At 30.8% G+C, this 119250-nt stretch overlaps 5 protein-coding genes across 17 annotated transcripts; 2 read left to right on the forward strand and 3 right to left on the reverse strand.

Annotated features, from left to right (window-relative positions):
- Positions 1–359: 359 nt before the first annotated feature.
- LOC139488367 (beta-lactamase domain-containing protein 2-like) lies at positions 360–8258 on the reverse strand. 3 transcript variants are annotated; one of them, XM_071273900.1, is made up of 8 exons: positions 8004–8258; positions 7396–7656; positions 6670–6861; positions 6213–6312; positions 5289–5517; positions 4283–4440; positions 1211–1468; positions 360–789 (listed from the first exon to the last, which is right to left on the reverse strand). In XM_071273900.1, exons 2-8 carry the CDS (start codon positions 7521–7523, stop codon positions 529–531), a joined length of 1326 nt encoding a protein of 441 aa, XP_071130001.1. In that variant the 5' UTR covers positions 7524–7656; positions 8004–8258; the 3' UTR covers positions 360–528. The 3 variants fall into 3 exon arrangements, with proteins under 3 accessions (XP_071130001.1, XP_071130003.1, XP_071130002.1); XM_071273902.1 differs by having other exon boundaries at positions 7396–7528; positions 8004–8241; XM_071273901.1 differs by having other exon boundaries at positions 7396–7539; positions 8004–8229.
- Positions 8259–10364: 2106 nt separating this feature from the next.
- LOC139488368 (DNA excision repair protein ERCC-6-like) lies at positions 10365–28744 on the reverse strand. Its single transcript, XM_071273903.1, has 23 exons — positions 28622–28744; positions 27075–27306; positions 26753–26852; positions 26341–26458; positions 23876–23990; positions 23048–23181; positions 22418–22534; positions 21746–22004; positions 21258–21435; positions 20618–20746; positions 19978–20130; positions 19618–19753; positions 19133–19303; positions 18301–18477; positions 17660–17770; positions 17342–17437; positions 16797–17012; positions 16167–16277; positions 15533–15747; positions 13969–14930; positions 13450–13590; positions 12788–12977; positions 10365–12311 (listed from the first exon to the last, which is right to left on the reverse strand). The coding sequence occupies exons 2-23, from the start codon at positions 27277–27279 to the stop codon at positions 11783–11785; spliced, it is 4563 nt and encodes a 1520-aa protein (XP_071130004.1). The 5' UTR covers positions 27280–27306; positions 28622–28744; the 3' UTR covers positions 10365–11782.
- A 131-nt stretch (positions 28745–28875) lies between these two features.
- Positions 28876–55927, forward strand: LOC139488369 (tether containing UBX domain for GLUT4-like). Of its 2 annotated transcripts, none has more exons than XM_071273905.1 (18): positions 28876–29008; positions 34813–34871; positions 36924–37139; positions 37496–37577; positions 38232–38305; positions 40125–40671; positions 41177–41305; positions 41623–41669; positions 42115–42139; positions 42528–42594; positions 43968–44040; positions 44929–45071; positions 49018–49080; positions 51965–52017; positions 52576–52627; positions 53494–53572; positions 55040–55185; positions 55614–55927. In XM_071273905.1, the coding sequence occupies exons 1-18, from the start codon at positions 28931–28933 to the stop codon at positions 55622–55624; spliced, it is 1944 nt and encodes a 647-aa protein (XP_071130006.1). In that variant the 5' UTR covers positions 28876–28930; the 3' UTR covers positions 55625–55927. The 2 variants fall into 2 exon arrangements, with proteins under 2 accessions (XP_071130006.1, XP_071130007.1); XM_071273906.1 differs by having other exon boundaries at positions 53500–53572.
- A 6835-nt stretch (positions 55928–62762) lies between these two features.
- On the reverse strand, positions 62763–96646 carry LOC139488370 (coiled-coil domain-containing protein 33-like). 10 transcript variants are annotated; one of them, XM_071273908.1, is made up of 24 exons: positions 96551–96646; positions 91762–92070; positions 89880–90385; positions 89168–89200; positions 88560–88726; positions 87925–88058; positions 82096–82205; positions 81149–81253; positions 80778–80869; positions 80349–80469; positions 79850–79982; positions 79278–79411; positions 77192–77263; positions 76063–76317; positions 75418–75474; positions 71169–71368; positions 68462–68721; positions 68115–68203; positions 67223–67418; positions 66735–66811; positions 66232–66345; positions 65730–65849; positions 65019–65075; positions 62763–63853 (listed from the first exon to the last, which is right to left on the reverse strand). In XM_071273908.1, exons 2-23 carry the CDS (start codon positions 92048–92050, stop codon positions 65022–65024), a joined length of 3318 nt encoding a protein of 1105 aa, XP_071130009.1. In that variant the 5' UTR covers positions 92051–92070; positions 96551–96646; the 3' UTR covers positions 62763–63853; positions 65019–65021. The 10 variants fall into 10 exon arrangements, with proteins under 10 accessions (XP_071130009.1, XP_071130008.1, XP_071130010.1 ...); XM_071273907.1 differs by lacking the exon at positions 65019–65075; XM_071273909.1 differs by lacking the exons at positions 65019–65075; positions 96551–96646 and adding an exon at positions 96416–96520.
- Positions 96647–101091: 4445 nt separating this feature from the next.
- Positions 101092–108366, forward strand: LOC139488372 (caspase-3-like). Its single transcript, XM_071273917.1, has 6 exons — positions 101092–101392; positions 103575–103656; positions 104179–104423; positions 104748–104923; positions 105947–106088; positions 106723–108366. Exons 1-6 carry the CDS (start codon positions 101389–101391, stop codon positions 106956–106958), a joined length of 885 nt encoding a protein of 294 aa, XP_071130018.1. The 5' UTR covers positions 101092–101388; the 3' UTR covers positions 106959–108366.
- The last annotated feature ends 10884 nt before the right edge of the window (positions 108367–119250 follow it).

Raw genomic sequence — 119250 nt, forward strand, 5'->3', positions numbered from 1 at the left:
CTATGGATTTTACCAACTCTCTATGGATCTGTAGGGGGTCAGTAGAGAACTGTATAACTTATAGTGGTTAGATTGCAAATGAGACACCTTTTCACCAAAGTTCAAATGAAGTGGATGTCTGCTTTCATGGTATACCTGATTTGTTCCAAACTTGTCTCATGGACTATTTATTTAACTGTTCTTTGTATTCTGTCATATTTGTCATATATGAATATACCTTGTATTATGCTAAAGCAATGTTGTTGCTAATGCAATAAAGATTCATTCATTCATTCATACAGTTGACCTTCATGCATGAATGAATGAAGTGTCAGCTAGGAATGTATAAATTTATAATCTATTTAGTTCACAATTTACAATTCCTGTTTAAAATTTTAATATCACAGCTGATAAATTCATACAAAGATACATATCATAAACAATAACCGCCTTTATAAAGACAAAGGAATGGACATCTGTCACTATACTGTTTATATGTAGCACCATAAAATAATTTTGGCATTTGTTCTAAATTTATTAATACATGTATCATAATCTGCTCCCCTTGAATTTCTTAAAGGCACCAAATTCATAAAATGTTCTTCTTTCTTGACTAGATGGAATATTTTCTAATTTGTAAATACAATCATACAATGTTTCATACATAGATATCCAGCGTTTGTCATCATCGGCACCACTTCTGGATGAAGCATCAAGGTAGTTTGTTGCATAACAGAATCCTGTTTTATATCTTGTATCGGCAAGCCCCATCTGTCCTCCATATCCTCCATGACCAAAAATGTACATTAACTGAAATGAAATAAATGTGCAGGTTCAACTATCAAACTTAAAACAAATTACTGAACAATTAAATTTTATAATTATATTGGTTGCAATGAATTTACGTGATTTCCCAGTGAAATTAAAAATGACTACATTCAACAATGGAGGTTGTCAAAGCATATGATACAACCTTTTATAAGTACATTTGGACAAGTATTAAAATTGAGAATAGAAATGGGGAATGTGTCAAAGAGAGACAACAAACTGACCAGCAAAAAACAGCCAAAGGCAACCAATGGGTCTTCAACACAGAGGGAAAATACTGCACCTAGAGGCAAGTTTTACCTGGCACATAAATTAAAAAATGAAAAAGTGAACTAGTTATGTGAAAATGGATGTCATATACATTTGATAAAATCAAAAATCATTTATAATAATAAATACTCACTGGTTTACCAGTTTCTGCAATAGGAAACACCATGGGCCCATAGCTCCACATGCCATCCATACTGAAAGCTAAATCCACACCTCCAGAAGAAATTTGTTGGAATTTATTTATAGAATCCTCTGACAAGAGTTGCTTCCCCTGATATACTCCACCATTGGCTAGAATGCTATGTAGTTTTGCAATAGCAGCAGCAGTACCATGTCCACATATAGAACCTACTGGTAATTTCTTTATATCTGGATCATTCATTGTCCTCACCTATTAAAACATACAAGTCCAAGGATCAATGATAAAAAATAAAGTTTGCCTAATCAGAAATATTGCTGTTATTTATGAATGCTCGATTAAGTTTAGATGAACAGATCTATCATTTACAAAATTGCAGTTTTTACTAAAATTAATCCTTCATACCGAAATGATAATTTTCACACCATTGAGCGAAAGCTGAAATAATCCTGTTGGTTTCAAGGAGATGAGGTCATTTTTGCTGTAGGCCTGCAGCCTGTAGCACATGTAAGATTTTAAAATTCCTGTCAGGCAAAAGGCTTGTGCAAATAATTTCAGCCAGGGATTCCCAAAACAAAATAAATTCAGAAGTGTAAGTGGTAAGCTTTTAACTCCTGCATTCAAATCTACTGAGGATTGTTGTAACTTGTTGCCAGTTGGGTACCAATTTTGGTGGATTTCAGGGTTTAGATGAACAACAAATTTGAATGTTCAGCAAAGTATAGGCTTAAAAAGAAACTTTGCCAAATCAACAAAATCAAGATTCCATGAAAATAGATTTTTCTTCAAACCACTAAATTTGGTACCAATCAAAATATATGAATCCACATCCTAAATAACCATAATATTTTTTCCACTGACTGTTTTGTAAGGCCAAATAAAAATATATGTGTGGTTCCAGTAACCCTACCGTCCCTACTTTTTCGGCTTAAAAATAGCCTACCCTAAAGATTTTATTGTCATTTTTCATTAAGCACTGTTAAAGGCAGAATGTTGCTCCCATAGACTCAATGTAAAAAAAAACCCATAAAATAAAAAAAAAAACCCTACCTACCTACACTGACTTTTTTTCAGATGTAACTGGAACCACACATACTTTTTTATTATCACTTGGTCCTGTTTTTCCCATCACTTGGTGTCCGGCGTCCGGCGTCGTCCGGCGTCGTTAACTTTTACAAAAATCTTCTCCTCTGAAACTACTGGGCCAAATTAAACCAAACTTGACCACAATCATCATTGGGGTATCTAGTTTAAAAAATGTGTCCGGTAACCCAAAAAAACCAACCAAGATAGCCGCCACGGCTAAAAATAGAACATAGGGGTAAAATGCAGTTTTTGGCTTATAACTCAAAAACCAAAGCATTTAGAGCAAATCTGACGGGGTAAAATTGTTCATCATGTCAAGATCTATCTGCCCTGAAATTTTCAGATAAATCAGACAACCCGTTGTTGGGTTGCTGCCCCTGAATTGGTAATTTTAAGGAAATTTTACTGTTTTTGTTTATTATCTTGAATATTATTCTAGATAGAGATAAACTGTAAACAGCAATAATGTTCAGCAAAGTAAGATTTACAAATAAGTCAACATGACCCCTTAAGGAGTTATTGCCCTTTATAGTCAATTTTAAACCATTTTTCGTAAATCTTAGTAATCTTTTACAAAAATCTTCTCCTCTGAAACAACTAGGCCAAATTAATCCAAACTTGGCCACAATCATCTTAAGGGTATCTTGTTTAAAAAATGTGTCCAGTGACCCAGCCATCCAACCAAGATGGCCACCACGGCTAAAAATAGAACATAGGGGTAAAATGCAGTTTTTGGCTTATAACTCAAAAACCAAAGCATTAAGAGCAAATCTGACATGGGGTAAAATTGTTAATAAAGTCAAGATCTATCTGCCCTGAAATTTTCAGGTATATAGGACAACCCGATGTTGGGTTGCTGCACCTGAATTGGTAATTTTAAGGAAATTTTACTGTTTTTGGTTATTATCTTGAATATTATTATAGATAGAGATAAACTGTAAACAGCAATAATGTTCAGCAAAGTAAGATTTACAAATAAGTCAACATGACCAAAATGGTCAGTTGACCCCTTAAGGAGTTATTGCCCTTTATAGTCAATTTTAAACCATTTTTCGTAAATCTTAGTAATCTTTTACAAAAATCTTCTCCTCTGAAACAACTAGGCCAAATTAATCCAAACTTGGCCACAATCATCTTTAGGGTATCTTGTTTAAATAATGTGTCCAGTGACCCAGCCATCCAACCAAGATGGCCGCCCTGGCTAAAAATAGAACATAGGGGTAAAATGCAGTTTTTGGCTTATAACTCAAAAACTAAAGCATTAAGAGCAAATCTGACATGGGGTAAAATTGTTAATAAGGTCAAGATCTATCTGCCCTGAAATTTTCAGATAAATCAGACAACCCGTTGTTGGGTTGCTGCACCTGAATTGGTAATTTTAAGGAAATTTTGCTGTTTTTGGTTATTATCTAGAATATTATTATAGATAGAGATAAACTGTAAACAGCAATTATGTTCAGCAAAGTAAGATTTACAAATAAGTCAACATGACCCAAATGGTCAATTGACCCCCTAAGGAGTTATTGTCCTTTACAGTCTAACAATTTTCCACTGAAACTACTGGGCCAAGTTCATTATAGATAGAGATAATTGTAAGCAGCAAGAATGCTCAGTAAAGTAAGATGTACAAACACATCACCATCATCAAAACACAATTTTGTGATAAATCCATCTGCGTCCTTTGTTTAATATTCACATAGACCAAGGTGAGCGACACAGGCTCTTTAGAGCCTCTAGTTTGGCCTAAGCAAACAATAATCCTTCAATATCAAAGTAAAGATGATGTTAAAGTTTTGGTTGTCTTTCAACTATGGCTTAAACTTGTTTACTTGCCTTCATTTCTATTAAACTCTCCCGGCTATGAAATGAGCCAATCCAGCAAAAATTAAACCAGAAATACATTTTGAGTGCAATAAATTAGTTATATTTCTGTCATTTTACTGTGTGTCCACTCTTTTTAACTAACCAGATTCGACTTACACTTTTGAAGTCTGTAGGGCTCTGAGATGTTAGTTTTAGTATATCTGGATCTCCTTTGAAGTTCTGTATATAGGTAGCAGCATCTAACATCTTCCAAATAATTATCCTTGGAGTCCTGTAATGTAACTCTTCTGGTAGTCCTATGTAAAACTCTATATCTGTTGGCAAGAAATAAAACTCAACAATATAAATAAAAGATGATATATAAACAATTTAAAAAATAGTAATAATTAAAAGTTTTTGCAGTGCAAACACTGATTGTAAACATAATGAAAGTTTTCCACAGAGTTGTCTCCTCTTGATCAAAGTATTTAACCTTTTGTCTTCCCATTGTCCCATTAAATAAATAACATAGCTATTGTTCCCTGTGTAGTTTATATACTGAGACCTTTTAATTTCTCTAAGAGAAATCTATCATTCATTGATTATTTTACCTGAGTAAAAAAAGTATCTGTTTGTCCAAGAGGAGACAACTCTGTGGTAAAACTTTCATTTTGTTGCAATTAAAGAATAAAAGAAACCTATCTAGTATTGATCAAATGTGTTAGAACTGTCACTTTCTTCTTGCGACATTTCTTCTTTGCAATATTCATATGTTTACTTTATCACAGTATTTGAATTTCAATATAAAAAAATGTCTGTGGACACCTGTGACTTTAGAATTATATATGAATATCTTCCTAAAAGGTACAATGAAGCTGAGCTATCTTGACCGACCAATTGTCACTGTTGTTGTATACTTTTTGTCATTGAACATTTTGTATTTGTGTTCAAGGTGTCAGATATGTACATATATCTGTTGAATTCATACACAACCTAGTTTATATTAAGATTGTTGTACAGCGCTTTTCATTTTTTAGAAACAAATATGTCTTTTCATCCATCAATTATTTGCTGGGTTGCCTTCTCATTGATGTGTCTCCTACATGTTCACCAAATTTCATTTGACATAAACATTGGACCAAAGTCAAAGATCATCTAAAATTTTAGAAAAGATATAACTTACCAAATGGTTTTGCTATTTCATCATGAAAATACTGAGATAAAGATCTTCTTTGTGGGTCAGCATGTCTAACTATCTGATCAAGGTAGAGGGCAAAGGTTACAGGATGGTATCCATGGTTTGTTCCTGGCTTCCATAATGGTTTCTGATTGGCTAAGATATTACCTAATTTGACTGGATCTTTAAGTATCAATGACATTGGAAACTTTTCATTGGTGGCTGATAAACCTGCCTACAAAGAAATTATGCAATCTAATCAAAAGATAAGCTTGTTTGTTGATGTGTTACATATTTGGTTTTTTTTCCTGTTATTTTTTGTACATAAATTAGGCCGTTAGTTTTCTCGTTTGAATTGTTTTACATTTGTCATTTAGGGGCCTTTTATAGCTGACTATGCGGTATTGGTTTTGCTCATTGTTGAAGGTTGTATGGTGACCTATAGTTGTTAATTTCGGAGTCATTTGGTCTCTCATGGAGACTATGATTGGCAACTATACCACATCTTCTTTTTTATATTGACAAGGGCTATATCTGCCACTGTATTTTATAAAGATATTTTTATTGTGTATACTGTCCTACAAGCTCTTTATAAATCTTTCCATTTGGCTACATAACTTACCTTAAATTTGAAGGTATGATAAATGCATACAAATATCCAATTATTTTGTTTCAACAATGCAGCTTGTGTTTGCAACTATTTGTCAAGGTTTTTTTCCTTTAATTTCAAAAATATTTTATGCATAAATCATACAAAAAAAATAGTTTTACACTTTAAATCATTTATTGCATGTCTATATATTGTTCTCTTTTTTGAACTATACTCAATATTTTTTTTATCAATGTATTCATACAGTTTGCACTTATGATCCATTATCATATGCAAATATAAATATATTAAACTGAACATAATATTTTTTACAGTCTTACTCGATTAGAAAGGTACATTTCTAGAGTTACATCTTCCTTTCCATTGTTAGCAAATTCTGGCCAGTATTTACAGACTCTTTCACTGAAACTTAGTAATCCTCTACAAAAGACAAATTAGATATATGATAACATTAGTTGGTACTGTTTATGTAATCAAGTGTGTGTATGTGTGAAAATGGGGGGGGGGGGGTGTTACATATGTGTGTACATGAGGTGAGTGAGGGTTTTGTGCATGAGAGGAGGAATGGGGTGGCTGAGAGAGAGGAAGAGAGACATTTTCTTTAATTAACTTGAAAAATGTTCAGACAAAGAGAATTATAAATGATGTTTATGTGAAGTTTTTAAAGGGCCTTTCTTATCTTACTGACACTGTAGTTAAATATACTTGCATATATCTACAATTTAATGGTTTAAAAATGAAAACTCTGTACACTTTATTTTATAACATATCTCATACCTATCTACCATATGTGCTATAACAACAGCTGATGCACTTTTAGTTGTAGAATATACACAAGGCATTGTGTTTTCCTTCCATAATCTTTTAGCTTTTTGATCAGCATATCCTCCCCAAAGGTTCACCACTAATTCTTCCTTGTAATAAGCTGCAAAGGTTCCTCCAATTTCAGTCTGGGTCTCAAGATTTGATCTAGAAAAAAATAAATATTAAAATAACAAATTCAATAAAATTATACTTAGAAAGCATCTACCGGTAATTAAATCAGACGATGTTTAGTAAATTAATCACTAGTATTGAAATCTGACATATAAGCTGGTAATTTTTACTATTCAGAGCACTGCACACCTGTACATTCCATATAATGACTGTTTATTTTACATTTCATATGCATACTTTATTTGGTGCAGTAAAACCCCCTTTACATTCATTCAGACCATTCATAGAAATACTGGTACAGTATACTATTATGAGGGGGGGGGGGGGGATCAGTGGGATCCTGATCCGGAAATCCCGGACTTTAAAACATAAAATCCTGAGGTCCCGAATTTAAAGAAATTGAAATCTTTTCATCCTGAAATTCGAAAAAAGAATTCCCGCATCCCAAAGGATCAATCCAGATATCCCAAATATAGCTTACAAAACACCCGATCTCGATTTCCCGAAAATGTTCCTGCCCCTTCTCTATTATTATTTGAATATTGATGTTAGTCTTTTAAGTTTTACCTGAAAACATCTTTTACTTTTTCAAATCCTGGTTTAACGAATCCACCTAAATGAACAGGTTGCCTAGGTTTTGACATCTTTTCCTTCTTCTTTAAAATCTTGAAAATAAGTCTCCTTATGACGATCATTCAATCTGTAAAAAGACTAATGTCAGATAGGTCTAATTCCACATTCTGACCTTTTCCTCTTCACTGTTATAAATAGCAGAGATGTTTATTTTATACAATGATCGTGCATTGATTTTTTAAACCACAGTTCGACCTGAAACAGTTATGTTTTAAGGTATATTAGAATATGAAAGTTAATATCCTTTTCAATTTTATGTTAATTTGCAAAACTTTAACATCACAAAAATTCTTGCAAATATATAAACCAATTATTATACATTAAACTATTTTGGTTTACTTGACGACTGTTATAGGTGGTCTGCAATATCTGATTAAATTTTTTTTTAAACATGTAAATTTAGGTAAACCTTTTCAGAAGTGATTTTAAAAAAAACTACTGACTGCAGAAATTTGTAGCTTGAGAAATTTTGCAATTTGTTTTCAATTTATAACTAGAAATTTTGTTCATCATAAACATGAAAATAACATTTCATGACTTACCAGCTGAGTTGAGGTTAAAATCTGGGACATGTTATCACATTTATGTTGAGATAAGATTTATGTTTACACAATAATGAATATTAATATACACATTTCAACGTGTTGATTTTAAGTAGCTTTTATATCAAGATACTCCATTTGATTATTTTTTTCTGATTCTCTCTTAAATGTTTCCTCATAATGAAAATCATTTCTCTTCCTATATCATTAATGTGTTAAAAACATTGAGTTATCTCCCATTCTTTGAGATAAAACAGATTGAATTACTTCCCTTTAATATAAATGTTGCTTTTGTTTTTTACTTGTAAGTCTCTTTTATTCCTCTCTGATACTTAGTAAATCAACAGCATACCTTTAATCAAATTTTTAAGTATCACATCTTGAACCCCAAACTCTGAATACAAGACAATAAATAGAAGTGTAAAATAAGTACCTAATATTATTTGTCAAAGTATTTGCAAAATTTGAAAGAAATAAACACTGGCTTGATACCGTCCTCAGGATGTGGTTCTTTGATCTTACATATTGTGTCACTACAAAATTTCAATCTATATAGTATATTTTGACTTGATTATCAAAAGTCTTTGTGATTTCAATTTGACTAAATATTGAGGTTGCCAGTTGTATTGGTGGTTGAAGCAACATTGTCTGAAAAATACTATCAGACTGAGTTGAACCTTGTTAAGAAATTCACATCTTTAATGCATTCTTATTTTTGAAATAAATTAATGGTTTGTAAATATTAAATTTTAAGCCTTAGTCCTGTTTCCGATCATTGCATATCACACAAAGTGTCAACTCTCCAACTACTGATGTGAGCTTCTCAGTATATTTAATTTTTCTCTGAAGATCACTCTCCTGTAAAAAGCATCCTCAAATCCAAAATCTAATGCACAGCTAAATTCAGCATATTACAGAAACCTTAGAATTCAAGACTTTGAATTAAAACCCATAAAAATTGGTCATGAAAAAATATCATTTATAAAATGTATTAGAAAAGTATTGTTTTTAGCCACCTTTTCGTCCCTAAATCCTAAACAGTTGGGGCCATAACCTCTCTAAACAATCCAAACCTTCCTTTTTTGGTATTGAACACTATGGTACAATTTTATAGAGATCCATGGACTTTAAAGTTATTGTAGGAAACATGAAAGTCTTTGTTCATTTTGGCCACTTTTTGACCCCTAATTTTTGGTCATGACCAACAAAATCAATTCCAACATTCCTTTTGAAGTATGGAACCTTGAGGTACAAAACCATACAATTATACTAAATAATATCTGGAAATATAATGTCTTCTGAAGTTATGGAAGACAGCACAGACATCATAACATTATACATGTACCACGTAAATGTTTGAAGTTGTATACTGTAAATTCAGAAATTATTGCGTGCATTTATTATTGCGATTTTGTCATTTTACACTTGAATGCGATTTTAATTTTTACGATTTTGAGAAAAGTCATGCTTAATTCTGTTGAAATATTACAAAATGCGAGTTTTAATTATTGCGTTTACAACTCAGTCGCATTATTCGCAATAATAAAAACCTCGCAATAATTTCTGAATTTACAGTAATAAAAATTGAAAATCCATGCAAACTTTTCTGAATTCACAGTAATTCTATTGGTATAAATGGAAAGAAACTAGGCAGTATCTGTCCTGTAGCTAGTCAGTATCTGTCCTGTAGCTAGGCAGTATCTGTCCTGTAGCTAGTCAGTATCTGTCCTGTAGCTAGTCAGTATCTGTCCTGTAGCTAGTCAGTATCTGTCCTGAAGCTAGTCAGTATCTGTCCTGTAGCTACTCAGTATCTGTCCTGTAGCTAGTCAGTATCTGTCCTGTAGCTAGTCAGTATCTGTCTTGTAGCTGTCCTGTAGCTGTCCTGTAGCTAGGCAGTATCGCAGTATCTGTCCTGAAGCTAGTCAGTATGTGTCCTGTAGCTAGTCAGTATCTGTGCTGTAGCTATGCAGTATCTGTCCTGTAGCTAGTCAGTATCTGTCCTGTAGCTAGTCCGTATCTGTCCTGTAGCTAGTCCGTATCTGTCCTGTAGCTAGTCCGTATCTGTCCTGTAGCTAGTCCGTATCTGTCCTGTAGCTAGTCCGTATCTGTCCTGTAGCTAGTCCGTATCTGTCCTGTAGCTAGTCCGTATCTGTCCTGTAGCTAGTCCGTTTCTGTCCTGTAGCTAGTCAGTATCTGTCCTGTAGCTAGGCAGTATCTGTCCTGTAGCTAGTCAGTATCTGTCCTGTAGCTAGTCAGTATCTGTCCTGTAGATGCCTTTTATACAGTTTTATTGTGTTGTTGAGTTACTTTTTCATAAATGTATACCCTATTCTTCATAATCACAAACAGACAAACAAATCACAAGTTTTAAACATCTTTATTTTTTGTTCTCTGGTTCAAGAAAGACATATCAAAATGAATGATAATAGTTCAACTATAATATAATCATAATGATAAAATAAACATAAAAACATTATTTTTTTTATAAACCATCAAAATGAAAATCAATCTACAACAATTTATTGAATTTTTTTTCTAATAAAATGTACTATGTCACTTTTTTTTTACTTTGAAAGTTAATTAAAAATGTTTAGCGTTGATATTATCAAAGCAATAATCTGATTTGAGATATCATATTTTTATTCTTATTTCTGTTAGATTTATTTTCTTGATAAAAATTAGCTGATTTCTACATTAACATGTGATGAAGAAATGATACAAACCTAAATGTGGGATGTAAATAGAAAAAAATGCTGAATATGCCATTTTTATCAAAACTTCCTGAGACACTCTTCTGGTTATAACAAGCTGACATGGGTTCCTTTAATTTTAAAGAAATTTACAGAAACTAATGCCAAGTAAATTAGGTTAATCAAATTATAATATTGAAAAATCTATTGTATCACTTAAATATCAGTTATAAGGCCACAACCATCTTCCTATATGACTTTACAAACTTACAAATATATATTCATCATTCTCAAAGCAAAAAGTACTCACACATTTCAAAACTTAAAAAAACATGAACAGCACAGCAAATAGTCCCTGATATTGCACTTGTAACAAAAAAGAGAAAACAATTACAACAAACAGATGCACAATCAATATACAAAACATTTAAAAAAGATAACCATCTATCTTATAGGTACTAAAAATTCATGTGTCAGCCTTTAAAGTAATTGAAGACTTGCATTTTGAAGTAAGATATTACCAATGTTATTTCAACTGATAGGGCAGAGCTAAGGTTTTAATTTGCATAAGGAGAGTCTATTTGAAGATGTGTGTGATAAGGATGATGACGGTTATAATTATAATTAATTTCTAATCACCTATCAGTGTCATCAAATTATATACAAATGAACTGATTGTATGATATAGGGCGTATAACTGGACTCTTCATTCATGAGTTTATCCCGAAACACCTGTCGATAGATGGACTGGTCTTAAATAAGACAACCTGTTTAACTCCGCCCAGTCAAGTGAAAAAAATCAAGTAATACTGGTATATAAAACATTAATAATAATTTTACTGCTGAAAATTAAAAAAGAAAGTACTAGAAATTTAAGTTGTATGTTTTGCATGTTATTTTAATATCTACAAATGAAAACAAAAATAAAGTTCTATATGGCAAAATCTTTCTTGATTATACATAATATTCTAATAATTTCGGTGATTACTGGTTTCATAACAATGTTTTTGTTCATTTATGCTGCTCTATACATTTTAAATGCTGCCTTTTGGAATTCATTGGTTTACAAACTTAACAAATACAAACATGTCATCTGAATGAGTTTTTCAGTTTCCAATATCCAATTCCATCCACTTTGTCAAAGTCACAAATAGATTTCAACATAGATTTAAATTTTGCTGTTTCAGCAGGAGGTAATCTTGGTCCAAATTCATCTAAAATTTCCTGAGTCGTTCCCTTGCACATTGTCTGACATTCAAACATTATAAAGTTTCTGATTTCTGTTATAAGTTTATATGAATCATCATCTACTATTGGAGTTGATGAATCATCGTCTTGTTGGTTTTCTTCGTTGTTTTCAGCACCAATAGAAGTAGTAGCAGTTGAGTTACCACTGACTACATTTCTCCTTCTCATTCGTGTTAAAAGTTCGTCTGAGGTCATAACTTCAGGAGCTGAAGATCCAGTATCTGTATTTATCACAACACTTCCTGCCTTAGTACCATCAAAGAGACTCTTTTCACCAGAAAATTCACCCTTTTCAATCTTCTTGATTTTTTGAAGATCAGATGATGCAGTTTCAAGTAACTGGGAATTTTTCTTCTGTCCAAATCTTGGTCTGAAAAAGAAAACCACATTATAATTTCCATAATTAAAAGTGATATATAAAGGTCTGTATAAATATACATGTTTTTTCCAACCATAAAAATTGCCCCAGACATAAAATAATAATTACAGTTCATGTCATTTTGTCAAATTTAATTCATATCTACACCATCATGACCTACAGTCATAGGACAAAGTGAGTTCTCACTCAAAAAAAGTTCTATCATTTCAACTAAAATCAATATTTTTCAAAAAAATATTACCAAGCAACCACACATCTGAGATTTATATCAAATAAATACCATAAGGTGGAGAAATGTTTAAAGTTTTATTATCTATTTGGCCATAATATTATGTTATCATATGGTAAATGTTCTGGTTTTGTTTGTATGAGTTGTTTTCCCACAATATTTTCAACTAGTTTCTTGTGCCAAAAAACAAGTTGTATAAATTTTCCCGAGAAGTTGTATAACTTGGACAAAAACTTACTTTTTAGCCATGGTACCATGATTCCCTGTCCAGTTTGGTACTCCAGACATTGCTCCTAGACACTGTGACCTTGACCTTTTAAGAGCTTTAACAGCCTCTGTAGCAACCCTATCAGCCTCTGCCTCCACTATCATATAATCATGTTTGCTAGGGTCCATAATCACATCATGTTTCAAAGCACCTTGTATACCTGACAAAATATAATTTGTAAATCAACTTAATTTTCCCTACATTTACTTTAACTTAAATAACCTTTCTACTTATGAGAGAGCTGTCTACATATTCCATTTTATCAATTATCTATTTCTTATACTGTATTTTTCATTTGGTCTCGTGTGAATAGTTGCCTTATTTGCAATCATACCACATCATCTTGTTCTTACAGCTATTCCAATAATTAAGAAAATAGGAGAAGAATTATTATTACTCCTATACTTATTTAACCTGTTACATGGTAATTGTCTTTTCCAAATATAAAAACTTGCACTGTTTCTTAATGGTTTTTTTTCTTTTTTTTATTTCACTTCGGAATTTAATGTCCAACAGCAGTTGTCTAGGTGGTTAAGAGAGTGATATATGATATGAATACTTTTTTTTATCATTGAAGAGCTTTTAACAATTCTAGATATATAATGTATATCAGAGGAGCCCAAATCACCTACCATTTTTCTTGAAGAGTTTCTGAAGGACGTAATCATCCTGTGCAGCATGTTCTTTCTCTCTATCTATCTCCTCCTCCTCGTCAGCTGCTGGTGTGTAACTGTCACTCTTAACAAGGTTAGGAATCCTTTCTCCTTCACACTCTGTAATTAATAACATATAAATCAAGTCATGTTCATCTCAATGTGCTAATTCCAATTAAAAGTATGTTTATCATCACAATTTTTCGGATAAGAAAACATAAATAACTTTGCATTTCTAAACTAAACATTTCTATACACATACATGTAGATTGCTCATAATTTTAACCGTATCACAAAGTAAGTTCTTTTTTGTCTGAAAAAAATTTTGACTAGTGAGCATTACAACGATAACATAATTGCATGCATTTACATTATTTGAACTCGGTGGATATTTTTCTCATTGGCAATCATAGGCCATTTCTCCTTAATTTTATAAAGGACAAGATTATATTACTAGATTAGAGCCAGTTACACAATACATGTAAACTGTACACCTACTTGCATCCTTTCGTCTCCTCTTCTTATCTTTCCTGTGTCTGTCCTTCCCATTTTCAGAGGAATGTTTATAATCCCTATGAGATGAATGTCTGTGTTTATGGGGACTGCTAGAGTGACTATGCTTTCCATGAGATTGACTGTGTTTATGCTGTCCATGAGACTCACTATGTGTATGTTCTCCATGAGACACTTTGTGTTTACCTTCTCCTTTGGAATGACTATGTGTACGTTCTCTATGGGATTTATGACGATCAACACTTGAAGAAGAGTGTTTATGTGTTTCACTATTGGAGAATGAATGTTTATGTAAATCACTTTGTTTACCAGCTACTAACATATCCTTTAGCATGCTGGTTGTTTTAATATCAACTGATAAAGTAGATTTTGAAGTACTTGGTTGTTCATCATCACTAACAGTTCCTGAGTGTTTTTGTGACAGATCAGTAGTTTCACTGAATTCCTCTGCACAATCAACAACATCTGAATTTTCTTTTATCAAACCAGATCCATTTAAATTTGTTTCATATTTTTCTTTATCTTTACAACTCTCGTCTTTAGTGTCATCTGACTTTTTAAACATCCCCGTCATAATTTGTTGACTTAGCCTCTTAGCTATCTCCTTCATTCTATTGACCTCATCTTCATCGAAATTTTTCTTGACATCTTCCATATCAATGTCAGCCTTTGCATCTTCTTTACTTTCACTTTCTTTTTGTGCTTTCAGTTTTTTTTGTTTTTCTTTCATGAGGTCAAATCTATTGAGCTTGTGTTGTTTAACTCTCCTCCTTACCTCAGCTTTATTTACCTCTGATCCAGTACCAGCAAACAGTGCACCTGTCTCAGTGCCTTCCTTACAGTCAACATTCAAATCAAACAACTCATACAAGTCATTTGCCTTGAAGAATCTTCTTTGCTTGGGATCTTTTAAGACTCGATTGGTTAGAAACTGTTTGAAGATTTGTCTGAAATTACAAGTTAATGATATAATTTTATAACAAGTTCATATGCATTTAACTTATCTTAGAAAAGTTGATGAAGAGAAAGAAAGAGGAGGGTTGGAGCCTTCATACTAGTTTTATCACACCACATTTTATTATATGTACCTGTCCAAAGTCAGGAGAATATAGTTTGTGGTTGTTGTTGGTTTATGTCTGTCCTATTTGTTTTTTGTAAAATATTTTGTTATGAATTAGGCTTCGTTTTCTCAATTGAACTGTTTCATATTTTTCATGTGGGGGCCTTTTATAGCCGACTATATGGTATTGGTTTTTCTCATTGATGAAGGCCGTACAATTGCCTATAATTACTTACATCCACTTCATTTGAAGTTTGATGGATAGTTGTCACTTTTAGCAATGATATCACATCACACATGATTTAAGTACTATTAATATACTTTTCCTCATCTACAATATGTTATGTTTGTAACCACAGATTATAATTTATATGAATATACATAATTTCCTTGATTTATGAAAATTGGTCTGAAGGAATTTATGAAATTTCAATGACAATGAAAATAATTGCTTAATGCACCAATACACTGTGATGACATATTTCTTACCTGTGGTATATTTTCTCCTCTATGGTCCCTGTAGTGACCAGCCTATAGACTGTAACCTGTCTAGTCTGACCAATCCTCCAAGTTCTCTCCCTTGCCTGGGTATCAGTACTGGGGTTCCAATCGGGGTCAAAGATGATGACTCTGTTAGCACCTGTCAAGTTTACACCAAGACCACCAACTCTTGTTGTCAGTAAGAATAAAAATATGGAGTCATCCTAAAATAAATTAAATAGAATGATATTTTAATAACATATTATATCCTTAATATAAAAAAAGAAGATGTGGTATAAATGCCAATGAGACAACTCTCCACAAGAGAGCAAATGACACAAAAATTAGGTCACCGTATGGCCTTCAACAATGAGCAAAGCCCATACCCCATAGTCAGCTATCAAAGGCCCCGAAATGACAAATGTAAAATAATTCAAATGCAATTCACTTGAAAAAGATTTTCCTTGTAATTTATCACATATTTCTTATTTTATTTTTCACACTGACAAAAAGCAAACAAATTTTGACAATATATTTTTTATTTTATAACATAAGCTATAGAAAATCTGATCTATCATACACTAAGGAAATACAAAGGCATTAGAATCAATCTAGGAAGTAATGGTGATATGAAGCTGCATACCTTGTTGAACTGATTTACAAGTGGCTGTCTCGAAGATATGGGTGTTGAACCATCCATTCTAAGGTAACTGTATTTAGGTTTGGATATAAATCTTTCCAAGATGTCTAACATCTGTTCAATAACAAACAAAAAATAATGAGTTGAGTATATCAAGGTCAAATCAACAAAATCATAGTATTTAAATTTCATAAATTCAGACAAATTATAAAAATTATTCAGTTAAATTGTGATGTTTTAAATTGTTTAGGATGATAAATTTGTAATCATTTTAGCACTTAGGTACTCAGTGTTCAATTGTTCATTTAAAGTATGAAAACTTGACACAGAAAAATGTATCTGTATTACAAGACTGTTAGAATCCTATTTCAAAGTCCCAATGTTTAATATAAGCTTTTTTTCTGGAAGTTGGTGCAATTTAAAAAAAATCCTGGTTTTGAACACTTTTACTTTCATGATATCAAATTATGATTGATTGATAAGTGATTTCTTTATGCCACATCAGCAAAAAAATCTGAAGGGTTTTCTTAAATAAGAACCATTGAAAGACAAAGGATCAGAAATAAACCTTGTTAAAAGGAAAGTATGTATAATATGGTCTGGTACAGGATGCAACGTCAATAGAATACTTACAACAGTACTTTGTGAGAAAAGCAGAACTTTATGACCCTGCTTCTTCCACAGTCTCAATAATGCCTCTACAACGATCATCTTCCCAGATCTTTTGTAGTATCCATATTCTAATGTCTCATCATTCCCTGGGGTCTCTCCTATGTATAACTTGGGTCCACCAGTACATATGTCTGGATGGTTACAGATTTTACGTAGTGTGATTAATCCTGAAAAGATCTGAAATGAACAATAACAACAGATTTTTACAGCAGCCAGAACAACAGTTTTTTCACATTACTTACACACAATTCTTTATTACCTCTACTTGAGCTCTGAAATCTCTTTGCTATCCTTTACCTTTCTATTGTTCTAGAAGCTACTTTTACAGTCATAGTTTAAATCAAAACCTGTAATCTCTTCATTACGATAAAATTAATAACAAATCATGTGCCGATTTCAACAATTTTCACATCATCAAATGAACATCTTGCTTTTCTAATAATCTTATTTCATGTTGGCTAAAATAAAATCCCATATCTATTTGCATACCATTAATTACCATTTACCTGATATTTTCCTGACAATATAGACTGACATTCTCTAGACGATAAGTATTCCATATATGTCTCTCTCTGTTCCTGTGTCAATCTACAGAAGAGCACCTGAAATGGAACATCTATAATGTTACAAATTGTCTTTGATTGGTATAATAGAACATAAGTAAATGATGCATATGTTATGTTATGTTGGACTTTTTTAAACTGACCTTAACTAATTTTACTTTGTACTTCCTTCTTTATATTTTAAAGAGTCTCACAAAAATGCTGTTATAGATATAACTAAAACTGCTAATAGTATATTTGTTATAAAAAGAATTGCTTTACCTGTTCATTTTTACTAGGTAGATTAATCTTCAGATCAGCTTTCATTCTCCTGATCATGTAAGGGTTGATGGTATCTCTCAGTACACAAGCACATTTATATGCAGTTTGAACCTATAATATAGTGTGAAAGTTTACTAGGATATGATTTGATTCAACAATGCAATTAGGGTTATGTTATAACATACTCAACTGCATCATCATATACAGACCATTTACTTCTTCCTCATTTCTTAAAAGTATTTATCCAATCATTTAAGGTGGCACCTAACACTACAGGGAGATAACTCTGTAAAGTCAGCTAAACGTTTTAATTACGTTGTGTTGTTAAAGGAATATTAAGCTTTTCAATGATCAAAATTGGTGTTTGTCAAATTACTATATAACCAGTGCGGTTGGTTCAAAAAATTTTAAATTTTTATATTTTTATTGAAGTCTCAAAGTAAATACTTTGACAAAATTTTATGAAAATTAAACAAGCCAAATTAATTTTAGTGAAAGTGTTGGGTACCACCTTAATTGTGTTTGACCATTGCTAAATTTATCAATCATGAAATATTTTTCTGAACATGTTATTTTTATCTGATACAAATACATCAATTGCAAAGAAAAGTTATAATTTATGCATATGGAAAAATATTTACCTGTTGTTGTGAAGCATTAGAATATCCACCTTGAACAATGGGTACAGCAAAGTGTGACATGAAATCTGGCAGAGTACCAAGTTTTCCAGGAAAGATAAAATCAAACAAGGACCATAACTCTTTCAGGTTATTCTGGATAGGAGATCCAGACAGGATTATTCTGTGAGGTGATTTAATCTGAAATAGAGAAGAGCAGATATATTTTATCTATAGTTACAAATAATCTAATAATAAAAAAGTATTGTTGTAGAGACCATTTACTCAGCAAAATAGTCTCCTGCTTACAAGAAATTTGGTAGGTCAGAAGCAAGTGGTTCAAATCCACAAGCTTTGTAATGTGAACAAAGAAAACACTTTATTTGTAGACTTTGTCTGATTGATGCTTCTTATATATTTACTTTTTTTAAAAGCACTGCAGTTTTTTCAAAGTTATTTCTTCAAGACAATGAACAAGGAGAAAATAACTGGATTAACTGGGTTTTTTTCATTTTTATTTTTAAAGTTACCAGAGGTAAAATTGAGTTTCACATCTCATCTCTAAGACAACCAATTAACCTTGTTATTTATAACATTTTGGGAGAGAACATATTTAGTTATAGCTTGTTTTACATTTATTACTCCTCATTTGACCAAATAAAATGCCTGTGCTAGGGGAAAAGAAAGTCTAAACCTAACTTTGTTTGCATAATAATTTGAAAGTGGCAAACCAACATTTAGTGACCACTTCAGCCAAACATCATGTGACCAAAAATGAACTTTGCAGGTCAGGACTGAAAGAAGGACCTTTTACAAAACCAGCTCAAGATTAACTTATACTGTATACTTAACTTACCTGTTTTACAGCCAATGTAGCCTGTGCATCAGGATTTCTGATTTTATGTCCCTCGTCTAGGATGACATAATGCCAGTTATATGATATGATTAGTTCCTGGTGAATTACCAAAGTACTGTAGGATGTAACCAGCACACCATTCTCTTTGATTATAGTCCTTATTAGTTCTGCCTGTGAATAGATATCATACAAACATACTTCAAAGTTGTTGTGGTAAGTTCATGAGGGACATATATTGCCTTAAAAAACATAATTTTCATAGACATTTTTTTTAATAGAGACATATCATTCTAAATAATGGGGGAAAACAAATCAGATTTTTTTATATCAATGTTGTGATGGGGAATACAATGTTAATGGATTTTGCACATAAAAAAAAGGATTCCTGATTTGCAAATATATGAATGTAGTTAGAAAATTTATCTTCTTGTGGTTAAAGAATCCCTTATTTGACCAAAACTGTCAGTAAAATCTTGTCTACATACCTCTTTACAAGTGTATGATCCTGATGAATGGAGTATAGCTACTCTAAATAATGGCCACCATTTATGGAATTCTTTTACCCACTGGTGCATGACTGTGGTTGGAGTGACTATTATGGTAGGACCTAGCCCTCTAAACCTGAAATATTATGAGATACTGATTTAATTTCATTTATATATACTTGCGGATTTCTTATTTGAAGAATACAAATTTCCATTATCAATTCAAACTACATACAATTATCAACTCTAAAACTTAGTTCAATTAATAAGAAGACATGCAGAGGAGGAATTCAGTGCATGAATAATTCCAAGCCTCTCAGCATGAAATACCCGATTCCTATAAATTCTGCTAATACTTACAAAAAATGTTTGTCCCTAATTTTACTTTGTCGTAGACCAGCTAGAAATCCGATTGCTTGTATAGTTTTCCCCAGTCCCATTTCATCTCCTATAATTCCACCAGCTTGTTGACAATGTAACTCCCAAAGCCACTTTACTCCAACTTTCTGGTACCTGTATCAATAAACAAACATTAAAATAATCATATAATAGGTGCTTGAAGGAATCAATATTTTTTTAAAAGGTGAGTAGGCATTTATCAATCCGGTCTATACAGCCTAACAGTAAAATTGTGAAGCTTGTCACTTTCAAACACTTTTATGGTTTTATAATTTTATATTTATTTCTAACTATTGCCATCTCATTGCATTAGCCAAAATGTTTAATATTGTCCATCTTATATCACAAGTACGTTGGCTGATAATCCCACATGACAGAATCATTACATACATAGGAGCATAGTGAATTTAGTGTAAACTTGACAAAATCATTACATACATAGGAGCATAGTGAATTTAGTGTAAACTTGACAAAATCATTACATACATAGGAGCATAGTGAATTTAGTGTAAACTTCTCCCTAACTAATAGTAATCATGGTCATTGAATCTACATTTAGTAAATTGTATCGCACATGTATGAACAACATAAATGTATTTACTTGAAGAGCTTAGACCAGATTCTCCCAGGGACTTTAAACCCTCCTTCCATCTCCTCATCCTCCTCTGACTCAGATAATTCTCCTGCTGCTCTCATGTCTTGTTTCTTCCTCTCTGCCTTGTCAAAATCCCTACAAAAAATTACTATACTATATAAAAAAGAAGATGTGGTATGATTGCCTATAGTTTGCTTGGAGGTAAATGGCTGATTCATATGGAAACAACTACCAGAGCTTTCATGAATGATTTCATTCAGTAAAGGGATAGGCCTGACACTTGAAATCTTACACTATATAAACTTTGAAATTAAAAAAAAGTTGAAATAAAATGGCAGTGCAGCTCATATATCTAAGCAATGAAAACCATATAATTTATGATTAAATACAATTCAAGAGAAGTATCAGTTTACAAATATAACTTTAAATGATACATAAGAAAAACTTATCAAAATTAATTTCACTCTTATCAAAAGCCTCTGAAAAATTGTTTTAAGCAACTGCAAAAGAGAGCATTCCTTTAATTCCTGGTAAATTTGGATTAATTTTCTGGATATTTCATTAAAATCTTGATATATCAACTCTCAGCTTTAAAAAAGATAATTAGGGGGTTTGTAAGCTCACAAAAATAAATCTGTTTTATTACCGAATTCTCTTGTCAAAAGAATATTCATCTCCATCATCAGTTGTCCTCAATGATTTCTCTCGACTTAGTTTCTGTTTTCCTCCTTCTTCCTTGTCACATTTTTCCTCATCAGAATCTACGTACTTTGGAGGTCTCCTTGGTTTTATTGGTATCCTCTTCTTCAACTTTTTCTTTTTATCTGTAAATCAAATTAATAATGTTATATTTTCAATAATTTCAGAAAAATTATTGATTAACTGTTTGATTACTAGGTAGCAGTTATTAAATTAAGGGGACATAGCTTTTTAGAGTGAAAATGCTGAATTATCTCCCCATACATGAATTTGTTAATTACAATTCTATGATGAAATTTTTGAGATCGCGAGTATAAAAGGAACTGAATTTGATTTATGAGCCATGTAGTAATGGTCAAAGTAAGATGAACCCTGTAGTTGACCTATTTTTGATAATAAATGACACGATCTCAGGTTTTTGCTTTTAATTCTAACCTGTATTGTCAAGACCACTGTCTTCACTCTCTGACTGTTCTTTGAAATCTGGCTTGTATTCTTCCCCTTCATCATCATCACAGACTTCTTCATCTTGAAGGTCTTCCATTTTATATAGTCTTTTATCCATTGCTCCATCTGACTTACTCTTTACTAATGATCTTGGAGACTTGGAGGGAGACAAAGATCCTTCTTCATCACTGCGGGCTTTCCTCCTTCCTTTCTTATCAGGAGATATTTTTTTACTGTCCTCTTCAATCTAAATAATAAACAATTCCAGTAGTTTTTAATAGATTTTAGAAAATTCTGACACATAATCTTTTTACTTTATTCATAGATGGTTATGAAAAATTCTTATGTCCTACCAATGATATACATGTTAATAAGAAAATACCCACAATCGTAGCCAGGAGGGGTTCAAGGAGTTTGTACAAACCCCCCTTGAAAATAAATAAGCACTGTTAAAGTTGACGTTCTGTTTGAATCGTAACTGTTAAAGGTGAGTATGGTTGTATTGAACCTTCCCTTGGAAATTCCTGGCTACCATCCTGATACCTGAAGGTTGCTAAAATGATCCCAAAGGTTTATGGCGATTTGATAGCTGGAAAATACATGTTCATGGGAATTGAAATACATATTCTAAATTAAGAACATACAATACACATAGAATACCTCAGAACTCTCTCTCCTTGGTAATTGACTAATAAGGGATTGTCTCTTCCTTTTCTGATTCTTGTCCATCTTTTCAAATGCCTTCATGATGGCTGCCATTTTCTTTTCCTCTCTAGTCTACAAAGAAATTTATTTGAAATATAAATACTGGAAGGGGGGAAAAATCATGGAGATTTTAAATTCTAGATTTTTTTTACCATACATGATGAACAAATTTAAAGTATAAATTGATATTTTCCTGTATATTGTATTTTCAAATGGATCTGAAAATATTCCTAAAAATATAATTAATGTATTTACTTTTCACAAGTTTAATAACATTTAAGAGAAATGGCATTAGTTGTAAAATAGTGTTGTGGAAAATTTAAACATCAGCTATTACAAATATATCCACCTTAAATAAGGGCTTTTCCAGAATTAATTGTATGGGGGTAGGAAGGAAGGCACTTTTTGAAAATTTGATGGGTGGTGGTTATATAAGAAAGATTGCTAAAGCATTTAAAATGTTTGCATAGTGGGAATCAAATAAAAAGTGCCTCCCCCCCCCCCCCCCCCCCCCAACCTCATATATTTATTTTTGGAACAGCCCTTAAAGTATTTTATGTGTGTATGTTATTTTAAGTCTATTACATTGGTTTTCTTATCTGGTGATCCGTCTGCTGGAACAATTGTACCAAACGGAGTCATCTCCCCTGTTCTGATCATTCTTTCCTGTTCTGTTTCATCTGATGAAGCCTTTGAAAGTCCTAAGACTTTATTTAAGTCTATTAATAGAATGTAAAGTTACCATCACAATTGATGGAAAAGTTTCTTGAATTGGTGTACATGTCAAATAGTAGAGCTTATGCATAATTTCATCATTTAACTGAACATTAAACTTGGGATCCCAAAAATATGTTTAACCCCACCACATTCTGCGTGTATGTGTCTGTCCCAACTGTAATTCAGTGGTTGTTGTTTGTTGCTGTGTTACACATTTGTTTTTCATTCATTTTTTTCTACATTATTTAGGCTGTCAGTTTTCTTGTTATACATTTGTCATTTCGAGGCCTTTTATAGCTGACTACATGTATGTGGTATTGGCTTTGCTCATTGTTGAAAACTGTACAGTAACCTATAGCTGTAAATTTCTGTTACTTGGTCTCTTGTGAAGAGTTGTGGCATTGGCAATCATACACATCTTCTTTTTAATATTTACTGTAATTCCATGGGTACATAAATTAACTATAATTCAATGGCTTTGTTACTTGGGAAATGGGTACCAGTATATTGTCAACCAAAAACAGAATTGTTTGATTAAAATACATACACACAATTTTTATTCTAAATATCACTGTTTCTTTTTATTTATGCTGCTATAACCTATATGTGATCAAATTGTACATATTATGCATATTTGAACAGTTTTAAGTAAGGGATTTTTTTACGACTTCAATATTTCCTATGAAGTATACAAACCAGGTTTTTCATCAGTTATTTCCCCTTCCTTCTCTTCATCAGATTCCTCAATATTGAGTCCAAGCTTTTTCTTCAAAGATTTCTCTTTTGCTTTCAAGGTCATCAATTGGTTTGACTGAAACAAAACGAATTTGATTTTTTTCTAAAGAGTTAAGAATGCACAATTGTTCTAATTCTATACCTCAGTCAACCAAATTCTAGCATTTAATAAGATAGAAAATTATTTAAATTTTCTGCATCACAAAGAATATAAAATATAGCAAACACAAAAGGAATGTAGTTTAATTGTTTCAATTGTGAAAAGTTCATTTACACTTTTACAATAACATGAAACCAGATGCTTCGCAGGGCGTAGCTTTATACGACCGCAGAGGTTGAACCCTGAACGGTTAGGGCAAGTATGGACACAACATTCAAGCTGGATTCAGCTCTAAATTTGGATTGTGATTAAATAGTTGACACAGCATAGGTTTCTGACACAGAATGAATGTGTTCTAATGAACTTAAAATTTTTGTTTCTCTTAGAGCAATTCACTATGCTGTTGAATATTAATCCTCTCAAAAAAATGTTTGAAGAAATTTTCATTTTTATTTATGAAATTTCAAATGAGAAAAATTGAACCCATTTTTTTTAATCACATCCCCCTTTCCCTTATTCCAAAACTAATCTCAATTAAAATTTCTAATGGAGTTTGCAACAATAACTACTCATTTAAATACATCATAAAATATTAAGATGTAAAAAAACTGCTTGTTATCACTGAATGGTAAAGATTATTTTAATTTATCAGTTGGTAGTAAAAAGTGAATATACATTGTATATTGTATATAACAAAGATTTAAGTTGATTCTGGACAAAGAAAGATAACTCCAATTAAAAAAAAATCTTGCTATTGCACAATATTTTGCAATTAGATATTTCTTGCTTACTATTCTGGACAAAGAAAGATAACTCTAATTAAAAAAAAAATTTGCTATTTCACAATATTTGTGCAATTAGATATTTCTTGCCATTGCGCAATACTGTGCAATTGAAAAGACTTGCTATTGCACAATACTTAATATAATAATTTTAGATCCTGATTTGGACCAACTTGAAAACTGGGCCCATAATAAAAAATCTAAGTACATTTTTGGATTCAGCATATCAAAGAACTTCAAGATTTCAATTTTTGTTAAAATCAGACTAAGTTTAATTTTGGACCCTTTGGACTTTAGTGTAGACCAATTTGAAAACAGGACCAAAAATGAAGAATCTACATACACAGTTAGATTTGGTATATCAAAGAACCCCATTTATTCAATTTTTGATGAAATCAAACAAAGTTTAATTTTGGACCCCGATTTGGACCAACTTGAAAACTGGGCCAATAATCAAGAATCTAAGTACATTTTTAGATTCAGCATATCAAAGAACCTAACTGATTCATTTTTTGTCAAAATCAAACTAAGTTTAATTTTGGACCCTTTGGACCTTAATGTAGACCAATTTGAAAACGGGACCAAAAGTTAAGAATCTACATACACAGTCATGACAGTTAGATTCAGCATATCAAAGAACCCCAATTATTCAATTTTGATGAAATCAAACAAAAGTTTAATTTTGGACCCTTTGGGCCCCTTATTATGTTGGGACCAAAACTCCCAAAATCAAACCCAACCTTTCTTTTATGGTCATAAACCTTGTGTTTAAATTTCATAGATTTCTATTTACTTATACTAACGTTATGGTGCAAAAACCAAGAAAAATGCTTATTTGGGTCCCTTTTTGGCCCCTAATTCCTAAACTGTTGGGACCTAAACTCCCAAAATCAATACCAACCTTCCTTTTGTAGTCATTAACATTGTGTTTAAATTTCATTGATTTCTATTTACTTAAACTAATGTTATTGTGCGAAAACCAAGAATAATGCTTATTTGGGCCCTTTTTTGGCCCCTAATTCCTAAACTGTTGAGACCAAAACTCCCAAAATCAATCCCAACCGTTCTTTTGTGGTCATAAACCTTGTGTCAAAATTTCATAGATTTCTATTAACTTAAACTAAAGTTATAGTGCGAAAACCAAGAAAATGCTTATTTGGGCCCTTTTTGGCCCCTAATTCCTAAAATGTTGGGACCAAAACTCCCAAAATCAATACAAACCTTCCTTTTGTGGTCATAAACCTTGTGTTAAAATTTCATAGGTTTCCATTCACTTTTACTAAAGTTAGAGTGCGAAAACTAAAAGTATTCGGACGCCGGACGACGACGACGACGACGACGACGACGACGACGACGACGACGCCGACATGATATTTTTTCAAAATTTGCGGTCGTATAAAAATGGTATACTCAGTTTTAATAGGGGAAGTCAAATATTAGAGGTTGGTGTGTTTTATATTTTAAAAAAGAATTGTAAGTTATTCCTGTTATCGTGAAAGATTTGGAAATTGGAACTAGAAAAAAGTATTTCAGTAACAGTCTACCTTATTTTCCTTCTGTTTCTTTACAGTTAACAATCTTTTCTGTACAAAAGCAGATGTGATGCCAGTATTCAGGGAAGATAAAACTGTGGTCACCTGCTTCAACTCTTTTTCAACATTCCTGAAATAATAATTGACACAATTGTATACATAAATATCATATTTTCAAAATTTCAGGTACTGCTAATATTATTTCAATATTCTGTACATCCATTATAATGAATATGTATTATCACAGATGCATTACCTTTATAAATATATAATTATTACAGTTTGTGTGCATAAAATCTGTCTTATTCAACAAAGTGTTGTGCAAATTTTTCTGTTTAAAAAAATGTTTAGAACCATATGGAAATTTCATTCACTGATTCAGATTAACTTCTTGTTACCCATTTTGTTTGTCTTGCTAACTTACTTTATGTCAAATTCAACAGCCCTAAGATCTTTCTCTAAAACTTTTTTGTTCCTGTCTTCCTCTTCCTTTGCTAACACCTCTCCTACTTGTGCCATAACACCTGAAGTAAAAAATATAATTCACAGAAACATCTACATTTATATTTACTTACATTTTCATATACCGGTATTTCAATTTTCAAAGATTTCCCAAAATCCTTTTGTCAATCTGATGAATTATAAACAAGAACCAAACATATCTCTATGAGTTCCATATAAGAAAAAAAAATATCCATTCTTGATGCCAAAAAATAAAGCAATAATTTGATTTTACATGCAAATACCTTCTTCAAAATCCTCTTGGTTAAATACATCTAGTCCTAAGTTTTTAAGTTCATCAAAAGCTTGGTCATCTAACTGTGCAACAGGTATTAAATCTCTGTTGACATGGAAGCTTTTAGCTTTCTCTTTCTCTATTGGATCTTGATGCTGATCTGTCTCCATGGCTGATGGCTCATCTAAATCTCCAGAAATAATTTTCTTATCCATATTGGATATCTGTATATTATATAAAATCTGTAAAATAAAAAAGAATGAACTGAATAAACATTTTATCTGATACAAAAGATGCTATGATAACTAAAACTCCTGATAGTTTAAGTGTTTTGAATTTTAGGATAATTTAGGTTAAGTTGAACAAAAGTGTCTTTTATTTTGCAAAATTTCATCTTTTAAATATTCGAAGAGTTCTACTATGTGTGAACTTTTTTAAACTGTTATTGCTTTTTAATAAGTATGAACCTTTTACACCTTAAAATTGTATATGTTATTTGAATTTCCAATTTTGCTTTTGGATGCAAAACGAATGTTAGTACTTGATTTCTTAGTCCCATTTTGTTTATTTTAGTGCCATTTTTTTTTTGCTATAAATTGTCAAACTATAATGAAGCGGTACCCTGAAACCAGTCAGCAGCGGCAGCTCATCATGAGTAACAGAACTATAAAATGATTAATATATGGCACTGAAAGTAGTTACCTTGATTTTTAAATTGACAGGCTAGTTCTTTTATTTTCTGTATTTGTTTTAGTAGATTTATTTAATATAGAAGAGAAAAGTATCTTTTGTTTTTTACATTATTTGCTAGTTAAAATATTTAGACGTAGAAGATTTTTTTGAAGTCATGATCAGTGCACACACATTTCAGGTTACATAGAGGGTGGTAAAGGGTTAATTTTTCATGCAATGCTTTCAGCCTTTTCACTTCACATGTTTTCCTGTTTGACGTTTTATTTCTTGTTTTTTCATGTTTTTCTTAATTTATTTTCTGTGTTTTGTGTCAGCATGGTTAGTATTCTTAATTTCTCGTGCTTATCCCGCAATTGATTAAAAAGTAAACCCCTGACTAATTGAAATTCAGCCTGGACATTGTTTTGAATAAACTAATTAGCTGGGTCCCAAGATATTTATTGCTCTCTTTATTAATAGCCTATTGTTTTACTTAGAATAATATCTTTTCAAATCGGACGCTAAGTCTCAGAGGTAACCACAGGGTCTTCATGTCCATTAACTATGAATGTTTGATCTCCAAGAACAGCCAAGTAATACCTTTTGGTACTTTTTTCGTTTTTCTCCAATATTTTTCCGTGGAACGTTTTTGTGATTTTTATTTCACATGTTTCGGCACCTTTACATCCCTCTACATAAGTTCTGTGTAGCTTTTATTTGACACACCTAATTACAATTTAAACACATAGGCCTATATTTTCTGATAAGTTTAACAGTAAAATGTATCTAAAACATAACAACAAAAGATAAACTGCAACTGGTTAAAATTATTAAACTGAATGAAAACATTTTATTACAAAGACCGATCTTTAATCTCTTAATTACCAATTATTTGATCTCAAAGTAATCAATTTACTCAGAGATTTTATAAACAGACTTATCCCATCACTAACATCAGCACATTTTGAAAAACATTACACAACTTCATCTCCATGTCCTAAGGGGCATGATTTTATATTTTATTACACTCTGAAATAATGCTATTCTAATAATATTCGATGTCTCAAAAATAAATGAAACTTTTTAGATGCAATGAAGTTGTACTTAAAGAGTTGATAAATTTTGAAATAGATAATTAAATTGATTTATTTACAAGGATAGAAGCACCGGAAGTTCATTTTGTAAACAACAACAATGGCGACTGTACAGGTTCTATGTCCAAACGGAAGACGACAAAATGTGAAAATTACACCAAATACTAAGTTGCTACAGGTATGAGGACCATATAGAATTCAAAAACTGATTATGTTCATAGTAAATTAGTGGTCTTTTTCAAATGTCAGTCTTTCCAACGCACACATTTAGTCATTTACAAATTGCAAGTCATGCACATTTTTTTCGGACACCGCACCGGTAAAAGTAAAAAAGTAAAACAAAATTACCGAACTGCATGGTTTCCTAAAAAAGAGAAAGTATATTAAAACCAAATCAATCGTTGTCAACCAGAAACGAGTGAAAATACAACTCTCATATTTCTAAGTTGGTACAATCATAATTTTCCTAAAGCTATGACACATCTATTCAGCGCCACCATATGCAATTTGGTCAAATAGTAGGTAATCTGTGATCGTCCTTCGACAGTTGAATGATATTTTGAACATTGTGGTGCTGTTGTGTGTTGTGGGACAAAAATTGGACATGAACCTTTTTTGATCTACGATTTTTTGTTGTGTCAACTGTCTTGTGGCTGTCTTGAGAGTGTCTTACCAAAGTCTTACCACTGTTGTGCGATAAACACATTGTCCTGGGTACCAATATAAACCATTTTATTAAAACAATTGTAAGACTGTCGCAAAACTGTCGTACAGCAATCTCACGACTGTTGCAAGCCGGTCTCACTAATTAGCGACAAGAAGAATTATTTTAGTGACAAGAAGCGACAAGAAACTATTTTAAGCGACAAGAAAATATTTTTTTTTTTATTAAAATTACTTATTCCGAATAAATATTAAAAGAATATGCAAAAGAAAACAATTTTAGCGACAAGAAATTTAATATTGATAAAAAAAAAATTAAAACATTTATTTACATGATATTTTATCATTTATTATGTTTAACAGCAAGTATTACGTTTACCCTGTCGTATTAGGATATTACTTTTACCAGAGCCATGTATACACATATGTCTCAGCTTTTACTTGTGTTTTAAAACAATAATATATATTTATCTTATAATTTTTTTTTAAAACTCTCTTTGTACAATATATATAATAAACTTTCAGAAAATACAGACACAAATTGTGAAATACAAATAACTGAAATCAAACAAGAGGAAAAGAAAATTAAAATGTGAATATTTTTCATCATTTTATTTTGTTTATTGCCTCATTACACGATATTTATCATGTTTATGTATATTGATTGAAGATTAAAGGAAATTAATGACAATCTTGAGTTTTCAATAGGTGTTCACTATTTACAATGATTGTATATTCTGACGCGTGTACAAAGTTGAAGGTGTTAATTGGATGTTATTGTGGCAATAAAACAAGGAACACGTGCCTCGATTTCTTCATCTATTAATAAAAAAATATCAATTTATTTCTGCTTGTATATTTAAAAAAAAAATGCATATTTCTTTATATTTAATAATAAAAATGTTTTCTTGTTGCTAAATAGTCTTCTTGTCGCTTCTTGTCGCTAAAATTATTCTTCTTGACGCTTCTTGTCACTAATTAGTGAGACCCTTGCAAGCCAACCGTGATACAGTCGCTGTCACACAATTGTCTCACGAATACCAAATTTTGTATGATGCTCACAAAACATTGATTGTCTGTCTTAAGACAGTAGTAAGTTCGTCTTGCAACATATTTTTATTTTTATTTAGAAGAATACAACTTGGCGGGAATAAATGTTTGGAAAAAATATACCGTCTGCCATATAAAGAGGATGGCTATTCCACCAGAACGATAATGCTTGGCCCTGCTGAATAGGCCCCTTGCCGGACTCCAACAAGAGCAAAATATGGTCCTGTTATTGTTGATTTAAGCCTGTTAACAGTGTAGAAAACACCGAATGCATCATCAAGGGTCGACTGTGAGGCTGCTGCACCCCTCTTGAGTCTGGACTGAAGCTGACCAATGGTCCATGACCCTGCGCTATATGGCCACAGGGAACAGTTACAGCAGCCTAATATTCTCCTTTCGTGTCCCCACAACACCATCTCAGGGTTCATTCCGAAGGTTGCGCAGGCTATCATTGATGAATATCTTGGCGAGACGATGCAGACCCCAAGCACACCATGGATGGTGTCAAGTGGCAGACAGATTTTGAGCTCGCAGGAATTATCCCCATGGCAAACATGTGGCTATCAAGGCATCAAAGAACATCAGAACCAAGCACTACATTTACAAGGGTTACTTTTCTATAGTCCTGCTTTGAGTGGTCGACAGTAGCTACAAGTTTCTGTGAGCAGACGTTGGGGCAGAGGGATCTGCATTGGATGCAGGCATTTTCAACAATGGCCCACTAAGAGGTGACCTTGAAGAAAAACGACTGGGCTTCCCTGAACCTCTTCCTGGTGATGCCATATGTTTCCATATCCAAGTAGCCCTGTACTTCATGACATGAGGGTCATTGACGCTCTTCTGAAACTCTCTCTTTATATGTCGTAGGAGGTCTACATGCTTTTGTACCTCTTGCCTATCCTGATCCCTGTAACAAAAGGAAAACATATCAAAACGCATTTCACACACTGGAATAACATTTGAATTTTATACGACCGCAAATATTAAAAAAAATTTAGTCGTTTATTGGTATCACGTCTTCGCCGTCGTCGTTAGCGTTTTTCGAAGACGGATTGTTTCCGGATAATAACTTTTGATTAAGTTACCGAAATCAATAAAATTTTAACACAATGTTTATAACCACAAAAGGAAGCTTGGGATTGATTTTGGGGGTTATGGTCCTTAATAGTTTAGGAATTAGGGGCCAAAAAGGGGGCCCAAAATAATCATTTTTGTAGTGGATGAATCTCTCTGAAATTATACCACAAGTTTCTATACCATGAAGGGATGGTTTGGTATTGACTTTTGGGGGTTATGGCTCAAAATGTTTCGGAATTAGGGGCAAAAAAGGGGAAAAACTAGGTATTTCTGGTCAATGGACAATTAAGACATTTTAAAAGCAGTGTAAGGGAGGTAATTCTAAAACATTTAACATACAATGTTGGGTATGTTCAAATTTACCTCCCTTACACTACTTGTATATTATGTATAAAGAAATGTCAGGTTTTGGACTAATTGCCAAAAAAGGGGGAGGGAAGGTTACAGTTTTCAAATATTTTTTTTCAAATTCTCAAATTCCAAATTTTTGAAAAGAAATCTTTAATTGCACAATATTGCGTAATAGATTTGGAAGATCTTGACATTTGTTTTGTGTCAGAAACTCATATCATGTCAATTTTTTTTATCGCAATCCAAATTCAGAGCTGTATCAAGCTTGAATGTTGTGTCCATACTTGCCCCAACTGTTCAGGGTTCGACTTCTGCAGTTGAATAAAGCTGCGCCCTGCGGAGCACCTGGATTAAATGGTACTCACATTTACAGGTCATATGAGTTCACAGATAAGATGTAAATGAAATGTTCACTTGCCACTCAAACCAAATAGCCCAAAGTAACTCAGGATTGTTGTACGATTATCGCATGACTGACTTGCGACAAACCCATGACAGTACAATTACAATTTACTTTTTTATATGACCGCAAAAATTAAAAAATTTTTGGTCGTATATAGGTAAATAGAAATCTATGAAATTTAAACACAGGGTTCATGACCATAAAAGGAAGGTTGGGATTGATTTTGGTCCCAACAGTTTAGGAATGAGGGGCCAAAAAGGGCCCAAATAAGCATTTTCTTGGTTTTCGCACAATAACTTTAGTATAAAAGTAAACAGAAATCTATGAAATTTTAACATAAGGTTTATGACCTCAAAAGGAAGGTTGGGATTGATTTTGGGAGATTTGGTCCCAACAGTTTAGGAATAAGGGGCCAAAAAAGGTCCCAAATAAGCATTTTTCTTGGTTTTTGCACAATAACTTTTGTATAAGTAAATAGAAGTACTGTATATGAAATTGTAACACAAGGTTTATGACCTGAAAAGGAAGGTTGGGATTGACTTTGGGAGTTTTGGTCCCAACAGTTTAGGAATTAGGGGCCAAAAGGGGCCAAAATTAAACTTTGTTTGATTTCATCAAAAAATAAATTATTGGGCTTCTTTGATATGCCAAATCTAACTGTGTATTTAGATTCTTAATTTTTGGTCCAGTTTTCAAATTGGTCTACAGTAAGGTCCAAAGGGTCCAAAATTAAACTCAGTTTGATTTTAACAAAAATTGAATTCTTAGGGTTCTTTGATATGCTGAATCTAAACATGTACTTAGACTTTTGATTATGGGCCCAGTTTTCAAGTTGGTCCAAATTGGGGTCCAAAATTAAACTTTATTTGATTTCAACAAAAATTGAATATATGGGGTTCTTCAATATGCTGAATCTAACCATGTATTTAGATTTTTAATATTTGGGCCCGGTTATCAAATTGGTCCACATTGAGGTCTAAAGGGTCCACCAAGGGATGGTAAGAATTGTCTTTGGGAGTTATGGCTCAAACCATTAAGGAATAAGGTGCGAAAAAGGGGGGAAAAGGGTTTCCAGGTTAATGGACAATTACTTAAGTACAAAACATAATTTAAAAGCAGTGTAAGGTTGTTAATTGAAATTCATTTGAATATCTCACCTAAACTGCCTTTAAATTATGTATATTGGAAATTTGCCAAAAACTTTATTATTAATAAATTCCATTGGAAATTTGCCAATAACTTTAGTTTAATGAACTTCATTGGAAATTTGCCAATATAACATGTTGCTGATGAAGCTTTTTTGTTTATTTTTAGCCATGATTATTGTAGTTTCAAGACAATAAATTGGAGTTATCTTTCTTTGTCCAGAATGGTTGTTGAATCACCTTAAACCAATGCTTTATGAAATATTCTTTGAAAACTGGAGTTATCTTTCTTTGTCCAGAATAGTAGTTGAATCAACTTAAATCAATGCTATATACAATATACAATGCAATATTCACTTTTACTACCAACTAATGAATTAAAACAATCTTTACCATTCAGTGATTATACAAGCACTTTTTTTATATTTTAATATTTTATGATGTATTTAAATGAGTAGTTATTGTTGCAAACTCCATTAGAAATTGGAATTGAGATCAGTTTTGGAATAAGGGAAAGGGGGAGGTGAAAAAAAATTGGGGGGGGGGGGGGGTTCAATTTTTCTCATTTCAGATTTCATAAATAAAAAGAAAATTTCTTCAAACATTTTTTTGAGAGAATTAATATTCAACATCATAGTGAATTGCTCAAAGGCAAAAAAAAAAATTAAGTTCATTAGACCACATTCATTCTGTGTCAGAAACCTATGTGCTGTGTCAACTATTTCATCACAATCCAAATTCAGAGCTGAATTCAGCTTGAATGTTGTGTCCATACTTGCCCCAACCGTTCAGGGTTCAACCTCTGCGGTCGTATAAAGCTGCATCCTGCGGAGCATATGGTTCAGTCGTGTACTCATCTTGCAGTCGTATCTGATGTGATCACTTGAAATAATTTTTTTTGACATTTTGCACGACAACTATTTTATAGATTGTCCACGACAAAAAAATTGTACGATCTGTTGTGATGGGGGCTTAACGTAGTAAACAGTTAAAGAAAATGTTACTCATCATTGCTAGCTCGAGATTATTCTGACATGCAACGACTGTTTTGCCAGAATAGCTGGAGCAGTGGGACATCAGAGCTTGTCCCATATCAAAAAGTGAATATTTTGCTCGTCCAAAATGGATGTGCTGCTTCATTCAATGCTTCTGGAGCCTACTGGATCCATATAAATCGGGACTAAAAAATTAAAGTTATTTGTATTTCCAATTCATCCAAACATTTGTGACACAAGAGATGAGTATTATTTAGTATTTATTTATTTATTATAATGGACTTATTCTTAATTTCAGGTTCTAGAAGAAGTTTGTAAAAAGCAAGGTTTCCTACCACCAGAAGATTTTAATCTAATGTAAGTGTGCATAAGACCATAAGTTGGTCATTTGGTGTGGATAAACAAGAGACAAAATCACAGAATTGAATGCCACTTAGAAACAAATATGAAAATATCATGTTATCACATCGTAAAAGTCTCCATACTGACATGATATAAACTGTCTCCTATAGAACTAGATATAAAAGAATAGTACAGGATACTTCTATGGCTTTATCGTCCTGAACATGCTTGGTATATTTGCCTCTGGATGTTAAGTAATCAACGATCAACCAATCTATGGTTTTAAATTATAAATATGGGAATAGCCATTTTCTTTCGCTGGTACTCACAGTTTATAACAAGTGCTTTACATGATATGTTTTTGAAAAAAAGAAAGCTATTGCTAAAACTCACTATATGAGTAGTCCTCTGAAAAAAAATCTTCAAGCATGAAGTTTGTATATTATTTTGAAATATTGAGCCCTAGAACAAGGTTGGGCAGTAAATACCACCCCTGGTATTTACCGCCCCGGACAAGACTCCTCAAGTGGTCAATATTGGCAAATACTGGTCAATTGAAATTTTCATGGTTGAACCAAGGATTTGTATAGTAAGAAGGTTCTTACTATACAAATCCTTGGTTGAACTATTTATTGAAGTAAAACTGAATATTCATGGTTGAACTATTTATTGAAGTAAAACTGAAATTTTCATGGTTGAACTATTTATTGAAGTAAAACTGAAATTTTCATGGTTGAACTATTTATTGAAGTAAAACTGAAATTTTCATGGTTGTTTTAACTATTTATTGAAGTAAAAACTTGATCATGTTGATAAAGGTTAAATATATTAAAACTTTAATCTTCATGCATGTGTCAGCTTATATAAATTAAAGAATTTGATATGTTTTATTCATTTATAACACTTATTCCTACTGATTTAGTCATTACAAATTATGATATTGCATACCTTATAGATATATGAAAATTTACATATTATTTCAACATGTTCAACATTTATAAATATATTTTAATTCAAAATGTATGATTGTTACAGGTGAACGAAGTCACATGTGCCTTTTATCTATCACCTGGCATTGCTAGGTGTGAAAATTTAATTACTTAATCAACAGCCCCCAATAAATGTTGACAAAACATGGGTTGAAAGTAGTAAAAGTTATATTTGATGACTCCCTTAAACAATAAAATATTTCCTGTCCATTCAACTGTGAGATATAAACTTTCTTGAAATGGAAAGTTTTAATTAGGGGTGAAACAGTTTTAACTTTTTGAAAAAAATGGGAATTTTTTGGGACAAAATTACCTGGTTCTACATAAATTTCCACTACCTAGCCTAAGCTGGTTTGCTAGGAATTCTTCTCAAATAATACTGAAAACTAATATGCAGGATGAAATTGATAAATTCTATTTAAGGTGGTGACAGTAACCCAACACTTTCACTAAAATTAATTTGGCTCATTTAATTTTCATAAAATCTTGTCAAAGTATTTACTCTTTAACAAAAATATAAAAATTTGAAAAATTTTGAACCAACCGTTTTTTCAGAAAAATTACACTGGTTATATAGCAGTTTGACAAACACCAATTTTGATCATTGAGAAGCTTAATATTCCCTTTACAACACAATGTAATTAAAACGTTAAGCTGACTTTTCAGAGTTATCTCCCTGTAGTGTTAGATATCACCTTAAATGCAACAATTTTAGTTTTCAAAATGCAATGCTATTAAACTTGGAACCCTTTCAGGAAACAGCTGAACACAATCTAGCAAGTTATAGGTTTCAAACTTTCAACTGGCATAATGTATCAAGTCACACAATCAGAAAATATGTTAACAATTAAGTTATCACTAAAAAAACCACCTTGATTTAAGATTTTATTTGTTACAGACAAAATTTGAAAGACTTTCTTTAATTCTACCTTCTTTATTTTTAATAATCCATGTATGTGTTCTAAAAATATTTTACTGTCTGTCCATAACTGCATCATTTTTCACTATTGGTGCTTAATTTCATAATATCTATTAAATATAATTGTTAATATTTATTGTCTATGTATTTGTTTTGTAGTCATGGAAGAAAGACTTTGGATGTGACATTATCAGTAAGGTTTGCGAACCTTCCAAATAACTGCAAGTTAGAATTAGTGAAAGCTGAGAAAAGTCGTGTTGAACAGGAAGTAGTAATTGCCTTACAGTTAGAGAATGGCGAGAGACTACAGGGATCATTTTCACCAACCATTTCATTATGGGAACTGTTACATCATTGGGAATCTAAATCTGAGAGGTTTGACCAATTGCCTATTTTCAAAAGTTATATTATTGTTTTTCATATTGATTTAATTTTATATTTACATGTTGCCTGTCATTTGAGAAGAACTATTATGTGTTAATAATAATATAAGAAAAAAACAAACATGTATTTGTATCACTTGTGTTTATGAAATAGTAAACATATAGCTTGGGACTGATCATGGTCACTCATTATAATGATTTATTTTCTGTATAAAGTGTTTTGAGATAGATAGAAATATGAAAAATACTGCACAATCAATTTTATTAATTCCATAAATCTTAATTGACTACTGTTTATAACTAATGTTTCACAGATTTTTTTTTCTACATGCATATGATTTATTGCAGTTTATCATCAGGACAGTTGACAAGTACAGATCCTTCCACTGCTCCACCAACACATCCTGTCTGTATTTATATGAGGGAAGAGGTAATTAATGTACATTTAAAAACATTGCAGATGGGAACCACCAAAATTAATGTCTTTAGTGGTGCCAGGGACAAAAATAATTGAAAATTCAAAACATGATACTAATATACAAACTTTCATGAGCAAATATAGATGAAAAACACCAAAAGTATTCCAATATTTTGACTTAGAAATCTAGAACATATGTACTTGTTTTTTTGCACAAACTCATACATATTAACCCCAAAGAAATTAATTGAAATAGATATAAGAAGATGTGGTCATTGAAAATCTATTTATAACAATTTAAAAATCACTATAAGCAGAAATGTATGAACCAGATCTCAGTGCGTCAAACACATAGTTATTTTAAAAGTAACTATCACCAGTAACATTCAGAGTAAACGTTTGGGGAGCCAAATACACACAAAAAAATCAGATATACAAAACGAAAGTTGGCCTAATAACAGTACTTTGACCTGTAATGGGATACTTTCACAAAATGTGACTTGGATGGAGAGTTGTTTCATTGACACTTATACCACATCTTATATTTATTCTCTAGGGTGAAAACCCTGAAGAAATGGAAAGCTTGATGATTAAATGCTAAACTATGAATATTTGAGAATAACTTGGAAGAAAATAAACGATAATACAGTTTTATATTTGTATCAGGTAATTGGGGAAATGGCTTTAAAAGAGACAAGCTTAAGAAAACTTGGTTTAACTGGAGGCAAAGCTGCAATAAGGTAAATTAGTTTTCAATTCAATATCTTGTATCTTGTTATTTAGAACAGGTACAAATTTCAAGCACAGTCTATACATTAGTGGCAGAGTTCGGTAAAAGTAGAATATATGCCTAAAGATGCAAGATTTAATGCAATACAATTTTTATAATTTCTGATTTAATGCCATCTGCCTTCTACAGAATTTCATTTTATTTTGCAACATTTTTACTTATATTTGATGTGCATATTTTGCACTGCTAGCACAGCTGTTTAGTCCTCCTGATGTACTGTAGGATAAAGATAACCACTCAATAAAACACCACCCAAAATGTGAAATACCCTTATATATAACTATTAGATAGTTAACATCATAATCATGATAATACACCAAGCAAACTCAAAATTTATTGATTCGTTCAGTTAGGCCAAAAATAAAATATTGTTTGTTTCCCCTCACACGACCGACCCGGTAAAATCACCGCGACCCAAAAAAAATTATTGGCCATTCTTGTCCACTATTTTTTTTGTTGCTAAGTTGGTTGTTGGTGTTATCTTTCCGATGCTGTAGTCAACGAGCGTTGGTTTTTGGTGATACCTTTCCAATGCTGTAGTCAAGGAGCGTTTTAAATAAAGGCATTTTTGCAAGGAAGCGCCTACATGATTGGGAATCAAGGAAACAAACAAAATGCTTTGCCACACGATTTGTTTGCAAGGGTGATCTTTTTTGAAAATTAAAAAAAACCTGAAGAATCTTTCAACCCGCTGAGTGCATCTTGATTTGCTTTGTGTCTAACCTCTGTTCCTGTTTGAAGGATAAAATCTTAAAGACTTTGAGTAAAAATGGTCTGAATCGTGCTTTAAAATTTATCTACTTTGTCTTTGAACAGGTTGGGCACAAGTTAGGAAATGTGGGATACATGTATTCCCTGCTTTCAGGGAACGTCCCTGTTTTCTGGTGTAAAAAAAAACCTGTTTAAATGGGATTTCCTTTTTCAATTTATGGCATGAAAATTACAAAAGGGCGCGTTTTAATGTTATAACTGCATCAGTAGAATTCGTAAATACTTATTAAAAGTATTTTAGGAAATACAAAACATGAATATAAAGTGAAGCCTTGTTTCTTCTAGAACTCGAAAAAACATACAAATCTTTGTTTAGGAATCAATTGACCAAGCTGCATGATCCAGGTGTAACTGAACATAACTAAATTATGTTCACTTCTATTGAAAATTTGTATTCATTGAATTTTAATTCCCAAGTGATTAACATACATGTATCTTTTTGTCATCTCATAATTGATGATCAAGGTATGAATTGGTGAACAAAGGAATTGTTTTGTTGTGAGTTATGAATCAAATTTGACTTGAAATAAGCTTGATTTTTTAACTAAAAAAATACTTGCTAATATATAGCATTGTTATCACAAGTAGAATGTGCGCTTTTGTAAATTTCATTACATTGAATGAATAGGAAAATAAGGAGGTCCCTGTATACTGTTTTTTTTTTTAACACCAGAAAACTGGGGTGTACACTGAATTAGAATACAGGGAATACCCCACTTTTCTTGACTTGAGCCTTACCTGTTGAATTTTATACAAATTCAATATAGAAAACCAAATCAAGGAATAAAATAAAATAATTTGCCTACCTACCTACCCATACCCTAACAACCTCAGTCGGGTGAGGGGAAACAAAGATATTTTTAATGTTGTTTATTGTTTAAATTTTTTACTGTTATTAAGAAAAACTTGTTTTAACTAATGAACTTATGAAATGAAAATTATATTTGATAGGATATTCCAGTCTGTCAAAATGCATCATGTTGTGTTTATTTTGGTAGATATGCTCACAGACCAGTTGAAGATAGTGTAATTGCTGACATAATGTCTAAATTAGAGAAAGAACAAGCAAAGAATGCAAGACTAGAACAAATAGCTGCTAGACAAAATTCTCAGTCTGAGCAACCAAAAGATTCAAAATCTACCAATATAAGTGCAAATGAAAATGTGCAATCTAATCACACTGGAGAAAAACCTGAAACTCCTAGTAATAATGATGAAAATATCTCAAAACAGTCATCTGATGAAAATGAAAGTATGAAATCCAGAAGTAAAAGTAGTGCAAATAGTTCTGAACCAATGGAAACTGAGAGTTCAGAACATGTGACTTCAGGGAATCAATCAATGGATATAGATAGAACAGAAAATACAATCAGTGATCATATTGTTACAGCTGGTAGTAAAAATTTAGGTAAAAATAGTACCGATCGTAATTCTCAGGCTGAGGCTAGCAGACGAGGGGCTGAATCATTGAGGAATATGAATATACCGGGTGTGGAAGTTATTACTCCTGATGATTTTTACGATTTAACACCAAGAGAACAACAGGTATGATTTTATAGTATAACAAAGTTTGTTTTTTATAGGCATGCACAAAAATGTGCTGATTATTGGTTTAAAATTGAGAATCACATTAATTTTGAATGTTCAGATAACAATTTTCAATGTTTATATCCTGTCATGAATGTGATTTTGGCATAAAGATTTAACCATTGTCTGTCTTAATGTCACTGAGATTTGGTTTAGCTCACAAAAAAAACTTATAATGCATTATAAATAGTATATTTATGATGTTTTACAACTTAAATCATCTTGTGATGTACAAAATTGATCAACTACTTGTAAGTCAGCTTAACTAATGTTTTCTCCTTCATTTTTGTTTTGGAGTGATAAATCTTTGATATTTTGAATTATATTAAAGTTGTTTAAATGCTTCATTCACTTTATCTTAATTCATCTGACGAGAAAAAAATAACACAGAACATTTCAAAGAAAAGACCTTAATAGAAGGAATGTGAAATCTAATGAAATAATTCAAAATTTAAAATTTCAGGTTGCACGTCAGATGGCAGCAGCATATATGTCACAGATTGGTGTAGATGTTACACAGATAAGACAAGGTGTTCAATCAGGATCAGGACAGAGAAGACAGCCACAACAACAGTCATTTCAGGGATTTAAGGTTCATTCGGATAACAATATATCTTTGTTGCCTTGAAAACAAAGTTTACCTGTTTAAAGAGTTCAAGTTTAGTGACAATTTAATCTTATGATGATATTAACATAATTATGCCACTGTCTATTAAGCACCTATCAGTTGCTATTATTATGAAAGCATGTGCCTATTACAGAATTCCTTTGCATACTTTCACCAATTCAAATACAGACTGTGCAAGGGCTGTATAATTAGTCAAGGTCGTTAAATACTTCCATCATCATCAATTCACAAAAGGGATAGGAATAGCCATTTACATGAATATTGATTTTGTTTAATTGTAGTTTCCAGAAGAAACAAAAGGAAAAGATTTATATCAAAACGAGTTAAGGTTAGTTTTTAATGACTCGATGAATTCTCTGCAAGAATGAATTGAAGCAGCTTCTAAAGTAGATGTATTTCAAGGCTTATTGTAAATTATTTTGTAACCAATGATAGTTTCCACAAACTAAACATAGCTCTCATATTTGTTCAAAATATTTTTTTAGTCAGAGATTAGATACATACAAAATGCATCCTGTATGAATATTGTTTTACATTTGTCTTTTTTTTGGCCTTTTATAGATGACTATGTGGTAGGTATTTTCTCATTTTTGAAGGTGATACAGTGACCTATATTTGTAAAGTTCTATGACATTGGTCTCTGGTGGAGATTTGATTCATTGTCAATCATACCACATCTTCCCATTTTCATATACTCTAATGGTGCGTCCACAATCAATCTCATATGTCAACAGAAATAACATTTTAAAATCAGTGTGTTTTTCTTCCTTCAGCTCTGTAAACAAAGAAGAATATAAGGTGAGCATTAAAAATATCTGAATAAGGACCTTTAATTATGACATAAAGTTCTTTCAGAATATTACTATAAATGTCTGAAGAACCATTGATATAAGTCTGTAGGTGTGTTAATGATTAGAACAGTTCCATAATTTAGATTACCTAAAGACTTTTTCTCATTTTAAATTGAAAAGTTAAATTTCACTTAAATTGTTTTTTGCCATCTATATTTATAAGAGTTCCTACTTTCAAAACCGGTACATCACATTGTACTTGAAATGCTGCATATTCTGTTTACTAACCTTTTATATTACTTTACATTAGATATTACATTGGAGTTCAATGTTACTTTTACATGTGAAATTATCATATTTTTATTTTTATTTTTTAAATATTGATATTGATATAGCCCTGTGATAGAGAGACAATGATATTTAGTATGGACGAAGAGATCAAATCAACTGGTGCTAACCAAGGTAGTTTATTATAAAAGTTATTGTGGCTTGATATAAATGAGTGTGTCTATCCACATTTTAAATTCTGAACTAATTGCAGCTTGTTTTCACAATTTCTTAAAGGGGCAAAGCTGTCAATTTCATGTTCACCGATTTGACTCAAATTTTCATATTTGATTTATGACCTACTAAAATGTATATCCAAATAACAAAAAGTCTTAAATAAGCAATTAACAATGCATAAATTCAATGATGTGTATCAGCATTTCGTGTGTATTTTTGTCTAGATGTCATATAATTTACCATCGAGATGACTTCTGAAGGCTGCCAAAGGTCATATTACTAGATATAAACATAAATATAAAGACATGGTGACCACATGATATTTGATTTTTTTTAAAGGTCTATTTGATTTCAAATTATAGGTCAAAAAGTCTTGTTTATCATCTCTTTTACCTGTACAAGAATTAAAAAAATGTGGATAGAAACAGTCAACCAAATGGTTCATTCCTTTTTCTACTTTCCATGTTGACATTCTTTTTCTTTTAAAAGCTGAATACATGTGTAACACATCTTCAGCTAAAGGATTAAATTAAAGGTTGCATGAACACAGATTTAATGAGATGGAATTATTCACTTGCAAGTGAATAATTCATCAGCCTTGTTTGTTAGCTTACTATGACAAAATTGAACCAAACTGTTTGCTAAATGCAAATTATTATTTAGCTATTTCACTTTCATTAATGAATGAACCAAAAAAAGCACTGTTCTTTTCCATATCTCATACCTAATGCCCCTCTTATTGACTAGGAAGCACAGTTTTCCTCCTCAAGGTTGTGGTTCTAAACAGGTACTCTGGCTTCTTCTACCATTTAAAACTGGATGCCACACTTTTAGAAATTCTGCATACTGTGGATTCATTATTATACATTGGATACCAATTTCTCTGGGTATCTTGGTAAAGGTGAACCAGGAATTCAAACATTCAACGAATAATATATTTCCAATAGGCTTTATATACAGAGATTGGCAAAACCACGAAATTATATATCCACGAATATGCAAGTTTTCAGAAATCCACGAATATGCAATTTTTCAACAATCCACGAAAATTGATACCCACAAAAATAAATGAATGCTGCATACCAATACTTCTATTTTGCCAAATCTTCTGTGTCAGAATTAAATAATAATAAAAATATCTTTAAATTTTATATTATTATACAGTATGTTAACAATTGGTATAGACAGATAACTTTATACCTAACTCTTAAAAAGTCTACATGAAAAATCTTAGATATTTGGTACATGAATTTGTTTATAAAGAGTCTATCTTCAACTATTTAACTGTTATGATAAAGCTCTTTTAAATTAAGTAATATTTCTTTTTGTAGAAATTTCAGAAGATTTTTTTGAGGTGACAGAAAAAGATGTGAGAACAATGATGCAGGATTTACAAAAAAAAAAGTAAGAAAAAAGAAATTGTTTTTCAAATGAGAATTGATACAACCTTTACAGTTCAACCTTTAAACATTAAAAAATATATTATCAAAGCAATATATTTTGAAAATAGAGAATATTTAAAAATATATTAACTGTCTTTTGACAAACATTCAGAAATAAGAAAACTAATGAAACAGACTTTTAAATTTTGCGGAACCGTTATTCTTTACCGTTATTTCTCAATGCTTTCTTACATGAAGAAATCATGATAAATTAAAACGTAATATTTCAGTTGGTTTTATTTTGATATCCTTTCTCTTAAATGTAAGAGATATGTAGGAATCTGTTTGTCAGTTTTTCTATATGTATCCTAGTTTGTTGGGATATTTTAAGAAGTAGTTGTCCAAATGGTCATATTTCTAAAATTTTCTTTTGTTTTTTTGAAATGTCAAATTCTAATCAAAGTCAGTTGGGATGTTTACAGACATATTGCCCAGCACAGTGTTTTCATCAAGAACGCAGGGAAAAATCACACAATCATTTACTGTTGTCAAACCAGCAGTTTTAAATGTTTTACTTAACTTCTCAGAATTTTTTTGGTACTTTGAATATTTTTTATAATAATTAGTTGTACCATATATTGTGTTGGACTGTTGGGGTCACTTCCTGTTAGATAATACTTTAAAGTTTTAATTGTATTGAGCATGTAATTTCTTGTTATATATTGTTGGTTCTCTTTTTCTAAAATGATTTGATATTAGCTTTCAACTGTATATGATGAGTTGTATCAAGGAAGTGATTTTCAGGGCCTGATACTAAGTGAAGTTGCAACATCTTTGTATACTCATCATATTGTCTTACTTGTGTACCTCATACTGAACTTATTCACTGTTTCATCCCAATTTTTTAAAGTGAAGAAGAACAGCTTTTGATGACCCAATCCATGAGAAGACAAAAGTTAGAAGAACAGTATAATAAATATGAAAGGGTTGTTATTAGGATACAGTTTGCCGACAAACTTGTTCTTCAGGGACTTTTCAGACCCAGAGAAACTGGTATGTTGATATCTAGGATATGCACACTTATGTATACATGTATTTCTTGTAATTATTTAATATGAGTTCATGAACAGTATTTTATTAATATCATATGTATGTAAAATTTGCAGTTATGTTGTTGATCAGTTATTAATAATAAGAATTTTGTTTCATTTCATATTTTTTAATAAAGATATGTCACGTAAATAAAGCACTAAACATACACAAAAGTATCACAATTGTTACAAAAGAATATGACATAAGCACATACAATACAAATTTCAAATTAAATATCAAAGAGCACTTTCTTTCAAAATTTTCATTTTTAAAGAGTTTAAATATCTCTGGAAAACACACAGAAGTCTTCTGTAAGTGACTGGACAGTGCTGTCAAGATCAAGCTGTTGTCTCCTGGATGGACTTTCTGGTTGGTTGTCAGTCTCTGATGTTGTTGGTGTAGAGTTGGCAGACTTCATTATCAGGGAAGATAACTCTTGGATCTGGTTCCATTTCTTCTCTCTGTACTGGTTGTACATCTTACGGATACCAAGTGTAGTTGACTTATGGGTATGCAGACGGAGACTGTTACCATGGGAACCATTCATATCTGCTGTAAACAAGTAGTGGTCAAGCTGCTGGATCTTACTTTCTGTAAACAAATATTGTTAAAATTCCATAAAATAGTTTTAATTATTCATATATAAAATAGACATTTTGAAACTTAAAATGTACATTAGAATTTAATTCATGCAAATTTTGTTTGAAAAGGTTTACTGTAGATATATTTTTTTTAATTTTTTTTTACTATATATTCACATATGAATCAAATTTTCATATTTACAACTCATAAATGAAAAACTTTGATTAAATTTGTATTGAATAAGGACAATATACCTAGTAAGTTCAGTTGTGTCACTGCCTGTTCATGTGATGTGAGTAAAGTCTTCAGCGTCTGGGCATAAGACAAAATAGTAGATGAGTCCATAGTTGTAGTGGTGTTTGAGAGTTATGAGAAGATCTGATGTTGGAAAGTTTATGATTTGGATTGATATGGACCCCTATTTATGATAAAGATATTTTCTCAAAATTTGAATTGGCTTGTGTTTTTAGTGAAAAGTATTCACTTTAATCAAGCATTTAAAAGAAAACATCAATTGATTAATCATCTTGTATTATCAGTTAATAATTAAAGATCAAAGGATATTAATCAATTACATATAAAAGATCAAAAAGTTTCAATCAATCAATAATTAGATTTCAAAGGATTTCAATCAAGTTATAATTAGATTTCAAAAGGTTTCATTGAAGAAAAAAATGTTTTTTTAATGTTTCAATCAAGTAATATTTATGTTTTCAATCAATTAATATAAAATGTTCCAATCAAGTAATATTTGTTTCAAAATGTTTCAATCAAGTAATATTTGTTTTAAAATGTTTCAATCAAGTAATATTTGTTTCAAAATGTTTCAATCAAGTAATATTTGTTTCAAAATGTTTCAATCAAGTAATATTTGTTTTAAAATGTTTCAATCAAGTAATATTTGTTTCAAAATGTTTCAATCAAGTAATATTTGTTTAAAAAAAAGTAATATTTGATTTTGAAATGTTTCAATTAGGACTAAAAGGTTTCAATCAAGCCATAATTGAATAACAAAAGTTTTTTTGATTAAATGGAATTTAGCTTACACTGTAATGCAAGTAAATTTTATCTTTTATAAACTTAAATAATAATACAGTTATGAAATTTACTTCCATTATAATACTGTATAACAATGAAAAGAAAAAAAAAAATTGTCATTAGGATATGTGCAAGGAGTTTTACCTATAAGGCATTATCACTTAGCTAGCAATATGCAAAATATTTTATGAAAATATACCATGTAGATAATTTAAAAATCTATATCGAAGATAGATCTATATATGATATTCAAGTATTTAATATTGTTTGTCAGATTTTCATCAGCATCAATTCTATATTTGTTGAGCTTTCGATTTTTGTCGAAAAAGGGAGACATAGAGATTCCACATTCCATTGGCAGCTGTGGCGGCGGCGTTCACAAATATTCACTCTGTGGTTAAAGTTTTTGAAATTTTAATAACTTTCTTAAACTATCCTGGATTTGTACCAAACTTGGACAGAAGCTTGTTGGTGATCAAAAGCTAGTATCTAGAAGGAAATTTTTCTAAAATTTTGTACCTGTTTTTCTGTATTTTACTTATAAATGGACTTAGTTTTTCTTCCAGTTAACAGTACATTCAGTCTGCAGTTACAGTTTTTAAAACATTTATTAGATTCATAAACTATCATTGAATTTTTACCAAACTTGGACAGAAGCTTCTTGCAAACAAAAGATAGTATTGAGAGAAATATTTTTGTTTTTTCGTAATTTTCATTGAGCTTGCAATGAACAGGAAAAGTAGGCGAGACACTGGGTTCCGCGGAACCCGTACACATTTTTAGCTCACCTGGCCCACAGGGCCAAGTGAGCTTTTCTCATCACTTGGAGTCCGTCGTCGTTAACTTTTACAAAAATCTTCTCCTCTGAAACTACTGGGCCAAATTTAACCAAACTTGGCCACAATCATCATTGGGGTATCTAGTTTAAAAAATGTGTCCAGTGACCCGGCCAACCAAACAAGATGGCTGCCATGGCTAAAAATAGAACATAGGTGTAAAATGTAGATTTTGGCTTATAACTCTGAAACCAAAGCATTAAGAGCAAATCTGACATGGGGTCAAATTGTTTATCAAGTGAAGATCTATCTGCTCTGAAATTTTCAGATGAATTGGACAACCAGTTGTTGGGTTGCTGCCCCTGAATTGGTATTTTAAAGAAATTTTGACGTTTTTGGTTATTATCTTGAATACTATTATAGATAGAGATAAACTGTAAACAGCAATAATGTTCAGCAAAGTAAGATCTACAAATAGGTCAACATGACCAAAATGATCAGTTGACCCCTTAACGAGTTTTTGCCCTTTATAGTCCATTTTTAACAATTTTCATTAATTTGGTAAATTTTTGTAAAATTTTTACAAAATAATTTCCTCTGTTACTAATGGGCAAAGTTCATTATAGATAGAGATAATTGTTAGTAGCAAGAACGTTCAGTAAAGTAAGAACTTCAAACACATCACCATCACCAAAACACAATTTTGTCATGAATCCATCTGTGTCCCTTGTTTAATATGCACATAGGTAAGCGACACAGGCTCTTAAGAGCCTCTAGTTATATCTCTGATCCATTGTGTTAAAAACAAATTGTATGTATAAAACACTGTTAAAAAGGCTTGTTGTTAAAGTTCTTAAAATATTTTTAAGACGTATACACATGGAAACAAGGTCAGAAGGGGGAAAAATCACAAAAATATATTCTTTTACAGCACATCTTAAAAAATGTAAAGTTTTTCAAAGTGTAAAATTGAGAATGGAAATGGGGAACGTGTCAAAGAGACAATAACCAGACCAAAAAGCAGACAACAGCTGAAGGCCACCAATTGGTCTTCAATGCAGCAAGAAACCCCCGCACCCTGAGGCGTCCTTCAGCTGGCCACTAAACAAATATGTATACCAGTTTAGTGATAATGGATGTCATACTAAACTTCAAATTATACACAAGAAATTAGAATTAAAAATCATACAAAACTTAACAAAGGCCAACAACTTGTTTTAGAATAAATGTGTTTAATTCCGATGCAAAGACCCTATAAGTGAATCAATATTAAAGCCAAAATATGCAATCTTTAATGACCTGACAACAGTATTGTAACTATATCCCTTCTTAATAAGTCTGCTAAAAGGTTTTGCTAGCTTTTGAGGGGAATACTTATGTTTTTGTGCTTTGTACATACATTTGTAACAGAACATAATTTCCAGTTTCACATCAATTTGTAAGTATATCCAAAATGAATTTTCTAGTTATTTGATACAAGTTTAATGCTATTCAATGTTTATATTTTTCAGTGTTTGCCATTAAGAAGTATGTTAAAAGTTACCTTGAAGATAAAGACCTTAACTTTTATCTATGTAAGTTGTATACGAACAAATTACGTTCTTTTGGTAATTTTTTTGATTCTGATATCAAAGTTAACTTGCTCATAATTTAATGCATTATTTTCCTTTTGTTAATATGCAATTTAAAAAAAGATATTTGTACTCTTCAAATTTATAAGGTTTTTACAGGAAAACAGCATGTAAATTAAAAATACTAAATTGTGAGTTATAGGAGGCTATTGGGTGCACATCAATGAAATAGTGACTTAGAGTTACAAAAATTAAAAGACATCTAGAGGTCATGTTTGAATTTCTACAAAAGACAAGTGTCTATACCGTATGTAGAGCTCAGAGAAAAAACTTTTATATTGTTCACTAAATCAAATTCCCCACACAGATTTTTTTTTATTATAATGAAAGAAAACCATTGACAAGGTTCCAGACTTGTATTAACACGCACATGCACATTTTGTGGTGTAAAAGATTTTTATTTAATTCTCAATGATCAGTTAATGGTATGTTACGAACATATAATGGCCCGAGACCACAATTAATTCCTCTATCATTTCTTTATAACGTTTTGTTGCATTAAAAAAAATTTGCCTATTCTTTTTGTCTAATTTTTTGTGTGTGTAATGTACAGTACAAGTCCAAAAATATGTCCAAGTTTCAGAAAAATTGCACGTATAAAACTTACAAATTTAGCCAATACATATCCATACCCCTATGGACAAGTCAAGAGATGTTCCGAAAACTGTAAATATCACCTTTTTGCACCTGACCTAATCACTCTTTCCATATCAAAATCAGTTAAAATTAAACATCTAAAAATTTATTTCACCTCTCTTCTTTCATTTCCACCTTATAAAAGCTAAGAAATGTTTGAGAAAAGGAAAGAAAAAAATTTAAGAAGAAATACACTATAATTAAAGGGAACTATATTCGTGAACAACGAAAAGCGGGGTCATTAATTGTGGTCTTGGGCCTATTAGGGGCCAAAAACTTGACCAATTCCAATAAAACTTGGCATGATTTAAGCTTAGTGTATTATGAGTCAGTTTACAAAGTTTCAAAGCCATATGATATATATTATAGAAAATGTGGCATTTTTTATATCTCAACTTTGGTTGCTGAATTGTGACGTTGAAATAGAATAATTTCAACTTTCAAATTTTGGCTTCAAAAATCCCAAAAAAACACCAAATTGCACTTTTTAATGTCTCAATGGATAAGATATTATCTATTCAAAGTACATGATAGCATACTTAATGTATGAGACTTATAAAAATTTGACAAAAGTTAATTTTATATGTGCCTATGCCTAAAAATAGAGGTTTTCAAATGAAGTGAGGCCTTATATGAAATGTAATATTTTCCACTTACAACAATTTTCTGAAGTTGTTAAATTAAAACAAAACATTTTACATATCATAAATGTTCTTTTGATGTAAATATAAGTTTCAAATAGCATAACACATGAGTTTTACATGGTCTTAAGCAATGTCAAGCTTAAAATAACAAGTTGTCAATTTGGGTCGTTCCATATATTTCCATATTAAATTGCATATAAATGATATTGGAGATGGAAATATGCTTCTTTTTGCTCAAATCCTTGCTGAGATATGATCAAATATGAAGCCTGGATGTTACAAGACTGTTGCTTTTAACTATGTATGTAGACAGTATGGTCTGATGCAAAGTTTTTTCAATTTACTGTTTAAAACCTGCATGAAATTTCAATCTTAAAATGCCAATATTTTAACCACCAGCCATCCAACAGAAGAAAATAAAGGTATTCTGTGAAACAGACAAGTTTAAACAACCAGTAATAAGTGCTTTTGATATAGATTCAGTGCAATCTGTTTAAAGAAATACAATTTTTAAGTGCATAGAACTTCATATTTCACTTGCTTCGTACGGACCGTTAGACCTAGACTATTAAAACAGCACATTTTGCACTCTTTTAATGCTTTTATCCACTTTTCTTTGTGTTCAGAGTTCACAAATGAGTAAAACACATGAAATAAATACCACAAACACAAATAGATATCAGAAACAAAATGTCAGAGAAAAATTAAGGATCCTGCTTTTGCAAAAATATTGAAAAAAGTGAAAAAGCTACTTTTTGGGCATATCAGCTGAAAAGTGACTTTTTTTACAAATTTCTATGAAATAAAAGTGGAAATCATTTCTTCTCATATAGTTTGACAAATCAATACCAATAGATCATTCAGAGAAGTTGTCAAAGTATAAATTCAAAATTTGCTGAAATGCACCTCTTAGGCCCGAGACCACAATTAATTCCTCTATCATTTCTTTATAACGTTTTGTCGCATTAAAAAAAATTTGCCTATTCTTTTTGTCTAATTTTTTGTGTGTGTAATGTACAGTACAAGTCCAAAAATATGTCCAAGTTTCAGAAAAATTGCACGTATAAAACTTACAAATTTAGCCAATACACATCCATACCCCTATGGACAAGTCAAGAGATGTTCCGAAAACTGTAAATATCACCTTTTTGCACCTGACCTAATCACTCTTTCCATATCAAAATCAGTTAAAATTAAACATCTAAAAATTTATTTCACCTCTCTTCTTTCATTTCCACCTTATAAAAGCTAAGAAATGTTTGAGAAAAGGAAAGAAAAAAATTTAAGAAGAAATACACTATAATTAAAGGGAACTATATTCGTGAACAACGAAAAGCGGGGTCATTAATTGTGGTCTTGGGCCTATTAATGTATGATGTTCATTGACCAATATGATCTGCATTATCTCCCCTGTTAAGAATTGATATTTTATTTTATTATCTCCCCTGAAAGGATTGATATTTTATTTAATTATCTCCTGTAAAAACTTAATATTTTATTTTATTATCTCCCTTGTATAAAGAATGAATATTATATTTTTGTAATAGACACAGCTCCACCAAAGAAGCTTTTAAAAGATAATGCAGCCACAATGATTGAGGTAAAATATTTTTAATAGTTAAATATAGCTGATTAATATATATAGTGAAATTGAGAATGGAAATGGGGAATGTGTCAAAGAGACAACAACTCTACCAAGGAGCTAAAATCAGCTTATGGCTACCAATGGGTCTCAGACACAGTGAGAAAATCCTGCACCTGAAGAGCATTTTTATTTCCTGTCTATCTGCCTCTTTATTAATTGCATACTATGCTTTTAGGGAATTTCTTTGAATGCAGATTTGTATTTCCAGTAACCATTTTACTTCTTAGGCCTCAATCAAATGATACTTAACAAACTAAATGTTTTGATTTTTCAAATTCAGTAGATCTTGTGAAATGCAGTAATGCCTTAAGACTTACAGGAAAACATGTGAATTAAAATATTTCATTGATTTTGTTGTTTAAAATAGAGGTTTTGGCTCATTAAAGCTCATTCATATCTATTTATAAACTTACCATATGTTTTTTTTATTACATTCCTGAACAGATCTCTACTGTTTCTAAGTGGTAGAAAATGAGAATTGCACAGCCTTTTGATTGTTTTTATTATTTTTAGGCCAAGTTAGCTCCAGCTTGTGTTGTTTACTTTGGAGTAGAGGAAAGCAAAGGTAGGAATCTTTTTGCATTGAAATAAAAAATTGAGTAAATGAGTGTTAAACAGATGTGCAAGGCTGGTAGAAACAGTGAATGCATCTGCTCAATTCACATGTCTCTCAGCTTCAATCGAAAACTAGCCTGTAGTGTTGACACCAGACAATGCCCTATACATTTATATAATGGATTCATTGTAATAACTTAAGTTTATAGCTGAAACCTTTCCGGTGCTTTTTTTACATGTTCAACATGCTTCATTTTGTTTGTACAAAATAGTTTTTTCCTTTGAAGTAAGATATAACCAGTTAACAAAGTCAACACTTTCAAAAATAAATTGTATAAGTCTTTGAATTTCTTTACCTTTAAATTAAAAATTGCTATTTCATTAACTACTGATAAGTAAAAACAGAAAATTACAGATGATGAAAGGGACTGTTTTGACACTTGGGGACAAGATAGGGCTTTTGGGGGTTAAGGAAAAGCAATGTTACAAGACAGTAAAGCGACCTTGACACTCTAGTACAAATTGAAATCTATAGCCAAATATACATTGAATACTGTAAATTCAGAAATTATTGTGTGCATTTATTATTGCGATTACAATTATTAATTTTTACGATTTTGAGAAAAATCCTGTTAAATTCATATAAAATATTTCAAAATGCGAGTTTAAATTATTGCGTTTACAACTTGGTCGCATTTTTCGCAATAATAAAAACCTCGCATTAATTTCTGAATTTACAGTACTATGACACACCATCAATTATTGATTTCAATTGTATTGCAAAGCAGGTGATGCCCATTTCCTACATGAACAGTTTTATTTTGAGTTGAAAATTCTTGAATTAATGCATTTGTACATTAAAATATGTTTATTTAGTTTCAGAGCATTATCTGAGCCGAGCTGTGTTACAAGAAGTAGGATCCAGAATAAAAGCTGATGAATTAGTCAGTAAATGGTAAATTGACTTTTCAAGTTTAGAAATAGAATAACAACAAATAATTAACTTGATCTTTTAACAGTTAGGAAGCCTGTTAGTGTAATATTGACAAAAATGAATAGATTTTATTATTTCTTCATAAATGAAATGAACAGATAGTTTCATAATAGAAAAAAAAAATTAAGCATGTTTATACATATATGATGAATCAATGAAAACAACAACAAATAATGAATACACATTAACAATTAATTATTCCCTCTAAAAAGTAAAATAACAAAAATATGTAACTCCAAGAAAAATTCTCAAATCTGAAAGTCCTTATCAAACTGTAAAATCAAAATCTTCAACACATCAATGATTCCTGACTTGGTAAACAGGCAAAATAATGGATAAAACCTGGTTTTATAGCTACTTAAACCTCTCTCATGTATGACAGTTTCCTAGAATTCCTAAGTGGTTCGGGCCATGAGGTTCTGTTGGGAAATGCAATTCTTTTTATCAATTATAACCAAAAGTAAAATTAACACTTAAAAGGAGTAGGTCGGGTAAGGACTCATTTTGGCCTCAAATTTCAGTTTCATCTGACGAAAGATTTTGACCACTTTTTAAACACTTTGATTCAATTAGTTTATGTAAAAGATTTTAACTGATAAAGTCATTAAAAACGATCCGATTGAAGCTCAAATATGAAAAATCTCTCAAATATGCCAAAAAACGTCACTTTTCAGATTGTTTTTGTCAAAAATGAAAGTGGCCGCATCCGTGTTCATCTACAACCTTTATATATGTTATGTATTATCATTTTTTACAACTTTCATTGCAATATTAAGGATGAACACGAATGCGGCCACTTTCGATTTACACAGAAACCGTCTAAAATTTAACTAAAATGATAGAATTTTGAAGATTTCAGTAATTCAGCATGACTTAATGGTGCTACAACCCGATATATGTGCATTGCATTGTAAAAAACAGCCCATATTTATGTAGCAGAAGCATTCAACTGTCCAATAAATAAGTAATAGTTTACATTTTAACAATTTTGTAAAACTGTTATATTTTTGGACCAAAAAGGGGCCTTACTGGACCTACTCCTTTGAATAAACAAGACCAAAAAGGGGCCTTACTGGACCTACTCCTTTGAATAAACAAGAATGTGACCCTAGTTCACAGATTCCCCATTCGCACTATCATTTTCTATGTTCAGTGGACCGTGAAAATGGGGTAAAAACTCTTATTTGGCATTAAATTAGAAAGATCATATAAGGAACATGTGTACTAATTTTCAAGTTGATTAAACTTCAACTTCATCAAAAACATTAACCTGAAGCGGGACAGACGGACGGACGAAAGAATGGATAAATGGAAGCACAGACCAGAAAACATAATGCCCATAAATTGAGCATAAAATTTGTTAAGAAACGTATCTAAAGAACTTTACATGCTCTTTTATAAAAATTCTTTTGGTGTTCTTGTTGTCAGTTTTCCAAAAGACGATACTCCTGGGGATGAAAATATACCAACAACTAGTGGATCACAGCCAACCAAAAGAAGTGCTGGAGATAGACCTAGACAACCCAGAGATACAACAGAACAGAAACCAGGTGTACCTAAATGGTTTAAAGTTGGTAGGTAGCTTTTATTTGCATAAACCTTGAATGGTGTGTCCATACTTCACCCAACTGTTCATAGCTCTACTTGTAGAGCATTTTATTTAATTTTGTAATTTCAGAACTATGGGACTTTTGACTGTTATATTTGACATAATATATGTCTAAAGGTATCTCCATGCATGTTTTCTACAGGACCTTTGATAGGTTTTCTATATGCTTTTAAATTAATGCCTTTAAAATATCTCATTTCATTCCGGCAACAATTTCAATATGCACAGTAATGGTGTACCATGTTCTCAGATTATTTTTGTGTTCAAATTATACAAACTGTTAGTAGAATTTAAAGTTTACTTTACATCTGTGAAATGTTGATAATTTATTTGATTGTTATTTACTTATAAGTTGGAATGATAATAAAAGGAAATTTTTTATTATTTTTACAGGTAAAAAATGAACCTAGGGAGAAAAATTTGTTTATGGGGCTGAAGACAACTTGATAAAAAGAGGTCCTTATGGATTAATACTAAGGGAAAGCAGACAGTTAGGGATATGATGATGCAAATCCATGTACAGCTATCAAACATATAATGTGATGTTGGCTATGATTTAAGCTTTAAAGATTTCTGCCAAGCAAGATGTTAAACAAAACCAGAACACTTCTAGACTGCATGAACATTCAGTTTGCAATTCAAGACAACTGTTATTGAAATCTTGTTACTAAATAAATTATGTAAATATGACTTTAAATCTACTGCCATATGTTTGAAGTTTGGTTGTTCAAAGGAAAGTAATCTAGGAAGACAATCAACAGAAAAGCTGATTCAATAAGGCAATTTCCTGTTGGTTCAAACAGTAATATATTGATGCCAGAGTCTGATTTTTATACGCCCATTTAAGAGACGTATAATGATATAATTTTGTATGTCTTTTTGTCCGTCATCAACATGTTGGACATTAACTCAAAAACAATTTAACAAACTGGCTTAAAACTTTGGGGAATTGTTTATATCTATTGGGTTTTATTCATCCAAAAAAGGGGGACTTTCCAGAGAATAACTCAAAAATGCTTTAACCAACTTACAATTATTTTGATAAATTGTTTATATCTATTGACAAGAGCTCTCATTTTGATTTTTATAAATTTCATATTTTATGTTTCTGAGTTACAGGGTTTGGTTCTTATAAAAAAAAAGAGGAAATTCAAGTTTTCCGACAAGCGCTCAAAAATGCTTCCAACAGGTGTCATGAATCTTTAGTAAAGAATTTGTATCTATTGATGTAAGCTCCCTATTGATTTAAAAAAAAGATGATTTTAGATTTCCAAGTTATGGGGTTTTATCCACTAAAAAAGGGGTGATTTTCCCATTTTCTCATTCTATTTTTTTTGTGTCTTTTTTTCATTAAAAATATTCTGATATTGTCTTAAATACATTTTGTCTTAATCTATATTGGCTGTTGCTGTAAGTATCTATTGAAAGTGTTTATTTATTGATGAATTCTTGTTTTGTTATCTTTAGATAAATGAAGTCATACAAAACATTTTGATACAATTTTATTAATGCAAATGTAGACTCATCTAAGCACTAAATACATAACCAATACAAATTACATAGAAAACATTAGAAGCACTTTTATAGCTATTAAAACAGCAGCAATAAAATCAGTTTAAATATCTCTAGAAAACACACAGAAGTCTTCTGTTAGCGACTGGACTGTGCTGTCGTTGTCAAGTTGTTGTCTCCCAGATGGACTGGTTGGTTGGTTGTCAGTCTCTTCTGATGTTGGTGTGGAGTTGGCAGACTTCATGATCAAAGAAGATAACTCTTGGATCTGGTTCCATTTCTTCTCTCTGTACTGGTTGTACATCTTGCGTATACCAAGGGTAGTTGACTTATGGGTCTTCAGACGGAGACTGTTACCATGGGAACCACTGATGTCTGCTGTAAACAAGTAGTAATCAAGCTGCTGCATCCTACTTTCTGTAAACAAAAAAAAAAGTGTTAAATTACAATAAAAGTAAAGTGTTCATAATTCCATATCATATAGTTTATTCTTGATATATTATTAAATGAAAAGTACATGTGCTGGAAATACAGTATTTGAAAATTAAAAATGATAATGTCTTTATCCTTCAATTATTTTTGCCAATATTTTTTTGTGTCTAAAAGTTCTAAAGTATATATGACTTCCTTTATCAATTAATTATTAAATAGAATATACCTAGTAAGTTCAGTTGGATCACTGCTTGGTCATGTGATGTGAGTAAAGTCTTCAGCTGCTGGGCATAACACAAAATAGTAGAGGAGTCCATAGTTGTATTGGTGTTTGTGAGTTATGAGAAGATCTGATGTTGGAATGAATATGAATTATTGGGGTTAAAATCCCCTTTTTAAAATAAAATATTTACTCAAAATTAAGGTTGGCTTGTGTTTATAGATAGACAGCTTGTGTTTGCTTATAAAAGTGTTCACTACTTAAAATATGTAAAAATAAAGGAAAAGGATTAATCACCTTTAATTCTGGGTTTGTTAATTAGAGATCAAAGTAATTTAATCAACTGATAATATTTCAATTGTCTAATAATTGGGTATCAAAGGATATCAATCAATTGATAATTAAAGATCAAAAGATTTCAATCAATTAATAATTACAGATCAAAAGATTTCAATCAATTACTAATTAAACCTCAATGGATGCTATTCAACAAATTGAAATTTAATTGATTGATTGATTGTTGGTTGCTTAATGTCCAGTGGAATTGAAATTTAAAGGATTCAAGTTAACAATTGATAGGATGTAAATGTTTAGGGAATTAAATGTGTATATCAAAATTTTCATCAGTATTTATTAGGAATCTCAATATCTCTCAGTCAGTAAATTTTAGATTTAGAAATAAATTTGTAAAAGCAAATTTAAAAAAAATGCCAAGGGTTTTTATTTTGATGCAAAATTTTACAAAATCATTTGGAGCAGTAAAGATAGCAATGCATAACACATATCTCTTTTGTATTTATAATTGGGAATTTTTTGAAGAAGATAATTTGATTTTAGCCAGGGATTTTTTTATACTAAGTATAGAAAGTCCCTGTTTTAGCTGTTTCAGATTTTTAAGTTAATTCAGGGATGAATTATATAGGTCATCACTTCTATTCAGAAAAAGTTGAAAGAATCAATAGATAATAAACAAATATTTTTTTGCAGTATGAAATAAGATCTTAATTAATAGGTTAAGTCCCTTTGTCTTGTGTTTTAGGGACTCAATCCTACCAACTTTACAGAATTAAATATTTCTATTTGGTATTTTTTATGTTCTTTTATAAAATTGAGAATGGAAATGTGGAATGTCAACAGCCTGTAATTCAGTGGTTGTCGTTTGTTTATGTGTTACATATTTGTTTTTCGTTCATTTTTGTTGAGCCTGCAACTTTTGTTGCAGAAAGCTCGACATAGGGATAGTGATCCTGCGGCGGTGGCAGCGTTCGCTAACTTCTTAAAAGGTACCTCATTTTCATGGTTCAGTGACCACTTGAAAAAAAAGTTCAAAATTTTTTGTAATGTTGAATTCTATCTTATTATAAGTAATAGGATAACTATATTTGGTATGTGCGTATCTTGCAATGTCCTCATGCCCGTCAGACAGTTTTCACTTTCCCTCTACCTCATTTCATGGATCAGTGAACAAGGTTAAGTTTTGGTGATCAAGTCCATATCTCAGATACTATAAGTAATAGGGCTAGTATATTTGGTTTATGGAAGGTGTACATTTCCAACTGGCAGGTGTCATCTGACCTTGACCTCATTTTCATGGTTCAGTGGTTATAGTTAAGTTTTTGTGTTTTGGTCTGTTTTTCTCATACTTTATGCAATAGGTCTACTATATTTGTTGTATGGAATGGTTGTAAGGTGTACATGTCTAGTGGGCAGATGTCATCTGACCTTGACCTCATTTTCATGGTTCAGTGGTCAAAGTTAAGTTTTTAAGTTTTGGTCTTTTTATCTAATATTATATGCCAAAGATCAACTATATTTGGTGTATGAAAATATATTATAATCTATATGTCAGTCCCGCAGGTTTCATTTGACCGTGACCTCAATTTCAAGGTTCATTGCACAGTGTTAAGTTTTTGTGTTTTGGTCTATTTTTCTTAAACTTTAAGTAATAGGTCAACTATATTTGTTGTATGGAAGCTTTGTTAGCTGTACATGTCTGCCTGGCATGGTTCATCTGACCTTGACCTCATTTTCATGGTTCATTGGTCTTTGTTTAGCTATCTTGGTTAATGTTAAGTTTATGTGACAGTGTGGTCCCAATAGTTTATGAATAAGGGGCCAAAAAAGGTCCCAAATAAGCATTTTTCTTAGTTTTCGCACAATAACTTAAGTAAAAGTAAATAGAAATCTATGAAATTTAAACACAAGGTTGATGACCACAATAGGAAGGTTAGGATTGATTTTTGTAGTTTTGGTCCAAACAGTTAAGGAATTAGGGGCCCTAATAGGGCCCAAATAAGCTTTTTTCTTGGTTTTCGCACAAAAACTTTATTATAAGTAAATAGAAATCTGTGAAATTTTAAAACAAGTTTTATGACCACAAAAGGGAGGTTTGGATTGTTTTTGGGAGTTTTATTTTGAACAGTTCAGGAATTAGGGGCTAAAAAGGGCACAAATAAGCATTTTTCTTGGTTTTCGCACAATAACTTTATTTTAAGTGAATAGAAATCAATGACATTTAAACACAAGGTTATAACCACAAAAGGAAGGTTGGGATTGATTTTGGGAGTTTTGGTCCTAACAGTTTAGGAATTAGGACCCAAAAGGGTCCAACATTAAACTTTGTTTGATTGAATTCTTGGGATTCTTTGATATGCTGAATCTTAACATGTACTTAGATTTTTGATTATATGAGTGCAGTTCTCAAGTTAGTCCAAATCGAGGTAAAAAATTAAACTTTGTTTGATTTCAGCAAAAATTGAATATATGGGGTTTTGATATGCTGAATCTAACCATATGTATTTAGATTTTTGAAATTTGGGCCCATTTATTTAAATGATCAGCATTGAGGTCTAAAGGGTTAAAAAAAAATTGAACTTTATTAGATTTCTTCCAAAATTGAATTCTTGGGGTTCTTTGATATGCTAAATCTAACCACGTATTTTGAATTTGGATATTGGACCATAAGTAAATGTCCAATTTAAAAGTTTTTAAGTTGAAGTTCTTAGACCACATTCATTCTGTGTCAGAAACCCATGTTGTGTCAACTATTTAATCACAATCCAAAACTCAGAGCTGTATCAAGCTTGGATGTTGTGTCCATACTTGCTCCAACTATTCAGAGTTGACTTCTGCGGTAGGATAAAGCTATGCCCTGCAGAGCATCTGGTTGTGTTTTGGCCTGTTTTTCATTTATCATACACAAGATGGCAACAATATTTGGTCTGTAAAACTAGAGGCTCTCAAGAGCCTGTGTTGCTCACCTTGGTCTATATGCATATTATCAATGGACACAGATAAATTCATGACAAAATGGTGTTTTTGTGATGGTGATGTGTTTGTAGATCTTTCTTTACTGAACATTCTTGTTGCTACAAATATTTCTCTCTATAATGAACTTGGCCCAGTAATTAGTGGAAAATATTTCCTAAAAACATGACGAAAAAGTTGTTAACAATTGACTATAAAGGGCAGTAACTCCTTAAGGGGTAAATTGAAAATTTTGGTCATGTTGACTTATTTGTAGATCTTATTTTGCTGAACATTATTGCTGTTTACAGTTTATCTCTTTCTATAATAATATTCAAGATAATAACCCAAATCTGCAAAATTTCCTTCAAATTACTTATTTCGGGGCAGCAACCCAATAACCGGTTGTCCTATTCATTTGAAAGTTTCAGGGCTGATAGATTTTCACTTGCTGAACAATTTCACCCCTGTCAGATTTGCTCTAAATGCTTTGGTTTCAGAGTTATAAGCCAAAATCTACATTTCACCCCTATGTTCTATTTTTAGCCATGGTGGCCATCTTGGTTGGTTGGCCAGGTCACACCATACATTTTTTAAACTAGATACCCCAAAGATGATTGTGGCCAAGTTTGGATTAATTTTGGCCATGTAGTTTCAGAGGAGAAGATTTTTGTAATAGATTACTAAGATTTACGAAAATTGGTTCAAAATTGATTATAAAGGGCAATAACTCCTAAAGGGGTCAACTGACCATTTCAGTCATGTTAACTTATTTGTAAATCTTACTTTGCTGAACATTATTGCTGTTTACAGTTTATCTTTATCTATAATAATATTCAAGATAATAACCAAAAACAGCAAAATTTCCTTAAAATTCCATATTCAGGGGCAGCAACCCAACAATGGGTTGTCTGATTCATCTGAAAATATCAGTGCAGATAGATCTTGACCTGATAAACAATTTTACCCCCATGTCAGATTTGCTCTAAATTCTTTGGTTTTTGAGTTATAAGCCAAAAACTGCATTTTACCCCTATGTTCTATTTTTAGCCATGGCGGCCATCTTGGTTGGTTGGCGAGTCACTCACGCCACACATTTTTAAAACTAGATACCCTTATGATGATTGTGGCCAAGTTTGGTTTAATTTGGCCCAGTAGTTTCAGAGGAGAAGATTTTTGTAAAAGTTAACGACGACGGACGACAACGACGACGACGCCGGACGCAAAGTGATGGGAAAAGCTCACTTGGCCCTTCGGGCCAGGTGAGCTACAAAATGTAAGGTGTATATGTCAATCCGACATGATTTATCTGAACTTGACCTCATTGTCATAGATCTTTAAAAATGTTTAGTTTCTGTTATGCTTTTAGTAAAACTTTTATTTTTCAGCAAGACTTTCAACATTAAATCAATGGTCAGTAAAGCAGGTGAGAAATTTCAGTGTGTTCACTCTTGATTTTTGCTTCGGTTCTTTAAAGTATGTTTGTAGCAAATTCATGTTTTGAATTAATACATCATATATGCTTTTTTTCTTTATGATCCATCCCTCCATTCAACTTTGTAAGAATGAGAACTGCGTAAATGATTTTTTTTATCAGCCAGACAGTCAGTTCCTCTATGGACAATACTTTGAATATTTTGTCAATGTCATATTACAAGCAGGGGTATACTTTGCTTTGACATTGAATGCAATTCCTTGTTGGCCCACCAGTTCTATAGAAATTGTAGACATATTTGTAAGTAGATCAGAATAAAACACTTTACACTGCCTTAATGGTTTTATACTGTAAATATAGAAAAAAAAAATTGCACGCATTTATCATTGTGATTTTTGAAGAATTTACAAAAATGTGAAATTATTATTGCAATTTCAGGAACATCTGCATATAGCCAATATGTAACAGATTACAGCTGGCTAGTGAGTTCTTATTATAGCAATACTCATCTAGTTGCATTATTCTTAATAATAAAAACTTCACAATAATTTTAGAATTGACAGTTATGGATCTTCCAAGATTTGCCTTTTATTTTTTTTAATTGCTTTAAGTGTATGACATTCAAACTTGTATATATATAATCTTAACAAGCCAACAAAGTAATTTTACAGGACAAAGTAAAAAAAACTAAGAAAGATGTATTGTCATCAATTTATTTTAACAAAAATATAAATATCTAACAGTCTTAAGTTTATCACAGTTCAATATATAACAAAATAACAATAAATATATCATATATATAATTATTTAAGATACTGCAGCTCTTTTCACAAAAAAACTTTCAATAAAAAAAATCAAAAGTTATGCTGAAATGTGCAAGACTTTAAAGTATCTTTCTCCATAGATTTTTTGAAGTGAAAAGAGTGACATATCTTCAGTTTGTATCACATATGCTTCTATAAAAAAAGCACTATAGTCTATACTAATTTTTATAAAGGTATATTATCCTTCTTTATAAATATACCATAAATTTATACAACTCTGATGAAACTAAAAATGTTACTTAGAACAAAGATCAACTTTATTCAAGAAATACAATAAACCAGTTTTGAAAGAGATTGAATCTTATAATGTTTACAAATTCACATTATTTAAAATACATTTTTTCTTTAATAGTTATTTTTTTCAATTTTAAAAATATTTAAAAATAGCTTGTTTTTTTGCTTTTTTTAATATATCTTGCTATATTTCAATTTAAGAAAAAAATTAAGACTATAATCTTGTAAAGTTTCACATTGTAATGCATTATCATGAGAGATTTAACTTATATTTCTAAAAGACAAAAACATTTTGTGAAGCAGTTTGAACTATTTTCAGGTATTAGCTTTAGCTTTGCCAATGTTTATATTTTCTATCATTTATCTACTGAGTATGTTCTTGTTTACATCTAAATCATTGCATACTTCCAGCATCCTTTACAATACAAATAGGCATTGATGAAGTTTCACTTTGAACTCATTGTTCAATGCTCATACAAAAAGTGCTGTACACAAAATCGTGTGGAACCTGGAAGCCATGTTTACACAACAAATGAACTGGACACAACTAGTCCTGCATGTACAACAGTATTATAAATGATGAGTTATGATAAGTCGAGCACCTCTCATGTGATGAAATCCTGATCAACAGGTCTAAATGCTCCTGGAAATGTTTTGACTGTCCTATAAACTACCGATATAGAGGGGTTAAACGGGGACTATTTCTTCTATGAGTCTTTAATGAGTCATTCTGCAAATACAAAAACAAAATATCAATTAAGTATGTAACCATAAAAAAGGTAATGCCATTTCTAAATACTTAGTAGATTTTGATTTATTTTCATAAAACTGTGGATTTATTAATTTTTCATGGGTACCAATTTTCATGGATTGTATTTTCATGGAAATTTGATTATTATTCTATTTTAAAGTCATCATACAATTCCATAATTTTTTTTACTTCTCTGATTTTTTAAATTGATGGCTAACATTCAACCACAAAATCCATGAAAACTGGTGTCCACAAATAATAATGAATCAAATTACCATACATGATAAACTTACTCTGAACATTTTTTTCTTGACCTGAGAAATTATAATATACAAGAAAAAAAAACATCAATTGTAACCTATGACACTTAAAAAGATAAAACCATAGCATTTACAGTAACAAGGAATTTGGTATAAATGGGTGCAAAATTGAAATTTTCAAGCCATCAGTTACTGCATCCTTTTCGAAAACTTGATTGCTGATGCACTCAACCATAGAACATCTTCCTATAGATTTTACAGCAATTTTCAATACATAACAGAAATTTTCTGTACAGTATTCCTGTTATGTAACTAAGGTGAAGCAATTCATAGAGATACAGTTTGAAGGTTGCCATTGTATGGTTAAATATAAAAATGTTTCCATAAGTTATCTCTAAAATCATAATTAAAAGATCATTTGAAATTATAATTACACAACTATATGTACAGCTATCTCAACAGCTAATAAAGAATTAAATAAAAAGGTGAGGATGGGATTAGTGTTAAATAAGGTTTTTAGATTACTTATTATTATTTTCTATGCAAATCTTTCTGGTGGTTTGTCAGAATTCGTGTATAAAGATATAACTATATATAATCAAAATCAACTATGTTATTGTCTAATATGCCAAAATTGTTTATTATTCAATCATTTTGTTTTAGTAATATATATATGGATTTAATAAAAATGTAAAAAATCATCTTTTGGGAAAAAAGCATTCAACTGTAAACGTCCAATCTTATATTAAGTGTGCAGCTTTGCTGCTAGCACTAGTTAACCAAATAAATATGAATATAAGTGAGGCTTATTTGCAAATGGGTTAGAGTAAAAGCACAGCTTATGGACTATCCTAAAAATTATATCAGTGTGCACATTGACTCACAATTTATATTATAAGTTTTCCTAAAACAGTATTTTTCCTTCTGGTAGATAGATTACCCTTGAGAGAAAAATAAATAAAAATGAAAATTATCTGATAACCAAAATACTATAATGCTACTGCAGAACAGAACAGAAAGATGAGAAACTTAACCTTCGAGCAGTCACCATATGAAGGTGAAGGTGTGGTAATGCAACTTATTTGAAAATCAAAAAGTATAATAATCAAAACAAATGATCCTTCTGATGCTAAAAAGACGTAAGTCTGTCAGTCAATTATGTCTAACATATTGGATTTAAGTCTTCAAAATGTCTTACATTAAGAGCAAAAAGTCATTAACAAGATCATGTTATATCATATTTCGACAGGAGCAATAACTTTACCCCAAAAGATATATTGTTACTACATGTATGGTTGAAAGATGTTAATGTTTATTTTCACAAAATAGGAGGACTATTCCAACAAAACATATCTTTTGTAGAAGAAAATCAGACAGTTTATTAACAATAAAGTGATTTGATTTGATTTTTGGTCTTTAACACAACTTTAATATAAGCATTCTTAGCTAGTTTGTGGCAGTCAGACAGGAAAACTGACTATTCTAGTCAATTAACATTGTAGTCTAGCCCACTCAAATAAAAGTGATACATTTTTTTGTACTTCACTTCATAAAAATTAAAAGACGGGTTCATTGGTCAGAATAGAAATACTTACATGTACAGGGTAATCATGTAAGACCATTCCATTAGCCCTACCAAATCCATTATCTGCTTCATTGAGACGTATCATTAAATCAGCTCTCTCTTTACCCCACGCTCGAGAATTTTCAGCTAACTGTAAAATATGAAACATTTGTATATTGTTTCTGATAAAGTTTTGTTTATTTTGTAATTCATTTATATTCATTTCACCATCATTCGTTAAATATGTATGTTATGCCACTAAATATGACTTATAAGTGGAGCAGGAACTGCTTATCCATCTAGAGAAATTTAGCTCACTCCCGTATTCAGTGTACAGCTTGTTCTCTTTTTGGCTATAGAGTTGTCTTTCCTTCAGCTGCATTTTAAATCGCAAGAAATACAACTTTCCAAATATTTGAAACAATTTTCTTATGTCAGGGTTGAAAATTTGGAAATTAAATTGTCTAAGTGGACAAATCTCACTTCTCATTGGTCCATTGGATACAGTACCACTGGTAAAATCATAACATTACCTGTCTTTCAAGGGAAGCAATCCTGGCTTCTGACTTTTCCAAGGCTTGATACATTTCAAATTTATCTGAATCATTTCCTGTATTTGTCTGAGCACCAGCACCTCGTAACTGATCCTAAAAAATAAAATCAATTTTAAGTACAATTATTTTGATAAATTAAAAAAATGAAGAAACCTTAGTATAATTGTTACAGAACGATACAGAATTCCTCTTTCCTTCTGTCTTTCAGTTACATCTTGTCATTGCACTACAGGTTACAGATAACATTTGATCTTCAATAAACTTAGACCAATGCTTATAGGTTGATTGAGGAGAGCTTGTCAGACTGCTTTTTTTAGAACTGCAATTCATAAGTATTCATCTACTACATACATGTGAAATACCAATGAAAGATAAGCTCAGTAACATAAAATCTGATATAAATTTGAACTATGGAAGGATGAAACATATGCCAGTTTCTAAAAGGACATAAATGTTCCTTTGATACCATCTACTTAACTTACTTTAAGGTCGTCTATCTGTGTACGTAAATGTTTATTTTCTTGTAATAAAGCTTCATTTGCTTCCTGACCAGCATGATCTGAAATCAAATAAAATTAAACAAAATTTTCAATTATGTATTAAAATCAAAATGCTCTCAAAATCTGTTCGCATTTTTTTTTCTTCAAAAATCATTTCTTATCTTTTCAAGATACAGAACTATATATATATATATATAGAAAATAAAATTAAAAAAACTTCAAACAACCCATAAAGGAAAAAGATGCCTGGACTTTTTGTCCATCAAAATAAATAATTTAAAACTAAAAATCAGAGTAAAGTGATCAAGCGGACTTTGATAAATCTAACATTACTGAAAAAAATTGCCAATGGCATCTGCACTGTATATAAAAATCTTTTGTTTATGTAAATTGCATCTAGATTTTTTACAAAAAGCTTATCAAAGTCATTTTCAATATTCTAATTTTTATCTACTGTTATAAAAACATGCCTTTCTGGTTTTTGGACCTGTCTTTATGTTGTCTTTCTAGAACCTTTTCCATCTTTTCTATAACTTTTTCTTGTGAACGACAAGTTTCTTCTACTTTCTTCCATTTAGCACTTTTCTCCTGCATTCTAAGTAGCTGTTCTTTCTGTTTGTTAAACTGGTGTGTCATATGTAAATAGTTTTTCTGTGCATCATTTTTCTACAATACAAGTTCTATGTATATTTACCATACAGGCTCGTAAAATTAATATTGGAACCATTAGATTTTCTATGAAATGCCAATAGGATATAAACAAAATGTTTTAAAAATCTATAGTTGGGCCTGTGACCGTTCATTTCATTGAGATGTTTTTTATAAATAGACTTTTGTACATCAACAATATATTATATCCAAGATATAGTTAGATTTCAAACAGTTTTAGCCGAAAGTGAGGGATAAATATCCAAAACTAAGTGTTTAATAACTGTAAGCCAAATATCAAACATTTAACTTATTCAAGAAAAAACTGGTTTTACTTTTTGGTTTCTAGGATCTAAATGTAGAAAGAAGCAATTGAGCATTATATTTTAAAGACTATGGTTTCAAAGTTAGAATTTGACAGAATACTGATAATAATTAATTAAAAGCAAAGTTTTGTTTTTTAAAAGAGAAAGATAGGTAGAGAATTGCGGAGAGAATTGTAGAGAAACACAAAAAGCTAAAGATATAAAATTCAATACATGTAGGTAAATATCTTTAAATCATCTCCAAGAACTAGTTTACTTACTATAAGGTAGAGTTTACAAACAAAATAATATATAAACAAAATAATTAATCACTGCCATAAAGATTATTATTTCAAAAATCTTCTTTTATTTATAATTTTCTATCTAAAGGGAGATAATTGATACAAACCTTAATTAGTTCATTCTGCAGAGCTTGCACTTTCATTTTATAAGCTTTTACATCATTTGTCTGTGAATGTAATGTTTGTTTCAATCCAGCTGAAATAAAGATATAATTTTGATAAATATCTACAACAATTAGCTTTATTGAGGAATAATTGATATAAAGACATAGGAGCAGTCTGAAACGCCCATTATTTCTATTATAAAGCCATTATCATTCCAATCAAACTAAACATTTAATGTCCATTTTATTGACTTTATTGAAGTTTTTTTTATTAAATCACCTATAAAGTTATCTTGTTGTGAATGTTCTGAGAGAGCATTAGCGACATGAAAATGAGATTGGTTACTAACCATATCTTGACATGATTTCTGGCTTTGTCATGCCATCCAGTTCTGCCGATTCAATCATCAGTTTGCTTGCGTCGTTATAATTTGCCAAATCCCTCCGTAACTGACTGTTATTTCCCTCAAGCTCTTGTATCTGTGCCCTGAGAGCTAAGATATCTTGGCCCATTTTATGAACGGCCGATCTATAATTTTCCAATTCTCTCATTTGATGATCCATAACAGATAACGAGGTTTTATCTAAATCATCTGGTGGTCTTCGATGTCTGTAATAAGATCGAATTTAAGTATTCACTAAGGTGAAATATAGCAATTATACTTGCTGAATATTTGAACATAAATCTACTGTATTAAAAGCACCTTTTATAGAATCAATGGCTATCTAACCTTCGATTGTCCATCGGGTAAAGTATCCTAGTTACACAAAATTAATTACCAGTACTTGTGATTGATACTGTAAACAAGTTTACTGATTGTAAATAGATCTCTACTTCAAGTGAACTTATGCCAAGACCCATTTGTGAATCTAACTCAACTTCTGATATAAAGTTAATTTTACATTTGAGTCAAACCTGTACATCTCTATTCTTATTCTTATGATACTTTTCAGTTTTAAATATTTGTTGGTCTCTTTCCTGGTTCTTTAATCTACATTTTGTACTACTTTTAAAAACACTGTAAATGAACAGATTTATATAAATTCTAAATTGTTTTGCATTCATGCTGGAAAGTGAAGAGTTGTCAAAAAAAAAAATTTCATATACTTCTAATTCAATTTAAAGATTTATCAAATTTTTTTCAGAAAAGTACACTGCATTATTACACATCTGTTTTTCTTATCGCAAGAACTATGGCCGTTTTTGTAGAAAATTGATTGAATTGCATGTAAACATGAGATAAAAATCCTTTCTTACTTAAAAAGACTAAGGCTTTTAAATCAATGCAGCTTCTTTTACAAGTTTCCAATTTACTTAGTTACAAGTAGCATGCAACAATAACTTTCCTTATGAACTTCCAGGTGATAGAAGCTTTCAGAGATTGGCAAAAACAATATTTCTTATATCATTAAAACATGGTTGCATTAACTAAGCAGTATTTATTGATACAATTGCATAATGGAAGCTATACATGATCATCACATTTTAATTACTTTTTTGCTTTTTCCAGCTTTCTTACATCTATTTTATTGAGTTCAATAAAAATTTTTGTTTTAAACAAAAATTTTTAAGTTTTTAAAGAAAATGTTTTTTTCTGCATACTGTCAATGCAGGTATTCCATTATTAGAAAAGAAAATGTGTTTCACCGTTAATTGTATTAAAATTTTTACATAAAGAGAAAATATTTCTTTCTTTAATTTGAATCTTGCTATAAATTTTTGCAGCCAGCTGTCTGTTTTTGAAAGAAATCTAAATGTAACAAATTTTGCCAAGATCCTGCACATTCCAATTTTAAACCAGTTTTGGAAAAGAGTAAGATCAAATTAAGTACATTGCAAAATGCATTACCAATAAAGGGAGAATTCAAGACTATAATAAGAAATAAAACATGTGGCACAGAAAAAAGATTTATTGTTGTGAAAGGAAAAATAAATTCTCCACCCTTACTAAGCAAATCGACTCTGATTGAGCTAGGGATGATACAGATTAGAACTGATGTTTCTTTTGTAAAGACAAACCAGTTGAGAATACTAGACAGTGGACCACCTTTCAACTCGGAGAAACTTGTTTTTGATAAGGGATTTAAACACCACCAAGTCACACCAGGACGCCAAATAGCAAATAAAGAAGTTAACTTATTTAGGAAACCCATCAACAAAACAGAGCAAATAACAAAGTTAAAAAAGAAAAACACTAAAACAGCTAAACAGGAGATTCATAGAAGATATCACTCAAACTAATATGAGGAGATAAATGAAAGAGACAGACAATGCAAGGAGAAAATCAAAGGGTATGCTGAAAACAGAAACAAGAAGATGAAGAAAATGGGCTCCTTGCAAGACTTGCGTGGGAGGGGCAGTGGACATACAAAATTATGGGCCCCCCACAAGACAGGCGCGGGAGGAGGCGGATAAAGAGAACTTTGGAAAACAGAGACAAAAGTCAGGAAACATAAAGCAGAAGAACCAGATTATTAGTGAACATTATAGAGACTATTATAATTTATACAAATTGAGAAAGTGAACATCTATATTTTATCTTTATTACAAAAACATTAGTGAACATTACAGAGACTGTGATATTTAATTAATGTAAACAAACTTTATTTTACACATTTTAATTTACATTTTATTTATAGTCATTTTCTACTTCAAAGTTAAGGAGGAATGTAATATCTGGGATTATTCCGGGAACGTCATGCACAAACCTTCGGGACATTTACTTATTACGTAACGTCGCTACGGCGATACCAATTGTATATTTTGTAGCCAGTATTAAATTACTATCTGAACCATCAAGTCTTGCTCCGATCTTTCAGTATGAATTAAGAAAAGAATACTATGTATACATGATTCATTTTTTGTAGACCATCTGGTGTAATAAGTGTAAAAATTTGGAAACATAAATGTATAAGCTCACCTGTATTAAAGTCTTTGAATATTTGTTTTATCTAGATTATCATTCAAATAAAACTATGAAAAAACAACTGTCTTTGACTAAAGTTCACAACAACAAAACATAATGACTGTAGTTGTTTATCAACCTTGATCCATACCTTTCACTTATTGAGGTACCATAGGCCCCAGGCATTGTGGTGTCTGCTGGGGGTGCTTGATGCCTGACTCTAATTGTTGGGCTCTGGGTTTGGGTTGTCCTTTGTCCAGTCTGACTATTTGGGTCCACAAATATGTACTGGTATTCTGGTAAAACAGTTTCAACGGCTTCATATGGTGGCATCTCTCCATCTTTGATGGGCTAAAATAAATTCAATATAGGTCTTTAAAATAAATTAGGAATAAAAGTATTATACCTTGTTTATCTTACAGACGCAAAGTTTGTTTTTGTGAGATGATATAAATAAGATCCCAGAACACAACCATCTAAGCCATTAAAAATCAACAAAAAATATAATCAAAAAGTTTTCAACTTCTTTTTATCTAATTCTTATTCTAACTTTAAATTTTGGTTACACAATTAAATGTGCTGCTCCTTATAATTCTATTGCAGGCAACCCATGAATAAACAAACAAATGATAAGATAAAACACATTTTAAATGGAAAAAAATATGAATGAAACTATACATTTATAACAGAAATATTATCAAAATTACATAGCATTTTCAGTGAAAAGTTGATTTGGAAAAAAAAAGAAAAAAGAAAAGTTGATTTTTCGCAAAACTGTTATAACAGCTAGGGAATACAAGTTTGATATATCTGAAAACACGGGGGGGGGGGGGGGGGGGGGGGGAGGAGGGGGGGTAACTTCCTATTATTGGGTATACGAGGATGCGCCAAAAATATGGGTCATAATTTTGCGAGATTTTATATAAAAATGACCCTCCTTTTTAATGACATCCTATATTAAAATGCATTTACGTTTGATAACTGTATATTGATTTGGGGTATGATCTACATATCATATATAAATATGCTATTGATATGCACCAAACGATGTCAATTCATATATAAAAACTTAAGGGTAGCTGGTATATTTATGAATTATGAGTGATGATGAGTTAGTGCTTATATAAGCATGGGTCATATTTTAAATATTGTGTATAAGTATAGGTCATTCTTTATTAAATAATTATATAACTATCGGTACTGAATTTCAGTGAATGTTATATTAAAATGGGTACGTTTTTTGAGGCAAAAATGGCACACCCCCTACCAAAAAAATATCGAAGTTACCCCCACCCCCCGTGCCAGAAAATAAGTATTGATGTACAATGAAATAAGTCACATTTATTTTTATATTCTATTTTTAAATCATTTACTGTAATAAAGACACATTAAAAAAACAAATCAAATACAACAGCAAACTGCTTCATATTTAATGTTATAAGGTTTAAGTGTACAGACTGCTTACCATCTTTTTCTTATAAAACTTTTTTTCTAAATAAAATAAAACTGAGAAAACAAATTATTAAATTTTGACAGAAGTTTAAAAAGCTTTAAAAAAATTATTTCAAAATATATGATTGATTTAAAAGAAACTTCAAGAACATAAAACATTTAATATCTTTATTACAAACATCTTCAAATTATTCCACATGACAAGACATAAATCTCACCTCTGTAGTATAAGGTCTATAATACATTGTAGCCATTTTGAATTCTTTTAAAAAATTCAACTGCTTTTAAAACTGTCCTATATATTTCTTTATCCAGTAAATCAAATCAGTATTATAAACTTTTCTGTCTATAATTTCAACTTGGCATGTAATCAAATGCAATAGGTAAATATCCTTTGATGAACTAACACAATATACACGAATATATTCCGATTTTGTCACCTTTTAAATTCCATGTCAAATAATGTGTATTCCCTTTCATTAAAATAAAATCGTAAATCTCCTCAATATTAAAGTATATACACCATGATATATTAACTTTTCATGACCAGAACAATACCTGATATCTTAAGTCTATTGTTTTTTAAATGAATATTTCATGATGATAGGCACAACCAATTAGATCAGGTAAGAAAATCAATAAAGTTAAGATTTTAATATACAGGTACACTCAAATAATGTTGTTTACATTGTACATCTTAGTAACCAGGACTTGTTTACACTTGAAGTTCAACAGGTAGTTGTAAGGTGAATTTTGATTGGATCAATAATTTTAAGATTTCTATAGAAGTTATTTAAACTGTATAAGAAATTGTTTGAATTTTCCCGCTGTGAAAACTGTTGTGGGATTAAGGTAAATAGTGCATTGTTGAGACTGATTAATTTGAAGAACTTCTATTGTATAGTTTGAATTAGGTTAATGATATTAAATTCTTTTATTGTTAAAAAAATCAATAAAAAGAATACAAAGAAATTAGGTTATCTTAAACATTTTGTTTATATCTAGGATTATAGTCCTAATTTATCAATATTTAACAAATTATGGCACTACAGACCATACTGGGAATTTATGGACATGACACTCACTTGAATTAAAGTAATAGAAATACAGCAAATCATAAGTTTTTATAAACTTTTTGGAGATGTGACTCACTGCAACCAGTTCAATAAAATGCATGTTGTCTTTAATTATAAACTATTTGCAAAATTATTCTTGTCACATATTTTTCTAACGTGAGACTAATTTTCTGTTGATGGAGTTTGTTATATTTATTCTTAGTCTAAACCTCATTTCAGTGTACATGTTTTCTCTGACGCAGCTGGTTATTTACTTCTTAACATATTAAAAATGTTGTATTTTTCATATAATGGTGTTTATAGTTCCTTCATTTTATCATTGCTTTCAGGGACCAATCTAAGTAAAAAGTCAATTAAAGAGGAGAGCCAGTTCATATAAAATATACTTTTTTAAAGAATATATCTACCAAGCATGATACAAATACCTTTTATATATTGAAATACAGCCATAAACCTACCAAAAGAAGGGAAATGATATTGACAGAAAATAACAAGTGACAGAAAAAATAAAAAAATAAAAATAAAGAGAGAGATAGAATCAAGATAAAATTTGACAGTGATTTACCTTGACTTCATATTACAGCTAAACTAATAACCAAGTATTGGTGAGTTGATATAGAAATGAACAGAAGATATCAAGTGGTTATCACAAATCAAAAACAGAAAAACACCATGGCAACAAAAAGAGCAAAAAGACAACAGTCTACACAACAATATACAGGAATCTGAAGATTGAGCAACACCAAAAAAAACTAGGGATGAACTTAGGAGCTCCAGAATGGTGAGCAGTTTTTGTTTTACTGGTCATTTACTGGTCGTACTTAATGTTTTTCAAATGTTAAGTAATATTCTTTAATAAAGTGGGAAATGACAGAAAAGAAAACAAGAGCAGGGAATTTTGGTTTTGACAGGTGGATCATTTTTGTGTTCATCTGCGACACAGATATTGCATGCTGGTCAAATAAATGATGATGGTGTCGATAAAATGTTTGAAGGTATGACTTCCTTTTTTTTAAGAACATTTGGTTCATATGCCCCCCCCCCCCCCCTTTTCTGTCAAGTAGAAAAGCAAGCCTTTCAATATTTAATTATCTATCCCATATTTGTTACACAGAAATGGAAAGTTCACAATGAAAAAGAAACATTCTAGATGTAATTTAAGATATGAAGATATGTCAAATAAATATCTGTATGTTGAATCTGTACTTTCCAGAACCGTTGTATTATCTTAACCATGATTGTTGTGATGATTAAATGTATCAGCCTCTTATGGCGTTTGAATTCAAAGTAAAAGGATCATAATTTGAAATTTCTTCTTTTTATTTACATCTATATACTTCTACTTTAGTCCCCCAAACCTAAGTCAGGTATATCACAATGGTGTCGATAAAACGTTTGAAGGTATGACTTCCTTTATTTTTAAGAACATTTGGTTCATATGCCCACCCCCATCCCCCCCCCCCCCTGTATGTATCTGTGATATCTTTTATCTAGATTTAGATGGAATACATAGTCACCATTCATTGAATTATTTAGTGAAATTTTTCCTCTTTATTGCAAAATCTGAATGAATAATTTTATGCATCTGAAGCATTTTTCTTGATTTATTTATCTGGAATAAAATTGAAGGAAACCTCAATATAATAACTATGAAGTGATCACTATTAATCATTTATTAGAAAATACCAAAAAGAACAAAAGAAGGTTAAAAAGGTTAATTTTTAACACATACCGCTATTAACTCAAAGATATAAACATTAAACATTTCACCACAAAGCAAACAAAGAACAAAGACTCTATTTGGTAACATGTTTATAAAACCACTAAAAGTCAATGATTAGCATGCAAACTAGCATAATTTCCATAAAATACCTGATTTTCATCATATCTATCTACTGGTAAATCATATACTCTATACATCGTAGGTGGCTGTTCAAAAATCAAGGCCTAAATTAGTTTTGTAGTTCTTGTATATATCTATATATGTGATGATTTATGAAATATGTAAATTTGATTTATTTTCAAAGTCATTGTCTATTAATACTATTTCATGTTCACAACAATATACTAAATGATTTGGTTTAAGCAAATATGCAATTTTGTTAAGACTTGATGTTGGAACTCCCCCTTTTTTTGACAATCAATACTTTTGAATGGGGACATATGGTTGGAACCCTCTTTTTAAAAATGGCTGAATCAACCCCCTGTACACTATTTCAAAAAGATCTAGTGAGTGGATTGGTAAGAGTTTTTCTAGTTTCAAAATCTCTGTATTCATTTGTGCACACTTAAAAAAATGTTGTTTAAAACTAATATATTGTGAAATAATTCTTAGTGCTTGTGCATCATTGACTATCTAACTAACAAACAATTACAGTGCCAATTGTGGTATATTAATATAAAAATATAAAAATATAAAAATATCATAAAATTTTCATTGAAAATTGAAAATTGAAAATTTGACTATGAATACTATCAATTGTTATGTTATATATATTTCTAAATATTCAATCTTACCGACATTGGTCTTTTGACTTTTTTCTGTAGGTAGTAAGCAGGTCCCACTGGTTCTCTGACTGGTTCCATCAGTACCTGAGAATCAACAGTAATATCCTGTGAATAGTCCTGCATGGTCGTATTGGTTGGATCGTCTGTATGTGTAATTAACATGATATCTGGACTAGCTGTACGGTAGTATCCCTGAGGTTCTGGGAACAGGTTTAGTTCTGGTAGATTATCTACATTACTGGTTGACACCATACTATCTGGATTCTGAAAATAAACAAATCTAAATACTTTCAAATTACTGTTTATTATTTCTTAAACTTACTAGCAAATGGAAGTAAATGAATAACATTTTGAAAAAAGAAATAGGGGTTATTTTCTCATCTTTAATTAACTTTCCTTTCGCTACTGTTCTCCCTAACAAATGTCATTTAGGAAAATATATTTCCAGTTTGGAGTCAAAGTAAATTGTCTGAGTAGGGTTACAGGTTTTCCTCTGACTGTTACCTTGTCATTCAGAATGTTCATAGTCAAACCCAGGATGAGCATTTAGTAAAAAATTAGGTATATTGTTCTGAAGATGTTTTTGCAATATTTTTCTGACAGCAATCAATTGATCAGTCATTCATTAAGTGCCGAGACTCTTATTATAAATAATCAAGAGAAAATGTATGGTATGGTACGAGACTCTTATTATAAATAATCAAGAGAAAATGTATGGTATGGTATATAGATATAGGAAGATGTGGTGTGAGTGCCAACGAGAAAACTCTCCATCCAAATAACAATTTATACAAGTAAACCATTATAGTTTAATGTACAGCCTTCAACACAGAGCCTTGGCTCACACCGAACAACAAGCTATAAAGGGCCCCAAAATTACTAGTGTAAAACCATTCAAACGGGGAAACCAACGGTGGAATAATTCAAATTGATGTTAAGATGTCAATCTTTGGTTTGCTTCAGTAGATGGGTTGATGTTTTATTGTAACATATTTCTACCAATACATGGGGTCTGAAATACATGTTCAAAATACATTATTCTTTGTTCAGATACTTTTTATCATAAAATGTTTACATGATCAAAACTGTAAATGCATTAACTTTTATCAAAATGGTTCATTGGGATATAGATACTTACATTTGTAGTAATTAATTTGAGAATCATTCCTACGGTTGGCTGTTTTCCTTCTATTGTTACATATTCTGTTCCCTGTAATATAGCAGTAACATTTATCAGTGAATAAAATCTGGGTAAAGATACTGTTACAGGGTTGCTTTCAAATACTTTATCTAAAGCAACATAAAATAATTTGGTCTTCAACAAGTTACAAAATTTACCTGCTTTACTTTTTGAACATCCGTTCAATTTAGTCCTTGCTTTACCTACATGATTTTTATAGCATCATCTTCTTGCATTGCTGTATGAATCAACTCGGGGAAAAAATATAAGCCTTGTCTTGGAGAAATTTCCTCTAACAAATTTGGCATCAACTTCTTCAATATATTTTTGATTTTCATTGGTTAAACATTTAGATTCATCCATGACAAGGGAGAATTTTAATTTATCCTTAAAAATTTTGCAGTAAGAATGTTCAAATATTTACAAGTATTTATTAAATCAAGAATATCAAAATTAATTCTTATTATATAGTTTTGGCAGAACTGTTTGTCCTTAAAAAAAGGATTCTGCTAAGGATTTCAAGAAAAGTTTTTCTATTAAAAATATTTGAGATATTTTCTTTATAAAAATACTGGCCACCTTTCCTGATCTCAATATATATATGTGCTATAAATATAGAGTCAACTGTTTCATCTAGTGAGATACAATATTTCTCCAATTGAGACAGTTAAATTTAAATGCTGAGAGTTGAGAAAGTTCACAACATTTAGAATCTGTTTCCCTAATGATTCTTTTGACAATATACACACAAACTTAATCCTTCTTTAGCAATTATCTGCTAATACACATGTTCTTTCTATGTGAGTGACGTCTTCAGACATGGATGCCTATTTTGGTGGCATCACAATGGGAAATTCAGAGAAAAGGAAATTAAATTTACATCATAGATGAATTTTGGCCAAACAAACCACATATTGATTAAATAAAAATAATAATCAGGAGGTTGGGAAAAGAATAAATCAGCTTAGAATTAGAGCAAGATGTATACAGATATCAAGAAACACATACTCACAGAATTATATTTTTGTCAAGCACTTGCCGTCATATTACACGACATTTTTAATTTGAAATATTCTGAAATTTATAACAAATTTCTTCAGAGTCAGGGTGCATGTTTATGTCATAATGACATTCAAAGTAAAAATAAAATTTTTAAACCATGAAGTTGTTGGTAAAAGACGGTGCAGTTTTTCAAAGTTTAATTTTCAATGCAATATCTACATTTGTTAACCTTCTTTTTTAAAAGCACATTTAGAATATATTTAAACACATGCATATATGAATAAAAAATATGATAAGAAAGATTACATATTTTATGCATTTGTATAAAATGTATGCATCTTATTTTCATAAAAGCTAATGATGATATTATCATGCATCAATACAATAGAATATAATCATAAATATAATTTTAAGAGGAAGAGGAAAGTATTATACTAGTAAAATTAATGATAATAAAGGGAGATAAATCAAACTATCTACTATGTTGCTAGCATGACTATATGCAAAATTACTTACTTTTATAGATGACTTTTAAATCAAAGAAAAAATAAATCATATAACCTTTCAATCATAAAATAGTAATAAGCAATGCACAAGACCCATCTTTGAACTATATATAAAGTTTCGTAACTATTTAAAGCTTTACTAAAATATGAATTGATTTCTGTTGAATTCCTAAATTCTATCTAAAAAAAGGTCATCAGTAGTTTTTATGCTTCATTTATCTACTGTAAATTCAGAAATTTTTGTGTGCATTTATTATTGCAATTTTGGTAAATGGAAAAAAAATGTGAGTTTATTTAATGCAATTTCAGGAAAATATGCATACAGATATATGTAACAATTATAATGCCATTTCTTGTTATTGCGATACTCAACCAGTCGCCTTATTCATATTTAAAAAAATATATATAGTTTCTGAATTTACAGTATTGAAGCACACAAATTTAAAAATGCTTTATGTTTGGAACAATGTAACAATCATTTTAATGAAAGTGTCTCTGTAAGTAAATTCTGTAAGTATTTTTTTAATAGAGCATACCTGAATAGGTACTCCATCTATTCTTAATCCTTGTTTAGCTCTGTTGTTGGTAAGTTCTGTATACATATCTTTGTCTAGTGGTACAGCTGAAAACCCAACAGGACTGACCATCTTCCAAAACTGATCTGACATAGCTGTAATGTAAATAGATGTATTAATTATTTATTTTCTTCCAAATTAGTATTCCTGTCTTTATAATTGATTATTCAAGAAGTAATTAACTGAAAATATTCTGAAAAGGAAGAAAATTATATATACAATCAAAAAACCAAGATTGCATCACAAAATGTCACATTGTCATTTATAAGCTCTCTAACTAAAAATATATAGCCTAGGTCTTCCACTGAAGTAATTATGACCTTTTGGATTCCTATCATAATACATTTTAAATGTGCAACAACATAAAATATCATCTGAAATGAAACACTCTATTATACACTTAAAAACAAAAACACACCTCTATTTACAAGAAACGACAAAAATAGCCTGGACAAATGTTGAATTTTGATAACAGCTATGTATAACATTATATACCATGGCTCATAAAAGGCACTTGTATAATAATAACTCACCTGCACTTGCCTCATAATACTCTAGAACTAGTGCTGCACTTGGTGTAAACATCGTGGCTTTGTCTCTTTCTTCACAGAATAGGTAAGGATGATTCCACTCAGGCTGTACATCAGGTCTACCTGGCAAGCTTATCTAATATGTAAACTTGTCTTTACTTCATTGTTATCAACATATAATTATATATATTGTACAAATAATAGCATTTTTTGTAATTGTTTGCTTGCTGATTTGTTTTCTTTAAAAAAGAATAATAAGGTGGTTCAAATATATATATTATTGCTCAATTACAATCATTTTTTTTAGTTTGTAAGTCATTTCACAAGATCACAGAGGAGGTTACGATAAAAAAAAAATTGAAAACTTCTTACCACTTTACAAGAAGAATAAAAGTGTGATATAAAATCAGTGTATACCGATACTTTTAAAACAATCTGTAGAGATATCCTTAAACTATTTGAATTACTGTGTAAGATAAAACAATAATTTAAAATATTGTACCTGAGGATAGCCATGCATACTTCTAGGAGGAACACTAAATGATGATGGATGAGGATTAGGGAAGGTTACACTGTTCATAGTGACACCAGCTGATCTGGGGTTGGTCAGTAACTGATTATTCCTTAAATATAAAATACAAACAGATAATATTGCTAGCTATAGGATTACTGTAAATTCTGTATCTATCCTAATATGATGCACTGTAGTGTTGCATTTTTCCCCAATGTAGTATGAAATGGATTCTCAAATGACCATCAAAGTAAAACAACTCTTCTTATAAATCAAATTTCTGGTGAATCCTAATAATTTATTAAAGCATATTTTCTAAAATCTTTTTCTCTAAGGATAAAAATGCACAAAAAATAAAACATACATAATTTCTTAATTTGTTTTATTAGCAGGATAATCAAAACATATTTCAATACATACTTGTAATTATAATAATCAGGAATAACTCTAGCTACTGCAATCAATGGGCCTTTAGCTGTTTGTAATGGTTTCTGTACAGATCTGAGTGTAGCCTAAAAATCATAAATGGAGATAATCATCTTATATAAAAAGGTCTCTTTTCAATAAGGATTTCAAATTTCTTTAAATCTATTGTAAAAAATCATCTGGTGTAATCCTTTGAATGAATTACTTAAAGCATAAAATTGATCTACCTTGAAATATCTTGATGCAACTTTTTGAAAACTGTATCTCTTATTTTCAAATATAGCATACAATTGTATGAAATCAAAGGAACAAATCATTGCATATTTTCTTTTATTGAATAAAAGTCATCCCAACATAAAACTTACCTCTAAAGCTAAATAATCAGGTGAAGATGGGTCTTTGGGTAGATGCATTGTTTTCCTGGTGATAGTAACATATGTTTTCACTCCATTAGGAATTCCTTTAACAGGCTGAAACATTCATAATATTTTATGGTGAGCGATTCAAATCAAATTTTGGGAATTCCTTTAGTAGTCTTTAAACATTCACAGTATTAAATGTGTTATACATCATTATATACGGTAATGCAAAATAAATGTAGGGTTCAAATGATCAAATCATCTAAATTTTGAAAACTGATATTTTGAAGTAACCAAAAAATTCAGGTATATTTTCTTTTTGTATCAAGTAGCTTTAACTAAGAATGAATGCTTCTTTTTGTAACTTCATTGGGGTGTAAAAGTGTTGACCGAAGTACATTTTGTATGAAGCGCAGAAGCGCTTCATTCTAAAATTTGTGCATGGTCAACGCTTTTACAACCCTAGGACGTTACAAAAAGAAGCATTCAATACTTATAATTACATTTTTTATCTAGGATCATGAAAACACAATTTTTTTTTTTTTATTTAATTCACCTGTGTACTTTATTGTGGGACCTCGTGCTATCACGAATGATAAGTTTTATTGTGTAATGCAATTGCTTAAGGAATAACATTTGATGTGCAGTTAGCCAATCATAAAAACGTATTATAATGAAACATACATCTAATGTAATTATTCATTTTTAATAGTTATAATGGGATAATTCAAAAATAACATGATGCATTATACTATAAGTTCCTTGTTTTACAGACCTGGTGATGGTTAATCCTGAATCATATGCACCATCACCCGGTTTGGAAAATCAAAGACACTGATAATTAGATTAAGATACTATATAAAAAAGAGGATGTGGTATGATTGCCAATGAGACAACTCTACACATGAGACCAAGAATGACACAGAAATTAACAACTATAGGTTGCTGTATACCTTGATTAGCTCTAGATGATACTGATGGAATGGCTGAAGATATGATAGTGGTATTTCATATTTAACAAGCATCTCTTTAGAAGGATGATCAGCTGCTATTATTGTTAACACTGTAAAGGAAAAGTCAGAAACTCGTTTTATTTCATTCTTATTTACAGTAAATGAAAAGTAACAGAAAGATTCACTATAAAATGTTTTAAAAAGTACCGTAGTAACTTATCATACAATACCCAAAATACAGTATCTGAGAGTTACTAAGTTATAGTAAAAGTTCAATGATAAGTTAATATTGATATTAAAAGGCCTCCGAAAACAAAAAGGGGTGTTCAGATCCCCGAGCCCGAAGGGCGAGGGGATTTGAACAGCCCTTTTTGTGAGAAGGTCTTTAATGTCAATATTAACTTAATCATTGAACTTTTACTGACTTACAAACCGTAAAAAATATATGAAAAGTACATAAAAAGCACTTGCAGAAACCTAATTCCCCTGAACTGGACGAGTCTAAATATGTTAAACTTAAATGATAGTTAAACAGTACTCAGACTGATATATACAATTAACAGTTACCAAATTGAAATGAAAACGGACCAATTTAATGGCATTACATCATATAATTATTTATTTATGATAAAAAAAATAGCATCTAAAAACACCAAATGATAGTTTTACAAAATTAGGGGGTAAATTATTATTTTTTAGCCAACTTTTCAAAATAACGATTTCTTATTTAATAAATCAGCAATCAAAACCCCCGTACAGACCTCATTTATAACTGACCAATATATATTATGCCCAACAACTTAATGCTATATATACTTGATGTTTTTGATCTGTCAGTAATCATGAAATAGAATCGTAAAGATCAGACCTTAGAAAACAGTAAGTAAACTCTTCCAACAATTAGCTTTTTAAACAGCTTGTTTAAGAACTTTTTATCGGACAGTCCTAGATGCATAAGGTCCTTCACAATATTTATCCGGCAAATGTTCCTTTTGTTTCTGATTTGGTAATTTTCCTACATTAAGATACATGAGAATGCAAAATAATTAGTTTTGTCTATTCAGTCCAATTACTTAATAGATCTTGCTTTATTTGTGTTTTTTTTTAAATAAGAACTATGCATGCAAACTTCAATGAATAAAACCGTATTGAACTAGGTTTCAGTGTCCCGATTAAAACGTGTTGGGTGAGATATATTCGCAAGTTCAATATATTATATGAAAACAAACACTTTAATTTAGTCGTCCGTTATTCCCTTTTCGTCTCTAAATGAAGCAAAAACACCTGAAAAAAACTTTTATCTTTCTTAGTTTTATCCTTGCCTGACAAAAAAAATCATATGTCATAAATCGTATTTAAACATTAGATAAGAACAATAGTAAAAAAATATCTAAAACTTTTGAATAAGCAGTCATTTATGTGATAAACTGAAGAGACCCCCCCCCCCAAAAAAAAAAGAAAAAAAAAAAAACAAAACAAAACAACATAAAAATTTTAATGAAAATTGTAAATTATAGCATTTTACAAGATCTTGTCTTTGTGTGCCAAGTACGTCTAGTACTGTAACAGAGATATTAATCAAATTGATTGATTGTTGTTTGCTTTAAGTCCAGTAGCAAATATTTCATGCCTGTTAATGACTATAACACATAAATTTTAAATACAATAGGTAGGTCGTACAATAGGTGCAAGAGTTTTTAATTTGATTCATAAAATCTACCCTGAAGTCGATCATCCATGTTTACGTGTAGTTTACAATATCATTTCACGCATCCAATTTAGGTTAGATACTTTTAGCTCGCTTTAGTAACTGTGAGAATTCTGTGAAACTGTATTGTGTATTGTACTTTAGTTTTTGGTATGATATTCTGTACTACCGATCACTACCGCTCTCCTGATTTGTCTCGTGTGGGGGCGTTCGGGTCAAACAAAGACGTTAATTAAATTGGTATTCTATTTCAACGCTTAACACGTGGCATCATAAAGTAAGAGCACAGACGGGCCGGCTCAGCGTCGGAAATGTGTCCTGGTCGGGTGACTTTTCTTCCTGCAAACTAATATCTTGTGAACTTACACGATAAAAAAAAGACTCAGCTTTTCAGTCTAGTAAAAAACGGGGTTAATGCTCTTATTATGATTTCACGTAATCGTCCTGAATATTAATTTTATTTATTCGCCGCTGGTCGTCATCCATTATCATTATTTATTTTACCGTTTTATTATACAGTGAAGTGTTTTTCTTTTACAGGTATATATTAAAACTTCTTAAATTTTCACCAATCAAAATTAAAAAATGGTAGGTGAAATTTTTCAAACACTTGTGATTGTTGGGATTATTATCTTTGACGGTAAATAATAGTAAATCAAATGTGCCTTTTCGGATATATAATATTTGACGGAAAATATTGAATTAACTCCGTATAACTATTATTTAGTCATGTGTCAGTTTTGAGCTTATTATTCTGTATACGGAATGTTCTATAAAAAAAGACCGAATGTTGACTCTAAATATTTTTATTTATCTGTGTCTTTGGGTTGCTGTCGCATTAATGTATAACTTTATCTCCTTTTATTCAAAACCAAGATTTGCTTGGGTATAGAAATATTTACATCTCTAGACCTCTCCCGTTCAACAGTATACCCTTGCTAAATGGGTGGGTTTGTTTGGCTTATTGGTTATATAAATACGCAGCTTTGTCCGATCAAAATATAATAGGAATGTATATCAGATACCTGGTGCAGTGAGAATTCCACGCTATCTTTACCTTAAAAAAACATTAGAGGGAAAGACGATCTACACACGAGTTGAATGATTGAAATGTGTAAACAACAAGAAAAGTCAGCTTAATCTTTTTAAATAATTAAAAGTCGCATGGCTGATTTTAACAACATTTTTTTGAAACTTGCTAGAACAATAGTAGATGAAAAAAAATATAACAAAGCCGATCAGCAAGACAATATAAAAAAAAAATGAAACGCTCAAAATAAGTTGAATCATTTTTTATAAATTGTTGTCAACCTTTTACTATCATTTTTTCCCCTTTTATGACAACTATTATACCAGTCTGAGATATAAATAAACTTCAAACAGCAAATGTTGTCACCTAGACGAGGGAGCCGTCATTGTATGCTTCAATATATGAGTTATTGCCACTCAATGAAGATTGTTTTTCTGATGTAGTCCCTCCCCTGTTAGTTTTGCTGGAAATTATACAATGTAACCCCTGATGTGTACTACGACAACGTTTTTTTTTTTTTATATTAAAAAAAAAAGATTAAATGCAAAGAGAAAAATGATAGAAGAAATGCTAAGATTTACGCATAAAAATTCAAATGTAAATAAAAATGAAATATATAAAAATTGGAAAACTGTTTGAGACTATAATCAACTGAGGACAAATTATTATAAATCACTAAATAAAGCTGATTAATTTATTGTTCCTTTGTGTCCAGTGGCAAATATGTCATGCATATTCACGACTAGATTCAAAGTGGATCAATTTGAAGCAAATGTTTACAAATTTAGAGTGGCACTTTTTACAATAAGGCAGAGCGTTCGCTAGAGGTAAAACGTATGCCGTAATAGAATAGATTTGAACCATATTGATCGAACTCGTAGGTTAAGCCCTCCTTCCCTCTTTTTTTCTCAACGATAGACAAATGCCATATACAAAACGTCATGAATTTACAAACAATAACGGCCATTATAAGTAAATGAGATATGGACTTTTTTATAAATTAATTCCTATTGCAGCCAACATCTCCCGGTTCGGGACAGGTTATTTATTTCCACAAAATACAACCTGATTATTGATCGAAGATATTTAAGCCACCAAAAGCACTTTGAATCAAACAAATTCTTGAAATGGTAAATTAAGGTATTTTGCTGGCTGTTTTTCCTAATCCTATTTCGGACCCCCTGATTTTAAGAGGGCATATCTAATTAGTCATGCTCGATAAACTTTTATTGAATTGAACCTCAACTTAAAGACCTACATCGGGTAAATAAGTTCGAGGTACAATAAGTAGACAATAGAAATCCTTTGTGAAATAAGATCGTCCCAGGTATCTTAGAAAATAAATTTGCGTTGAATAACAATGAAAAATGCACGAGCAGGTTTGTAATGCAGATAATGCTATTTGAATGTGTTATTTTCTTTTAATATGTTTTAATGTCACCCAGTTTTAATCATTTTATCTTTCAATCTGATAATCAGAAACTTCTGCCGTTTTTTGTGTTAAGATTAAGCTACAAATAAAACAAGAGGCTCCCTTCAGTATGAATCACTCAAAAGACAATACTTACTCATCAGAGCTGCAGAGAGTGTTAATATCAGATGAAACAAAAATGGTATTAGAGTTTTCATCACTTAGTTAATTTTAATACCTTAAAAAAAACAACACTTGGGGATATGATAATATTTTTTTTATATCTATCCATCCAAAACACTTTGTAAATGAAACTCCACTAAATCATAGTATATTACTAAGAAAGATTGTTTGCCATCATGTATAGTTGACCATATTAATCTACATATCTACTATAGTTTTCAAATCAAAGACAAAAATGCAAGCAATTTTGAAACATTCTCATTAAAGGGCAATAACTTAAATAAGAAGACAACTAATGTTATGATAACTATCATTTTTACTTAGAAAGTCTCTATCTATCTATTATAGTTTTCAAAAAAGTAGGTAAAAATGGAAAAAATACCTTCAATAAGGTGTAGACTTAAGAAATAATTCATGGAAGCCATAGATTGTTGGAAATTTCACATGGCCTGGGCCGTGATATTCGAATTTTATCCTGGGCGTTTATATCTCTGAGTCTGCGCTAAGTATAAATATATCAAGAATTTTATCACAGTGTTGTTCACAAAGCAAAAGAAGCATGTCATATTAGAATAATGATTTCTATATGTTTGACTCATTTGTAGATCTTATCTTGCTAATCATTTTTGCAATTTATAGTTCTTCAAAATAATGGACAAAAATAAAAGACATTTTTTTGCAGTGAAAGCCAACAAGTGAGGTCATTGGATACACATTTTTAAACTAGATACCCCATTAATGATTGTAGCCAAATTTGATCTTTGTAAAAGTTAATGGATTATAGACAACGAAAAATACAAGGGATGAATACCTCAAAATAATGGCAAACTCTCATATTGATCTTCAGACCAGGTGAGCAAACAAACTTGGACAACAAGTTAAAAGCTTGTAATAAAAACACTGCAATCTAATCACTCGTACAAATACACAACAATGATAAGTAAATAAGAACACACATTTAGTCATTATATATTACCAAAATATCTATTGTATATTGTTTCTGAAAAAATATATATATTTTTTTTTAAATCAGACAACAAAATATTCTATATTAATGACTAATGCAGGAATATCAGTCACTTTAAAAACCAAGACAGTCCAAAAATGACAAGAACAAAAATCACCTTTAGGTATAACAATATATGAAAACAAGAATGTGTCCATAGTACATGGATGCCCCACTCTAACTATCATTTTCTATGTTCAGTGAACAATGAAATTGGGGTAAAAACTCTTATTTGGCATTAAAATTAGAAAGAACATATCATAGGGAACATGTGTACTAAGTTTCAAGTTGTTCGGACTTCAACTTCATCAAAAACTACCTTGACTAAAAACTTTAACCTGAAACAGGACAGACGAACGAACAGACGGATGATCGAATGGACGGACGCACAGACCAGAAAACATAATGCCCCTCTACTATTTTTTAGGTGGGGCATAAAAAGGGAATTACATACTTCAAGACTTATAATAGGATAGAAAAAAAAAACTTACCTTCGTCAGCAGCTGATTTTTCTTCAAAATTCACAGTGACTAGTTCTTCCCACGATGGAGCAGTTGTAGGTCTCAGTGATGTATGTGTTGAAGCACCAGTTTTCACATTCTTGTCATCATCTGTTTTACTTTTCCTGAAAGTTTCCATGATAACTTTTGACATCATAATGACCCTCAATGTGTGACACTGGACAAACAAAAACTTGATCTTTTTTAAAATAACTTTAACAAAAGTGATTATAAAGTTCAAATTACTATTGGAAATTTGGTAAAGTATACATATTGAATCCTGTAGTAGATTTTTCTGTTAAAATGTTGAATGGATCTTAAATCCATTTCCTATAGTTCATTCAAAAAACTTATAAACAAACAAAAATTTCCATCATAGAGTAGAATACTTTTTTTCATTACGTCAGATCAATAAGGTTGACTATAAGTAGAATTTGAGAAGTATATCATCTCTATGATTTTATTTCATGGTTAGTATGAGAAGAATTTGGTAGAACTACTTTATTTGAGGAGTATGATACTTTAAATGACGCTTAATTGAGGAAAAGGAGCATAAGGACAACTTTATATCATATGAGAATTAAGACATCTGTTATTACCATGCAGAATGATATCTCTATACTTACACTACACCAAATGGAACAGGAAGCTGGCCATCAGGAGTTGTTGGTAAATTACTAGCACCATGGAGTATGACATCAATTTGTTCTTTTCCTTTGAGAGATACATGTCTGTAACTTTTACTGATCTCAAAACTATGCCTGTCTTTGTCTTGTAATGGGTCTTCAGGAATCTAAAAATACATATTTCAAAGGATCTACACTAATTTGAATGAAGTAATTCTTATCACATATCACACGAATATTAAAAACAATTGAAATTCTAGTTAACAAAAAAGTTTAGTTACTTAAAAATACAAATATTTTAAGCAGTTGAACAGGTACAGCTTAATTGAAAATGTCTGTCAGTAGTTCATTAATTTTTCACTTTTATATTGCAATGTTTTACATTAATAATAAGTTTAGAGTTCATGCATTATTTATCATGAAAAACTTAAAAACTTATAAACTAGTAAATCAAAAAAAATCCTGCTCTTTTGGCAATTAACATGTTCATGTAAAACAACCTATCTGTCATGATAAAATTTGAAATAAAGTAAAACAAAAGCAAAAAGATTGAAACAAATATAAAAGTAAAAAAACTAAATTTAACAACATTAATAACCATTTCATACCAATACACTTATAAGATGAAATCTCACTATTTTCTGAAAAAATTATAGATTTAACAAGATCATGGTTCAATTACATTACTTGAGTAACATTGACCTTGTACTTATCATTCCTACAAGCATAGTGTTCAAAAGCACCTTTCAATGATCAATATAAAACATATACAAAACTGGGTTCAAATTTGCTTTTTCGTTACCGTTAATCAAATGAGGTATGTTTCAACTGAGATAGAGGATGAAGTATAATGATATTAGTTACAGATTTGTGTTGGTACATTGCAGTCTCAGATTGCAGTAGAAGTTCCTTCATTATATTACGATGCAGTTCCAAATGGAACAAATTTCATGGCATTGTTTATTACAAAGTTTCCAGGCGAACTTCTGTAAGGTGGAGCAAATATGTGTTCGTTAACAGTGTGATTTAAAACTTCTGATCATGGCTGAGCAAATATGGACATTAAAACTGATGATCATTCCTTAACAAACATGTGTATTACAACTCTGTTTATGGAATGCAATGTCCCTCACATTTTAAGAAAATATGGAATATTTGTTATTGTCAGTGAAGTCTGACTTATTTCCTAATTAGAAAGCACTAACCCAAGACCTTGGAGAATCCACAAACATTTATATCCACCAAATTACAAATTTTCCATGAAAAGTTGGCAATCATGAAAAAAAATGAATCTACAGTAAAATTAAAATGTTTTTTTACCTTTCTTCCTTCCAGCTGTGGTGGCAATGGTGGAGTAGCTGGAACATTAATAGATACATTGTCCCCACCCCAGGAATCTGTGGGTGTGATTGTTCTGTTTGTCGGTGGGGGTTCTAATCTATTGGTTCTGTTTTTATCATCTTTTTCACGTAATTCTGGACTTTTCTGTTTTGGAACAGTTTTTTTGACAGGTGATTTTGGAGGTGTCTTTGGTGGAGATTTAGGTTTTACTGTAAGAACTTCCCTCAAAGCATAAGTACATCTGATTCTCCCACAATGCATCTGAACACTGTCTGTACTAACTGTCCTCAAAAGTGACATAACGTCTGTATAATTATAGAAATCATCACCAGGTTCAACGTTTACTTTAATCCGTGGAGCATTTGGACGAGGGTATATTGCAAACTTTCCTTCTCCTACTTTACGACCTTTTGCACCAATCTTTGGTCTGGTAAAAGCTTCCACAAGTAGATGTACATCATGATTTTTATCATTCATACAAAAACCTAAAATATTAAAAAAAAAAAAAAAAGAATATTTGCATCCATTTTTATCACAAAAGGTTTTTAAAAATTATCTCCCCAAGGGTGACTAGTAATTACAAATCTGGCCACTCTTGGTCTTCTGGACAGGCAGTAATACCCTTGCCAAAGTGGGACATCCATTTGGCTGTGCAGGATGTACAAAGACACAGTCATATCTGGTCAGATATGTGACATTAAATTTGATGAAATTTAGAAAGAGAGTGCAAATCTCCCTGTACATCAAGAACAAACTCTTTGTGGTTCTATATGTGCCCTGTTGCAAGGTAAAATTTCTCCTCTTATTCAATAGACCCTCATTTTCTAGTCGAAGTCCAAATTTCCAGGACCTTCTTACTGTTTGATCTCTATTCAGGACCTTCCTATTATATTTATTGTTAATTCAATTTGATCTCGTCCTGATCATGTATGAAACAAATGTCACTGGACATTAAGCAACCAACAATATATCAATCCATATCTAGCATTTCATTTTTTGTAATAAACCTAAAAAATGCAGTGCAACTCTTCTCAACTAAATTAAGTTTAAAGGCTTGATGTCAAGCCCTTGATTATTATTTGAGATCAGATTTTCAACCTTAATGACTTTAACAGATTATTATTTTTTTGACACTTATCCTGCATTTCCTTTTATTCCTATTCTAGATATTGGTAGACCCACTTAGCAGAACCTACCTATTAGATAAATGATAATTTGTTTTTTTCCTTAATATCCTATAATATCTGCAACTATAGACATTAAGCAAACAACAATAAATTAATATCCAGAGTAACAAAATCCTGGATCCTCATGGTATTGGAATGATTAAGTAGCAGCTTCTGTGGATTCATTATAATTCATGGGATACTAATTTTCATAAATTTCATAGAAACTTGAACACAACCCTGACATCACACGTCCATGACTGAATTTAAGTACGAAATGTACCTACACCTTAGTTTTAGCTTGGATTTTTAGTAGTTACATTTTCATCTAAAATTCATGATGAGTATAAGATGCAGTTTGTTCAGCTTTTAAAATCTTTCTGTTTGAAACTCTCCTGGGTTTCTTACTTCTAAAAACCAGAAATTATATGTGACAAAGTAAAAATTCTTTAGGTTTGTAAGTATACTTTTGAAATACATGAAATCATGTATCCATGAAAATACAATTTTTCCTGAAATAATGAAAATTGGTATCAACGAATATAAATGAATCCACATTCTGAAACTTCTAGTTCTAATAGTTAATTTCATTCTTAGGAAGTAAATTAACTGTTAATCATGATTTTTCTGTTATACATAATTAAGACATATGCTGCTTATAAGCAACCAAAGTGTAGTTCTCAAAATAAATGTACCTTTTGGAAGTCTAAAAACAAACTGTTTTTCTTTAAACTTGACCATAGCTGTTGATTCTTTCTGTGCAACAGTGTCTGTCTCTCCTTCATATCTGTTTTCAAAGTAAGGAACTCCACTTTCTTTTATTTTAATCTTACTGTAGTCCTTTGTATGTAAACTTTGTACAGACAATCTCAGGAAATATTTGCCTTCCAAATTAAATTGTGCATCTTTAATATTAACTTCAAATTCCAGGGCCTTGTCATTGACCCTTGGTAATGTTGATGCATCCATCACTGATAGAGACATTTATATTTTTTTGGAGAATTCTGGAATAAAAGGAAATAGGATTAAAACCATAACCCAAGCAAATTGAAGCTCCAACAGTCCTGTTTGAATAAGAGCTTTTCAGACTATTATAAATAATATGCAGAACAAATGTATGGTTACACTTACAGAATACTAGTAGTAAAATTCTTAATAAAAACATCCTATAGAATCAAGTTGTATAAGGGAGATAATTTGGGCAAAAATAGAAAAAGATTGTCTCCCTTGAGCAATACAATTGATTATGTGTCTGTAGATCCTTATTTTCATCAAAATTTATCATTGTGCCAACCAATGTTACCTTGATCAATAGCAATTTAGAAGGGAAAATCATGCTGTACTATGCTGAATGCAAAAAATTTCTGTTTTTAAACAAGAAAATGAAATGGAAAGAGCTTTTTTTCAGTTCCCAGGGAAGATTAAAGAGTTGACAAAAAGTATATGAACATTATATTATCATTCATACAAAAACATATATAATACATTTTACAGAAAAATGAATTATATTCATATGTTATGGACAGTTCACATAAAAGAGGATATTTATATCATGTATGTATCATAAGTAAATGTGAGTAATAAATTTCAAAAATCATTCTATCATTAAATGTAGATCAGCTTCTAGAAGCTGAACTAGTAGTGTAATATAAACCAGGATTGTAATGTGAAATATCACTGATATACAACCTTAATATACTGAGAAATGTATTTAAAAAAAATTACTCCCCCCTCCCCCCTCTAAAAAACCAATCCAGGATACCTATGGACAGACAAAAGAAAATGTACTGTAAATTCAGAAATAATTGCATGCATTTACTATTGCAATTTTTTTTAAATAGACAAAACTGCATGATTGATTATTGCGATTTCAAGAAAATCTGTATACAGATATATGAATTCAATTCAGAATACAAGTTTTTATTATTGCAATACTGGCAGCCTGAGTGAGTGAGTAACATTATATGCATTAATTAAAACCTAACAATAGCAACATTTGTTGTATAGGGAATTCAAGTAAACACTGAGTTGACCTTACACTATCAAAAGAATAGAACAAGATAGTACTGTGAGCAGGGACCAGGTTTGATAGATGATATATACACCCAATGACCCCTTCTTCACTACTATGGTCTATCACCACACTATTAACATCAAGCAAATCCATATACAACCTTCAAAGAAGATAAGATAATGTTGTCAGAAAGATACAAGTACATTCTCTTTCTAGGTCAAATCTTATAAAAATAAGAAGATGTGGTACAATTGCAATTTAGACAACTCTCTAAAAGACCAAATGACACAGAAATTAACAACTATAGGTCACTGTAAAGACTTCAACAATGAGTAAAATCCAAACAGCATAATCAGCTATAAAAGACCCAAAAATGACAAATGTAAAACAATGCAAACAATAAAAAACTAAGGATTTGATTTAGGCACAAAATAATAAATGAAAAACAAATTTGATATACAGCAACAAACAACAACTACTGAATTACAGGCTCGTCTATTACATCATAATATGCCAATCAATTATACTTAAACATAAAATACATGTATTATGAATCATGTCGCATGTTATAAGGTCCTGTTTTCAAAAGATAAACTTCTCTTTAAATTTATTAATACAATAATCAATCTTGACTTTGTTTTATCTTTGAAATTCCTCAAATCATGACAAGATGTCACATCAAGATCATTAAGTAAATCCTTTTATCTTTATGTACTTGACAAAATCAACCGTTGGAGTTCTAAACAAAGCTTAGTACAATAATAATGACCTTCATTGTAATAAAATCTATCTATAAAGACTAACAGCATTAGTGTATTTAACAGTTTAGGTTATTGTTTTAGGCCCTGTTTAAATATATTCTTCAGCAAATATTTATACATCTTTAATTGTATACAAAGCAGAACAGCAAATCTTGAATGTATATGACAGATATTTTATAAGGTATTCTATCCTCAATAGGAAGGAGTGATTAAGCTTGGTTTACATAATATTATTTGAAAAAAAAACTTCCAAAGAAAGAGGATCTCCAAACTCAGAATCAAAGCCCCCTCTGGATCCAGCAATGTGTATATTAATCACATACACCATTTTAATCCTGATCTCTATATATGGAGTTTATCAAAATACATTTAGCATGCACCTTAAAAATCTAAATAAGACATTAGATTCCCATGTTATTTGCTCCTTTATTTTATTAATTGCAACTTTATCACAAATGTCATTTAGTGTCAACACCATTTATTAAAATTGTACAAATACAATACACATAATAACAAATTGGATCTAGAACAAAAGATAAGTACCGGGGTAATAAGATTAATTTGTAGGAAATTGGTATTTGAGTTCATTCAAAAGTGGTAAATCTCAAGAGTACATTTTAAAAATTGCAGTGACTAATTTACAAGACAACAAAATCTGATTTTCAAAAAGTTTCATATAATTTATATAGCTTGTGAAAAATTTAATTTATATGGCTAGTGAGAAGACTCTTTTTTCGGAGAACTTAACTGGCTAGGCAATTTTTTACTGGTTGGTTTATCATGAAGACAGCTTTACATAAGCTTGAAATTTCAATCAATGGTAGAACACATGCTCATTCCAATTTCACTATAAATCTTTTATCTTTTTTCAAATATTTTTCTCAAAAGTATTATCATGGTTATGTATTTCAAGTAAATAACGGTTTGATTTTTGAAAAGATTGTTATAACTCATGTGATCCGTCTTGTTTCATGTTTGTAAAAATAAATATTGACAAAAACAAAAACCTACCATGATAAAACAGTAAAATCCAAATATAGCTTGGTAAAAAAGTCCTTGGCACTTAACTTTATTAATGAGTGGTATATCATGTAGCATACCTTTTGTATGCTGTTCCGATATGACATAGAAGTTTAAACGTGAAACGATTGTCAGTAGATAGAGTACAACAGAATCAATCAGGCATTCTTCTGACTTTACGGGAAATGATTTATATCATAAGGGTAATGGAAACTAATTAAAAGTGTTGTATTTGTTGAAGACTTTCTATCAAACTGTATTGTCCATTCTTCAAATAGTATTATAACCTTTTATCATAGACCAATCAGATAAGTGAATTAATTGAATGGCTATTGTGTATTTAAATCAGTGTCTGACAATAAAGCAAATCATAGATTGTCAAATATAGAGAACAATCTGTGCAATATATTGTCTGACAGCCAAAAATTCTTTATCATTTTAAAAAGTGAATGAATTATGGTTGCTGCAGTGACTTTGGTACATGCATAAATGTCTAGTTAATGTCTATTGGAGAATTCAAGGAGCTTACTTTGACATTTTAGGAAATTCTTCTGTTGTTGAGAATCTATGCTTTATAAACTTTGGAAAATGCAACTGAAAACTTTTCTGATAGATTTTCTCAGATTCATGCTTTTTTGTAAAATAAATTTAAAATTCTGCATTTCATGATAAATTTGATTTTCAACTTTTAGATTTACAAAAGAGTACAAGATTTTTCAAAGAAAGAATCAAAAGAGATTTAAAGATGTTTTATGTTAAAGACAATAAATAAGTTGAAAAATTTTACTTATCCTATTTTAATTTAATGTACTAATTTTTCATATAAAATTCTTACTCTGAAAGAAAAGTTATCCATTTGCTAATTTCTTAATTGCTTAAAAGTTCAAATGATTTTCAGAAAGGCTGAAAATCAGCATTTATAAACCTTGTAAGGATAATGGACATTATTTTAAATTTAATTACATTTTTTTTTTTATCGTCACAGTAATTAATATTTTTAAACAAAGAGAATTTAGGTCATGTTGATGACCCACCTTTTTTAGACACTTTTGAGAAACTTTTGGCATAATATCAAAGGTGGATCCAGAGGATGTAAAGGGAATATGCCGACCATACCCCCTTTTTCCCTCCTTGATTGACAAAAAATTCTTACCACAATTTATATGATTTTTTAGCAAATAAATTGCTAGCACAGGAATCACTTTTATGAAATTATGCCACCCGTTTCAAAATCCTGGATCCACCCCTATTCAGTTCTTTCTTTAAAAGGCAGTAACAGGCTAAATTGTCTTTTCCTTCAAACTTATAGTCCTCTACTTTTCTGTAAATCAATATGTTATTATGAAATACTCCATTAACAATACATGCATGTCTTCTACTTTTTAAAATAAATTTGCTGCTTAAATTTTCAGGGAAAACACTATACAATGTACATTGTACATGAATAATTTATACCTATCACAATAAAAAACTTTAAAACTAAAGATTACATTCTCAATATCTTATAAAAAGTAAAATCACAAAAATACTGAACTCCAATAAAAACACTGGTACCATTATTGAGTTTATCTATTATCTGTAAATGTCATCAGTCAATGAAATGATTTATTATCTATTGTATAATATGTATCTTCAGCGGCAAGTTCAGACCATCTTTCCCTGAAATATAAAAGAAAACAGCTCACTAACCTTATATAAGAAAAGTCTTCAGTTTCACTTCTAATAATATTTTATTTACAACCAATAAAAATAAGATGACATCATTTTATTCACTACCTCATTTGTTGTTCGGTTTCTATACATCATATAATTCAATTTTTTTTCAATATTTTATAGAAATGCATATCATTTGCTATAGAATTCAAAATTTATTTTCAATTGCTTTGGGTAAATCAAGTATACATTCGTATATAGAAATTTCGCCATGCATAACAATGTGTATTCATTCTGATTTCAAACTTAAAGGGACATCATCAATACGAGCCTTTCTTTATCAAATAAATTTATATTTACAAAACACCTTTATTATTGAAATCAACATAATAGACAAAACTTTTGAATAGAATTTCATCAAACTAAAACGAAAAATAAAATCTGTGTAAGGCTATTATATGTATGTAATAAATAAGATTCATTGTACACATATATTTTACATATTATATACATCTCAAAATGTACATAGAAAATGAGGGAATAGAACCGAAAAATGCAAAAATATGCAATTTTAATCATGATGAAAGTGGGCTCTTTTTTTTCATCTTTAATACTAAATAGACAGTATCTTTTAATAAAAAAGAAATCAATTGTCAAGTAATTTTCTTAAAATATTTCAATTGATTCAAAGGAATCTGACATTTAACCATAAAACCCAAAATAAAGAATGTTTTGATCAGATTAAAATCTGACAAAACACAGGGATCATTTTTTAATTCATCATAATTAAAATATTTGACACAATGTAAGAGGTTTGTAATCAATTTAAGAGCCATTAAAAACTTTTCGGTGGCTTAATCTTCTATTTGCTGGGTTTTTTTTAAATTTTCCTGTAAAAAGGGAAACAACTCAACAATTTGTTGAATATATTTTTATCAGGAAGGAGGCAGTTATACACTTCACAAATTTGTAATTTTGTGACAAAAGATAATAGCCACATAATATTTTTCCTTTCTCATGAAGTTAATATTTTCAACAGAAATTTAAAACAATAACAGCAAATTACTGTTTTATTTAAAAAAAAACTTGTTTAGATTTTTTTTTTTGTGTATACATAAAACATAAAAAGTAAAGTATAAATTCCATCTCCTTTATTTTAATATACATATATATTCATGAAATCTGGAACAGTTTATTAGCACCTCAGTTAAAAATAAAGCACTTTGATAAGATAGCATAGAAAAGAAACCTTGATATCATGGTTTTAAAAAATAGAGAAGAAACGAGGATATTTTTTTTTAAACTGGCTATTCTTGATATTTTATTTTTTTCAAAAAACACATTTAGATCCTATTTTTTTCTATGAAAAATTTACATTTCTGTAGAATATCTGAAACTTTAAAAAAAAAAAAAAAAAAAAAAGATTCTAAAAATTAAACTGTGATCTAGATAAAGAATGACCCAATAAATAATTTCAACAGTTATAATTTAGGGATGGCCTGAGGAATATAAAATAAAACTGGTCTACATATACCTGTCAGGTAAGAGCTGTGTATATTTATTAACATACAAATATTCTGGATTATTCACATTATATCCAATAAATATTTTATTTGCAAATTATGGATTAATAATAAACAAAACCTCAACGTAATTCTATAGGTGCACATTTCATTACTTTTGATTGAAAAGAGTCCAAGGCCATAAAAATACTTATAACATAAACTTACATATTTGGTGCACTGTTGTTTAGTAACTTCCCAGTAATGGAGATTTTCTTTAGATGAAAATGAATATTCTGCAACACAAGGGGGAAAAATGTACAGCTGCAGCATGTGTGGGATTCTAAATTGAAAATAATATAAGACTAGTGTCTAAAGCACAAGGAAACACTCTTTGGTAAGAGCTATTTTGCAAATGTAAGAATAGATCAAATTGATAATATAAAATTGAAAAACCCTGCACATGCATGACAGTACTAAATAGTTCTGTTCCGTTTCTTGTTCTGTTAGTCTTATGTTGACAGTGGTCTTATTTTATATTAATACTAAGTTGTAATCCTTTATATGTGTCTCTTACCCTGTAGCTTAATAAGGGGAATTATGTGATGTTACACTTCAAAGCCAGCTACAGAGAAACTATTCCAATCAAAGGCCGTAGCTAGGGAACATATTTTAGAATTTTTTTTTTGGAGGGTATGAAATGAATGGTGCAAAATCCTGCATTCTAGGCATTTTTAGAGGGTTTGATAATGTTTTGAATTTGGACACTTTTTATATAAATTTTTCATTTTTTAAGGCTTTTATTAACACCAAATTTTTAACAACTTTATTCAAATTTATATGTAAGATAATCATCCAAATATCACTGATTTGAGTCTGCTGCCAGAACATAGAAAAAAAAATCGATTCAGTAGAGTTTTCCAAATTTTTCTAGGGCCGGTTCAGTCAAATCATTTCAGAATCATAATTTGGTCTGCTGATATCCTTATCGCGATGAACATGGAGCATGGCAAGACTGCACAATCTCACGCCACTCATGCATGCTCTTTTCCAAGTTTTCAGTTGTTTCATGGCAGTCTGTGTTTCTAAAGGTAGCACATCATTATCAACACAATGATCATTGCCTTCTCCATCAGCAATTCGGTAGCAGCATCGGTAGTAACAGTTTTGTTTGCAAAAGGGAATTAAGCTTTCCTGTAAGCACCATCATACAGTCGCAGTTACAAAATATTAAACTCACTTTTATGCTGACAAAGAGTAGACAAACTAGGGATAGAATGAGATAAGATACATGCATATGATTCTATCTATAGAATAAGTCTAAATGGGTAAAGGGCAATTGGAATGGAGTTTTTGACGATTGTACATGTAGTTCCGTAATTTCAAATTATATCTTGAAATAGTTGGTGGTATTTTAGTTCCAGAATCTATAAATTTAGGGGTTATGGTTTGGGGGTGTCCGATTCCGAATATAAAGAAACAAAATTCCGTAGTTCCAAATAAGTAAAGAAAAAATCCTGTGTTAAAGGTTCTACCATTCCTCAATAATATTAAATTGGAATATGGGATAGTCTTACAATTTTTAAGGTTAAAGAAACATGGATAAAAACTAATCCATGCATTCATGTTTCATATTATTTATATTTCATTTATCTGTAAAGAGAAAGTTTAAAGTTCGTGAAATGAATACGCAGACAGGACTGCCCCCTTGCGATGCCCAGTACTTGATTTGTTAAAAGTTGGTGAAACGGAGAAATAAATACGCAGACAGGATTGCCCCCTTCCCAAGACCAGTACTTTATTTGTCAGTCTACTTATCGTTTTTTTTATTGTTCTAATGAAGTTATATGCAATACTCAGACTCTGTTAAAAAAAAATAGTTTACTAGTGTTATTCCTTCTTTACCTTCAGTGTCGCTTTTCCTTTTTCTGCAAGTGCCTGTTTTTAACTAAAGATCAATGATGATTATCGTTACTAGGTTAATGTAATCGAGAAACATCACCCGTTGAGATGCTGAGTTATATCCAGGAAGAATAGTTTAAAAGGAATGATGACAAGTTATAGAAATTAAGGTTGAGACAGAACAACAAATGACTATTATATTTATAAATATGTATAAAAAAAAAATCAGTGTCGAAATTTTAGTGAGGCAAATGCCTCACTTGCCTCAAGGGTAGCTACGGCCTTGCCAATCTGTTCAAAGTAAGTACTGTTTAATTAGGTCATGGGTGTGCTGAAAAAACAATTGGAATCTTTACTAAACTACATTGTACTGCTTGGTACTAACTTACAATACATTAGATTATTTATTTTTATTATGTATTTCATTTATGTCTAACTACATGTATAACACATCTTTAAAAAATGTATCATGTGCCAAATGTGAAACAGGATATGCTTACCCTTTTTCAAAGAGTACCATAGGTCACTCCCAGGTTGCAAAGGGTTTGTTCAGCTCAGTTTTTAGTTTTTTATTTAGTGTCTTTTCATTTAGTATTTTGCCATGAACTGTCTAAGATATACACTGCATTTGTCAGGAATCTGTTCAGTAGTTGTCGTTTGTAGATGTGGTTCATATTAAAGTGTTTCTTGTTTTTTTGTTTTTTATATAGATTAGATCGTTGGCTTTCCCGTTTGATTGGTTTTACACTTGTCATTTTTGGGGCCCTTTTATAGCTTGCTGTTTGGTGTGAGATAATTTAAGATAAACAAATGGAGTCAATCCTCTTTGTACTGGCTCTCTCCCATAATGTATATATTTTTTTAATCATGTTTCCATATTTGTTCTTAATCATATTTTAATTATTAACAAAAAGTCAATCAGTACTAAGTAGGTATGTTAGCTTGCATGTGTTGTTTGTGTGGATTTTGACATTATTGAACTTTGTGATTGTGTTGATTGATATATGCTTTATATGGGCCCTTTAATTGGGAATAAAGATGTTAGATTTATATCATGCCTTATAAAATTATCATAGGTTCTCATTTTCTGTAAAAATCGATGCAAGAGGTGCAGGGTACAGTGCCTACTCACTATAACAAAAATATTCAAATCAAGGAACTTTGGTAACTTTTGACAGGAAATCATTGAGTGTAAGTAAAAGCAAACCAAGTTCGGAATGAATCAGAAAATGGTTTTGTTTATTTTATAAGCAAATCATTTCTAAAAGCATGTTATAACGACAACCTTTTGTTCCAATCTAGACCGTATATTTAAAGTTATCATGTTATCTCACACGACCAGTTATTTTTAGTGGTAAATCAATCATTAGAATCAAAGGGGAAATAACCATTGTGAAAGTTGAATTCTAAAAATAACTATTCTGTAAGCTGATTCATGAATCACAGTGAAACATAAACAAAATATTTGAAATGGGTGAGTATTGCACATGGTTTTCATTTTATATAACATTACCGTTCAGATCTACATTTATTAAACAGTATTGATATGGAAGGAACACAAACTGAAAGTAAGGTTATAAATATCTGTCCACTGGCACTGGCACTGTCCTTTGTTGGGGAAACATTATCTCAATTTGGATTATTTATGCCTTGTCATTATTTGAAGTCATTTTTTCATGATATTTAAAGACTAGGTATCTTGCCATTTACTTTCTTCCAAACTGGAGTAATCATTTATATATACCATCAATTATATGTTGTATTCAGCACTGATCCCCACTCCCCCCTCTTTACTTGTTAAGTTAAATTCAATAGAAATGTAAGGATAAACTGAGACTGCTAGTCTCAGGGATAAACCATAAAAAAAAAAAAATGCCAATGGCTTTATTGAACTTCATTTAGAACATGATCTGTTTAACCGTTTTTTCAAAATACACTTAGACGCAGATTTCCTGTGTAATAGAAGCGACAAATACACATAAATTTACAAATTTACAAATAACATAGAAGCGAAATGAGTAGAATACATACAATGAAACATTCTGAAAGTGATTCTTAAAATCATACTTGATACATATTCACTGGGACTTAATTATATTGTCATAAAATTGAGAATGGAAATGGGGAATGTGTCAAAGAGACAACAACCCGACCAAATAAAAAACAACAGCAGAGGGTCACCAACAGGTCTTCAATGTAGCGAGAAATTCCCGCACCCGGAGGCGTCCTTCAGCTGGCCCCTAAACAAATATATACTAGTCCAGTGATAATGAACGCCATACTAATTTCCATAATTATGATACATTTTTTTTTTGTAAATATGTCCCTGGTTATCATGGTTATACTTTTTGTATAGCTAGATTACTTACTTGCATATAAAATAGTTTAATATTTTTCCCTTGTTTCATATCTTTAACAAGTAAAGACGTAGAAAAAAAACTAAGGTACATCATCATGATGAGTGAGGCATAAAATAAGGAAGTGACTTATCTCTTATAACTTTACAGACGCCAGCACCAGTTGGTTGACCGTTATATGGAATAACCGTTTCACAGATGATATCGGATATGTGTACTTTTGTTTGTCTGTTTGTCTTTTTCATTTTTACCCATGACGTTGTCAGTTTATTTTCGATTTATGAGTTTCACTGGTATCTTTCGTCCCTCTTTTATAAGTGTATTGTTGTTTTTTTGGATAAAAATCAAACCTAGAAGATCTTTTTTCCTTAATCTATCATTGTAGTAAAAATTAAACAATATGAAATAATACATTTACTAGTTTTTATGAACAATGATGAAGTATTTTTTTAACTTGTTGCTTTTGGCTTATTTGGATGGTTGATCATAAAAACTTACCTGTAAACATATGATAAAGTACGATCCTGATTCATTTGATGCAGAGATTAACATCAGGGTGTGATTTTTAACTGCCTGTAAACAGTTTTAAAGCTGTCTAATACACAGATATTTTGCTTCAGCCATCTATCTGCCTGCATGAAGCAGAGTCTTCAATGGATATAAAATAACATATTATATTTGCTTATACATGAATGTATATATTTGGTATGATCATCATCAATATTGGATATTACAACAGATGTATTGCATATCAATTGAATAATAAGACATGAATTGGAGTATAGTGGGAACCTGAATCTCTCCGATGAATTTAATTATCTTTTCTGAAAAATGCAAAAATAGTCTTTTCATCAGAACAAATTGAATAACCTGATGAACAGTAACTGGGAAATGTGATATCAGTCAGTTCAGTAGATATTTGAGAAGATCTTTGAACAAAGGATGGGACCCTTTTTGGTCCCTGAAACCTATTGGATTTTTCATGAAGACCAAAGACATGTCCTGACACAGTTTGCCTGTAAATGGTTACTTTAACAATTATCTTTGATTTGAAAACAATAACAATTGACAATAATAGACTAAGAAACTTAGTTGTGTATCGATTGCAAGGATTGGAAAATATGGCAAAGATGAATAAGAATACACAAACAGACAAGTCGCTTTGATACATTCCCCATTTCCTTTCTCAATTTTAAAGTCACAGAAAACTTTGAAATTTGCCTTAACGCGTATGTAAATTTATTAGGTGGTACAACATGTACATGTTAACATTTTATTATATGATTTAAATTTTTTTAGCTGACAAAAATGACACAACCGATGCAAAGAATATGGAAGATACAGTGGATACATTTCCATTTAGTTTTGGGAAGAAATCTGTGTAGGTTTAAATAATACAGTAGATTAAGCCATTAGAAACTTAACATGCTTAAATGTAAAATTCAGGATTTCTTAAATACATATAAACAGTACTTTTTCATTGTGTGATAAACATGTTTAATTAAAGACTTTCAACTCAGGGTGATTCAGAATTGGACATACTGTACAGCAAGGCACTTGACAATCATATGTTGAACTCTAGATGTCTTTCATTATTTAAGTGCATTTACTGCTGTTTCATTTCTGTATACCATGAACAAATGTATATAACATTTTTTTTTTTGCTCTATTACTACATAAAGTAACAACACTTCAACCATTAATTCTGTTCAATGTGTGCAAAAGCTTCAAAACAACCAAAGAAAAACCATCATAAAATTATACTATAGTGCCATTAGAATATACGATTCCAAAAGAAAATTCTTTCCAATGTTGAAACAAAAATTCATTGGTAAGTCAGTAGAACTGTGAAAGGCATTTATACTATCTGTTTGCTTTCAAGCTTTGTACTATACTTATATAGGCCAGTGAACATTCATATGTCAAGAGAAGAATTTGAAGCAGACATTTATCCAATGAATCGTAAGAACAGAGGATTTGCTGTAATCATTAACAACAAGACCTTTGACCAGGGGGTCGGCCTAGGAGCACGTAATGGGACTGATGTTGATGCTTCAGCTTTAGCCAATAGATTTGCAGAGTTAGGATTTGACGTTGAACTAGAAGATGATGTAACAACAGAAGAAATGATGCAAATAATGAAGAAATGTAAGTATCAAATATTGACAATAATCAGGTCTTGAAAACGTGAGACACAACCTAGACTTCTTTGTAATTTTCATCCAGATTTTGGAGTATACTAGGTCTAAATAAATCAGAAGCAGTTGTTCCACAGCTGTTATTTTGATATTATCATTAGTTTTACATATAAGTCATTTAATAAGTATACTGCATATTAAAATTCATTTTGGTATTTCAGACATGTTTTTTGTGTGTTGGGTAAAAAAGGAAAGGATAAAAGTCTCATACTAAAATTAATTTGATTAAAACTCTTCTTACAGTCTTCTTTATACATCATGACTTTATTTGTAGATGCCTATATGGACCACAGTGAGAATGATTGTTTTGCATGTGCCATTCTCAGTCATGGAGAAGAGGGTATAGTGTATGGTAAAAATGGAAAAGTAGAGATTAAAAAATTACTGGAACCTTTCAAAGGCAACCTTTGTGAAACTCTGGCAGGGAAGCCAAAAATATTCTTCATTCAGGTAAAATAATTATTATTAGATAGTAAGTAATGAAATTTGATAAGGTTGTGCCCTACATTCCCTGGAAAGTTTTTTTTTTTTCTGTCAGAATATCAGTCATCAATCTTCATTAGTTACACTCAAAACTACTAACCTTTTTAATGAAAATTCTTTTGATTAAAATTGATCTTTAGTCATGTTAGTAAAACATGTATTAAAATGTTCAAGACTTTTTTACGTGTGAAATATTTATAACATAAAAAGCATTAAAAACAAAAGGGCCTAAGTAGAACAGCAAAATACATCTAAGGTCAACGTTCTTTGTATTTGTACATCATTCATAAACATAAAATATACAGTTAATATGTATAGTTTAAATCTGGCTAGTACCAAGACTAATTAACTATCTCAAAAGTGTCAATTTCAGCCAGTATGAGAGTATATTCCCATTACAACAGGATCTAATATTCCCTAAGCAGTAATATAGGATGTTTATCAATTGCTTTATAGAATGAAATTCAAAACAGTGTGGCTGTGGCCATTGATTGACACATTAAATTCATCCATTGACTGGGACAATTTACGTGAACTTTTGTCTGTAACGACCACTGTTCGTGACGTTCCTACGATAGACATTTAAACTGTGGGGTCACCAAAGGTTTCTTAACGCCTTTAATTATAAAATAATTCGAAAAATTAATCAGGAATAACCTTTATGTTTTGATTTATATAATTGATATAAATCAAAACATCGTGTTATTTCTGATTAATTTTTCGAATTACTTTATTAAGGTGTTGAGAACCTTTGGTGACCCCATAGTTTAAGTGTCTTTAAAAAGTACATAGTGAGCAGTGTCGTTACATACAAACGTTCACCTAAATTGTCCCAGTCAATGGATGAATGTAATGTGTCAATCAATGGCCACAGCCACACTGTTTTGAATTTCATTCTATGTATATGATGAAAGTATGTAGGAGTAATCAATGAATTATGAATAAATTTATACCAATTTAGGCTAGTTCATTTTGATTTTTATATTTTAGGCCTGCAGAGGAACAGAGTTTGATGAAGGTGTAGAAATGAATGTAGCAGATGCCAAAGGAGAAATGGATGTAGATCGTCAAATATCTACTCATAAAATACCAGCTGAAGCTGACTTCTTAGTGGCTTATTCAGTTGTCCCTGGTAAGTGAAATGCATGATTTTGAAACATCTTTATCTCAGACAGCAAGTAACAAAAAAAGTTCATTTTAGGTCTTAAGCCATGGGACCATAAATTTATAATTTAGTCTCACACTTTAACTTAAATATAAATTAATAAAGCCTAGCTGAGTGGAATTCCTGTTAACAGGTGTATAGAAAGGAACTACATTTTTTTTTATTTTAAAATTTTAGTAAATTTAAATGAGTTTGTGTTTAGTATATCAGTCAGCTTTTAGAATGTATTTTAAATGTATACAAAAATCAGTAGCTTTAAGATTTAGTTTGCAAAGTAATAGTTTAATGTTCATAAAAGTAAAGTGAATTTTGATATGTTTTCTACAAATCAATAGTTATATGTTCACAGAGGGTTTTTTAACAGAAAGGGGAGATAATTAAAAAAATAACAGAAAACTATTAGACTGGAAATAAAAATTTGCTAAACACTTAAAACCAAGTGCCCTGAAGCAAATTAAAACCAAACTAAATTAATCTATAATAAAATAAAAGCAATACCAGGTAGACAGCTCAAAACATATTGTTAATATAAAGTAGTAAATAACTTAAAGAAAAGAACCAATTATGTTTAATATCTTAAGAAGACTTTTTAATGTTTCAGGTTACTATGCATGGAGAAATTCCATAGATGGGTCTTGGTTTGTTCAGGCTCTTTCAACTGTTTTAGAGAAGTATGGTAATCAGTTAGATCTGGTCCGTATCCTGACAAGAGTCAACAAACTTGTAGCCTACAAATTCCAGTCAAACACGTCCAATCCATACATGAGCAGGAAGAAACAGATCCCATGTATAACTTCAATGTTAACAAAAGAACTTTATTTCTTTCCAAAACAGTGAAGTCTTTGATACTAGCATGGATGTAGTACTTAAAAGACAACTCATTTTAGTCATTCCATTTTATTGAAGGAGACATTGATCTGTGTCCACCATTTAGATTTATGAAACCACCTTGACCTATTGAAACCATTGACAGTGTGTTATTAAAGAATTTAAAACAAGAGTCCATGATGGATTCATAGGCTGTAGTACAAACTTTTACCTTTTGTGAAGCCATCATGCCATTTTTTTTTCTTATTTGATGTACAGTAGTGTGTTATATAATTATATTATGTATTGTTAAGCAAACTTAGTGCCTGAAAAGAAGTTTTGCAGTATTTTATGATCATTTTGTTTTAACACAACTGCAATTTGTTACTGTCATATAATGGTACATGTACAAGATTGTTTTCATTTTCCGTCCTTACTCTTTTATCACTGTGGTTTCTTGTAAAATTAAATTTTACCAATGATTTCAGTGAATTTTGATTAGGGTCTAGTTTTTTTAAATACCTAATGTCCATATTTAATGCATAATATTTTTCTTTTCTCTTTGCAAAAACTTGAAGAACATAAAAGTACATTTTAAGCTACTCCTAAATTAAACCAAATGAGATGGATCATATATTTTCTTGCATAGCCTTACATTTTATGCCCTGGTTACAAAACCAAAGGACATTATGTTTTCCAGTTTGTACATTTGTCCTGTAGCAGGTTAAAGTTTTGATTTTAAGTAGTTTGGGTTACATCAACTTTAATCATTATGAAGTGAATTTTATAAAATATATCAAATTTGGGAGTTGGCATTTCTCTGATGATGTTTGTTACAAGAAGTTTTAAGGAGTTTTATTAGAGTCTATGAAGAATATTAAAATGGAAATAGAAAAATAACAAGTATAAATGACTTTATCTTATTCTCACATTAAATATTTTTTGATACAAGAATATTTTCAAAACAAATATATACTTGGGCTACGGTACATCTTTTATGTATAGGAAATATAATCAATACAAAATGTAAATCATTTAACTATTCAGTATATTTCAATTAATCTTTACATCCATTTTATGTTACCTCAGGAATACATGTATTGGATTTTATGCAACTAAATCGAAAATTTGTATGTAAATATTTGATATTTGTTATTATTTCTACACGTCAGTTGATTATTTAGTCAATCAAAAGAAAAAAAGATTCACAGTAGTAAACCAATAAAATGAGAGAAATTTAAAACACATTTACTTGATGTTTAGTTTAGCATTGATAAACTTTTCATAAGAGATTTTCCAATTAGTTAATCAATAAGGAAAATCAGTTTATATTACTGCAATTTTTTTTAGGAAAATGTTAAATCTGGTTTATCTTCCCACACCATGTTTCCTAGCCTAAGATCTAGTTTATATGACAATCACATTGACATAGAGATATATTTTGGCTATATTGATATTTTAAATGTCAAAGCAGAACACAGATACTATCTCCTTGAAATCTGAATATGATTACTCACTACTTATAAATAAAATAAAGGCCAAGAAATCTGATCTGCATTTCACAAAAAATCTAACAGCTAGTATTGTTTGTGAGTTGGATCAATTTTAGTGGTAAATTTATTTTTTTAATTGATTTTCATGTAGTCACCTCATTGAAAGATTCCATAAAAACTTTTTGAAATTTATCTTGTTTAAAAATTTAATCAACCATTTCGAACTTATATTGAAGTAATATATAGTTTGTCAATTGTACCTTTTTTGTTTATCAAAATGTTGATAACTTGCACTGTCAAGTTATTTGTTAGCAGCTGATTTTTGTCTAGTCCTGTATGTTTTTTATGTTGGTCATTGGTACTAGTCTTGCAGTTGCTAGTTCATTTTACCTGGATGTAATTTTTATGGACAGCCGAGAAGTTTTTATTTATTTTTGTGTATTTATTTATATTTGTATCTGAAAAAAATTTACTTTGAAAAACTTACAAGCCCCAGAAAATTGGCATCTAGTGACTGAAAGACATCACAATTTATAGTTTTACAAGTGTGCAGCATTTATTGAATTGTAAAGTCATTATTTTATATTATGTGAATTTCAATACCACAATTGAATGTACTATGTAACTATATTATTAAACTGTTGATATATATAATTATATATATAATATTATAAATTAAATCAAAAAATGAATATATAATTGGTACAACAAACATTAACTTTAGATTATTTTTAGCTTGTCCCTTGCCATTTGTAAATGTTCTTTGGGTGTTACTTCATGGTAGTCTCAAAGTACTGACCGTTGCTGTGTTTCTTGGCTATCTGCCTCATCAATGTTTAACATTTGTCTATAAGATTCCCACCACAACACTTCTTCTCTGAGATAAGTTGATACATTTAAAGGTCTGAATCTTTCATAATTATTAACTGTGAATTCAGAAATTATTGCGATTTTTAAATTTCTTTATGAATTAATGCGGATTTTGCTAAATATAGCAAAATTTAAACTTGCAATTTAGTCTAAAATGACAAAATCGCAATAATAAATGCACTCAATAATTTCTAAATTTACAGTAATTGGTTTTCATCCATGTATTTGACCTCATTTAATGTGGTTTTGGTTTGACAGTATGAATTGGGTCAATAAACTGGCTCATTAAAAGTTTGTTGAGTATTTAGTCTTGTTTATATATTTGTTTCTCTAATTCTTCGTCAATTTATCCCTTTCTTCACCCATTGTTTAAAAAAATTTAATCAACGTGTGGTTGTTTGATCTCAGTTCTTCATTGGTTAAAATCCGATTATGACGTCAAATTTTCTTGTTTTCCTCTGAATTTCCTATTGTGACAGCATGAAAAAAGGCAACCATATCTGATGACGTCACATAGAAAGAACACATCTTAATGCAGATCAGTCGCAAAGAAGGAATAAGTTTGCCTGCATATTGTTTGAAAATCATAAGAATAACAGATTCCACCACCAAATCTCGTGTAATATGATATTTAACTGTCTCGAGTGGATAAATATCGTATTACACTCGATGCAGTGGTAGAATCTATATTTATTACTTGAAATACTTAAAGAGTGTAAAAGTCTCTGAGAATGAAATGGATTCCAAAAGTAGCATTTTGTATTGTTATATTAACATAGCTTGATTTCAATTGTTGATAACAAGTGTTAAAAATTGCTGAATACTGTGATTTTTTTAATTTAATAGAAATATTTCAAATATAACTAGAAATTAACAGTTGCTAATGAAAAGTCTCATAACACTTTATTATGAAAAATGGAGATGAGTTTTTGTATCAATGATACAGCAACCCAATGACAAAAAAAAAACATATACATCTAGAGGACAATAAATTTGTGAATAAATTTTATAGAGATTTTCAAAGATATGTCAACAGCATCCCAATTTATCAAGTGACAAAAATATCAAGAAACTATGGATTCATTTATATTCCTTTTTTTGTGGATTTTGTGGTTTTTGTTTAACCACAATTTCAAATGTTCAGCAAAGTTTTAATTTCTACAGGTTTGGAAAGAAAATTTTCCATAACCATAAAATCAATTATACACAAAAGTAACATTTTTCCTCAATCCATGATAATTGTTACCCACTAAAATATATAAATTCCACATTCTAATTAAAATTAAATCTCCGCACTTGCTCCTCGTTGCTTATATGTCGCACACAGTATGGCAAAAGACAACCACTGACTTGGTTCTTGACTTTGTACTGGCATTTTTATTTTGTTGATATTTCTAAAACCTCATAATGTAGTTTTAGATACATATATTACAGATTGGTTTGTGTGAAAAGAAGTTTTTTTGTTTGTTGGTAATGTATTTTAGTTGAGTACATATTTTTTTTTATGTATTATATACATTTAATTTTTGGGACCATTTTATTTTATGTTTTGCCTTACACAGCCTATAGTAGTTTTAAAAATAAATATGTAGTGGCTAAAAATATTCTGTATTGTATGCTTAATTTTTCTTTAATTGCATTTGGATTTGGTCCGAGACCACAATTGTCGTCCCTTGATTTTTGTGTCCACGAATGTAGTCCCTAGTGTGGACAGTGTGTTACTTGCCAATTTTTTGTATACCCCTTTCAAATGTATTTCTCCATGTTTTATGCCTCAAAATAGCAAGTCAAGGGATGAAATGACACTGTCAAATAATTTGGGTCATGAATTTTAAAGTAAAGTAGTGATTTGGTCCAGTTGAAAAAGGTTAAAAATTAGCACTTCGGAAGCTGTCAAAAGATTTCAAGACCCCCTTAACATTAAATTGTCCATATTTTGAGTTAGAGCCAATGAAGTTATCTATAATTTTGATATAATTTGTCCCAAAAGTAGTACAACACACTGTAAAAATTTTATTGAGAAAGTGCAGATGGGATTTTTTTTAATTTGCATTTATTGTCTAAAAGAAATGCACTACGAAATAATTGTGGTCTCGGACCTAGTTGAATGATAAAGTCAGCATCATAATCTCTTTTTTAACAGGATACTGCCAAAAACAAGAAAACATTTCTCATTACTATGCATCATTTTTATAATAGAAAATCATGTGTTTTATTTTAGATTAGTTTATATGAGAATCTCAAATTGTTGATACAAGGAGAATGTTCAATCCGTATGTATTTCCTATCTTCCACATTGTTTTTCTCATGAGTATCATTTCAGAAAAGCTGTAAGGGTGATAAAAAAAACCTATGCAGTTTTCTGTTACATGTATAATTATAAAAGCATTTTTTTTAATTGCATTCAAATAAAATAATCATCTGGTTATGCTAACTTTTATTATTTATGTATGTCCCAAAGATATTATCCAGTAACCCTTTATAATCTTTATTTTTTATCCAGAATTTACCATTTTACTAAACAATCACCAGTACATACATATGAAAATAAGAAGATATGATATGATTTCCAATGAGACAACTCTCCACATGAGACCAAAAATTCACAAAAATAACAACTGTAGGTGACCCTTCTTTCACAATGAAAAAAACCCATCTGGCATAGTCAGCTATAAAAAGCCTCGTAAATGACAGTTAATTTTGGTGTCCCTTTTTGGCAATCTGTGTCAAATTAATTTTGGTTGAATGATTAGGAAAGGAAAAACCAGAACATTTAGCTTCGATTTTAAAATGCAGGATAAAACAATACACATTCATTCTCAAATTTCTATTTGATCTCACTACAACATCTTGATAGTTATTCAACACCAAGTTATACAATGATTACCAACATCAACATACTTCTGAAATACTAGTCACTAATATCTGGCTGATTATTCAATGCTAGCTTTCCAACATCTGGCTGATTATTCAAAATTATTTATCTAACATCTGGATAATTATTCAATGCTCATTATCTAACATCTGGATGATTCAATACTAGCTATACAACATCTGGATAATTATTCAATACTAGCTATCCAACATCTGGATGATTATTCAATACTAGCTATCCAACATCTGGATGATTAATCAATACTAGCTATCCATAATCTGGACAATTATTCAATGTTAGTTTTCCAACGTCTGGATGAATATCCAATGCTAGTTTTTGTAGAACCTGGATGATTACTAAATGCTAGTTATCCAACATCTGGATGATTATTCAAAACAAGCTATCCAAAATCTGGATGATTATTCAATGCTAGCTATTCAATATCTGGATGATAATTTAATGCTACTTATCCAACATCTGAATAATTATTCAGTATTAGCTATCCGACATCTGGATAATTGCTCATGCTAGCCATCCAACATCTGGATGATTATTCAATGCTTATTATCCAACATCTGGATGATTACTCAATATAACCTATCCAACATGTGGATGATTGTTCAATACTAGCTATTCAATATCTGGATGATTTTTCAATGCTAGCTATCCAACATCTGGATGATTATTCAAAGCTAACTATCCAACATCTGGATAACTATTCAATGTTTGTTATCCAACAATTGGACAATTATTCAATGCTAGCTATTCAATATCTGGATGATAATTTAATGCTACTTATCCAACATCTGAATAATTATTCAGTATTAGCTATCCGACATCTGGATAATTGCTCATGCTAGCCATCCAACATCTGGATGATTATTCAATGCTTATTATCCAACATCTGGATGATTACTCAATATAACCTATCCAACATGTGGATGATTGTTCAATACTAGCTATTCAATATCTGGATGATTTTTCAATGCTATCTATCCAACATCTGGATGATTATTCAAAGCTAACTATCCAACATCTGGATAACTATTCAATGTTTGTTATCCAACAATTGGACAATTATTCAATGCTAGCTATCCAACATTTCGATAATTATTAAATACGTGCTATCCAACATCTGGATGATTATACAATGCTAGCTATCCAAAATATTGACGATTTTTCAATACTAGCTATCCGAAATCTTAATAATTATTAAATACTAGCTTTCCAACATCTAGATGATTATTCAGGAATATTTATCTAACATCTGGACAATCATTCAATACTATCTATCCAACATCTATATAACATCTGGACAATCATTCAATACTAGCTATCCAACATCTGGATGATTATACAATGCTAGCTATCCAAAATTTTGATTATTTTTCAATACTGGCTATCCAAAATCTTAATAATTATCAAATACTAGCTATCCAACATCTAGATGATTATTCAGGAATAGTTATCTAACATCTGGACAATCATTCAATACTAGCTATCCAACATCTAGATAATTATTCAATGCTAGCTATCCAACATCTGGATGATTATTTAGTATTAGTTATTCAACATCTGTATGTTTTTTTCAATGCTATGCATCCAACAACTTGATGATAATTCAAAACTAGCTATTCAACATCTAGATGATGATTCAATTCTTACATCTGTATGATTATTCAATGCTAGCTATCCAACAACTTGATGATTATTCAATACTAGCTACTATCCAACATCTGGATGATTATTCAATACTAGTTATCCAACATCTGGATGATTATTCAATTCTTACAACTTGATGATTGTTCAATACTAGCTAGCTATCCGAACATCTGTATGTTTAATCAATGCTAACTATCCAACATTTGGATGATTTTTCAATGCTATTCATCTGGATGATTATTCAATGCTAGCTATCCAACAACTGGATGATTATTCAAAACTGGTTGTCCAACATCTTGATAATTATTCAATACTAGCTATCCAACATTTAGATAGTTCTTCAATACTAGTTATCCAATATCTGGATAGTTATTAAACATCTGGATGAATATTAAATGCTAGTTATTCAACATCTGGATGATTATTCAATACTAGCTATCCAAAATCTGGATGATTTTTCAATGCTATTGATCCGACAACTGGATGATTTTTCTATACTAGCTATCCAACATCTTGATAATTATTCAATGCTAGCTACCCAACATCTGGATGATTTTTCAGTATTAGTTATTCAACATCTGGATGATTAATCAATGCAATTCATCCAACAACTTGATGATTATTCAAAACTTATTATCCAACATCTTGATAATTATGAATTATCCAATACTAGCTATCCAACAACTGGAAGATTATTCAATACTAGCTATCCAACATCTGGATGATTATTCAAATCTTACTTCTGGATGATTATTCAATGTTAGCTATCCAACATCTGGATGATCATACAATGTTAGCTATCTAAATCTGGATGATTTTTCAATACTAGCTATCCAACATCTTGATAATTATTCAATGCTAGCTATCCAATATCTGGTTGATTATTCAGTATTAGTTATTCAACATCTGGATGATTATTCAATGCTTTTCATCCAACAACTTGATGATTATTCAAAACTTATTATTCAACATCTTGATAATTATTAATTATTCAATACTAGCTATCCAACATCTGGATGATCATTCAATACTAGCTATCCAACATCTGGATGATTATTCAATACTAGCTATCCAACATCTGGATGATAAATCAAATCTTACTTCTGGATGATTATTCAATGCTAGCTATCCAACATCTGGATGATCATACAATGTTAGCTATCTAAATCTGGATAATTTTTCAATACTAGCTATCCAACATCTTGATAATTATTCAATGCTAGCTATCCAATATCTGGTTGATTATTCAGTATTAGTTATTCAACATCTGGATGATTATTCAATGCTTTTCATCCAACAACTTGATGATTATTCAAAACTTATTATTCAACATCTTGATAATTATTAATTATTCAATACTAGCTATCCAACATCTGGATGATTATTCAATACTAGCTATCCAACATCTGAATGATTATTCAATACTAGCTATCCAACATCTGGATGATTATTCAATGCTAGCTATCCAACATCTGGATGATTTTTTAATACTAGTTATCTGGATGATTATTCAATGTTAGCTATCCAATATCTGGATGACTATTCAATGCTAGCCATCCAACATCTGGATGATTTTTCAATGCTATTCATCTGGATGATTATTCAATACTAGCTATCAAACATCTGGATGATTTTTCAATGTTAGCTATCCAACATCTGGATGATTATTCAATACTATCTATCCAACACCTGGATGATTTTTCAATGCTGTTCATCTGGATGATTATTCAAGGCTAGCTATCAAACATCTGGATGATTTTTCAATGCTATTCATCTGGATGATTTTTCAATGCTATTCATCTGAATGATTTTTCAATGCTATTCCTCTGGATGATTTTTTAATGCTATTCATCTGGATATTATTCAATGCTAGCTATCCAACATCTGGATAATTATTCAATGCTAGCTATCCAACAACTGAAAGATTATTTAATGCTAGCTATCCAACAACTGGATGATTATTCTATCTAATAATCTAAGATCTTGATAATTATCAATTATTAATTATACAAAACAAGTTATCCAACATCTGGATAATTATTCAATGCTAGTTATTCAGCATCTGGATGATAATATAAAAACTAGTTGTCCAACATCTTGATAATTATTCAATACTAGCTATCCAATATCTGGATAGTTCTTCAATACTAGTTATCCAACATCTTGATGATTATTCAATGCTAGCTATCCAACATCTTGAAGATTATTCAATGCTATTCATCTGGATGATTATTCAATGCTAGCTATCCAACATCTGGATGATTTTTCAATGCTATTCATCCAACAACTTGATGATTATTCAAAACTTATTATCCAACATCTTGATAATTATTTATTATTCAATACTAGCTATCCAACAACTTGGTGATTATTCAATGATATTCGTCTTGATGATTATTCAATGCTAGCTATCCAACATCCGGATGATTATTCAATGCTAGCTATCAAACATCTGGATGATTATTCAATACTAGCTATCCAACAACTTGATTATTTAATGCTATTCATCTGGATGATTATTCAATACTAGCTATCCAACAACTGGATGATTATTCAAAACTAATTATCCAACATCTTGATAATTATCAATTATTAATTATACAAAACTAACTATCAAACATTTGGATAATTATTCAATACTAGCTATCCAACATCTGGATAGTTCTTCAAAACTAGTTATCCAATATCTGGATGATTTTTCAATGCTATTCATCCGACAACTGGATGATTATTCAAAACTAATTATCCAACATCTTGATAATTATTAATTATTTAATACTAGCTATATCCCACATTTTGACGATTTTGATTTTTTACAACTAAGTTTTCAAATGCCTGGGCGTAAATTGCAGGATAAAAACAACATAATACTATGTACATGTTATCTGAAATATATCAGGCAACATTTAAAAAGAAGAGCGAATATTGGTGTGTAAAGAGTTAATATAATGTTCCCCTGGTCTTCCTTACATTATTAAATAACCACAAACATTTGTAACAAAACAAAATACCAAACTAAAAAAATCTATGCTACCAACAAAACTACTTGATAAACTGAAGGAAGCTGATATTCACCTGAAAGTTGACAACTACAGACCTTTGACTATTTTGCAGGTGGTATCTGTGACCTGTTTAATCTAACATTTTTCTACACAATATTGTATTTTCTCAAGAAAAGTGCTCAGAAAATTATGCTGACGATGATACATTGACAAGCTCAAGATTGCCTCGGTCACACCTTACCGGATAGCTCGAACGGACGCCTAACGGATAACTTTTTTTCAATCCGTTCATGTCCGTTATACGTCCGACCTTATCCGTTAGACGTCCGTTCTTATCCGTTAGACGTCCGTCCATATCCGTTGCATGTCCATTAAGCGTACGTTTTATCCGTCGACGTCCGTTCTGTCCGGTGGAAAATTTTGAGCATGTTCAAAACTTTGAACGGACGTCCAACGGATTAAATGCCGTTGAACGTCCGTTAGGCATCCGTTAGGCGTCCGTTTTGTACGATACTCGTCCGTTTCGTTTCCGTTTTGTATCCGTTAGGCAGCAACCATTTGATTTTCTGGGGGGGCTATGGTTTTTTTTTCTGTGCAAACTTTTTTTTTCGCCTGCGGCGAAAAACAATCTATTTTTTTCGCGACAAGTCGAAAACAATTTTTTTATTTCAATATTAGCATTACACATAGTGGCAGCTGAGGGTGAAACAAACAATTTTTTTTTCTCAGAATCAAAAACAAATTATTTTTTTCTCCAAAAACTGGAAACAAACTTTTTTTTCCAAAAAAAAACCATAGCCCCCCCCCAGAAAATCAAATGGTTGCTGCCTTACGTGTCCTTTATACATCCGTTGGAGGTCTGGAAGATAAATTGACCAACGGACTTCTACCGGACGTTTAACGGATAAAACGGACGTTGAACGGATGAGAAACGGACTTCTACCGGACGTATAACGGATGAGAAACGGACTTCTACCGGACGTATAACGGATAAAACGGACGATGAACGGATCTGAAACGGATAAATGCCAATTGAAAATTTCGCGTCAGAAATGCCAATTATTGGTATGTCAGATTTCTTAAGGTTCATGAATTCTTATTATTCATAATCGATCTTAGAGTATAGGCACGTCTTCACAATCAAGCAGTTCTTATTCAGGCCAGACACTGCCCTTTGGCGGAATTTTGAAGAACAAACCAAAACCAGTTACACAGAAACATTTTGAATATTTATGCGATTTACATGTATTATTATTGTCGCCTTTGATTTTTCCGTACATCTTGTTCATCCGTTTTATCCGGTACGCTTCCGTTAGGTGTCCGTTTTATGCGGTACTCGTCCGTTGGATGTACGTTCGACATCCGTTCTGTCCGGTACGTGTCCGTTTCTCGTACGTTGCATATCCGGTGTGTGTCCGTTATGCATCCGTTACACGTCCGTTTTATTCGGTCAGTACATCAACGGACTCCCAACGGATAACAATTTTGTCAACGGACAACTTTTATTTTCATCTGTTAGGCGTCCGTTCGTGCCATCCGGTAAGGTGTGACCGAGGCTTTAAGAAATTACATGCTATTGGCATTAAAAATAAACACAAATGATATTTGCACTTTCTCCGAGGGGGGTGTAGAATGGCAAACATTATATACCCAGCATACCTTCTTTTGCATTCCCTGTCCCGTTAAAGTACACGAGACTGCAGAAAATCAACATACACTGATACAGTAATAAAAATATCTAATACAACACACACTGGTCAGCAAAAATTTCTTCAGAAATTGACAAGCGCGCCAACATTGTATGAAAAGCTCAGGTTACAATAATAACTGAGGTTGGTCAGTTTCAAAACTCTCATTCTAGATGTTTAATAATGGAAATAGTATACCTTTGAAATTGAATCTCAGCTGCTTCAAATAAACATATTGAAATAAATTTTCATTTTAAAAGGAGAAAGAAACGTTATGATAATTTTCATGTCTATACAATATAGAAGTTTTTTTTATTTTAATTGTTGTTTACTGCTTGTTTGTGGACACGTTTTTGTCGTTGTAATGTTGTACTTCAACTAGTCTTGCTTTTACTGAAAGTACAACCGATCTGATATCGGTTCCTATCTTTTTTGTTGCGACATAGCCGCTTTTATGATTGTTGTCTCAAGTCAAAAGCTACGTTATCATGGTTATGATTATAAAAGATATCTTTAATAAACATACACAAACATATTTAGTTTTGAAAAACTAGAACTCAAATTGACGTAGATAACTTAAGTTCTAGAAGTTTGTTTATTTTTATACCTGAGTGTATATATATATATATAGATGACACTTGATTTTAGTTCATTACATTTGGTTTTCTGATCTTCATAGTGGACATATTGTGTAAAGATTTCAACAGCTGACTATATTTCACTAAGTGACTT

Source organism: Mytilus edulis, chromosome 9, assembly GCF_963676685.1.
Source record: "Mytilus edulis chromosome 9, xbMytEdul2.2, whole genome shotgun sequence".
In the NCBI taxonomy this organism is placed as follows: domain Eukaryota; kingdom Metazoa; phylum Mollusca; class Bivalvia; order Mytilida; family Mytilidae; genus Mytilus; species Mytilus edulis.

Bases quoted from the DNA above. Each gene is read 5' to 3' on its own strand.
- LOC139488367 (XM_071273900.1), bottom strand. From the start codon at position 7,523: ATGATCGTCATAAGGAGACTTATTTTCAAGATTTTAAAGAAGAAGGAA. The intron at 6,313-6,669 runs GTATGAGATATG...TGTCTTTTGTAG, and splicing joins ATAGCACATATGGTAGATAG to AGGATTACTAAGTTTCAGTG. The intron at 790-1,210 runs GTGAGTATTTAT...ATTTCATTTCAG, and splicing joins TTGCAGAAACTGGTAAACCA to TTAATGTACATTTTTGGTCA.
- LOC139488368 (XM_071273903.1), bottom strand. From the start codon at position 27,279: ATGGATAAGAAAATTATTTCTGGAGATTTAGATGAGCCATCAGCCATG. The intron at 26,853-27,074 runs GTATTTGCATGT...TTTTTACTTCAG, and splicing joins CCAAGAGGATTTTGAAGAAG to GTGTTATGGCACAAGTAGGA. The intron at 23,182-23,875 runs GTTTGTATACTT...TTCTATTAATAG, and splicing joins AATAACTGATGAAAAACCTG to ACTTAAATAAAGTCTTAGGA.
- LOC139488369 (XM_071273905.1), top strand. From the start codon at position 28,931: ATGGCGACTGTACAGGTTCTATGTCCAAACGGAAGACGACAAAATGTG. The intron at 34,872-36,923 runs GTAAGTGTGCAT...TTTGTTTTGTAG, and splicing joins CCAGAAGATTTTAATCTAAT to TCATGGAAGAAAGACTTTGG. The intron at 41,306-41,622 runs GTTCATTCGGAT...GTTTAATTGTAG, and splicing joins AGTCATTTCAGGGATTTAAG to TTTCCAGAAGAAACAAAAGG.
- LOC139488370 (XM_071273907.1), bottom strand. From the start codon at position 92,050: ATGTCTCTATCAGTGATGGATGCATCAACATTACCAAGGGTCAATGAC. The intron at 82,206-87,924 runs GTAAGTTTTTTT...TTTCCTTTACAG, and splicing joins AAAATCAGCTGCTGACGAAG to TGTTAACAATAATAGCAGCT. The intron at 66,346-66,734 runs GTAAGTTAAGTA...TTTATTTTTTAG, and splicing joins CACAGATAGACGACCTTAAA to GATCAGTTACGAGGTGCTGG.
- LOC139488372 (XM_071273917.1), top strand. The intron at 103,657-104,178 runs GTAGGTTTAAAT...ATACTTATATAG, and splicing joins AGTTTTGGGAAGAAATCTGT to GCCAGTGAACATTCATATGT. The intron at 104,424-104,747 runs GTAAGTATCAAA...CTTTATTTGTAG, and splicing joins GATGCAAATAATGAAGAAAT to ATGCCTATATGGACCACAGT.